The sequence below is a fragment of the Dipteris shenzhenensis genome, chromosome 8 (genome assembly GCF_047967505.1).
Source record: "Dipteris shenzhenensis isolate YYH24624 ecotype China chromosome 8, Dip_SZ_1.0, whole genome shotgun sequence".
In the NCBI taxonomy this organism is placed as follows: Eukaryota; Viridiplantae; Streptophyta; class Polypodiopsida; order Gleicheniales; family Dipteridaceae; genus Dipteris; species Dipteris shenzhenensis.
This window is the reverse complement of record NC_141603.1, coordinates 6005856-6150034: the sequence shown is the minus strand read 5'-3', so window position 1 is coordinate 6150034 and position 144179 is coordinate 6005856. Positions and strand designations below refer to the sequence as shown.

The following is a 144179-nucleotide window of genomic DNA, read 5'->3' as shown; positions in this document are numbered from 1 at the left end:
GCCAATTTGATGAACTATCACAGACCTCATTACACACTCAGACCACCAACTGATTGCTTGCCTTTGCCAACTTGTACGCCCATAGTAACTCCTTCTTTTGCTCGGGGTCCTCTTCATCCTAGTATTGGTGCTCTATACAGCTTTGCACCACCATCATGTCTTGCCAAAAGAAACCTACATCATGAGCTTGACAAGTACCTTAAAGAAGCAGAAAAAATGATAGCAAGGGAAATTAATATTCACCGTCTTTGCCAACTCCAAGTCATACACCCAATTGCAAAGCATGTTCTCCCTATAGCTATTTTCCTCCTTCTTCTCTAGGTCTGTTTTTGCGAGGAGGTCATCCAACATTGGTCTCAAATAGAACATGAGCATTCCAAAGCCTTTTGGGTATGCCATAGATTTGCAGTAGGTGGATCGGTGTACAGAGTTTTGGGGCTAGATTTCATAATGGGCTCTTAGTTGTGTCTGCACTGCACTTAAATAGGGAGAGAGTTCATTGAGCCCGACCTTCTCATTCTTCTTTCACACAACTAACATGTCCACCTCATCATTTGACTATTTAATCAAAATATTTCTTCTCAGATTAGTTTTCTAATCAAAATCTTTCAGCTCACAATATGGTCCTTGGCATATCAAAGGACACTATCTAGTCATATAGCTATGAAACATCACTTCAGTCGCTTTGAAAATATTATAATATTGCATATATATACATATATATATATATATATATATATATCTTAACAACTGCACTTACATTGAGAAATATAAAATTCCATAACTAATCCACAATTTCTAAATGAATGAATTGTATGCCATTCATCTTGTCTTGTAATAATAATAATAGAAGCAAACCACTATGCTAGTGGCAATTATATTCCTAGGGTGCAACCAACCACTATGCTATGACAAGACCAACCACCATGATAGTGGTTGTTAAGTTAATATCCTCATAATAATAGAAGCAAAACACCACAATGGTGCTATCCTAAAACATATACATTGCCCAAGTAAACTCTCGAGAAAATTAATATTCAATATATTACACACATATTACATAGGGTAATAATAATAATAATAATAGAAGCAAACCACCATGATGGTGGCAATTATATTCCTAGGGTGCAACCAACCACTGTGCTGAGTGACGAGGCCAACCACCACGATGGTGGTAGTTAAATTAATATCCTCGTAATAATAGAAGCCAAACACCACACTGGTGTTATCCTAAAACATATACATTGCCCAAGTAAACTCTTGAGAAAATTAATATTCAATAGATTACACATAGATTACATAGATTACATTTCAAAGACTCCTTTACTTCAGAGTACATCTCAATGACTCCTTTTCTTTAGGGGGCTGGTTCCACATTGCTTTGAGCAAGTGGCCTTCTTCAATTTGAGTTCCTTGTCTTTTTCATTTTGTGCCCAAATGGCAAATTGAGCTGCAGCATCTACTTTCTCATCGTAGATCTAAGATAACTATAGTAGGTAGGCACATTTGATATGTCCATGACCTGGGCAATGGAAAATGACATTCTCTACGTAGCGATCTTGCATGCACAAACAACCCAAAGCAAAAAACATGCAGAGGGTGGTAGCACATAGGCCATCAAATCATGCAGTCATCTATGATGGGGGTATGGCAAACCATGCATTTTAGACCCTGCTGCATAGCAAGATAGGCATTCGACTTAACTATTGCAGTCGTCAATATCATACTCTTGCTCTACACATGATGAAGTTGCTTCTAGATTCCTTCCTCCCTCATCCTAAGGTTGCGGATGTTCTCCTTCATCTCCTCCTCTTTTCTCACTTCATGCAACAACTTTATTTGAATCCATCAGCATCTGTTGAAGCTGCTTAAATTGCTCAAAAACATCAACATGGGCTGTTTCCAAGACTTCTACTCTAGTTTGGAAATCTCTCACAACGACGGACTGTTTTTCAAAATTGTCGAAAGCCACAAAAAGCTCGTGTACAATCCTATCGTAATCTTGTCGCAGGCTCTTGTAGGTTACTCTTTGAACTTCCAATAGTGTTTCAAAAAAATGACCCCCCACTATGGCTGCTACAACTTGCTCCACCGTGGCTACTCTCTGCATCCTTCTTGGCCTAGAGAACTGCCTCATTGTCTTCTGCACCACGGCTGCTCTCTGCCTCATCCTTTCTGGCCTTGAATCTCTCTCACAATTCCTACATCACCAGCTCTGGTTTTTGCATTCTCTCTTTTCAACTCCTCCATCATATGGTCTTTTTCAATGTTCAATGCATTCTTCTCTTCTATGCCTTTCCATGTGACAGAGAGATTCAAGGCCAGGAAGGATGCTGGGCTAGAAAGCAGCCATGGTGGTGGAGAAGACAATGAGGCAGTTATGACCATCAAGCTTGCATGCATGATTACTACGAGTGTAGTAAAGTACCAGTCGCTAGGCTTGCATGCTTCATAGAGTACTAGAGTGCATGGTAATAATGAGTGATTAGAGGTGATTAGGCTTCATGATTTACTTTTGTGGTAATTACTAATTGGTGGTGGGGGATCTCATCAGCCATGTCTGTTGTGGCTATGATGCCATTGGGCTTGTAGTTAGTTACCAGCAACCACAATGGCCCAAAACTAATCACTTGCCAGCAGGCTTGCATGCATGATTACTATGAGTGCAATAAATTACCAGTCATCGGGCTTGCATGCTCTCAGTAGAGTACTAGAGTGCATGGTAATGAGTGATTAGAGGTGATTAGGCTTCATGATTTACTTTTGTGGTAATTACTGCCTGATGGAGTGTGGTGGTTCTCATCACCCATGTCTGTCATGGCTAAGAATCCACTGGGCTGGCAGTTAATTACCAACCACCACAGTGGCTTGCTCACCCACCATCGAGCATCTACTTCATGATTACCATCCCGTCTGGGGTGGCGCCTAAGATTCACTGTGGTGGCCTGCAATTAATATGGATGGAACCCCGGCCTCTAGCCACCATGGTGGCTCAAACTTTATAATATATAAGATCCATGGCATTTGGTATTTTACTACGTTACTCTCATCTGCCCATGTTATACTACTTTGCTCCACATGCTCTACTACTTTGCTCAACACACCCTCTTCCATCTCTTTTCTGCCCTTGCTCTACTTTTCTCCATGCTCCCTCCTCCAACTCTCATCACTCATTTGCTCCCCTTTTCATCTGCTTCTCAACCACTCATCTTCGCCATGCCTATTACCACCCCCCCTCGATGCACTGTGATCCCAATGTTATCCACCTTCTCATATAAGGTGATTGTGTTACACTCACTTGTAGTAGCAATTCTAGCACTAGAGGACACCCTTCGTTCCCACGGTCGATTCTGCCCATATCTGCATGTCACCACCTTCGTTCCCACGATTGATTCCACCCATATCTGCATGTCACCACCTTCGTTCCCATGGTCGATTCCCCCCATATATGCATGTCACCACCTTAGATGACATGCTCACCTCTGGCCTCTTTATGGCTATGTTGTATGGGTTCCCCCTAGATGTTGACGAAGGTCTCAGGATTTTCACAACAGAGTACTCTCAACTCGTTGGGGGGACCGTAATCTAAGTCCTAGCAATGTCCATGGTCTTCCATTGTCTCGACATTGGCTCCCTAAAATTTTTTAATGCAAAAGCTAGGTTGGTGGCAATACCGAGTTGTACAAATTTCCTCTTACTCAATGAGGCTCATAACCACTCAACAATGGCTAGATGTAATCTTTTATCCTCTAAGGCTCTCAGCGATCTTTTGGCTCATTGGATGTAATGTTTTGGTCTCTAAGGCTCTCATTAATTGCTGAGTTTTTATTACATTTACGTAATCTCTTTTTGTTCAATTTGAGGCTCTCAGTATGCACTATTGTTAACTTTTATATTTTGAATGGTTATGGTCGATAGATGTAATCTTTTGGCCTTTAAGGCTCTTAGCAATTGCTGAGTTTTTATAAATGTAAGATCCTCTGTTCAAATTTTGCTTAGTATAAGTTGTTAATTTTTATATAACTTGTTATTGGATGTACATGTACATTGTAATCTCTTTTGCTTAATTTTCTCTCGATGAGTTATAGTTGATTATCTGGATGGCATCACCGGGCCTCCAGTCATTGTGGTGGCTCACAATAATTTTACCCTCATTTATATTTATTGCAACAACAAGGACTAAAATACCAGTAAAGTAGGACTATAATTTCCTTGGTTTAGGGCCAAAATAGCACTAAAATAGCTCTAATGACCCACTGTTGTGGTTGCATGGAGATACATCTAGAAAAATACAATTAAACTTTCAAAAAATGCAATTGATGATATAGACATTGACTGGTCCCCTCTAGGGTCAAGGGCCATATTGACATGCATTATACAATATCCAGGATGCCACTGGATAGATATGGCATGTTGATATGGCCCTTACCCTAAAGGGGACCCCTCAAGGGCCATAGCATCAATTGGATTTTCCTTGGTTGCACAAGGAAATACATTTCCTTGGTACATAAATATGTAGTTTCAAGAACCAGCATGGTGGCTATCATAGATCTCCTTTTGTTTTTCATCATGGTGGTCATCATAGACCTCCACTTGTAATACGTAAAAATAGTTAATGGAGCTATAGCTCCAAGAACTAGTGCAGTGGTCCAATCTTGATATCTGGGTGATGATAGGTCATTAGACCAGAGAATGCGTTGAGGCAATGTTCAAAATGATAGATTCTATCTCATAATTATGCAAAAAACCAGCTCGGTGGTCTCTTCAAGCCAACATATGATCTACATGGATGCGCTATCTAGTGGTAGGTGGTAAAGGTATGGTACTCCCTTACGCTTCTCAAATTTATGGAGACAAAATCCACAATGGCTCCTTCTTTATATTTTGGGCCAAAGTTTCTTTCTAAGGTTCAAGGGTGGCTATAGTCCTAGCACGTGGTAGTAGTTTGTAACCTTGGGCAATCTCTTCTCTAAGGTTCTAAAAGCAAGTCAATTTTGTAGTTGACTGAATGTTTTCTAAGGCATTTAAGGAGCTGGTTTTTGAGCCATTTATTGGTTGTTGTTGCCTTCACCAAGAACCAGCCCAGTGGTCTCTCCAAGTCAACCTTGTATTTCAATAATCTGCATGGACGTGTTGTGTAGTAACAGGTGTCAAAGCTGCAACAAAAGGTTGCGTGATGATAGGTGATGAGGCCAGAGACTACGCTGCATGAAGCAGTGTAGATATGCATGATGTAGTGCAGAGCTGCCTTGTGTTGAGCCCTATGGTGTTTAGAATAAATACATTACATCTCATTATTATGCCAGTGTGGCATTAAGACATCGAGAAAATTTACAACGAGAGTGCAGGTCCATGCAAAATTCAAAATTTCACCCAGAAGCACGTTGTATCGCATTGCGACCCCCAAATGGCCTTGGAAATAGTTCTATGACTGGCTACACCAAAGAAAACGTTGACTCAAGTACCATGTCCATTAGATATCATTTGTATGGTCAGGGACACATTTTTTCTTATTTTACCATGTGTCACGCATGAGGGTCAATGTTATTGCATAACCATGCAAGTTGGCAGGAGAGCAGTGGGTGACTGTGAGGAGTGGACATGGGTAGGTTAGTCACAACGGCTAACAGTTTGGGTCTTCAACGGTTCCTAACCAATATCTTGTTCTTGTATGCATGCTATTACTAGCATTCCGACTATGTTCTTTTTAGAGAGATATATGAGCTCTTGCTTTGAGTTATATACATGTTACATAGTATAATGGCGATCTTCTTCTCTTGTTATCTGTGTTTTCAATAGATGATGCACTGTGTATTCATTTGTATTTTCTTGTAGCATCTACATATTATAGTGACACTACACATTGGCGATCACAATGCTCATTCTTACTATGCACGAAAGGAAATCGTGATCTGGCAAATAACCTATCTCCGCTAGGGTGTTTTTGTGCTCATGTTGCTCCAATTGCAGAGGAACGTTGCATGGTGGGTTGCGAGCATTGTCACGTACTCATGCAGGGAGGAGGAGATTGCAATGGTGAGGCATCACATTTGTAAATTTCAAGATGAGCTCCATCTGATGTGAATGGTACCCCAACACCTTGCTTATGGTAGGGCAAGTGTGGAGATTGTTGTAACTAACCTCATTCAGTGGTCTCGAGAGCGCATTTTGCATTTGTTGTCCTCATAGTAAGCATGCATGCAAACACGCTCGTAGGGTCCTCCTATTCCCTTGACACCAATGACATGGATACGTCGGAGGAGTGACCCCGATCATGGAGACAAGATGTCTCAGGGTCCCTCTAGCAAATCTGATCATCATTAGGGAACACCTTCAGATTCACACTCACAACCTTGTATGCGCTCAGATCTGCAGGTACAGATTTTATTGGATGGACGCAGGGTGCTCAGTGCATCCTTATTTTCGACAACAGTTTCGACTACCTCGTGCAACCTCTTCAGTCAGGGAGGGCCATCCAAAGGAGGAGTACCGATTGTTCCACCCACAAGAGGTGGACTGATGGCAAGCCAAGTAAAATACACCAAGTTTTAAGCGATGACCCCGATGCTCATGTCAAGAAGTTTGAGAAGGTGTATGCGATCAACAACCCGCCACCTGTGGTGGCACTTGTGACATGAGGCAGTGTTCGAATCGACCTTGGTAGGCAAGGCATCAAGGTGGCTTGCAGAGTATGTGGTGGACCATTTCACCATATATGATCTCGTCTGCACCATGTTCTTGAGATGGTTTTGTAAAGAGAAAATAATACCGCAAACTCTGGAAGGACTACAACAGCTGACTCAGGGAGATCAAGATGTGGATAATTATGCTACCCAATTTCATCTACTTCTACACCGTGTTCTTGTGATGACAGATTGGCCTACCTAGGAGGTGCTGAATGACTACTTCATTTTGGGCTTGTCCCATGAATTGCGGATTGCATTGGCTACAGTGGATCGAGTCCAAATAGGGTTCACAGTGATTGTGGAACAAGCAGTATGAGCACGAGAGGCTTTGCATGGTAGAGTGGCCAAGAATTGCAAGTCCTTAAAAGACAAAGCCAAGAAAAAATCAGTGAAATCCAAGACATCAAATGACAGTGATCAAGATTCAAAGGATGACAGTTTTGAAGCCTAGCCCTTGAAGAAACCAGTAGTGAGGAGTTTGACTCGAAAGTGGAGAAGAAGACCCAAAAAGCCTCTAAAGGAGGAAAGGTCTCTCCAGGGACTTGTGGTGATGGATTGACTGGCAAAAGTTTGAAAGGATTATGGTACACACACTACCATAATCCGGGACATTCAGCAATGGAGTGCATGCTCAATGAGAAATGGTGTGCGATATGCTTGACCAACACCCAAAACACAACAGTGCTAGAAGCTAATCAGGCTGCAGAAAGTGGGGTGAACTATTCTTGGCTGATTTTTGCCAGTTGCTATTGATTACGGGGCTTTCCCAGGTGGGGCGACCTATTTTGGAGCTGCCTTTGGGTTGCACTAGGGCTGAATCACCTATTCTTTGCTGGTTTCATGGTTTTCCAATTCAAACAACTTGATTCCTGTGGATTCTGGGTAGAGGAAGGCTAGTATTTGCCTGCTTTTTGCCATTTTCGGACTGGTTGTTGGCTGGTTATTGCATTTGGAGGCAGATTCATGCAGTTGGGCAATGGCGAGGGTGACTACAGATAGGGGCGACCTATTTTGGAAGTGTTTTCATGGTTGGATGTGCCAGAGTTTTGGCTGTCTTTGGATTTTCTGCAACTGTTTGGCCATGTTTAGGTGGTTGGGCACTCGGTTGTGCAGGTGCAGTAAGTAGGCAGATAGTTTATGCCTTTGAGTTGTGTTGCATGCTTGGTCAAAAGGAAGAGTGTGTGATTGCCTAGTGATTGGATGCATATTTGCCATATAAAGTTGAGCATGAATGGCTGGCTGTGCAGGATACAAGCAATGCGTAATGGATCAACCGCAGTGGCCAACTTCTAGTGAGCAAGATCCAAGAGCATCCTATGTGCAAAAGGAACATCCACAATTTACGGGGCAACGAGGCGGTGGCAACAACAGCCACGATTGAGGATGCGGTGGTGGCGATCGTGGGCAAAATTGATAGAAAACATGCCTGTTCTATTTAGGAGAAGGCCGTTGGCGGAGTGAATGCCTGGATGCTTAAGAGTGGGATCAGCAACAAGCAGAGTGGCAGAAGTTGATGGGGAAAATGCAGAGTACCTCCATGGTGCACATAGTGTAGGATGATCCGTCGTCGATATGCATGAGAATCATCAATATCATCACCCGTGCAAAGCTCCAAGGGGCGACCACAAAGAAAAGTGGCATGATGCTGGATTTGGCTAGTACAAAAGCAAGTGCAATGTCAGGTTCGGGATTTGGTGGCCGAGGAGGCCCCTTTGATGAAGTTAGTTGAGCTAGAAGAGGCACTCGAGGGATCACGAAAGGTGCAGTTTACGAATCCAGTTGCCCGAGTTGCTCAGAGATTGCACAGGAAAAGTTCAAACTTCATTTACCAAAAATGGTCTGAAGGTAGTTGAAGCAGCTCCACTGTTGGTGGCTAATCAAGCCAGAAGGTAGGCAACTTCACCACAAAGGGAGCGAGAAATGGAATTCATTTTGGAAGAACCTATATAGATTTTTCTTGGTAGGTTGCTCAATTTGGTACCCTGATTCCATTGACAATTGATGCAATCCTTCAACAAGGAGTCGGAGCTGGAAGAAGTTGGTGTATGCCAAGCTGAATCTTCTCCGGTACCGGCGGTTACTCTCATGGGATATGAGGATTCTGGTGACTTTACGAGAAAAGAACAAGGCCAGATGTTCGAGCAAGTTCTAGTGGAAAAAGGTTTTGGAGTCAACATCGTCACCTTGAAGACATGCTAGGAAGTGGGATGGATGCCATGGTACCACCCGTTTGTGTGTCGTGGATGATGTTAGTAAGATGGGGCCATAACCGCAAGCTCAAGACCTTGGTGAGGAACTTGTAAGTGGTATCAAGCAGAGTGATCGGTCTCCACTACCAAATGTCTGACCTATCTCCCCCTTTCGAGATCAAACAAGAGCGGGAATTTGAGAAATAGATGAGCCAAATCACAAGGGTGCAGGAAGATGCACTCGACACAGTCTTTGAGGGGGAAGATGGCGCATCAAAACCAATGAAAATAACCAATTTACTGACGACAAAATTCCAAGCAGCGCTGATAGCATTGCTGACAGACTTCTCCGATGTGTTCGCCCGAGACTATGCCAACATGAAGGGCTTGGATCTGAATTTTAACCAACATAGGGTGAACTTGAAGCCAGATGCGACTCTGACCAAGACACAGAGGTATTGAATGAATCCTCATGTGGCCAAACTAGTGCGGGAGCAGTTGGAGCACTTACTGAGGGTGGGATTCAAAGCACCAATTGTTGAGAATCCGGAGGACCTCACCTATTGTCATTGTGCCTAAGAAAAATAAAACATTGTGGATTGCGGTGGAGGATAGGCTTTTTTAGCAAGAGTCGATGGTTTTCTCTCTGGATGTACTTGATTCTCACTTGATTAGTTGGATAATATGCAGATGGAAAGCCATTATCTCACTCTAGAGGTTCAAGCAAGGCGGAAGTGGAGGGTGGATTTGGCCTCGAAAAAGAAGCTATTTGAGCACGGCCAATTGGTGTTGTTGTTCAACAATTGTCTAGGGCGGATGCCGAGGAAGTTGAAGTGGTGGTGGTCGGGAGTGTTTTGGATATTTCATGGATGCGGGTCCACATCATTTTATCTTGTGGACTTGCAAGGGCATTTCTTCCACATCTAGTTAATGGCTTTCAACTACGTCCTTATCATCATGATGGGAGTCTTCAATGCCCATTTTTGATATCTAATGAGGCACAGATTTCTTGAGTTGAGGTGGAGGTGGTGGAGCAATCACAGGAGGACATGTGGTAGTATGATAAGATGCATGATGATAGAAGTGTTCTATTAGGTCTTATCCTAGCCATCATGCAACACCCTATTGTCAAGGAGGGGTATTGGCAATTGGGAATGCAATCTTTTGTCACTTTTCTACATGTACGTGTAGCATTCCTAGTCTTCCTCATCACACTATCAGTTCTCTCAGCTTACTTCACCTTCCTTGCTCTAATTGAATTCATCTCTCTTCATTTCACCCTGCTTCACATCGCTATGGTGATGGTGCATGTGCAGTTTCATCCTTTCATCCCATTAGTGTATATTGACTCTCAGTCTATTGACACACGTCTACAAAGGTTGAGGATTCAAATTTTTAGCAACATTGATTGGCTGAAGGTGAACATTCACTCGGCAGCATCAACACTGCACTCAGATTAGTTATGGAATTTTTGGGAGAGAATCGGGTGGTCACCACTCAATTGATTTATCAATGTCATCTATTCTTGTTGATGGATGGGGAGCTATTTATGTAACCATCATGTTTAGCTGAAGAGATGGTGGCTGAGCAACCTAGCTCGAGGTGAGTACACGCTAAGAGCTTGCAAAAATGTTCAAGTTCGTGATCTTTATCTTGCTGGATTCTGGAGTCTGTATGTTTGCAGAAGCAAATACCTATACAATTACTCCTTGATCTCGTGGGATGATGGCAGTAGTAGAGCACAATGACCAGTGCCTTGGGCACGTGTTTTGAAGGAGAGAATCCATGTAGAGGTGTAGAGGGTGGCAACGGCAATAGAGATGAAACAAGCTATGATTTCAAAGATTGGGTAGAATTTGAAAGTCTTGTTTCCCTTACAGCTTGACTCTGTTGTTCCTCAAAGGAATATGGAGTTTTGACCCTCGAGCCAGAAGGACCTTTGCAAGATGTGGCTGAAGTCTCGAGAGCCTAAGAAGTAGAGGCATCAAGGTCCTCGGATCGTGCAGGGATTGCTTCCCTCTATTGCTCCCCTTACTCCTTCCCATGCAGTCACGGCATTAATAGTTTGTTTCATATTGGGTTGTCATCAGCACAGCTTCTTTTAAAAATAATTTGATTTAAAAAACAAATTGTGAAGAATTGTTTTAGAAAACCCTTATTTTGAGGTATAAAATTGGACAAAATGTTGAAATGTGAAATTATTATGCTTTTAAGAAAAAAAGAGTAGCAAATTCAAAATCTAGAAATTTTTTCTTAAAGACCCTCATTTTTTGCTATTAATTTGGAACCAAAGTGTGAAGATATGGTTGGAAAACTCTATTTTTTTGTATAGAATTCATAAAAAATAAAAAATTTGAAAAAATGCTTTTTTATTACCTAATATAAAGCTTTATTGAAAAACAAGAGCCTTGTATAGTAGAGCATATGGCGTACACCATAGTTCTATGTGAAAAACAAGAGCATTTTATTGAAAAACAAGAGCCTTCTCTAAAACAACATATGGCCTATGTCATTATTCTCGATTTAAAATGTAAAGATTTGAAATTTTTTAGCTATTTGAGATTGATCATAGCCATAGCCCCATTTAACCAAGTTTAGCATGTCCTCAATGGCTCCATGTGATTGTAAGTAGATCTGATAGTTACAAAGTGACATCTTGTATGTAAATATTGGATTATAAAGATGTCCTACGTTAACAAATGCAAGTTTAGCACTCTACTTAAAAGAAACACATTATACTATTACCATGACATGTAGTATGCTAGATACTTAAATTCGTTTGTGGTAATAAATATACCTTGCAGCTAGAATTTACTCTCTAGCTACATATCTTATTTTCTTCATGGTCCCATCACAGGTTCAACCATGCCCTTAATGGCTTATTTTGATGATTGTTGCAAAGTGATATCATGACATAAGCCAATATTAGTAGTTTCAAAAGATTTAGACCTCCTTTATATCTAATGGGGAAAAAGAAACTTGCCATCTCTATTTTATTATAATGACATATTGCATGTTACAACTTAATGCATAGAAACAATATGTTCATATTACATATCAAGGATACATTTCTTGATGTGGTAGTATTCTAGGAATTGTAGTTTGTGATAACAAATATAGCTATTTGAGGTTGATTCTCTGACATAGCCATAGCCCCATTTGGCCAAGTTTAGCATGTCCTCAATGGCTCCATGTGATTCTAAGTAGATGATAGTTACAAAGTGACATCTTTTGTGTAAATACTGGATTATAAAGCTAGCCTATGTTAACAAATGCAATTTGAAGCTCTCTATTATATGGTAAGAAATATACATAGCTAGAATTTATTCTCTAGCTACATATCTTATTTTCTTCATAGCCCCATTACAGGTTCAAGCATGTCCTTAATGGCTTATTTTGATGGTAGGTACAAAGTGACATCAGGACATAAGTTAATATTTAGAGCTCCTTTATATCTAAATTAATGGGGAAAAAGCAAGTCGCCATCTCTAATTTATTACCATGACATACTGCATGTTATAAATTAATGCATAGAAATAACATATTCATATTACATATCAAAGATACATTTCTTGATGTGGTAGTTCTCTTCATCTACCATAAAGCATGTGATGGTTGGAGAATGTGCATGGTCAATGAAAACATCATTTGAACTACCTAAACAATGTTTCCTCCTAGGTTAGGTGTTTTGAGTGTCTGGAGTTATTTATTATTGTAAAGATCATGCTCTATCAACGTCTAGTAAGATGCTCATGTTATTTTGATCCCATTAACCCACTTAGTGAGCACACATTACAAGTGTAGGATTATATCAAATATCCAAGAAGGCTCTTGCAAGTGCTTGTAAGTGTAGGACAAAATGCAAAGTCCTTATTAGCCAAGCTAGTATTGATATTTTCGTAATAGTTTTTTATCCCTTCTAAACAATGAATAACTTCTAGGGGGAAGCATAAACCACATAAGTATCAACACATGAGCTATCCAATTCAACATCTAGTTACCATGTTTGCCATTAGCTGGATTAGTTCTTCTAGAGTTGCCCCAAAATGCATAACCTCTTACCATTGCATGTTTGGTTCGAAGATAATTGAGATAACTAGCTAAATTTATCAAGCTTGTGAAAGTTTGTAGAAGGAAAGGGATGAGGACAAAGAAATGCAAACAAAATGATGAGCCTAACACTTGAGGTAGACCCGGTTTTGGAGTTCCCACTCATTGTTGAGAAACACAAAACTTTCCTTTCATATGTTACTATAGTTCACCTAGTTGAGCATGCAAAGGTTGATGATGTTGATCTTTTTTACTAAATTTCATCTTTCACTTTAATGGAGGTAATATTCTAAAGAGATTAATTGGGATGTATCTTTCCTTTGTGTTTTAAAAGTCTCCCCCATGTATGCTCACTCACATGGAATATTATTACTTGGCTTACTATACCCGTTTTCATATACCTTGACTAGAATTTGGCATGTTAAGCATGAAAGAGTGCTAACTCCCATTCCTTGTATAGGCCTCACAAAAGCATATTAATAGGTCCCAACGCTCTATGGGGTTGTCCCCTAGGACTAGAACCTTAGACTTGAAAAGTAGAGGTTAATGCTATGTAATAGACCCTCATTTAGTTTGCATATTAGTTGAACATAATAATAATAAAAATGTATTCGAGCAAGCTCGATAGGCAGGTCTCGTGAATCATCCTTCGAGTAGCCACCATTCATCATCTTTCGTGCAAGCCATAATAACTTAGACTGGCTTGAGATACAAAATTCTCCAAATGAACGTTTTGAATCATTCTTGGCTTTGCAAGGTTTGGCCACCTAGGTAAGCTAAGTAGGCACAAGCCTCGGTCACACGTGAAGGCCAAAAGCCCCTTGTTGAGCCGTTGCCATCTCCCCTTCCATCCTTGCATCAGAAGTGACGTGCTTTTTTCCTCGGCCGGTAACACCTCAACCTCGCTCGCTTGCTTGTGTCTCTCCTGTCGCTGTGGCTTCCTCGTCTCCTACGATACGACTCACAGTATAACCAATATAGTCGGTGGATATCATTGCTCAGGACCACTGCCCAGCTATCGAGCGCGGATGTTTGACAAACGCTTGTTTCCCAATTTCTGTCTTCGAGGGTTGCTTCTCTTCTCTAGTATGGTGGGTTGATTAAATATTATGTGCATATTGCAAACTCACATGGACCAGCATGAACTTAGCACACAAGACTTCTTTTGAGGTAGAAGTACGCATGCATTTCGAAACATGCAATCACATGGATCAGATGCGCGGCAACGCATACCCACAATCCGGGTGATACACATCAACTCTCCACAGGTTGTTCAAACGGATGTGGCTAACTTTCGCACGGTAGTGCAGCAACTCACGGGAAAATTACCTAGCACTGACAAGATTGGCGATACCTCTGATCAGGAACGCAACCATGATAACTCAGTACCGACGGATAGTAATCACGACGTGATGAGAACCATCGATAATTACAGTATTGCAAGTCCTCACCACCAAAAAAATATTCTTGTCATGCCGGGACGCCCGGATCTTTGCTGTTCTCCATCCGCACGGGATTATAATCTTTTCCTAAGCTGCCAGGATGACGACTTACAGAACAATTCATTTCGCATACAGCGGAGCGGGTTTTCTGAGCAAGACATTCTTGCGGGTTTGGTGTCTGGAGAGCCACTTCCAGATGTCACGATGCTTCCGCCTTTGATTCGCCACGTAACGTCGTAGCGTCGATTTGGACGGTGTACAGTACATTCGAGTTATGCTAGCAGCTGCAACAAATAGCTTTGGGAGCGTACTAAGAGTGTTCTGTTCAAGCAATTCAGCTGTAAGTGCCGTAGATAAAAAAATTTGGACGCCATCCATAATGCATTTCTGTCTTAGAATCTCTATGGATTTGTAGTATTCAGATCATCTTGCATATATACTGTGCTCATTGAAACAAGCTTATGCTCCCCTCCCCTGGTCTCTCTCTCTCTCTCTCTCTCTCTCTCGGTCCTCGGTCGGTGGAAACGAGATATCCACCATCCGATCTTAAACTTTTTCAAATCGAACTAAAGGTAAATGGAAAATTGAAAACGACATGTGACTAGATTTTTAGGTGAAAAATGGCACCTTTGTCGAAAGAATGATTGAAACTTGTATGCATCTTCCACATCATTGTGTCGCCCCAAACCTCATCAACCCATGATTGTCACGTGTCCTAACGACTCACTTTGTGCGAGACGTGATAGTTTGCCCCCATCTACCTACGTCTGTCTACTCGCATCAGATCTTTGCATTAGGAAAAAAGGGAGTTCATTTTGGGGCCTTTTGGCCAAAATGAAAAATAGCTCTCAACCAATGGCCATAGAGCCAACATAACGTGGGAAAATTTTAATAATTTTGAATTGTATCTAGATTGTCAGAGCAAGAAAGAATTATTTTTTCATGTACAACTATCAATAACAAATAAAAAATTTGGTTGAGCTACTAACACGATTCTACTATCTGACAATGTCTCATTCAAAATACATCACCAACTGAAATGTGCTTTCCCTCCCAAATTACTCTCCCCTCCCAAATTACTCTTCCTACTCTTTCTCTCCCTCTCCCTCTCCCTCCCTCTCTCTCTCTCTCTCCCTCTCTCCCTCTCTCTCGGTTGCTTCCTCTCGTATGCATTCCTTCAACGTGTAGATTGGGTTTCCTTTCGTGAGATTTGGGTGGCAATGGCAAACTAGTAACTCGAAGTACCTCTGAGAGCAAGGTACAAGAGCGAGCTCTTTTCTTTGTCAATCTCTCTCTTTGAATCTAGTCTATGCTTGTGCAAAACGATGTGTTTATCAGAATGTTGTAGACTAGAATATAACTTTTGCAAGTTTTTCGTGGGTACGGCAAACCATTGACAAGACCTCGCTCTTTGAGAAGCTTTCTTTATCAAAATATCGAGGAGCAAGGTACAACAACGAGCTTTTTGCTTTTTCAATCTCTCTTTTTGAGATTTAAGATGTGAAAGTGTTAAGTTGGATAATATTCTTTCAGTTTTTGGTGACCAAGAGTGTATTTATAAAGATGCTACAGAATGGAATATAACTTTGGAAAGTTTTTCATGGGGATGACAACATAATAACTGGTCTTAGTTTTTCAGGAAGCTTTGTTGATCATAATATTGAAGCGCAAGGTATGAGAACGATGTCATTGCTTTGTCAATCTCTCTCTTTGATAATATTCTTAAAGTTTTGAATAAGAAGATCGTGCTTACGCAAGACTAGAGTATAATGTGTGCTCTTTGATATGTTCATTGAGTTTTCAGGTGTTCGAGTAAAAGTTTGGATACTAGTCTCAATTGCATGCATCGATAATCAGAACCGTTCTTGTCCCAAACGTCGTGTTGATCAAACTATCGAGGACGAAGCTATAGACGTGAGCTCCCTCACTCATCGACCTCTTTCCTTTATATCTTCCATCGATGTTGCCAACAAGGTTACTGTGGATGGCTCTTGGCAAAGACTCATTGTATTAACAGGAAGTTGGGTGCTCATGCAACCAAACAGAAGGAAGAAGCCACATTCAAGTAATCTCTTTTTGGCATCTTGAAAGGGTAGGGTGAAAGATTTTAGAACCAAGGAGGGGATGAAATCAATAAAGAAAATATTGGTTCAACATGTATACATGCATAGAGAGCTTGTGTTGTGAGAGAATTATCCAATTTATCTTCCACAACACAGAACAAATTGTAAGTGACTTCATTGAGAATTTATATTTCATAATCAGAGAATTTCCTAAACCTCAATGTCTTTATTTTTATTTTTAGATATATATCCTTCATCTTATGAGCAGTGGCAGCCTACCGAATGCATTTTAGGATTCATGGATGTGTTACATGTGTCCATCAGGGAGTTGCAATATCAAGGTAGATCGACAGCACAGCTAGCTCAGTAAGGAGTCTTTTTCTATGATCATTTTTACCAACTATTAGATAAAGCCAACACACATGGTGTCTTGAAGAAACTAGCTCTCCCAGCATGGAATACCATTGATTGGCCAATTTCTCATGGTTCTGTAATAGAGTAAGTACAACAATCCTTACGGCTAGGGATTGCTAGTAGAATCAACAAAATAACTATTTGCATGCCAATAATAGTCTTTGTAGATCTATTTAATAAAGACGATGCTCACTTATAATGCAAATGGTGCTGAAAGAATTCTTGACTTCTTGGATTATGGTTGGGACATGATAACATCCAACCAAGTATACTGTGAGATTGTGCACAACTCCATAAACTTAAGTACATGATTGCCACTCAAAATTTCATATTAACCTTTTACTATAAACACAATAGAATGATTGGGAACCAATTGATTCCAATGGATCAAGATTTGAACTCTTTTGGCCCTGAGAATGAAGCACTGGATATTACAACCAATTGATTCCAATGGATCAAGATTTGAACTCTTTTGGCCCTGAGAATGAAGCACTAGATATTACCATTAACAAGAATGATAATTTATTGGGAATTATATCACTCAGACAATGCTACACACTCGATTAAGTATGCCAGGACATTCAGGTGGAGACAGAGGGCAGTGTTGCACAAAGATTCTCATTCATTCTAAATGACAAGAAGGTAAACCAAGAGTTGAATATGACTCAATGTTTTTTATTTACTCTTAAACGAATCATTGATTAACACTACAAGTTGATAGGTATTGAAGTGAATGGAAAGGAGAATTCTGTGTAGTGGGATTATTGAGATAATTCAAAATTCATGATTACAGATACTGTATTAATATAGCACACAGGTATGAAATGATTATTTACATAGTATAAAATTGTGAGGCAATGGATAAAAATTATACATTATAATGTTAAACAAATTGATGATTCTTAGACAATCACTGCCGTTCAGGCGATGGTGGATGCTATGAAGAGTTGGCATGCAATGCCTAGGATGATCCTATGAAGAAGGTTGATCAAGGAGCTTCTAATGTGCCTTTTCCTCATCCACCACCGTCTCTTCCATGTTCTGATCTCGCCTTTGCTCTAGTAGCTCTAGTAGTTGAACCTTTCTAGGCTCGTATTGTTGGAGTCAGAGAAACTCTACAATAGTTTTGGTTCTAAAGTTACAGCCATATTCAGCATTGTAACTATATTTTTTATCATTTACAAACAACAATGGAGAATCAATTTCTCTGTTATTGTAACAATTTGTCATTAAAAGTTTGTAATAGATACATCTATATTCATGAGTCAAGTCTCTCTCTCTCTCTTGCTCTTGATCTATGGATTACAAACCAAAGTCTCATATATAGATGAATTTCATTAAACATCATTTTGCATTACAAACTTCCAAGAGTACAATGTGCCTCAACTCACATAGGAGGCTCTAAAGTAGTTAAAGGATTCTCAGGTCCAAGCTCAATAAATGGACAGGGAAGGGGCTCACAATCCTTTGGTTTAGGCTCAGTAGTTTGAGGGGCTGGATGAGGGTCCTCATGTCCAAGTTCATGTCCATGTTCATTCAGTGGATTGTGGAGGCATCTAAGGTTGGGCCTTAGGGTCCTTTAGTCCTGTCAAAGGGTCCTCATCCTACTCTCCAGTGAGGTCCTCCATCAATTTTGAGCTCTATCCCTCATCTAACTTCTTAGAGCTTTCCTCCTCCCTGGTTTTCTCTTGTGGTAATGAGGAGGCATATTGAAGGAGATCTACGATCATCCTAGCTCTGAAGTTTAACACAAATTGATCATCATAGCTTTCTTCTGTCATTTGCAAAAAGGCAAAAAAAACTTTAGTTTCAAGTTTTGTGTTAAGATTAATGTTATGTATAAATTTTAAATACATCAATAATGGTACTTATAGGACCCAGTGTATCCTTTGACAAATAAGCCTCCAAAATGTACTTGGTGTCTCTATAAGGACCCTCCATCCACAAGAGTGGGCATCATATTGTTGTGGTGTTTGTGAACCACCATCCAGTCGCTTGTAAGCCTAAAACTATGTTAATTAATTTTAAAAAAGTACTGAGAGGGCAAAGTATTTTATGTCTTACGTCCAAGTGCAGTGGTTCAATTGCACCCAACTTAGGTGATTTTTTTTCACAGAAATCGATTGCAAAAGATAGTCTCTTTAGACCACTGTAAGTTGCATATGTGAGTGCAAACAACTTTCTACAAAACAAATAATTTGTTATTTTGAAATCTCTTGATGAGTATGTGTAATTGAATTATAGCAAAAGCATTCCGTTGATGGTAGGTATATTATAGCTAAACTCCAATGTCAACTTCATTTGATAAATGCTGTAAAGATTAGAATTTGTGGATTGAAAAAAACAATCTAGCTCCTTATGCAATGTACTTACTAATCACTTACTTTGAATGGTAAGGGATGATAATTAGGGTCACAGATTATAAATTGCAATATGTGAACCACCTCACAAGTTGGTCCACTATCTCCCTAGGACCCCTCATTTTGACGGAGATAGCTGGGTCCATGATATATACCATACCTTGAATCTCCTTATGTAATTTTTTTTTGAGTAAGATGCAAATCAACAGAAGAATTCAAAATAGTGTTCAAAATAAGTAATTGTCTCAATTGATATATAAAAAGAAAAGCCTACTTGAGTACTACAAGAATAATTGTATCGGTAACTTGTCCTACTCTATCTTTGATTGCTTTGAGACAATCTTCTGTAGGGTAAACTCTCTCATTGACTGCGCATCTACAAAACTTATCCTTACAGTAGGTCCCAGTGTATTTGGACGCTCGAGAACATGTAGCTCTAGCTTTGTAGTATCTAGATTAGTGGACGAGGTATGAAGATGCCTGGTGTCCTTATATTGTATCCTTTGCACCTCCTTGAAGGCTATTTTTGCTCTTGTTTTTATTCCATGAGTCACTTGAGTCACTTCCTCTATAGTCACCTCATCTTGTTTTGGCGTTCGAGTAGGTGATATAAGCAAAATGTCTCTCATCTTCATGTCTGTCATATCTATAGCCTTCAAGAGTTTGTCATATCTCCATCTAACCATCTTTAAAGTGGTGATATTTTTTGCCATGATTGTCACCCTATGGTTGTGGGTTGCAAGAAGAAATGTATCCTAAAAAAACTCTTTGAAAAAGTCCTCTGTAGCCACCTGCAATGCCCAAATAACTGTTCTTTACCATTGGTATCCAAGGCCCACAAAATTCATATCCTCACAAACTTGCCTAACAAGCCTTTGAAAAGGAGCCTTGGGAATACACACTAGTCCCATGGCTTTCTGGGCCCTTCTTATCTCCATTAGAACACTGACCTTCTATGTAAATCTTCCCTCTTTTGCTTGTTTGAGAAGATGCATTGGCTTTCCTTTTCTTGGATGTGAATCCCGTTCTCTTGATGTTGCCAATTTTACTTTGGGTGGATCCCTGTTCGTCATCCTGGCAGGAGCCTTCGTCCTTGCCATTGTAATTAATGCTAAACTGCACCTGAGATCATAAAACATAAGTCCTAAGTCCTCTCTCTCTCTCTCTCTCTCTCTCTCTCTCTCTCTCTCTCATGAAAGGCATGATAGAACAGAGTGCAGGCATGAATAGAACACAGTTCTTTATCAAGGTTTATGTAGCCTTCTATTCCCTCTATCCTTTGATGCAACTATTGATAGATAGCATGGAGTAAAATCTACAATGAGCCTAGCATTATTCATTTATCAAAGTCAACATGCTTGGGCTAATGACAAATACTTGGGCATTTGTGGATGGTAGGATAGAGCTACAATGCTTCCCCAACATCCTCACCCAGCAATACTATCTTGCTAGTTGGTGTTGGTTCATCCTACAAGGGGAAGTGTTGGAATGGAATGTTATATCACTGAAGATACCACTTGTTCTACTTGGAGAGATAGACAGAGAAAATGATAAATATGCTCAACTTGAGGATCATCAGATAACACTACCTATCATGTCCAGGGAAGACTAGAAAGCAACCTTTTCTAGTTCTCTCTGTGTGTGTGTGTGTGTGTGTGTCTCACTTCTCTCCCTCTCTCACTTCTCTGTCTATCTGTCTATATGTCACTTCTCTGTGTGTCTGTCTGCCTGTCTCTCTGCCTGTTTCTCACTTCTCTCCCTCTCAATTCTCCCTCTCTCACTTCTTTGTCTGTCTCTCACTTCTCTCTCTCCCAGTTCTCTCTCTCTCTCTCTCTCTCTCTCTCTCTCTCTCTCTCTCTCTCTCTCTCTCTCTCTCTCTCTCTCTCGCTCTGTGTGTGTGTGTGTCTCTCACTTATCTCCCTCTCAATTCACCCTCTCTCACTTCTCTGTTTGTCTCTCACTTCTTTGTCTATTTGTCTGTCTGTCACTTCTATGTCTGTTTGTTTGTCTCTCTCTCTCTCTTCCTATCTCTCACTTCTCTCCCTCTTAGTTCTCCCTCTATCACTTCTCTGTCTATCTCTCACTTCTTTCTCTCCTAGTTCTCTCCCCCCCCCGTGTGTGTGTGTGTTTCCCTCCCTCCCTTTGTCTCTCTCCCTCTCTCCATCTCCCCCTATGCCTGTCTTTCACCTCTCTCTCTCTCTCTCTCTCTCTCTCTCTCTCTCTCTCTCTCTCTCTCTCTCTCTCTCTCCCCCCTCCCTCTCTCCCTCCCTCCCTCCCTCTCTTTCTCTCTCTCTCTCTCTTCTCTCTCCCCCCCCCTACACACCCTATAGAATGTACAAAAGAAAGCAATTAGGAGAGTTGGGAATTTCCCAACTCTCCTAATCACTTTCTTTTGTACACATGTTACTCTCTCTCTCTCTCTCTCTCTCTCTCTCTCTCTCTCTCCCCCCCCTTCAAGCTCTATTGCACCTCAACTATTTAAACACACATAGGCTAAAAACCAAAGAGTGTGTCCTTAAAGAGCTAGTCCCTTGTGCTCTTATAAAATCCATCTTCTTCATCTTTGTCACTCTTAAAGAGCAAGTCCCTTGTGAGCTCTTACTTGTACAAAGATTGTAGCTCCTCTATATTACTTATTGTTTGCTGCCAGAGTGGACATCACAAGCAGCATTGCCCAAAATAGCTTCCTCCTGCCATTTCTTCACTCCCAGGCTTCACCTCCCCCTAGCCTCCCCCTCCTCTTCTTCTTCTTCTCCCCCTCCTCTTCCTCCTCCTGTTCCCTCCTCCCCCCCTCCGATGACCTGCACCCGTTTGAAGAGAGAGAGAGAGAGAGAGAGAAAGAACCTAGAAGCAAACGAAAACCGCATGACGTAGGTGGTGAACGGATGGAGAGGAGGTGAACGGATGGAGAGGAGGCAGATTTCATGAGACTAAAATAGATGTTTTTCTAATCAAGGAGCTCCTTGTGCGAACGGATGGAGAGGAGGCAAATTTTGTGGCTAAAATAGATGTTTATGCTAATCAAGGAGTCGTTTGATATAAATACTAAGTGCACCTCATTTTTTGCATTTATTAAATTGTTATTAATAATCGCATGTGTGAAGTCTATCATCTCAAAAGTAGTGCCAAAAGACGTCCTATCCTCCCCAACGGTCACGAGTTTTCTTTCCTCCTATCCCGGCCTCGGTTTGCTTTCTTGAAGAGAGTCACGACCATCATGCCACTGCCGCTATCAAGTTTCCATGCCACAATGGAAAAGAAAGGTTCTCTCTCTCTCTCTCTCTCTCTCTCTCTCTCTCTCTCTCTCTCTCTCTCTCTCACGATGTGTGTGTCATGCTACTCTCTCTCCCTCTCTCTCATTCTAACTCTATGTATTTCTATGTGTGTGTGTCATGCTACTCTCTCTCTCTCACGTTCTTGCATATAGGTTTCATTCAATATAAGACAATCATGAAGGAAAGAGAAAGTTAGATGTGGAGGGAGAGGGAGAGGGAGAGAGTGTACAAAAGAAAGCGATGTGGAGGGTTGGGAAATTCCCAACCCTCCATATCACTTTCTTATGTATACACACACACACACACACACACACACACCCACACACACACACATAGTCCTCTCTCATGGGAGGGTGGGAAAAGGAGATGGATAGAGAGAGATAGAGATACAGGGAGAGAGAGAAAGAGAGGGGGAGAGGGAGAGGGAGAGGGAGAGGGAGGAAGAGAGTGTACAAAAGAAAGCGATATGGAGGGTTGGGAATAAATTCCCAACCCTCCATATCGCTTTCTTTTGTACACACTCTGTACACACACACACACACACAGAGGGATAGGGGGAGATGGAGAGAGAGGTGAAAGAGAGGGATAGGGGGAGATGGAGATAGAGAGAGAGAGAGAGAGAGAGAGAGAGAGAGAGAGAGAGAGAGAGAGAGAGAGGGAGGGACACACACACACACACACACACACACATATATACACACAGAGAGAGAGAGAGAGAGAGAGAGAGAAAGAGAGATGAAGGAGAGAGAGAGGGAGAGAGAGGGGGGGATCTAGTTGGAGAGGGAGACAAAGAGAGGGGGGGATTTAGTTGGAGAGGGAGACAGAGAGAGAGAGAGGGGGGGGGATCTAGCTGGAGAGGGAGAGAGAGAGAGAGGGAGACAGAGAGAGGGGGGGATCTAGCTGGAGAGGGAGTCAGAGAGAGAGGGAGATAGAGAGAGGGTTGGGGGGGATCTAGCTAGAGAGGGAGATAGAGAGAGAGAGAGGGGGGGAGGAATCTAGTTGGAGAGGGAAATAGAGAGAGAGGGAGACAGAGACAGGGGGAATCTAGCTGGAGAGGGAGACAGAGAGGGGGGGGGGATCAGCTAGAGCAGAAGACAGAGAGAGAGGGGGGATCTAGCTAGAGAGGGAGATAGAGAGAGAGGGGGGATCTAGCTGGAGAGGGAGAGAGAGAGAGAGAGAGAGAGAGAGAGAGAGAGAGAGAGAGAGGGGGGGATCTAGGGAGAGAGAGAGAGAGAGAGAGAGAGAGAGAGAGAGAGAGAGAGAGAGAGAGAGAGAGAGAGAGGGAAATATATTTTGATCCCTCCCTATTACATTCGAGTACTGAAAAGTCTTTGTGGAAGTGTATTTCCATTTTTTGTCTATTACAACTTCATCGACTTATAAGCATTCAACAACTACTCTTTTTGCTCCTGGCTTTCCTCATCTTCAGCTTTTCGTTCAATATAGCTTCTAGCCGCCGCCATATCCTATACAAAAATTTAGCTCATAAGCATGAGTTACGTGATTCAATGAAGCAAAAAAGAAAGCTAGAGATATTCACCTCTTTTGCTGAGTTCAAATCAAGCAGCCATGTCCGTAACATATCCTCCTCGAATGATTTTCCACTCATGGGTCCATATAGAAGGGATCTAAGATAGAATTTTAGTTTGATAAATGTAGTCACGTAGTAACTGGCCATCGTCTTGGAAGGAAAGTAAGAGAAGGAAAGTGAGGGAGGGATAGTGAGGGACGCACAGTGAGCTACCCCTACTTCAAGAGTGATAGAAAGTAAGGGAACATACAATGACATAAAGTGAAAGAAGCACCCTCTTAGAGGAAGTCTTGTCCTCTATCACTTTTTGTCGATTCTTTATTTCACTTTTTGTATACTTTATGTTGTGGATCACTTTCCTTCAACTCTGACACTCATTTTTTTCAAGATATACCTCCCAATGTTTTATGTAGAGAAGTAGAGAGAGAGAGAGAGACAGAGACAGAGACAAAGAGAAGGAATCCAGTTCATGAAGCAGAGAGAGAGAGAGAGAGAGGAAGAAGAGGAATCCATTTTGTTTGGTCCAATCTATCTCGATTTCGGGTGCGATCAAGTTTGACTGAAGGTGCCTTCTCTTTCTCTCACTCCCTTCTCATCCCCTTTGTTTTTCCATGTGTTTTTTAACATTACGATGTAGTTTCATAGGTTCTAACGGCTCCAACCAAATAGAATTTAAAAACATATTTAGAACAACTATATCTCCAATACAAAGATATTGTTAGAGCCCCTATTGAAACGGGAACTCTTCTTGGAGCATTTCTCATCCCTAGCACACAAGACGGCATTGATCGCTATGTCTCAAATTCTAACAAGTTTGATCGAGAAATTTTAGAAGATTCATTTGATGAGATAAAATTATGGATCACATGAGAAGGACACACCCCTTTGGAAATGAAGCAAGAAGAGGACGAGGAAAAAGGAAATGGAAAAGATAAAGTGGAGGCAAAAACGAAAGGAAAAAAGAAGAAAGACAAGGCAGAGTCAAGAAAGAGTGGTAAAAAGAACTCTTAAAAGTAGCACTTTTGACTATATTTGAAACATGTAAAAGAGAATATTTTTATGATTACTGTTTCCCATCAATAATTGACATCTGCAAGCATGTAGCCAATATACTATTTTAATGGACTATGCATTATGATATTTTGTGTAATATGCATTGACTTAGCTTTTCTTCTCATTAAGCCAATGATAAATCAAAGGATATGGAAATAATAATTTTATTATTGGTGCTTCATTTAGATTGTGGAGAGAGACTGTAAATTGCTTTTATAACTTGGATTGTATAAAGAATGGTTCTCTGATCTCTATTCCAACTAGAACCCAAGAGAGAACGTCGTGATGGGATGACACACCCAACAAAATAGAAGGGATCAGTAGCATACCCTTGCACAGTAATGCAGGCACCACAGGGAGCATTGGAGATACATTCTATGTCCCCACAATCACACATAACCTTCTCTCTATTGGACAGATGATTGAGAGTGATCTAGAAGTCGTCTTCAACAAGTATGGATGTATACACCATGAGAGAGCTCAAGAATCCTGAATGCATTGCTTAGGGTGTCAATATTGGAGGAATGTTCAAGCTTTCTTCTGCCATTCCTGATCCAAAGAGCCCTAGCAATGCATCATTAGAATCAGGATGTCTATTTGAGTACACTATGGCACAAGAGGTATGTTCACGTTAATTTTAGAAGCCTTGTAGCCCTAAAAAAGACATAGTACAGGGGCTTCCACAGTTGTACTTTCAAAAAGATGTATGTGAGGCTTGCTGCATGGGTAAGCAACATTGACAAACCTTTCCAACATCTTAGACTCAAAGTACTGACGTTCTTCATATCATTCATTTAGATCTATGGGGTCCAACTACTATACCATCTCTTGGCAAGGCTTTGTACTTCATGACCTTCATCGATGATTACTCATAGAAGACTTGGATCTACTTCTTGAAACAAAAGTCTCAGCTCATATGTAGGTATATCACTCAACAAAATGGGGTTAGTGAATTAAAGGTAGGGTGATTATAGAGCCATCTAGATGTGTGCTTGATGAGAAGAATGTTTCAAGATAGTATTGGGCCGAGCCATGTGACACAAATGTGTAATTGATGAACAGGAGTCCTACTGCTTCATTTGAAAGGCTTAACACCAGAAGAGGCATTCACAGGAACTAAGCCCTCTATTGTTCACTTGAGAGTATTTGGCTCTCTTTCTTATGCTCATGTTCCTGATGCACTTAGGACTAAACTTGATGTCAAATCAATCAAGTGTGTTTTTTTTTTATATGTTGGAGAGTCAAAGGGATATCGACTCTATGATCCAGTCAAATGGAAGTTGATTATATCCAAGGATGCTATCATTAATGAGGCTTCATCATACTTTGATAGTCTACTCTACCCCAACCATTAGTGCCAGTGATACATCAGATTTCTTTGCCTGCAGAGTCAGATAGTATGCAGTCCACAGTGACCACTCAGAGTAAAGGCAAAGAAAAGATTCTTGACCATCAACTATCACAATCATCACCGAGATCCATGAAAGCTCCACTTCTACTCTTAGAAGATATTCTCGTGAGATTGAAAGACACCTGAGAGGATGACCTACAAGAGCAACTATGCATTCATGGCCAAAGTGATGGAATTTGATGAGCCAACCTCCTTCAAAGATGCAGTGCAAGTCCTTGAGTGGCAACATGCAATGGATGAAGAATATAATGCTCTTCTCAAGAACTAGACTTGGACCAGTGAGGTTGATAGATACAAGGCTAGATTGGTAGCCAAGGGATATATATGCCCAAGATCATGGTATAGATTATTAGGAGACCTTTGCACCAATTGCAAAGATGACTACTGTCAGGACAACCATAGGTCTTACACTTCTCCAGCTTCAGATCCTCTATAGTACAGACAACTCATTGATAGCTTGATCTATTTGACTATCACCAGGCTAGACATATCATATGTAGTTGGTGTGCTCAGCCAGTTCATGCAAAATCCCAAGAAGACACCTCCTTGCAGTGAAGAGAGTGCTTTTTTCGCTATGCTCTTTTTGCACTCTTGTGTATCTTTTCTGATATTTATTTCTGTTGCCATTATGCAACATTCAAAAAATCCAAAAATTTTGTTTTGCAAAACACCCTCTACTTATGCAGTGTAATTTAAGAGGGGGTGTTGATAATGGTGTGTGTAAATTGCACCATAAGGGTTATGGGACATCCTAAGGGGTCCATGTATATATTCCTATTTTCCTTGGAATACAATTAGTGTTGTATAGATAGTATCTTGTGTGCACTCCTCTCTCTCCCTCTCTCATTTCCATTACTAAGAGAGAGAGAGGATGTTTGAATGTATGAAGAATCATAGCACTGAACAAGCAATGGAAATGCATTAGAGAATATCACTATTGAACAGAGGAATTCACTTCTAAAAAGTAAAAAATAAAGTAGTGCGAACAAAAATGTACATAAAAAGAAGGCAATTGGCAACTATGTCACCCAAAAAAAGATAATATTGGATATATATAGACATATAGATATATGTAGATATTCAGTCTGGCATTATGGTCCTTGGCCTCTCTTGACACTATCCAGACTCAGAGTGTTCTCCTGTTGTATTAAGTGCTACAGTCATCATAGCGACATCTCTTCCTCTCTCATTAGCATTATTTAACCACTTTATTTCAAATCTTCAACTGAGTTTAATCAAAATCTTTTGTCTCATATTATGGCCCTTGGCCTGCTGTCAAAGGACACTATCCAATCACATAGAGCTAAGAAAACATCACTTCAATCACTTTGAAAATATTTTAGTATTGCATATATATATATACATATACATATATTATTATATGCGGGTGCATATATATATATATATTTATTTATCTTAACAATTGCACTTACATTGAGAAATATAAAATCCCATAACTAATCCACAAATTGTAAACGAATAAATTGTATGCCATTCATCTTGTAATAATAATAATAATAAAAGCAAACGACTATGTTGGTGGCAGTTAATATCCTAGTGTGCAACCAACCACCGTGCTGGCGACCATGCTAGTGGCAGTTAAGTTAATATCCTACTAAGAATAAAAGTAAACCACCGCACTGGTGGCAATTAATATCCTAGTGTGCAACCAATGTCTGAGCTACAACCAACCAGTGCCATACTAGCACAAATCACATTGTTGTAAAGTGTTATCTTAAAACAGATACATTGCCCAAGTAAACTTTGGAGAACATTAATAATTCAATAGATTACATCTTGAAGGCCCCTTTCCTTCATGGGGCTAGTTCCACATTGCTTTGAGTAGGTCGCCTTTTTGAGCTTCCTGATTGTAGGCTTGGCCCTCCTTGCTCCTTTCCTAAAGGGGGTTGGTTCCACATTACTTTGAGTAGGTCACCTTTTTGAACTACCTGATTGTGTAGGATCGGCCCTCCTTGCTCCTATCCTGAAGGAGCCTGACTCCTCCCTTCAAAGGTTTGGCCCCTCCCTTCATGTTGCTTCCTCTTTCCTTGCTTTGAGCTCCCTAGTTGCAGGATTGTCCTTGTTGCTCCTTTCCTGAAGGTGATGATTCCTCCCTTCAAGCCCCTTTTCTTTGTAGTCAGTAGGCTCAAGCTTGTTGACCTTCTTCAATTCAAGCTCCTTGTCTTTTGCAATTTTTACCCAAATGGCGAATTGAGCTGCAACATCTGCTTTTCAAATCTTTTATTAGATATCTCTCTCTAAAGATGGAGGCCTCTCTTTGTCTCTTGTATGACACCACATTTATGTTACTTTTGCCAAAATAGGCACTCGTCCCCACTTTTATTTACTGATCCATCCACTACACACACACACCTTTTCACCTCTTTTCTCTCCTCTCTTTCACTCATGTACCTTTCCTGATATTCCTTCACCTTCACTTGCTTTTTCTCTTTTCCTTTCCTTCCAATTTACACCTATCGTTTCCTTTCACAAGTTATTCGAAATATTTATAGAGCTACTTGCACTTATAATGACACTCCAAAAGGTAGGGCCATAGTGGGATCCCCACCTTGTTTTGCTTTTCTTAGTGCAATGTAGCCATAATCAACAATAAGATAGAGGCACTTCTTTGGGATGCCTCGTTAAGAAGGGTATATTGGTGTTGGTGCATGAAACCCCCTCTTGAAGCCATGTCCTTCTCAAGAGATGCAACTTGGGAATTAGAGTCCTCCGTGTATTTCCCTCCCACAGACGCACTACCCAAAAAATCCTAATCTTGAGAACCTTCAATGCTAGCAAAAGCTGGTGGGTTTTCTATCGAAGAGATACAGATGCTGGCCAAATTACATAGCATAGATTGCAAGTGGATGATGGATTGTCAAATGAATGTTTGAGAAAGAGGGAGACATGGACCGAGGCAACCTAATATGAGGGGAGACAAAGAGGGAATGGTGAGAGCTCCATGATTTGTAATAAGAGGAAGACAAAGGACAGTATGTGATCAAAAAATGGCTGGCTCTATGCTTAGAAGCTCTCTTTTCTAGTGGAGAGACAAGTGAGATACTTCCAAGAGGAGGCAAAGGGGAGGAGGAAGAAGGTAGCAGGAGATCAAGGTGGGAGGAGTAAACCATGGGAGGAGGAAGGACCTCCACGTGAGATTCTTGGCCATCATGCAATCACACCACAATGAGATATTCTCACCACTAAATGAGGAGGAAGTGATGGAGACCACATGGGCATAAGAAGGTATGCCAATGAAAATGCATCTATTTTTTGAAAACAAAAAATGTTGATTTTTCACTTTCAAAACCAAACGATCACTAAGCCCTACCCCATTGGCAGGCCAAAAACGAGACTAGAAAGGGGGGAAAACTAGTCCTAGTGCTCTCATAGGTAAGCCACAGGCTAGCAAACCTCACAAAGAGTCATAGCACTTGATCACGAACGAAAAAATGAGGCTGGAAAGGGGAAATACAACTTGAGAGAGGCAAAAAGAAAGATAGGGGAGGTGAGATCCAAGATGGAAGGAGCTATGTCCTTTGGAAACATGTTGACCAAGAAATAACCAACCTCTTGAGCCCATTCTGGTAGGTCTACAAGGTATTGCGATTCATCTAGGAGATCATCATTGACACCAAATGTGGGATCTCCATTGGGGATCCAAGAGATATGGTCTGCTATGACATGTGTGCATCCCTTGTGGACTACCACGGTGAAATCAAATTCTAAAAGGATGATCATCCATTGCGTGATGCTTTTGGTCATGCAAGGTTTGTTTACTAGGTAAAGGAGTGCCTAGAGGAACACACACTTGTTTGCCAGCAAGTAGTGACAAACTTTCTTAACATCTATGCCATCACGAGGCCTTTCCTCTTCGTAGTCATGTAATTAATTTTTGCAACGTCTAGTTGGTGTCTTGCAAAATATGTAGTATAGTCCAGGTTATACTCTCCTGGCTGTGCCAACACACACCCTATTGCAAACTTGAATGCATTGATATGCACATGGAATATTACATTCCAATATCATGCTTGCAATATAGGGGCAAAGGCCAGGTTTTGATTAGGAGGTTTAGGAGGCCTCCTTGAATATAATCAACATCTTATATAAGGGGTGACCAATATCGGCATAGCTATAAATGAACCTTCGATAATAGCTTGCATGCCCAGTAAATCAATGCACACCCTTCATGTTTGTAGGGGGTAGTAGATCGAGGATGAGCTTGCTTTTGTTGTAATCCATACAAATCCCATTCTTGGATACAACATGGCCTAAGATTACCCCGTTTTTAACCTAGAATTGACACTTAAGAGGATTGAGGGAGATCCTATAGAGGCGACACCTCTCAAAAATAAGTCTGAGGTGTTTGGGGTGGTCATCCCATGCAGAATGTACGCATAGGTCATCCAAGAACACCTTTATGAAATCTCTCAAGTACTCCTTGAAGGTAGTGATCATCAATTGTTGGAATGTGGCAGAGCATTAGTGAGCCCAAAGAGCATCACTCTAGAGGCTAGACTCCCCATTCTGTGGAGAACCCTATCTTATGCTAATCCTCTAGTGCTATGGATACCTGGTTGTACCTAGAAAGCCTGTCAAGAAAGCTAAAGGTTTCTTTTCCAACAACTCTCTCTAGCACATGCTCTGTAAAGGGAGTGTAAAGGGCGGTCTTTTCGCATAGTAGCATTGACCTTTTTTAGATTGACACATACTCAAATTTTGCCATTCTTTCTTAGCACAATGACAATGGGGGATACCCAGTCTGTATGTTGGATCTTATAGGTGAATCCCACTTTGATAAGTTTTTGTATTTCCTCCCTCACAATCGCCGCATATTTGGGATTCATGGGATAGGGCCTTTGCCTAACTGGTCAGATGTCATCTATCATTGGGATGGTATGTTGAATGACCTCGGGAGGCACTTCCTTCATATCTGTATATGTCCAAATGAAGTCATCTTCATATTCTCAGAGGAGGGCAATCAAGGCCTCTTCTTTCCCTATTGTGAGGTCATCGGCTATATAGACCGGTTTAGGGTCTTCATCCTCCAAGACAAGGTCTACTTCCTTAACTTTAGTGGGACTGAAGCCGTGCTGGTTCCCCTCCTCAATAGTCCTCTTGGCATGCTCGAGAAGTATTTTGTAGTCTTGGACGTGTAGGATTTAAAGTGCTTGGGGACCTAGCATAGGTCAGCCTCTTCTTCTTCGTTGTCCTCCAAAACTTTTGGTTCAGGTTGCTTCTCTTTAGGAGAAGTTTTCTTGTTTTTGGCTCTTGGGGCCTTGTCTCATGTAGGGTTTTAACTTGTAAGGGGGGCTTCAGCCATTGGTAGAGAGGGGCTGCCCGTGCCTTTAAGGAGGCAGTCAATAGAGTGAGCGAGAAAAAGCGAGCAAGCCCAAAAAAGCGAGCGACAATTAGTTGAAGTGATTGGAAAATCAAGAAGGCAAAGAAAGAATCTAAGTTTTTTATAAAATAATTGCTTGAAGTATAAAGTATTCAAAAGAGTGGTTATGTGTCACATTTCTTGAAATTGAGTAGTCTAAAATTAAGGACTATTGTAACATGACCCATTTGGGTTTGGCAATTATCCTGGGGGATCACTCATAAACATGTAACATACCACTTTTGTGCATTGAGGGGTATTTTTTAGTGGGGAGACTTACATGTTGTTTGTGTGCATGAGGGGATTTATAAAATAGCAACTTAATGTAATTTATATATGTAGATATTTTAAAATGTAAACACATACATGGGTTCAACCATTTACATGACAAAATGTAAATTGCAAGAATAGGGGTAATTTTTAATACATGCTTGCTTGCACATGCTTTATGGGTTTATGAAGAGTGATCCCTAGAGTGCAATTAAAAGGTAGAGGATTTTAAAATTTGGTTTTTTTTTTGCCAAAAAAGATAGTGTCTTCTCGCTCCCCATTATGGGAAACCTTGCTTTAGACTTGGTGCAAAAAATTGGACAGAATTTCACAAAATTCATATTCTGATGCACACAATTTTTTTAGATGGTACAAAAAGGCATGATATTGATCTAAATCATGCCTTGTCATTTGATTTGATATGTAGCATTATGCCATTTATATTTAACAATAAAAAGATGTAGGGATGTTAAAAACTCATCATTTGGGCCAAAAAAATCATATGTTGACATCTTGCAAAAATACAGGGATGTGAAAATATCCTCTTTTGGGCCAAAACAGGGAGCTCCCTGTTTTGGCCCAAAAGAGGACATTTTCACATCCTTGTATAGCTCCCTGTTTTGGCCCAAAAGAGGACATTTTCACATCCTTATATCTTTGATTTACAAGTCCAAATAGGGTCATGTTACATATCAAATCAAATGGCAAAGCGTACTTTAGATGATTATCATGTCTTTGTGCACAATCTAGTAATATTTAATGCACCAAAATATGAATTTGTGGTTAATTTGTTGCATTGGTTAGATAAGTAGGAGGTAAGAATAAATCATTAGGGAAGGATATTTTTCCAGTAACAAAGAAACATGGGTTTCATTCCAAGAGTGAACAAAGTTAAAAAAGCTAAGCATTTACATATGCATGGAATCTAGACTAATCACCATGCAAGGAGTCCTTGGAAACACCCCATCTGTGTGGAAGGTTACATTGATGATCTCAATTACTCTAGTGGAAAGAGAACTTAATTGCAGTTACTGTAGGGTTTGTCTTTAATACAAACAATGAATTGGAAATTGAACATACAAACTATCTCATGGATGATGTGAAATTAGTGTTAGTGGCTCAGAAAGTTATATGCATATTTAACCTTCTAGCATTGAGGAAACATATGGACTTTTGAATAAGTTATTATTTTTTGCTATTGAAATGGGGGATTTATAAATGTTTTATTATTTTTTATTGCTCGCTTTTTTTGGCTCGCTCGCTTTTTGCCGCTCGCCTTTTGGTAATCCTCGCCTTTAAGGACCCTAAGGGGGCCTTTATCTTGTCTAACCTAGCTCCCCAATTGGAGCAAAATTCATGGTGCACCATGATAGCACCGACATAGCTCATCCAATGGAGGTTAAGCATGACCTTCCTTATCCCATTTGCATTTTCAGATTCCCTTTTACTCTTGACCTAGATATCACTCTTTTCTTCTTTCTCTTAAAAGCAACCATAGCCAATAGAGAAGAGAGATTCTTAAGGAGCTAGAAGCAAGCAATTGAGCACCAAAGTAAAGGCCCTCAACCCTGTCCCCTCTTTTGAAATTACTCCAAGACCCTCTTGTGAAAGTACTCCAAGCAACTAGAGATCTTTCAATCCAAACCCAATAGAGCTATAGAAAACTTAATGTTATATGTAGGTCTTTTTTTGGAGGTTCTTCAACTAGGAACAATGTTGGTGAGGACTGAGCCCCCTCCATTATTTTATTATGTGGTGGTAATTTTATTTCTCCCTTATGTTTGTATTGTTGTGTATAGCAAAGAATGGTTTGACCAATATACGTAATTAGTACCATATTGTGAGTTTGTTTGTTGTGAGCTGGTCTAGATGTGGTCAATGGTATTGTGGATGTTGTTATCAGTTGTATCATTCCATAGCTGTGCATTAGCTCTTTGATTCTTAGTGATGGGGCTATTTGTGAGTTGTAGTTGATATTGAAGTCTCCTAGAATGTATGTTGTTGTTTGTTGTGCTATCATGTTTAACATTTTTTTCATAGTTTGTGTTAGTGTATGTGTTTTCTTTTTGGGTGATTTGTATATGTTAATAATTGCTAATTTTATGTTCGATCTTGTTTCAGATATTGACAAGAGGCATTCTCAACCTGCTTCGTATAGGTTATTTTGTTGTAGGAGAGAGAGTTTGCTTTTGAAATATGTTGCTAGGCCTAGGCCTACATCAGATGTCATGATACTTATGGAAGAATGGTAGGTTCATTACTAAATTTGCTTTTGTGTGTGGTTCTTGCCAGCACAAGATGGTTGCATGGAGGATGTTTTGTGAGTTTACTATATCATCCTTGTGAAATTGAGATGAGCATGTATTTAGGCTTTGCAATGTATTGTCAATGTTGTCACTTTGCCCAAAGTCGATCTATTTGAAAGTCCAACTGCAGTCCGTCATACATAGCCTTGATAGTTCATGTAAAACTAGCAGGTCGGTTTTTATTTGTTTCCTTTCTATTCTGGAGAGGAAGTAAAGGTTGTCTGGGTCACGTATTCTTGATAATGCTATGTAGGCAAGCCCATGCATCTTGATCCCGATAGGGTCAAATGCCAATGCATCCATTGTTAGTCCTTGTGAACAGTGCACGGTTCTTCTAGCTGTAACTTGGATTGGGAATTGTTTTCGTGTGATCATATTCAAGTGGTTGTTTATAGCTTGAAATTCTTGATTGATTTGTAGGATCGGTGTCCAAGATGTGTTTTTGTTGTTATCATATAGTCATTTGTTTTCTTAGCACCTATTTTTTTATCATTGGAATTTGACCCATACAAGGAATGGCTTGGTTTTTATATTAAAGTCCCTGAAAATTCCATCTACACCGTTAACAATGCCATCGCTGATGTCTAGGTTTCTTGAACAAATTTCAATGATTATTCCAGGTTTTAGATGTAGCTCACATTGCGGCCACACGTTTTTTTGGGGTTATCTAGGATAGTTATTATTTTGCTACATGTCCGATGTTTGATATCAACTACTAAGAGAATGTGTAGATGCTCAGGTAGACTTTCAAATACGAATTGATTGTGTTTGTTCTTTGCAAATTTTATATAATATAAGTGAGGGATACTGGTTTGGTTTGTTGGGTTCTTTAAGTGTGCTGCATTTAGTTTGTTAATATCTTCGTCGCTTTGTGTTCCTGTCTTGATCCTATTGAGTACATCCAAGAATGTCATATTTTCTTGTCACATAGGTTGTTGCAATTCATAGTACTTGACATGCAATCTTCAAAATGAACCTAGCATAGATGTTGTTGATTGCTCCGAGAAGATCCAAGCATCTTTCATGGGATTTGCTTGGCAAAGGTCACCACAAAGTAAGACATCAACACCGCCAAAGGGTTTGTTGTGGTTATGTTTTATCTCTCATCTGCATGTCCGCTACAAGGAATGCATTAATTTCCACCAAGGATATTTCATCTATCAGAATGGCTTCCATGCCTTTGTATTGTGCAGCCAAATTTTATAGTTTTTGTGCTGAAAGGCTCGTGTATGTTGTTATTAATGGCAAGTGTAGTGCCGCATGTATTGTGCTTCCTTCAATTGCTCTCGCTACCTTTCCAGTGTATGCCAGTAGCAAAACTTTGGGCAAGTCGATGTCAATCGTGTTTTTGTGTGAGTAGTGTCGACATAATGCTTCCACTATTGTTCTTGCAGTGAAGGTTTTGCCTGCTCATGCATTGCCTGATATGAATAGGCAACTTGTTTTCGTTCTCTTTTTCTTTTTTAGAGCATTATGTCATCTAAAATGAGGTGCTATTCAGGGTTCATTTCCCCCAAGTTTTTGAAGTACAGCTCATTCGATAGAGTTGTTTGCCTAGGTTGCTAGAGTGTGTGGAGATTGTTTGTGTTTTTATAAGGTCCATGTCATTGTCGAGGTCAAACTTTTTTGTGGAGGCCAGAGGTTGCTCGTTGCTTGCGATTGCAATGAGCTGCTATTGCCAGTTACCGATGTTGTCGGGCTTGCGATGTTCTTTGAAATAAAGATTGTTGGAATTCAATATTTTATTGTTGGTCATTGTACATGTCTTTTTAGGTTTGGAATTTATCGTCCAACATATGCTCACTGAGGTGAAATGGTAGGTATAGTAGGCACAGTTCCCTGTAATGGGCTTTTGGTCTTTCACCATGTTTTAATTATTGAACCTTATTATTCTCTCTTTTTTTCTTTTGTTGGTGTTCCCTCCTTAATTGCTTGCGAATGAAGCTAAGCAAATATGTTGTAAGTTCTCCTGTCTGTTTGTATATTTTGTAATAATGTCATCAAAGAAGATCTCAGTCTTGGGGCATCAACTCCCTTTAATAACAAAAACCTATCAAAATCTTGAGTATGAGATGATTTTAAAATATGCCATGAGTAGAAATTAGTCAAATTAGCATGGTTGTGTTCTACACTAAAAGAGCTCTAAATATGTCTTTACACCTTGAAATTTAGGTAACACATGAAAAAGTTACATTAATTTCAAAGGAGATGGGTTTTCATATTTTAGTGTATTTTATGTTTCTCCCCCCTTGGGCCTCACATATTATGAAAAATATGTACAAATCTTAAAATCTTACATATTTTTCAAGGTATATGCCTTATATTTTGTGGGAGGGGGGACATGAGATTTTCATATTTTCCCTTGCATATTTGAAAATTTTCAAGGAAATCCATGCATGTTCTATATGGACCTTCTCCCCCCATACCCTAGATTTTGGACAAGGGTAGTAACATAATACATATTGAGTTGGCACCCCAAGATCTCAGTGCTTTTTGGATGAAGCAATTCTAGTTGTGCGTGTCGTTTTAGTAGCAACATTATGTCCTCAGGCGAGCTTGTGTTTATGTAGATGAATTCTCTTGTAGCACTTGTGAGTGGGAGTGAAAGACATAAGTACACAGCTTGTTGGACACTGATGTGTTGCGTATTTAAAATTGCATTTCCTACCTTTCGAACACGTTCATTCGATGTTGCATTTTCTTTGAAAATTTGGATGATTACATTCTTTACAACGTCGTTTGTTTCTTTGTCAATCTTGGTTATATATGATGTGCAATAAGATGCCGCACCATAAGGGTTCAAAACAAATTGTATATCAGTGTTCACTCCCCAGAGCCTTGTTAAATTTGGATTGAAATTGTTTGTATAAATATCCTTTGGATCTCTTTTCATGAAGATTTTTTTTTGGGAAATGCTACTTCTTAGTGCGAGCTTGTAGTCCTAATCAGAGGTAGAAATCTTTTGCAGAAATGCATCGAAATCCAATGTGGTGCTTATTTTGTCTTGCGGTGCTTCTCCCACTTTTGCATAGTTTTTCTTGTGAGTGATGTCAATGTTTTCATCAGGTAAGGGTCTTAAAACTTTTGCTTGTTGCATAGGTGGTTTCGAAAACCCAAATCGGTAATGTTTGCATGTTTGTTTGTGCTTGTGGGTTTGCAAATCGCTACATATGTTTTTAAGTTTTGTATTGTTGGTAGTAATGTATTTGTTGATGAGTTCTTCAATGTTTTTATCATCGCAATTATTGCAAATGGTCCTCCGTCTATCCAGTGCAGGCCATGATCATGTTGGCTACCTCTATTTTGAAATTCTATTACAAAGAAGAAATCTCTCAGTAGTCCCAGAAGATTACTATCTTGGCATAGGAATGTCTTCAAAGCTTTGAATTTGAACACAAAGTCATTACAAGGTTCAACCTGATCATTTATTGGGTGTTGTCATCTTCTTGATTTGCCTTTCCAATTTTTGATCGCAGTGTTGCTCTTGTATCCAGCACAGTAGTTTTTGCCTTGAGTTTTCTCCCTTGCATTTTCCCTTTGCGCATACGGACCCAAATAGACGACATCACTTGTCGCACCAAGACCTTCATTGTTTTGAAAAAAAAAGTTTTTGATTGACTCGTGAATCTCTTGTCCTCATTCCGTAGTTTCCATTTTACTATGTCTTGGGAGTTTGAGTTGGTATGTCATATGTACGAGCATGTCCATAGAATAGACTTGGGAAGGCTAATTCTTCATATTCTTCATCTTTGAAGAGGATAAGAGGAGAAAACCTTGTGAAGGAGCTATGATTATTGGTTTGTTCTCAAAGTTAATAACTTGCTGAATTGTGTAAATGTCATGTACCCAGGTGTCTGTTTCAAGTTTAGCCTAGAGAACACCTTCACTTTTGCTTCCCGTCATTTATTGGAGATCGTTTTCTTTAGAGTGTAGTTGTTGGATGTGTTCGATCCACTTTTGATTAACCTTGACATTGTTCTTTACGTAAAGTTGGGTCATAAGCATTTCTTGTAATGCACACATTGTTAAGGTAGGGTGCACCAACCCACTGATGTAGTTATGATAATGCAGGCTGGCATTTGATTGCAACTGTCACTATTGTGTTATCCTTATAAACATGGGAGAACTTGTTGCGGTCTGTTGACATCAACGAAGACATTTATGACACTGCCATGGAGACCAAGTTGTCCCTCATATGTTAATTGTCAGATCTGTGCAAAAGGTATTCATATTGAAATAAGGCGTTCCTCGATTCTATTGAGGGTGGCAGTGTTTTTTTGGGGGGTGGACATGTTCATTTTCTCTTTTGAAAACCTAGGTAGTTTGTTGTCTCAAAGTTGGCTGTAACATAGTGAGCATGCAAGTTTTTTTACCTCAGCTCTTTGTGTTAGTATGGTTTTTTCTTGTGTTTCCAATGGTATGTCCATGTTGATTCTTTTCATTTTTGACTTAAAACTGAGGCATCCACAACAGGAGTAACTGAAGCTTGGCGTGTCATTGATTTTTGCAAGGTATGTTATTTCTGCCTTTTCATTATCCCTCTTTCATTTCAAGTGGCTAGATTTTTTAGAGCTAGTGTTAGAGGGCACTCTAATAATGTTTGTTATGATATGAAGTCCCAATTCTTGCTCGAGTTGTGAGTCGTATGCTATCCCATTTGCTTTACTAGAGTGGTAGATTGTGGCTTGTAGTTTGTAAGTTTTATTACATGTTGCCTTGATACTATGGTTGCTTCCATGGTTGTTTTCTTTGTAAAGGTTAGCAATATTTTAAATGAGTTTATTGCTATGTCCTCCTTCTTCAATTAGTTGCAAATGAATAACATAGGTTTCATCACTTCTATTTTGCATGGTAAATTGAAATAGCAAAAGTTTTCCAAATAAGAATATTGAGACACAACCATTTGTATACTTTTACTAAAGAGTCCTTTTAAGAAATTATAATGAATAACAAAAAAAAGAGAGGAAGTACCTACACATAATAACTAGTTGAAACCAAATTTTGGTGTATACAGAGAAAAATAAAATAAGATTTGTTGATGTGAAATATGACGCAAAAAATTTGACAGAATATGAGGAAATAGCCTTATAGTTTCAAAAAGATAGCATAAGTAGCACATAAGGATATATAAACATCTATGACACTATAGTAATTTATTCAAATGAAATTGTATGTACAAGAAAAAGCATAGGGATTAATAAGTTCATACTAAGTGTCTATGACTTTCGAGGTGGCTTGGTCCTCTAGAATCAATGGCCTTATAAATATTTTTTTCTAGCACTTCAACTTAATATTGCATCCTTTGTCACGAATTGTTTGTCAAATTGAACAACTAAGACCAATTATAAGTATCCCTAGTGTGTATAAAGTAGTTACAAAGACTATTTAAAATGATAAAGCTATACCTTTAGCACAAGCTTGCTTCGCAATCGCATAGAACTTTTTTGAACTCTTCTAGATACCACCTTCTTTGGTTGGGACTCGCGCACTCGTACCACTTCTCTCATTGGTGGAGCAAGGACGACCATGACATGACTTTTAAAAATGGCCTTATAGATAAGAGTAACTTTTGATGAGACTCAAATGACATGCCAAGGATGCATCATCGGGTCAAAGAACCACTTAGAGCATGCAATGCAAGCAAGCTTGAGAACCTGAAACACAAAGCAATCAAACTTCGCATCGCATTCTCAAAGCTAGGAGGCTCCCAAGCACAAAATCAGATAAAAGAATCACTAAAAGCATCCACGACAGTTGGATGTGAACACATAAGACACAAACTGATCAAACTGAGGATTGCAATCCAAAGACTTCCAAAGATCATATCACAGATCTATCTAGAAGCCTAAAAACCTAAGGAAAGAATCATGAAAGCATTGAGATCACCTTAAATCATAATATAGTGATCAAGCCACTCAAAATAACCGACGCATACCCTTTGAACAAGACCGCGTAGGCCATTTTTGTCAATAGCACTTGCAACATCAAGTTTTGAAGAATCTTTGATAAGTTTCACATTTAAACACAAAACCTATCGATCAAATAGTCAAAAGATAAAAAAGAACACTTTGTGAACAACTATGTCATTAGATTGGCAAAAATCATGTTGCTCGTTTCCCATGCACTGACTAGAGTGTAACCAGGCTCTACTAGCACTATAAACAAGAGTAGAGCCTAACCATATCTACGAATTCATGAAACCACAAAAATCATAATCAACAAAACATAGAAAAAATGAAAAGGAAAAGGGAAGAGGAAGAAGAGTTGAGAGCGACATCACATGGGTCCCAATCTGCCTCCTCTAGATGGTGGCTCTTGCTTCCCATCTAGAGTATTTATAATGTATATTCCAAGAGCCAATAATAGTACATCCAAAAGCATCCCTTGTCCACAATTAGAGGGATTTCTCAATATAGCTCCACGAGCTCAAAATATCATAGGGCTTAATATGCCCTCATCCACAATTAATAAAATAAATTAGCCCATGTCTTAATATTCATTATTTTACAAATATGATCCATGGCATTTGGCAACCATTCGATACTTCGATCAATCCAAATCACCTTCACCATCTCTGTTCCTCGTTATCCAACTCATCGTATGTACTCAAGTCGCCAGCTGTGTTAGTTGTACAATCAATTGATATTCGAATCATCACACCAACTAATCCAAACACAATTGTACGCTTGATATAGAAACATCAAAATACACACATTATGACCAATTGCAATAACACCAATAACATTAACGTGGAATCACCCATAATTCTAACCAACCACCCTAGCAAAACACATGTAGTTAAGCATCCCCAACTAAACCCAAAAAGCATCCACTAGGACCCTTGCCGTGTCCAATGCGCTCCTATGGGATGCTTTGCCATAGTCACACTTGACTAAAATAAAATAATTTTCATAGTAAGAAATCTAAAAAATACAATTTCATAACAGTATTACAATCTCTTGTTGCAATCCTCAAATCACAAGGATCTAATTCATGAAATTAGCAATCTAGAAAGGAGCACAGAACTCCAAGCTAGAGTATAGGGAAAGATACAAAAGCCCTGATGTGCCAACTTCCTAGAATGCGTACCACGGAATGCCTACAAAGCTTACTGACAAGCCTTAGATCTCAACATGTAAGACACGAACCACGATCAAAGTAAGCCTTCCATCATGACAATCCAAAGATTTCCAATGAGCATGTCACAAATCTATGCACAAGCCTAAATGCCCAAGCAAAGAATGACTAAAAGCATTAACATTAATCAAGTATCACAATTCGTCATTGCATTTCCCAAAACTCCAAGGATCTAACTTCTAAAATTAGGAATCTACAAAGCAGCATGGAACTCCAAGCTAGAGGGCAAGATATTATCCAAAAGCCATGATGTTGCAAGGTCCCAGAATGTGCAATACAAAATGTCTAGATGGACACTACATAGCCATTTTAACATCAGCTTATATGGCTTTGAGAGTGTAGAAGCCCATTGTGTATGTATGCACACAACGAGGAAATTTCAGCCTATTGGACAAAACTTACATCTAAATGTGCAACACACAAAACCGATCAAATTGACGCTCGCAACATGACAATCCAAAGGCTACGAATCACCACATATAAGTCTGTCTATAATTCTACAAACCCAAGAACAGAATCACTGAAAGTATCAACAACAATTAGGTCTAAAGAAATGGACCACAAGGTATTATAATTTGTTATTGGAACCCCCAAATCGCAAGGATTCTACTTATGAAATCAAGAATCTACAAAGCAGCATGGAACTCCAAGTCAGAGGATAGCAAAATATCCAAAAACCATGACCTTGCAGCACCACATAATGCCCAATATAGAATGCCTTGGCTGACATTACATAGCCAAACAACAACTCAAATGCTTGTGGAAGTGCAGAAGCCTAGTGCCACTTAACAACCATGGCAAATTTTTAACAGAAAACTCGACAATCTCTTTCAATACAATGTTACATCATTCTAAATCTAGTAGCATGCAATAACATAAAATATTTGCTTCCAAGTGCGCCAACAAATACGGATGCAAGTTTGTGCTAAATGTGGCAATAATATCAATTAGAGATGTTTGGATACATAGCACCAAATACCATAAGACTGAAGAAAATTGAAATGAACAAACATATACGAGCAAATTGTGTCCACACACAGCATCACATATCATAAGTCCCAAAGACCGCTCAAAACACTTAATCCAAAAATGTTTCGTGCTATAATTCGCTAAAGTCAAACTCAACTTCACAAAGCATCTATCGAGCATTAGAAGAGAAAATAGACCATCATAGGATAGCCGATGCTTGCTTTGGACGTAGAATCTCCTAATACTAAACGTAGTGCTTTCCTTGTTGTTTGTGTATCCAATATCTTTGGCTGACAACATCAAAAGCAACAAAAACTCAAAATGGAGCAACCTAGAAATAAGCAATTGGACAAAAGAAGAGCACAGAAGGCACATGCACCTCGAGACGTTCTTTATCCTGCATGAAATCCAAAATTCCAAAAAGTCAAAATAGTATGGGACGTGGTTTGACCATCGGATCGAAGAGAATCATTGTTGTAACTGAATGAAAGGGCGATGACCTAGTATCATCAACCAACAACTTCAACCCAGAGGCAATCAATAGCATAAGAACAACAAAAATGAAATTCTAGCAGCCTGTATTAAACAAATTTTGAATTGTTCACAGATAAAAGGTATGAGAAAACCAATAGAAACACCAACAGCTATACACTTGAATAAGCTCGAATGAATTACTGATTTCTAAGCCACACACAAAAGAAGCTCCACACCGCTCCCGCAGCCAAGGATCAAACTAGTGACAGCTACACACACCAAAAAGGCGTATCCATCTTTGAGTCATCCACATAGGAAGATCCATGGTGGTCTACCAGCACTGCACCACTCTCTTAGCTAAGAATGAAGCTTTTCCTTCCACTCATCGAAGATGCTATGAACCATAGCATCTAGCAATACCGATAGTGATTCATCCCTACCCAACACTTAATAGATATTGCAAAAATACCGTATGTGAATCAACTCCTCAAATATAGATCCTTTATTAGCACTGCCCCACTAGGGGCAGGCTATAGCAAAGAGAAGCTTTCCTGTATAAAGCGGGTAGAGCCATCTCTTTCCAGTGTCTGTCAAGAAACTTTCCTGAGATAGGTTTTCATCTTCTCTCGGTTCTTGCAGTGTTCTTCTATCTCTTTCTCGCTTCTTGAGTCTCATCTTTGATGTTTCTTGTGCCAAGGTCATTTAGCCTTTCCTCGTCTGTAGCTAGTCTATTTTTCGACAGCACGAGCAACCATGGCGTCCTTGCCATGCTACAATTTTTGAATTTTCAGCTCCTTCCGATCCGGTAAGGTACGAGACTTTGTTGCATGGATGCAACATTTGTTCAAGCTGGCTTTCCATTCAGTGTGATAAGTTGAGAACAATCTTGGAATGTCAGAAGGTTTGCTGCATTGATGCAACCTTTTTGTTGGCAACCTGAAGAGAAGTATGATGGAGTTCGGAAGTTTTTGGTTATAAAGCTATGTGTATTACTGTTGTTGTGAATCTAATAAGCGATCGAGATGAAAAGACAGGGCGTGATGGATACAGAACGCCGTCATGTCGATGAAAAATTCAGGGGCGCTGCGTTTGTGGTTAAGTTTTCTTTCTTAAACGCAAAAAGCATCGAAAATCGAGAACACGCAGGTGGATTTTCTGTGGGTTTTTTTTGTAGTGTTTTGCTTGCATTCCCTTAGCTTCGAAAAAGGAGACGTGAAGAACGTCACTATTGCATTATACAATCGTTGGAAGTTTTCGGTAAAGCTATGTGTAATACTTCTGTTTTGAAGCTGACAAGTGAGACGAGGCAACGAATTTTTTTGAAAAAGGCAGGAGGATCGAACATTGGGAAGGCGCAAGTGGTTTTTCTGTGTTTATTTGCTGTGGTTTGATTGCATAGCATTCCTCCCCCTTCGCTTTGAAAGAGGGGATGTGAAGAATGAAGCTATTGCATTATACAACAACAATATAGACTTGCTTTGCAGCCGTGGCTTGATGAAGTCTGTGCTGTTGTATGATGCAATAGCTACTTTCTTGACTTCTCTCGTCAGTTTTTAGATGTGAACTACCTCCCCTCCTTCGTCAATCACTTCGCTTGTTGCATAGGCTTCCCCTTTTCGATTGCATTACGAGCCAAATTGTCTGAAAGCATTCTCGTTATTTAGACCTCGGACGATAACGATATAGTGCAAGAAGCATCAACTGTCTGACGCCTTTGTGCTCACATCGGCATGGTGGCCTGCGCGGGTGGACTAGTTTGTTGCATCTTCGAGGTCCGGCTGCAAGACCGTGCTCATCTCCAACTCGCTCATCCGAGCGTGCCCTGAACGAACGCTTCGCGCCCACCACGGTGGGCCTCGTGGTAAAGAACCTTGACGGAGCTCTATGATTCGAGCTGCCAGGGGTGGAGGATGATAGCCCTGCTGTTGTGCTTGTGCAATTTGGAGTCTCGAAAGACAACCTATGCCAACGACTTCTTCTATTCCATGAACAAGAGTCCCTTCAGCGTGTTGGCATACCACACAGAGCAAGTGGCGTGGAGCAAGATCCAAGCCATTTTTTTCCATCCTTGCGCTTTCCGGGAATCTATCAATGACAGATTGATGAGACAGTATGAAAATTGTTGAGCTCTTGGCGAGTGACCTAATATTAGAATTGAGAATCCCGAGCTTAATTCAACTACTCTCGTCATATCAAATCTCATTTTTCTACTCTTTCTTTTAAGGGCAATGCTCTAGGCACCCAGTGCCTCTTGTTGGACTATGGAAGAGGCTCGTTATGGTTCAGAAAAACCTTGCATAGAACATGAGAAACCATACTCCAAGGTTTACGCCAACCCCATAGGAGGGCAAAAATTGCATAAACCACATGGAGTCTGTAATGCACCCCTTGAGGACCTTTCCAGCTACAGCTGCCAATTCACAAAGTCTTCGATTATTACACTCGGCTTCGACAAATTGTCAAGCATGCACTTCAACGTTTCCTGCTCTCCCTTGTGCTGCTTTCTCGTCTGTCTTAGCAACAAACCCCGACTATCCTTTGTGCGTGTCTGTTTGTGCATGTGTATGCTTTTACACCTGCGCTTCTTCTCGTCTAGTCACTCCTTTTAGAGAATTGCATCATGACTACACTCAGAGGACTACGAAAATTGATTAGCGGTAATTTGAGCTCAGCCGCTTACCTCCGCAAAGAATGTTATCCTGCAATGCCACATAATTTGTTAGATGGAACATTCAGACGGTATCAGTTCGGCAGTGGAAGATGCAGCAGCACAATGCCGGACGACGCAGTGCACGGAACATTGAAGGGTGATAAGGTGGATGTTGCGATAATAGGAGGGGGGATAGTAGGCTTGGCTACAGCTCGTGAGATTGTTTTTAGATATCCAAAAGCAACCGTAGTAGTTCTAGAGAAGGAGAAGAATCTTGTGCCGCATCAGACATCTCATAACAGGTGTGCTGGAAAATAAGAAAAACACAATAACCCCGGGTTTACAAGATGCTTAGATTATTCTCTTAGGAAATATAATCTTTTCTTTTGTTGTTGATATGGAAATCGTGACTGTATGCGTTTGTCAATTGTGTTTTTCATAGTTTGAAATGTGTGCTTATACATGTGACTTGTGTGAGTGTCTCTGTGTGTGGCTCAAATGCTTTTCAGTGTGTACACAAGCATGGAGAGAGAGAGAGAGAGAGAGAGAGAGAGAGAGAGAGAGAGTGGCCTATAGTAAGGGTAACTCATACAAGTCACTGTGTGCTGAGGCCAAGGGCTCGTTTACTGCACGCTGCGGGGACGTAGTCTCTGGGGCGTGATGTATCCGATGGGCCCTATCAAGAGTGACACCTTGGCTTAGACGATCTCCTCTGAGTAGGGTTGGGATTGTTTGAACCTCCCATCGTGTGTGGTCTGTTTGCCCTGGCGTCGTCTCTTCCCGTTGACTTCCCGTTGACCCATGCTGCGCTCATGTCGGCTATCTCCTCCTCTACTCCACACTGTCCCAGGGTTGACTCAAAGCATAGAAATATGTGACATGTCACTGTGTACGGTTAGCCTTGTCTCCTGTGGCATTGTCAGCTCTTGCTGTTTGATCTGCCGTAACAGGGTCTATTTGTGTCTTCGCATCTCCATTAAAAGAGGCCAATGTAGACCTGGTTATGGATCAGCTAGGAGAGTGGTCCAAAACCGTCCCCCCCTGAAAGATACAATGGTACTATCCTTGGATCTCATAGTAGACTTGGCAAGTACATAGGAAGTGCTCCTCTGTCTTCACCTTTACCAATATGCATAGCCTGCATTGTGCATATATGTTGTCAACTTGCACATTGCAGGAGCCTAAACTTGAGAGAGAGAGAGAGAGATTAACGTCCTCGGGAGGCCTCATGAGCCTATGGGACAAAGTACACCAAAAAAGGAGAACTCATACAAGCCTCGGTGGACTGAAGCAAAGGCTGTGCTAGGGCCCTTGCCGAGTGCTATGCTAAGCGAAAGAGCTCAAGAGCTAAAAACAAAATTGAGAAACTGAACCCTGAGAGTCAAAAGCCGAAACTCGCCATTGTGGGGGCTCTCTTGGTTGGCTGGAAAGTAAACTCGGATTTGCCTATGTCGAGCTCTCTCTCTAGTGGGTTGCAAAGATATCTCGGATCGCTATCTCTCGTTGTTGGCAGAGGATGTGGTCTATTCGACCCTTGTATTCGATGGGCTACGTCAAGTGTGACGCCTCGTCTTTGGCGGTCTCCTCTGAGTAGAGTTGAGATAGGCCGGACCATGCTTTGGTCACCCTCCATGTCGCATGTGGTCTCTGTGTCCCTCATGATAGCGTCTCGTGTCTCGATATCCAAGAGCTTTGGATGATTAGACAATATGTCTTCATCCATCCACTTGGAATCCAATGCCCTTTCTTTGCTTTTGCAAAGTCTGTGTTGTTGCCTTAGGTGCCTCAAGACCCAGACTTGAATAAAACCTTAACCAAGCCTCAAACTCAACTTCTACAAACTAATTGCAGCCTTCTAGATAAATTGCACTTCAGAAATCACCCTGACAGATGGCTGGAATCCAAATTACAGCAACATGAGACAATTCGTAGCACTCTAGAATAGTTCGCCAACTAAGAATCACTTTTGTTTGGGACAGAAGAGGTATCGGTAGAATCACAATAGAGAGAGAGTGGGAAATTGAGGAAAAGAGCGAAAATACACCACTAGGGGCCATAAACAAGGGCTTCCCCCCCTGTAAATGAAGGTCTTTATACACTTTAAACCATTAGAGGTTAGCCAAATGCATGCATTCTAGTTCTTGGGACTAATCCTAGTCCCTTGTGGGCGTCCCCACAATGCAACGAAAGGGAAATGAAACTTGTTCTAGTTAACCGAAGTCAACTTTCTTTGACCAAAGTCAATATACAAGATTTCTCTTTATTTCTTGGGAGAAGTACAAATTCGTGTAATCCCCTCTGCTTCCAATCTATTGCCCTCAACTGATACAACTGTAGAACTTGGGGGTACTCAAATAAAAACTCCTCATCTACCCACTTGGCATCAAGTGCCAAATAATTCTTGAACTTGACAAGGTACTTATGGATAACCTTGCCTATGGGTCTCTTTTTCTTAGTGTGATACACAATTTGTTCTGGTTGGAGGGTCTCCATCTGGTGGCTCTTCTTAAACTAGTTCCATGGGCTCTTGACCTTGACATTTCTTTAGAACACTCATGTGGAAAGCGTTGGATCTTCCAATTCTCTGGTAGTTCTAGTTGATATGCAACTTCGTTTATTGGCTTATTGACTTGAAAAGGTTCGTAATACCGGGTAGACAGCTTTGGATACACCTTTTCTTTCGAGTCTAGTTTTCGAACTTAAGGAGTACCCAATCTCCTTCTTGGAGATTCATGTCCCTTTTATGCTTATCTACTGCTCTTTTGTGCTGTTCTTTGGATCTTTCTATGGCTGTCCAAACCTGAGAAAAAAGCTGTCTCGAGGTCTTGAACATCCCTGATGAGATACAAAAATCTTGTCCTTGGTCCTTAGATATGGTGGTAAAATCACCTTCCCATAGATCGCTTCAAATGGCGTCTTCACTGTGGAATTGTGAGTGTGTTGTTGAATGCAAAGTCCACTAAAGGAAGGTACTTTTCCCACTCAGATTTTTGCTCATGCATAGCATTTTAAGAGATCTAGCACCATTGAATTCACAATCTCACTTTGACCGTCTGATTGGGGTGAGAAGAAGAAGAAAAATCCTACTTCTACTTCTTCCCAATGTTGTCAAATAAATCTCTACAAAATAAGCTGGTCATCCGGGGGTCTCGATCACTTACAATTGACTTGGGGAGCCCATGATGCTTGAAGATGTTTGCCATGTGGTGTGCTTTGATGGTCTTCTTGACTACGATTAAAGTGAGCTTGCTTAATGAATCTGTCTATGATATTCCAAATTCCATCATTTCCATTCTTTGATCTTGGTAGATCAAAGATAAAATCCATGGCTATGCTTTCCCATGGGGCTTGAGGCACAGGAAGTAGCATCAACAGTCCTAAAGTCTTCTGTTTGTTATACTTTACCTTTTGGTAGGTAAGGCATTCCGTAACAAAATTATGGATATCCTTCCGCATACCTGGCCAATAGAACTGCCTTTCAATAGCATGGGTCATGATGGAAATACCTCGATGACCTTCATAATGTGGTGCTTGGTGCATGAGATTCCTCCATTACTTCCGTCCGCATGTCACAAGTCACACACAGATGATCGTCCTTGATGAGATGCCCATCCTTGAGAGAGTAGTGGCTGGTTGACTGGAATATTCTCCATGATCTTTCATCTCCTCAAGGTTATGATGGCCTATGGTGACATATTTGCTTGAGGCCTCCTGGAAAGGGCATCCGCCACTCCATTTTGTGTTCTTGGAGTATGCACAATCTGAAAATGGAATATGGACAGAAAGTTCGTCCATCTCAAATGCTTTTTGAGAGCTTGGTTGGGGTCAAGAAGTACCTAAGAATTTTGTGATTCGTCAAACTTCTTTGTCAAATCATGTAAAGGGGCTGCGATATCGGTAGTGTCTGATGAACCTTCTATAGTAGGAGCAAAGTCCCAAAAAGATGCATACTTCATGCACCGTTCTTAACTCGGGCCATTCTTGATGACCTTGATCTTTGTGGGGTCCATTCATATTCCATCCTTGGAAAGAATGTGGTCAAGATAATGGATTTCATCCAAAAAGAATTCACTTTTCTTTCCATTAATCGAAAGCTTATTGTCTTTGAGTTCTTGAACACCGAGGCTAGATGTCTTATGCTCCTCTTCTGACTCTGCGAACACAAGAATGTCATCAAAGAAAGTACATGTGAAATGTCTTTGGGGTCCAAAGATCCGGTCCATCATCCTATTGAAGGTAGCTGGAGCATTTGCTAAACCAAAGGGCATGACTAAAAATTCATGTAATCCAAAAGTCATTCAGAAAGATTTCTTATAGATATTTGGGTGATGAATCCTTATATGATGTAGCCACTCTTTAAATCAATCCTGCTGAAAATAACTCCTCCCTTCAACCTATCCAACACATCATAAATGCGTGGAATTGGGAATCTGTTCTTAATAGTCATCTTATTGAGGGCTCTATAGTCAACACACATGATAAGACCCATCCTTCTTCTGAATCAACAACACGGGTGAGCAAAAAGGAGGAGCTAAGTCGGATAAGTCCTTTAGAGAGCAAATCATGTACCTAGGCCATGATCTCGGTCTGGGCTGCTCTCACCCGACAAGGTAGCTGATTTGGAGGCTCACATAGAATGAGCTTGATAAGTCTTTAAAAGCATCTAAAAACTGAAAATTTTCTTGATTTGGAGGGTGCAACTCAAGATTTGGCTCATTTTCTTTATCCTTGACAAAGATAATGTAAGCTGTAATCAAAGACTTATTAATTTTCCAACAGAAACACTAGGTACGATTGGAATAGTTTCTCCTCTTCCTTTAGCAACAATCCGATTCTATGATTGAAAGCAAGTATTCTTTCAGGCCTTCGGATCCCCAAAACTGCATCGAATTGATCCAAAGGTGAAATGTAAAAGTCCTTGTGATTTCACACAATCCTGGATGTAGATCCTAAGCTTGCCATAAGGGGCGTCACAGGTACTGATTGTCCTTGGAAAATCTGTCGGGCATCTAGACTACCCCAACTCTTGTGTTTTGATCCCTAACCACATGGCTAGGTCACGAGACATGAAGTTATCCACCGCTCTGCGATCAAACAAAATTAATACATTCCTGTCTCTTACTTTGACCCAAGAGAGACAAAGTCCTCTGGCCTCTGGATCAGCCACTCTCCCTAGTATGTTAGGGACTCCTCCTGCCAAAGTCTTTGGCGTCCTTTTGGCTCCTTTGCGTTCTTGGATCTTTCGGGGCAGTCGGCTGCCAAGTGTTCTCCTATCTCGCATCCAAAGCACTTTCCCTTCCTTTCGGGAAGTGTCGATCTGTTTTGGAGTGAATTTAGGCTTCCCTTTATAGGGATTTGGCTCACCCCCAGTTTCTGTGGGTGAGACTCAGATCTTGGTGGTGACAGAGAAAACGTCTTTCATGTCCCTCCTGGTACAATGTTTTCGTTTCTGATTCCCTTTCTTTGCTTACTCGAAGGAAGGATGGTCTTTGATGTACAAGAGGACTTCGGGCGAAGCGGAATGCATAACATCCTGAATCTGTATATTAGGTAGAGTGTTCGCGTACGCACGTACTTTAGATGACAATCCTACCTTAATACTTCCTGTAATGAAGGGGAAAAAGTTGTTAATGTAGCGGTGCTTTAGTGAGGTTTAGAGGGATAATGAAGGGGACTATATAAGTCTGAGCCCTCCACTCTTGTAACACTTTTTGATGTGACATCTAATCTATCTACTCTCCCTCCTTCCTCCTACTTGCAACCTACTCTCTCTCTCTCTCTCTCTCTCTCTCAGGCTCGCACCAGCAATTTGGGTCGTCTAGCTCTCCCAGGTCGCTGCTAGCTGCTCCAGCTATTCCAAGGTTAGGCCGCCTAGGGCGAGGGGGCGTGCTTCCTTTAGGTCACACAAGTTAGCTTGGGGGGCGTAGCAGCAGCCCATTCCAGCCCCCGGCTGAGCTGAGCCCCTGGCTTAGTCTGGGGTGTTAGAGACAGCATGAGGGCCTGGATTTACTCATTGGCTGTCATGGAGCTCCCAAAGGTGAAGACCTTTGCCACAACCGCTAGCAGTAAACCCTCCTACTCTGATATCGCAGCAACTCCTAGCCCATATACATTGCATTACAAGCGAAGGATTGGCTCAGACTCACAGGAGCATATATATTTTCTACAGCAGGAAATAAGGGAGCTGCGACTCATGGTTGCAGCCCTCAGGAAAAAAGTAAATAGTACTTTTGCTTTTGCTGAGGGGAGAGGGAATTGAAGGGTTTCTCTGATTTCTTTGGAGGAGGCTGGCTGGTCCCCTTTGGAAGGTCTCTTTTCTTTTGCTTTTTCGAAAAGTCTCTTGGAACTTGGGCTTGTCTTTGGAGCTGCATTTGTTGTTGAAGAGCAGCCTCTTTTCCACCTTCAAAGCCACATTGATGGTGTCCTCCAGAGAAGTAGGAGCATTGATATCTACCTCATTCCAAATGGTATATCTTAACTAGGCAAAGGACTTTCTTTGTTGTTCCTTTTTATCCTTCCTACTGAATGCTTAAACTTACAACAAAGTATCTCAAAAACAAGCAACATACTCACTAACTTTCTATTCTTGTTGTTGATGGAGTATGTCTCATTGGACCATCATGTCCCTCTTGAACTCTTTAGGCAGGAAGTGCTTCAACAATTGCTTCTTGAAGCGTTTCCAGGTGTTGGTCTGCTGTCTAGTATTTGCCATGGCTGCCCACCAAAGTGAAGCATGGTCTTGTAGATGCAGGGCACAAATCTGAGTTTGGCCTTCTCTTCATAGTCATCCCCTTCAAAGTACTCGAGATCTTGGATCCAGACCAACAAGACTTCAAGCTGATCTTCTCCCTTGTACTTGTTGAAGTTGAAGAGCTTATCTCCAAGGGGTACTTTATATTTAGCATACCTTCGTCTCTTTGTGTGCCCTCCAGGAGATGAACTTCGGAGCTACTTTCTATGTCGACGAGGGGAGGGAGAGGATGACTTACCCTCCCTGTTGGAGTTGTGGATGTTTGCACGGCTTCTTTCTTGGGATTGGGGCCCTGGTTCGTGGGTTCCCTCATGGTTACTCTCTAGGACTTGCATTTATTGAACTATATTGGACATGCATGTGAGTTCTATACTCGTTTGTGCCAGATGTATGACCATGATAGTGTTATGTTACAGCATGATGGGTTGAAATGTCCCGATGGGCTGAAATACAGCCTTGATATGCACTCTAGAGGTAGATCAATTGGTAGAAACAGGTCATGTTCAAGGGGGAATTCCAAGAGCAAGTCTAGCTCTTGGACTTGTGTTAGATGTTTCTATTGTGGAAAGTATGGCCACATGAAAAAGTACTGCTGGAAATGGCTAAGAAAATGCAAGAAGAAGAGCAAGATTAAGAATGACAGGAAGAAGGAGAAGAAGCATGTTGAGCTTCAAGGCGTGGATGCCAAGGTTTCCACTGAGAGTAGCAGCGATGAAGGCATTCTTTTGTCTATGTTTGACACCTCCTTCTTGGCCACTGATGTACCCATTCTCGATGATTGGATGTTAGATCCATGTGCTTCATGTCATATGACCCCTCATAGGTCATGGTTCTGTGCCAATCAGGAATGCATTGTGGGGGACAGTTTAATGGGCAGTGATCATTCTATGGATGTCTATGGTTACGGGGATATCCACCTTGTTATGCCTAGTGGCTCTATTCTTGTTCTGCAGAGGGTTAGACATATACCAGGACTTGCTATGAGCAAGATCAGTACTGGACAGTTGGTTGAGGCAGGTTATCATGTCTCTTTGGGTGATCATGCATGGAAGATTGCTAGAGGCAATTTGGTTATGGCTAGGGGATCATGGGTTGGATTCTCTTTTTTTGCCGAAAAAACAGTGCTAATTATATTACTTCGAAAACAAGATACAAGAGGTCAGCATTGCAGCTGACGGGCTGCGTTCACTAATCGGACGCAGCCCAAAAAGGTAACAAAAGTAAAGCTCTCTCTCACGGAGGGATAAGGCGAGTGTGAATGAACAGCCAGAGAGGTGGTGAGTAGCGCCACTGAAGGCCCTGCGAAGCCTGCTCGAAGAAGAGGCCTTGTGTGTCCCAAACCCGGAGGAAACGTCTCCGCTTCTCCCGACCGGCCTGGGAGTCCCCTAGTATCTGGTCCCACTGGCCTCTGAGGGTATGTATAATCTCACTCCAGATGTCAGTCATGATCTGGGCAGTCGATAAGGAGGTGCCACCGAGGATCTGCGTGCAGCGCGAGGTCCAAATGTGCCATCCTGCGATGCTGCTAATAATCTCCCAGACTGGCTGCCTCTCCTGAGCTCCTGTGTCAGCCTCTGCCAGGTGCTGCGGGATACTCTCGAGCGGCCCCCACGTCCCTTGTGTGATAAGGAATGTGGGGTCCTGCTGACATGCCTCGAATAAGTGATGAAAACCAGGTGCGGTGCTTCACCAGTAGAACGCGCCCCAAGTGATCAATCCTAGCTCCGGTGCTGCGCGAGTAAGGATCCCGAAGGTCCACCTCCACACTTCCTGGGCGCGAGTGCAACTCCATAGGCAGTGTTTTGGTGACTCCTCGTCCTCATGACAGATCTGACAACGTCCGTCCTGGCCTATCTGCCGCAACCAGCTCCCCACTGGAAGACCTTTGTGGGCAAGAAGCCACAGGAAGTAGGAGATCTTCCGCGGCCGCCAGCTCTCCCACAAGGCCTTCCAGAAGGCCTGCAAAAAGAACCTGGAAATACCCTGTGCATACCAACTGGGCCGCTGGGTGGGAGGGCGGCTCTGCATCCTTCCGAGAACTCGCCTGCCCAATGTCGTGCTGTAGGCAAAGAAAGAGGTTGGCCCCTGACCTGTCACAATCTCTAGCCATCTCCACTCTCCTGGGTTCCAATCAAGCTCTGACAAGGCCCGCCCCTCCCAGAGCCAGAGTCGCCAAAGCTGCAGCTGATCCTGCTCTATGCTAGGATCGGTCCGCCAAACCTTCCCCATGAGGCCTACGACCCGAACCCTCTGCCATGGGAGTAGGGGGTCGATGAGCACATCCTCTCTCCTGAGTCGTCCATCCCCCAGAACCGCGAAGAAGGAAACAGAGGAGTCGTCCATCCGCCCTGCGATCACCAGTGGGATGCCACGGGGGGTGAACTGTCCTAGCCATCGGTCATCACTAGGCATGAGGATCTGAAGCTCAGGTGGAACCAACCAATCAGCTGGAATCGCGCCGTCGATCTCCGTACGTCTCGCCTGGGCTCCACGGGCACCTCCAGCTGCGTCTGCAAGATCAGCCGTCTCCAAATGTCTGTACGTGTCCCTCCAAACTCGAAGGGACCGGGTTGGCCCCCGCATCCAGCCGTCCCACTTGATGTGTGATCTCTCCCCCAATTGAAGGCCCTCGGCATCTCTGACCTGATCGTTCCAGATAAGCGGCTGGCGATCGATCTCCTCCTGACAGCTAGGAGGGGACTGAATGAGACTGAGGCGGAGCCGCCTCCAAACCATGAGGAGGCTACGAACGAGTGGGGAGCGGGGCTGAGTGAGCGGGGCGGAAGTGAAGATCCACCTGAGGGACGGAAGCCACTCTCCACCTCGGCGCGGGACACAAGAACCGACCCCTGAAGTAACATCTTCCACGTTTGCCCCCCCGGGGTCAAACCGCGGATGACTAGCTTGAAGCTCTGGATCGATGACCCCCAGGCCACCCTCAGCCTGCGGAAGAATGACTGTCTGCCAAGCAACCCTGGCTCTGGTATCTCTGAGGCCATCCTCCCCGGACCAAAGGAAGTTCCGAACCAACCTCCTAAGTTGTGCCACGCTGGATCTCGAGAAACACCAACAGGAAGCCACATACCAAGCCGTGGCTAGGAGGACCTGGTTGACTACCAGGGCACGACTTGCAAGGGAGAGCTTGGCAGTGCTCCAGAAAGCCAGCTTCCGTCGGATGGAATCTAGCATCGGGAGAAACTGCTGAGCTGGCGTGATATCCAGGCCGACCTGAAAACCGAGATATCTAGCTGTCTGTCCCCGCGGAATCCACGTGAAACCCAAAAACCTCCCCCACTGAGAGCACGCCCCGGGGTCTGTGAGAAAACCAACTGATTTGTTCCAGTTGATTTTCGCACCGGCAGCCGAACAGAAGACCTCTAGGGCCATCCTCACCCTCTCCAGCATCATCTCATCATCCTGGACATAGAGTGCTGTGTCATCCGCGTACTCCGAGTCCAGGAGCTTCGTGTCCTCCCGGAGTGGAAGGCGAACACCCCTGATCCCAGTAGACCTCGCCCGAAGGTAGTATGTCATAGCCTCAGCGAAGAAGAGAAACAGGTAAGGAGCAAGGGGGCAGCCCTGACACACTGATCTCTCCAGACGAAAACGCTCACCCATCCTGCCGCTAATGATGTGTTGGGGTTAAAGGCACATTGCCAACCCTTATATTAAAGAATTAAAGATAGGACACCTATGACTGTCTTAAGACAGTCATAGGGTAAACCTAATCCTAATAAAACTTAAGTGAGTTTGTGGTGTGGCTCACTCATCACTTCACACCCGCACTATTGTGTCTCTCTCACTCTCTCTCTCTCTTGCTCCCCTTTCAACTCTACTTCCCCCTCTCAACTGGTATCAGAGCCTAACCTCTCTTCACTCCCTAGCCTACCCTTCCTTCCTAGCCCACCCTCAACTGCACCCACCGTACGGACAGATCCGTACGGCTGTACGGCGTCCGTACAAGCGTACGGACGGAGCTCGAGCAGCGAACTGTGGTGCAGGGCGGCATCGCGAAGACAGTACGGCGGCGCAGGCTGCAGGGCGGCATCGCGAAGGCAGTACGGCGGCGCAGGCTGCAGGGCGGCATCGCGAAGGCAGTACGGCGGCGCAGGCTGCAGGGCGGCAGCGCATTGCGAAGGCAGGGTGTGGGGCAGTGCTGCGGGGCAGCAGATCAAGGCGTGGTCACGGGCGCAGTTCGGGCGCGGGCTTTTTTGCATAGCAGCTGCTAGCTGCTAGCTTGCGCAGGGTGCGCAGGATCAGCCTGTGCACAGCACTAGGCTGTGCGGGACCAGAGCGCGCAGCGCGCACACTCAAGTACGGATTCCGTACCTGCTGTACGGATTCCGTACAGGAGCCGTACAGCCGTACAAATCTCCACGCAGAACTGTGCTATCTTGACAGTACAGCAAGTACTTTCCTTCATCTCGTGCTTGAGGTGAAGAGAACCACAGTGTGTGGTTGATTGCACATCTATTTTGTTCTGGGAAGGTAATGCCTTGATTTTGCAAGAGGATATATGCATTTACTGAGTGAAATTCTCAGTTTTGGGTGATCTTATCAAAGGGCTTTTGCCTAGATGTGTTTGCAGTCTATGCCTTGAGGCAGTGTGTAGCCAGGGAGCACACATTTGCTTTATTTCCGCAGTGCATTTGGTGACATTTGTTGCAGATCACATTCTTTGTACACACTCTGAAAATCTCAGTTGAGCCACGCTTGGTCAGGGCGCATCGAGTTTACTCGGTCCCTAACTGCCCATCGTTGACAGTGCTCAAAAGATTTTCTTCTGGGTGTTTGTACTTTGTGGTTTGTGTTGTTACTGAGTACACAGAGGCAGTTTATGCTTTGCACATTGTCAGGTACAAGAGTCAGAGAGATTTTCATTTTGCACTTGATTCAGGTGTCAGATCAAGGGGCTTTTGCCCAGACTTTGTTTGACAGCACTTTAGTTACCTACAGAGATCTTCAGATGCTTTTTCTCCCCTTGGTATAAGGGTGATTGCTTGGGATTTATCCCATTTACTGTTGCAGGTTTTGTGACAGGCTGAAGGATCATTTACTGTTTTTTGGGTGTTTGTCAAGTGGTTTCTGCAATTTAACTCAGTGCAAGACCTCATCTGAGGTGGGAGAAGTGATCAGTACAGTCAGTACAGCAGTGTTTACAGCAGTCTGAGTGGTTTTGTCAGATAATTATGCACTGTTAAGCTCTTGTTGAGCAGCAGCAGCAGTCTGAAATTACTGTTTTTATGCCTCTTTAAGCTCAGAACAGTTTGTCAGAAGGTACAGTACTTGCAGGGACATTTACTGTTTTGCTGCAGATTTTACTGACAGTAAAAACAGCACTTTTGAGAGTGCTACTGGCTCTTGAATAGAGCAGACTTTTCTGAGAAATCAGAACTTTATTATTCAGTCTTTTTTACTTCCAGGGAGTCAGGTACTTTCCTCATCTGATATGGCATCAGGAGGAGGTGATTCTTCAATTCTGAACATAAAGAAACTGGAAGGAGCACATAACTATGCATTATGGGCAGAACAGTGCTTGAATGTTCTTCTGTTAAAGAAGATTGCTAAGCCCATAAGGGTAAAGGGTGTCAAGCCATCTGATATGGCAGCTGATGATTGGGAAGAGCTTGATTTGTCTGCGAGGGCAGCTATTATGCTCACTATTTCAGACACTCTTGTGTTCAATGTACAGGCTGAAAAGACCTCTTATGGTCTATGGCAGAGACTAGAGGAATTGTATGCCCAAAAGAGCTCAGCCAGTAAAGTTTATTGGCTGAAGAAGCTGGTCGATCTTCGCATGAAGGAAGGTACAGCTATGACCTCACACTTGAGTGAGTTTAATGCTATCTTTACACAGCTGATTGCACAGGGGTTGAATCTTGATGAGGAGTTCAAGGCCACTTTCTTGTTGTGTACCCTCCCTGAGAGTTGGGACACTTTCAAGACCACCCTGTCTAATTCGAATATTACTCTTATGTATGCTGATGTAGAGAGCTCTCTTCTTATGGAGGAGATGAGCAGGAAGAATAATGCGGGCAGCAAGTCTTCAAATGCTTTGCAGGTACAGGATAGAGGCAGGACTCAGCAGAAGGGGAAATCTGCTAGTAAGTCCAAATCCCGCAGTCAGTCCCGTGGCAAAAAGGACATTGAATGCTTTTATTGTGGCAAGAAGGGACATGTGAAGTCGAAGTGCTTCAAGTTCATACGGGATCAGAAAGCCAAGAAGGCTGAATCACAGGATACAGGAAATGCAAGCAAAGGCAAAGGCAAGGCCACGCTAGTTGAGTTAGATGCAGTGAATGTTGCAGCAGAGGACAGTGACAGTGACATACATGATGTTTTATGCTCTTCTGCTGTAATAGCACATGCTGTGGTTATTGATGGCCATGACATGCACACCTGGCTCTTAGATTCAGGTGCCTCTTTTCATGTTACACCTCACAGGGAGTGGTTTACTTCCTATACAGGTACTCATGGAGTTGTTCATCTTGGGAACAACTATGCATGTCAGATTGCAGGGATTGGCAGTATTCAGATAGTATTTCCTGATGGACAGTCATTTATGCTTGATGGTGTTCGCCATGTGCCGGAAATCAAGAAAAATCTGATTAGCACTGGCTTATTGGATGACAGTGGTTACCACACCACATTTGGGGATTCCAAATGGGTGATTACTGATGGCCAGACAGTAGTGGCTGAGGGTTTTAAGAGTGATACCTTGTACCCTCTTTATGTTTCCAGCGTGGGTAATCATGTTGTTGCCATAACCGAGCTGCCAAAGGTTTCATTGTGGCATAGCCGGTTGGGACACATGTCTGTTAAAGGAATGAAAGAACTGTCACGTTTGGGTTATCTGCCGTCTCTTTCATTTTCAGATTTGCCTACTTGTGATCATTGTATTTTTGGCAAGCATTCTGTGACTCCTCATAAAAGGAGAACTCCCCAGAATAGAGCACCACTTGATCTAGTGCACACTGATTTGTGTGAGATGCCACAGTTATCACTAGGGGGTGCCAAATATTTTATTACTTTCATTGATGATGCCACACGCAAGGTGTGGGTCTATTTCTTGAAGCATAAGGGAGATGCCCTAGATGCTTTCAAGAGGTTTGTCGCTCAGGTTGAAAATCGGACAGGTCGTAGGCTGAAATGCCTCAGATCCGATAATGGGGGTGAGTATGTGTCACATGCTTTTGTGCAGTTTTGCCAAGCTAAGGGCATCAAACAGGAACTCACAGCCCCTCATAATGCATCTCAAAATGGTGCAAGTGAGCGGATGAATCGAACTGTTCAGGAAAAGGTTCGATGTATGTTGTCTTATGCTGCATTACCCCATGGCTTTTGGGCAGAAGCCGTGCAAACAGCAGTTCACATTATTAACAGGTCACCAAATAAGGCTTTGGAATTGAAAGTGCCAGAGGAGGTGTGGTCTGGCAAGCCACCCTCATATAAACACTTACGGGTATTTGGCTGCGAGTGCTTTGCTCATGTACGCAAAGATCTCCGCACCAAACTGGATCCAAAGTCTATCAGATGCATCTTTATGGGATATGGTGATGAAGGTGAAATGGGGTACAGATTATGGGATCCCGTTAAACGGAAGATTATACGCAGCAATGATGTCATCTTTAAAGAAGATTGTGTACACAAGGAACCCGTGCAACCTGTGGAATACAGGCGGGTTATTTATGATGATGTTGGACAGCAAAGAATGCCTATTTATATGCAGCAGCAGCCTGCTGCAGATCACCCTGTTCAAGAGGGTATACAGGCTGATATTCAGCCAGAAAATTTTGCCAATAATGCACCACTGGATGTGCCAACAGATGGGGCTGTAGAACAGCCAGGTACGGTGGTACAGCCACCTGTTATGCATGAAGAACAGGCTGGACAGCAGCCTAATCCGGAACAGTTTGTTAGGAGGAGCACCCGTGCACAACGGCCTCCTGCCAGGTTTGTTCCCGGAGCCAATAATGTGGCTGATTTTGTCATGCTGACAGATTGTGGTGAGCCTTCCAGCTTCAAGGAAGCTATGGGCAGAACAGAGAAAAAGAAGTGGGAGAAAGCCATGCAGTCAGAAATGGATTCTCTACTTCAGAATGATACATGGGACTTGGTGCAGTTACCTGCAGGCAGAAAAGTTTTGCCATGTAAGTGGGTTTACAAAGTCAAAGTGGATTCAAATGCTTTACCGAGGTATAAGGCCAGATTGGTTGCCAAGGGATTCAAGCAGGAGAAGGGCATTGACTTTGATGAGATCTTTTCCCCTGTAGTCAAGATGACTACTTTGAGAGCAGTGTTGGCTCTTGTTGCTCATGCTGACATGGATTTATGTCAGATGGATGTGAAGACAGCTTTTCTTCACGGAGATCTCCATGATGAGATCTATATGAGTCAGCCAGAGGGATATGCTGTTAAAGGGAAAGAGCAGCTTGTGTGTAGGCTCAAAAGGAGCTTGTATGGACTCAAGCAGGCGCCAAGAGAATGGTACAAGAAGTTTGATGCATTCATGCAGTCCCAAGGGTATCATAGGTGTGAGACCGATCATTGCTTGTACACCAAACGGGCAAAGGATGGCAGTTTGATGCTACTCATTCTATATGTGGATGACATGCTTATTGCCAGTAAATCTCAGCATGAGATTAGTGCTTTGAAGAAACAACTGCATAAGTCTTTTGACATGAAAGACTTGGGTGATGCAAATCATATTCTTGGCATGCGTATTACTCGTGACAGGTCCAAGGGACTTTTGTTTCTGTCACAGAAAGAGTACATTGACAAAGTACTGCAGAGGTTTAAAATGGAGGGGGGGAAGTCCATTAGTACCCCGTTGCCTCCACATTTAAAACTCAGCAGTAAGGACAGCCCCAGATCACATGATGATAAGGCTGAAATGGCCAAGGTTCCGTATGCATCTGCAGTTGGATCTTTGATGTATGCCATGGTTGCCACTCGTCCGGATATTGCTTTTGCGGTGGGAGTCATCAGCAGGTATATGGCAAATCCAGGCAAGCGGCATTGGGAAGCAGTGAAAGGTGTCTTGAGGTACCTCAAAGGTACCAAAGACTTGTGCATATGCTATGGTAGGCAGGATGCATTGGTGCATGGTTTTACAGACTCAGACTATGCAGGGAATGCAGATAACCGGAAGTCTACTACCGGTTATATTTTCACATTTGCAGGAGGTGCTATATCATGGGTGTCTCGGTTGCAGAAATGCGTTGCACTGTCAACCACAGAAGCTGAATATGTTGCAGCCACTGAGGCTTGCAAGGAAGCAATATGGCTTACTCGGCTGGTGGGAGATTTGGGCATTACAGGAGATATGCCAGTTTTGCATTGTGATAGTCAGAGTGCTATCATGTTGGCAAAGAATCCGGTTTTTCATCAGAAGACCAAGCACATAGAAGTGAAATATCATTTCATCAGGGAGGTACTGGAAGACAAGCGTCTTGAGCTTGTGAAAGTACATACTGATGATAATCCTGCAGATTTGCTCACTAAGAGCTTGCCTACAGAGCGGTTTGCACATTGCCGCCACATCATGGGATTAGGATGAGACCATTCTTATTTTATGGTCCTGTATACAGTAACTGTATATTGCTGTAATTTTTATTCTTTACTCCCCTTTAGGCACATTGGCCTTTAGGTGGGAGGTTGTTGGGGTTAAAGGCACATTGCCAACCCTTATATTAAAGAATTAAAGATAGGACACCTATGACTGTCTTAAGACAGTCATAGGGTAAACCTAATCCTAATAAAACTTAAGTGAGTTTGTGGTGTGGCTCACTCATCACTTCACACCCGCACTATTGTGTCTCTCTCACTCTCTCTCTCTCTTGCTCCCCTTTCAACTCTACTTCCCCCTCTCATGATGACCCTGCTAGAAGCTGTCCTGTACAACGCTGAAATACCCTGAATCCATCTTGCTGGGAAATCTAGTCGCTCCAGAGTCCCCTCCAGAAAAGACCAGTCCACTCGATCGTAGGCCTTCTCAAAGTCGAGAAGTAGGATGGCTAGGTGTGACCCACTGTGCTGAGCCCACTCCGCCGCCTCTGAGAAGGTGAAGACATTTTCCAGGATACTGCGATCCTGGACAAATCCTGTCTGAGTGTCATGAATGAGGTCTGGAAGTAGAGGCCGAACTCTGGCGCTGATCATCTTGGCAAGGATTTTGTAGGCAGTGGTAAGGAGGGTGATCCGGCGCCACTGACGGATCTCCTGTCTATCTCCTCCCTTCGGGATGAGGCAAATCAGTCCCGAGGAGAGGCTCTCTGGCATATAACCGCTGCTGAAAATCCTCTGAAGAGCTGCTAGGAGGGGCTGATGGATCTGATCCCAAAAGGAGGTGAAGAATGCCCGGGATAGCCCATCCTCGCCCGGGCATTTCTGCCCGTCGATGGCCATCAAGGCCTCCAACATCTCGTCCGTAGTGAATGGTGCCAACGTCGCCTACATGCTGGGCTGGACCAGGGATGGAATGTGCCTCCACACCTCCTCACGGGAGCGTCGAGTGCGAGGGGCAAGTGGCTCCTGCTGGAAAAGAGTCCTGTAGAAGTCGGTAGCCAACCCCAAGACCTCACCCGGATCCGTAACGATGTGCCCCTCCGCTGTCCTGAGACTCCGAAGCTGATCACCTTGCTGCTCTCTGGCCATGCGTCCTGAAGAACTCCCTGCACATCCGGTCACCCTTCCGAGCCCAGAAGAGGCGTGATAGGAAAACTTTGAACGGTGCTGGAGGGTCTCCTCAAGAAGGGCTCTGGCTCGAAGGGCCTGGATCCGAAGCTCCTCCGAGCCCGGGGCTGCCTGCTGGAGTCGCTGAATGGAGGCGAGGTCCGTCCGAAGAGCTCTCTCTCTGCCCCACCACTCCTGTCGAACCTGTAGGGCTGCGAGCTGGCAAATCTGGCTGGACTCCTGCAAAGCCTGCGCCACCGAATCAACCAGATCCACGCACTCGCCCCAATCTCTGTCCCATAGACTGCATATACTGCTGCGCACGTCCACCCTCGAGAAAATGGAGTCGGGAATCCGGCATGAACGGGGGGGAAGGGCCTGGACTGCCGAGTCTAATGATAAGAGCACAGGTGCATGGTCGGAAAGTGTCGTCCCTGGAACTATACCCGCCTGACCGCCTCTGCTGATGGCCCAATCACTGACATAAAATCTATCCAGCCTCTCCAGGAGTCTGCCTCCTTCCCTACGGAAGCCCCACGAGAAGTCCAAGCTCCCGTGCCAACGCCGGAAGGACGGGTCTCTCCAACTGTCCCTACCTCCTGTCGCGAAGATGAATGAGTCCCAAGCGGACTGCTCTGCCTGAGACATACCTGTAAACTCCGGTCCTCTGCCCTGCTGGTCCTCCAAGGTCTCCAGATTGTTGAAGTCACCTCCAACAATCCAGGAATCCATGTCTGGGAGAATCCCTGTAAGTGTCCTCCAGAAGGCGGCTCTGCAACGGAGATCTGTGGGAGCATAAATGTTGAGGATTCCTATTCTGGAACCCTCCAGTTCCAGGCCTACCCAAAGGGCACGGCCTGGGATCAACGTGCCATGACCGAGAACTCCCTGGGCTAGCTGCTCGCACACGGAAGTACAGACACCTCCACTCCTCCCCTGTGCGCCGATCGAGGGCTCCCAATAAGTGTGAGACCGTCCAGGGAGAATCTTCCCGCAGCTACGGGAGTGAGCCGTAGAAAGCTTGTGCTCCTGGAGCAGAAGTACATCCAAACGACCAATCACTGCTAGCTGAAGTTCCTGTCTCAAAATGAGCTTCCTAGGACCACGGGTGCCAGAAGAATGAAACCCGTTCACATTCCAGGATACGAGGTGTAGGCTCATGGTGAGGACTGGGAGGCTGCGAACAACTGTCTGCTCGCGGTCGAAGTCGATGAAGAAGCTGACATTTCGGAGTGGAGGCGCTGACGCTTATGAGAAGGTTTGGAGGGGGAGGCGGGGTCGTCTTGCCCGTTCTTCAACACCTTCAGCAAAGGCGAGAGGCCTTTGGTGCCATGAGCGAATGCTTTCTCGAGCCAGCTCGAGATCTCTGAAGTAGTCATCCCGTAGAAGGCTCGGAGTTTCTGAGGGGTCCAGGCTCTGACATCCTGGGGGAGGGGCCATGACAAGGGGGGCCTGAGGATCACAATCAGTCTGAAGCGTTTGGCGGCGCAACGCCACCGCAGGCGCACGTCACCCTCAGACCACTGAGTCTCGAGAAGCTGCCCACCGGACGGGCCTATCTAGGAGCAAACCTGAGCGTGCGTCTGCTCTCTGAGAGCCTCCCAGACCGAGTCGTCTGTCCAAGTCTCGGTGCCGTCGCTGAGGAACGTGAAAGCAAAGCTAGGGCCATCCCTAGGGGCCAAGGCGGCTATCTTCCCATCCGCCCCTTTGCGGAGCAGGAAGATACTGATGTCGAGACAAGCAGGGAAGGTCCCGAGGTCGACCACATCCAAGTAGTCCCAGGGGCCAGATCTGTAAAAGTCACGAGGAAGCTCTCTCTCCTGAAGCTGAGGCCCATCAGAGTCTGCCACTGAGGGGCTAGCGGACGGGCTAGCGGACAGGGAAGCCTGCTCAGTGGTGGTGTAGACTCAGGGTGTCCTGCCAGTGGAGGGGGAGGGGGAGGAGGCTGGGGGGTAGGCGACTCAGACTCCACGGAGGCGACTAGCGGAGGAGGTGGAGCGGGGGCTGCCCTCGGCTGAGGAGCCGTCGGTGCAGCTAACTCTGCAGGAGAGCTGAGAGAGGCTGGGGGGGGGGGATGGGGATGCATCTGGAACTGGGGCTGAGAAGGAGGAGGAGACTGAGGAGGAAGAGGCGGGGGCTGAAACTGCGGGTCGGGAGAAGGAGGGTGCAACTGGGGAAGGGGCTGGGACTGAGTGGAAAGGGGCTGGGGAGCGGAAGAGAGGGGGACCTGAGGCTGTGAAGGGCGGGCTACTGTCGAAGAAGAAGCTCTCCCAGGTCCCTGGGGCGGCTGCCTGTCAGGTCTCTGAGGTGCTGCTGCAGGTTGGGTAACCTCTGCCTCCTTGCCTTTATCAGAAATCTTCTTGTTCTTTCCTCTTTTCCTTCTAACCCGAGTCCAACCGCCAACTAACTCTGGACCGGACTCCGGTTGCCTCAGCTTCTCCTGACGTGGCTGCCCGGAGGGGGGGGGGAGGGGGCGGAGGGGGAGGGGGCAGGGGAGGCCGAGAAGAGCTGGCGAATCGTGGACAAACAGCCGCCAAGTGCCCAAAGCCGTGACACCTCAGGCACTGGCTTGGCTGTCCGGTGACTACCATGCTCTGGGTGATGCTGCCGGCATCTGTCACGATCTCGATCACTGCAGGGAGAGTCGCAGGATCCGCCACAGCCACACGGACTCGGGGGGCTCCTGCCGTAGTCACCGCGTCGGCGAAAGTGTCGTGCATAACCCAGCCAAAGTGGGAGCCTAGGTCCCTGACAAGTATAACCCAGAAAAAGGGGGGGATAGATGTGGGAGGGTGGAGCCTGGGTGTGAAGAAGACGGGTGCGGAGGCGGAAAGCGGGAAGGATGGAGGGCGGAGGGCGGAGGAAACGGGGCGGGAGGCCGGGAGGCGGAGGTGGCGCGGGGTGGGGGAGTGAGGACGGAGAACGGGTGAGGTGAGGAGGCGGGAGCGGGGGAGAGGCGGGGCGGGGCGGGAGGGGGCGGGGTGGAAGGGCGGGACGGAAGGGCGGGGCGGAGCGAGAGGGCGGGAGGGGCGGGGGCGGAAGGGCGGGGTGGAAGGGGTTGGGGTGGAGCGGAAGGGCGGAAGGGCGGGAGGGGCGGGGGCGGTGTGGCGAGGGGGCGGGGGGGTGAAGCGGGGGGGCGGGGGAGGAGCGGAGTGGGGCGGCGGGGCGGGTGAAGCGAGGGGGCGGGGGGGTGAGGCGGAGCGGCGAGGGGGGGCGGCGTGAGACGGGGTGAGGCGGAGGGGCGAGGGGGTGAGGGAGCGGAGAGGCGAGGGGTGAGGCGGAGAGGCGAGGGGTGAGAGCGGAGGGGGACGAGGGGGGTGAGAGTGGAGGCGAGGGGGCGCGGCGGTAGTGGCGAGGTGAAACGGCGGGTGAGGGGGGGGGTGAGGGCGGAGAGGCAGGGGGTGGGGGTGGTCGAGGCGAGTAGGAGCTAGGGGGAGGTAGAGGTTGCGGGAGGGGAGGGGAGGCTCGCAGGAGCTAGTTTGTTAAATGGGAGTGACATCAAAAAAATGGGTTGGATTCTCTTATGCATTGCATGTATCAGGTGTCTAGGATCAGATGCTTATGATTAGTAAGCAGCCATAAGTTAGTTTATGGTATGCCAGACTTGGACATATGTCTGCTGCAGGTATGGAAGCCTAAGCTTACAACATTGAGATACATTCCTGTTATGGATGTCTCTCAGATTTTATGTCATGATCCTCCCATGATGAACCAATGGCAAGTGGAGAACTCCCGTAGACACTCCTGCGTGGAAGCATTGAGGAAGACAATTAGTGAGAGGTATGTTGAGCCATTGCAGTTGGTTCATAGTGCAGTTTGTGGGCCTATGCCTACCGTTTCACTGGGTGGCGCCTCTTACTTTGTGACATTTATTGATGCTGCTATGAAGTATATATGGGTATATCTCATCAGAAGCATGATGTATATGATACATTTCAGCGCTTCTGGGTAATGCTGAAAATCAGTCAGGAAAGAAGCTATTGAGCTTGATGACTGATGGTGATGCAGAGTTTACTTCTTCTAGATTTCAGCATCTATGTGATACACTTGGTATCAGGAGGGTGTTGACCACTCCTCATCTTTCTGCTCATGATTCCTTGGCAGAAGGCATAAATCGGATTCTATTGGACAGGATTGGTAGCATGCTACGATATGCAAGTCTTACCGAATGCTATTGGGCTGAGGCATGTAAGACAGCTGCATACTTGCTTAATAGGTCACCCAGGAGATCTATGGATGGTAGAGTGCCATTTGACTTCTTGATAGGCAGGGCACCATGTTATGAGCATTTACGTGTGTTTGGCTGCGAGGCTTGTGCTCATGGTTCCCGATCGAGGAGGTGTATCTTCCTTGGATACAGTGAGTCCAATAGGGACTACAGGTTATGGGATTCTTCATCTAAAGAGCTAATATGCAGCCATAATATCTATTTCAGAGAGAATGCTATGTTTAGACAGCCCAGGACTATGGATAGCAGGAAAGTGGTGTTCCAGGAGGGTTAAGTGCAGTGATACCTCCAAATTCTTTGCAAGGGCAGCCCATATCCCTTGGAGTGGGAGGTTTTTCCCACAGTGGGCAGGTTATAAAGTTGGGACAGCCATGATTACTTCTTGATTTTGGTTAGAGACGGTCAGATGTCTCGAGTATTCCACAGGTTTATACTCATATGGAGATTGTTGATGCATCTTCTATGGACAGTTACAGTTTGCTCCCAGGATGCGGAGTGCCTCTTGCAGATGAGGATGAGGCTATGCATGGTGAGCAGGATACTTGGGCTAGTGATGCCCGGTATGATCCATTGGCTGGTTATGCCAGGACAGATGTGGTTTCTGCAGTTATTAACTCAGGTCATATTTCGCATGGGCAGGAATCATTGATATGTTTGCTTCGTAAGTGCCTCCATGGCTAGAAGCAATCCCCTCGAGCTTGGCTTCATAGGTTTGATACTGTTATGAGAGCTCAGGATGTGATGCGCAGTGAGACAGGTTATGGTCTTAGTATTCAGGAGGTTGCTATCCTTCTGGGGCTACTTGTCATATGGTCCTTTATGGACATGGATGCTTTGCAGTGGGAGCTGCATGGTCTTGATGATGTTTGTCTTCCGATACTTGGTTGTTTCCGTATGGAAAGGGGGAAGTTACCAAGTACTCCATTGCCTATATTGGCTCGATACATGAAACACAGTAGGTTTGACGATCACAGATCAATTGAGCAGCAAGTTATGGTTGATATAGCAGCCATAGTACTTCATGTATCCATGACTGGGTTGAGACTTGGTTCTCACATGTTTGCCATTGGGACTACACTTCCGGTTCTTGCTTCCGTTGCAGTGGGAGTTGGTAGCATGATTATGGCAGATTTTGGCAGTAGTGAAGCGGTTGTGGACATCATGTCCTTATGCTTCCAGGAGCAGCATGCAGGCGATGTAGATTGGGTAGATCGGTAGAGGTCTATTGTAGGGCATGTGCTTATGGTCACAGGTGGTACAAAGACATTTTCTTTGCATAGTGACAGTTCGGGTGCTATGGACTTAGCATAGGAGCACGTGGTGGTGAGAGTTCACTCTCCCAGTGAGATCTGGCATGAGATCTTGGTTGACAGGCATCTACAGCTTGTCATTTTCTATCCTGCAGACTTGATGTCTGCTAGCAGCTTGTCATCTATGCACTTTGCACGTTGTAAAGTGCCGATGGGCATAGGATGACGGTTTGGTCATCTTGTTTTTCAGCCGATGGCTGATTGTATTATATGTGTACTATACTCCCTTAAAGGCACACTGCCTTTAAGTGGGAGGTTGTTGGGGTAAAGGGCAGTGTGCCCACCCACTTGTACAGTGCCCGTGTATACTCATATATATATGATAGAGGAATAAACTGGAGTAGCTTTTGCTCCACCACTTCTGGTGTCTCCTTATCCCTTTGTGTGTGCTCCCCTCTCCCACAAATCATGGATCTGGAACCACCTACTCAGGGGCATTCCACTATATGTAACCCTACTCATGAATGAAATTTGACTTGCGATTGCTCTCATTTGCTCACTTGCTCACTTGCTCTTGCTCATGCTCCATTTCTAACAGTGAGCCAATGCCAAGAGACATGGAGATACAAGATAAGACGACAAACAAATAAACCTCTTAACTGAGGTCAATTAAGCTCAAACATGACTTTAGAATAGGTCAATGTGTAGGACTACTCACCAGGAACCCATTGGTGAAGTCAGAATTCAATTCTAACCACTTGGAATTTCAGGGTTTTCAGGTGACACCTGCTAGACTGACACATGCCAAGTGAAACATGGAAGACTAACACGTGACAGGCTGACATGCAACAGATTGACACATGGCAGGCTGAGTTGGCAACAAGGACAGCTGGCCCAACCACTTGGCCATGCATTAGGGGGTGGGGTGGCATGCAAGCTGATGTGTGGGGGCTCGCCCACCACTTGGTGGACTGGGAAAACTTGCCAACTTGGGCAAGGGGGTGGGCTGGGCCTATAAAAGAAGGCCCTCTCTCCCTCATTTGACACAAATCCCACGTCCATTTTCTGTTCTTCCTCCCTCCTTGGTGCAGCAGCCCTCCTCCCTTCACCATCTTGGTGCAGCCAACCTCTCTCAGGCCCTCTTGGTGGTGCAACAGTATTCTTTCTTCTGCCAAGCTTTCTCTTTCTCTCTAGCAGCCATCTCCTCTCTCTACAGTTTCAGCCCTCTCTCTATTGGAAGCCAAACAAAGGCTGCCACATGGCACTAGATTCGTGCCGGGTGCGGGGTCGCCAACTTCCAAGCCCATCCCATAGCCACACGCATGCTCCATAGCTCCCCAAAAAGTCACGGGAAGGGATGTTCAAGGGGTTAATATCTTCAAGGCTCTCCAAGGGTACATATTGCTTATGGGATGGAAATCCCCCCTAGTACATGTGTCAACTGCGCAGGGCCTCCTCCAGCTCTTTGTATTTTTCCGTGGACCACTCCATGTATGCAAGGGTGAAGGCCACCACCTCCAACACCCCCCTTGTGGACGAACCCCAAAGCACCAATCAAGGCACTGGCCAAATCAAGACCAGCACACCAAACAATGCCATGTGGACAAATCCCACGGGGTCAGCAAACCGAAGCTGTGCCCAAAGTGCATGAAAAACCATGCAAGCCGACAGACAGCAACCACCGGTGCTAGCAGCCGCCCACCGTAATACTGTCCTACTGCAAATCACGCCGTGAATCACCACCCTCCATGCCCAATCTGCATATTGTGACACCTCTGCACAGGACATAGGTCTAGAATTCTACGCGACTGCCACGTGTCACATCCGCGACAGCCGCCACCTGCTCTGATACCATGTTGGCAGCCAAACAAAGGCTGCCATGTGACATTGGATTCGCGCCGGGTGCAGGGTCCTCAAGCCCGTCCCATAGCTGCGCACATGCTCCACAGCTCCCCAAAAAGTCACGGGAGGGAATGACTGTGGAGGACTCAAGGGGTTAATATATTCAAGGCTCTCCAAGGGTACATATTGCTAATGGGATGGAAATCCCCCTAGTACAGGTATCAACTGCGTGGGCCTCCTCCAGCTCTTTGTGTTTTTCCATGGACCACTCCATGTATACAAGGGTGAAGGCCACCACCTCCAACACTCTCTCAGCAGAAATCTTCTTCTCTTGTCACTTTTGGATCAGCAGCAGCATCCTTTTCTCTGTCCCCTACCTTGGAGCAGCCAAAGCACTCTCTCTCTAGAACATTACTCCACTCTAGGGCCTTCTCTCTCTAGACTGCAGTACCCTTCTCTGACTTTTTCCGCTCTCCAGCATTAGAATCCAGATCTTTTCAGCAAGGGGAGGCTGCTATTGCACCAAGGACTCCATCCTCAAAGAAGCGAGGATGAAGAGGAGTTTGTATCTGAGTTTCTGTTTGTTTTCAGAATTCCTACTCTCATTTCCACATTGTGATTTCTTTCCCTAGAAATCTAGAATGTGCTACTATTGTTGGATGAAGTTTGGATTAAACATACATCTTCCTTGCGGATTGTGGTACCGAGGGAGTCCAGTTCCCACTAGTTCCAGCATTGAGTCATTACTTGTACAAAGCTCAATTTGAGCATCCCTTGTTTTTCTGTTGTGTCTGAGTCCTATCGCTCTCACGAGCTTAAGTCAAAGTTTGTAAGATGCATTGCAGCTTGGTCTTGTATCTCCATTGAATAAGGGGGGGGTCCCGTCTTGGCCCCTCAACTTGAGTGCAATCATTGAATTTCTCTTGGTGCTCTTTAAAATTATCAAGAAATGCAAGCATTCTCATTCATGCAAACTCCAATCCAACTTGCATCCATGTGCATTGTGAGAAGTCTGTAAAAATAGTCTTTAAAACTCTTTATCTGAATTGTTGAAAAGCACATAGTGGTTTCATTGGTATCAGAGCCTAGGTAGTGGTCCTGTACTTTGTGTTTTTCCCTTGTTGAGCCCTTTCTTGTTCTCCATTGGGTCAAATCTGCCATCATGGCAACCCATGGCCTTGATCCTCATTGTAGTCTCCATGAATTGAGTTCTGTCATGCAGTCTACACCCTGTACACCATCCTGTACTTGCAAGTAGACTGACTTCGAGAGTGATGACTGAATGATAGAGCGTGCTTGCTCATCCATGTCATCCCAATCACTCTGTTTAATGCTATTAGGCTTGACACCTTTGCATTGTATGGGCTTATGCTGCCTCTTCTCTGCACTAACACATCATAAATTCGCTCTTTCCAATACTGAAAGTTTGATCCATCCAACCTCTCAATATCAAAGAGGGCACTACCAGCTGTAGATGCCATATCTGTGGCACAATAGCTCACAACCAACTGGCTAATCCAATGCTCAAAAGCACTCAGCCATAAAGAGGCATAAACAAGAATATATGCAGCCCAGTAACCTGCCAATGCCTGGCAAATCCAAGTAAGCAATGCACTGAACCAAATGAGCAATGCCTGCTCAACCAATGGCAGTAGGAGCCCAGCTCAACTATCCATAAACATCAGTGCGGCATCCACCAATGCAAATCCATAATGCATCGAAATGGCATTTATTGCATCACCAATGCATCACCTTAAGTGTGCAACCCTTTGGCATCAAAATCAAGCATTCACCACTTGCCAAATGTGCCAAAGTGACTTGCCAAAGTGCTAATAATGCCCTTGGACTGAAGTGAGATCCCAATCACTTTTTGTAATTTACTGTGAGTTTCCAATTCACTGTTGTGCAAGAGAAATTCCTACAACAATACCTCACATCCACTTTGGGCAAGATAACACGCTGTCCCTGTTTTTGAACAGTGATATCTTTTCACGGAAAGACCGGACGCCAAAGATGTAAACAGCAAAGTTGTAGCTTGTAGAAAGATCTACAACTTGTCAGTTGACCTCAAGAGCCAAATCCTTGTGGATTCTCAGATATTCTCACCTGAAAACAGCTTCCTACACATTGGTCACAAATAGACAGTAGACTGTAACTTTTTGTGGTTTTGCAGAGGCTGTAACTCTTGCAGCGTATACCGGATCAACTTGCTTCCATAAGCAAAGTTAAAGTTTGTTCTGCGAACTACAACTTTCCAGTTCGGCACAAAGTGCAATTCCGCACCAGGAAAAAGGTACTCAGTCCTGAAAGTGACTGTTTTGTCATAAAAACAGCAGTAGCAGCTTCCTTGTATGCTTGCTGCCCTTTACAGCACTCATCTGCTCCAGCAAAACAGCCCCAAAAACGGTCAAAATACATCCAACAGATCACCCCGTATGTCAACTGCAACACCAGCAAAATGGCAAGTACAATGCCCAACCAAATCAGCCCCGAGAATGCTCATAGATCAGCGATAAAATAGCCCAAAAGCATTGGCAAAACAGCCCTGAAATGTGCTCCAAACAATGGCAAATCACTGACAATACATCCTCCTCAGCTACTCAATGAACTGACATAAACACCACCATACATGTAGGTGTAAAACCGTCAAAATGTCCATTGAATCTTTGTCAAAATGACCTCAAAGCATGTGTCCACAGTCAACAAAAGTATCTGCAATGGCCTCTGACAAGAGAACTCCTAAACCGTGAGTCTCAATGTCAGCCTACTATTGCTCAGGGTGCCTAACCGTATCCCCAAGCCAAGCCAAACTGTCAAAATCAGACCAACTGTAATGGAATGTCCACAAGGACTAAGATGCACCAGAGTATGTATGTACAAGGACCCAAATGCACTGAATAAATGGCACACATAGCTCAGTAGTAGCTGTAACCAACTGCTCAGTGCACAAGCACAAAAATGCCAAAACTCCATTGTGCAAATCTCGTAAAAACACGTAAAATATCCTGCAAAAACCTCAAGATCAGCGTGTCCTCAGCTCCAAGAGAACAAATGCAATCACTGGCAATCCCCTAGGCATCCAACTGCATCAACCAGAAGCTTCACAGGCTCCTAGTACTACCTCGAGGCCAAGCCACCGCTTCAATAGGCATGTAAAGCTGACAAACCTCCCAAGCGGCTCTATTTCATGTGGCTTCAACATATCTAGCCAGCCGATGAACCTTCTCTACCGCTCCTTCTATGATTGCAAGCTTCTCACGTTCAGTCGGCCAGTTTCCATGTCCGTCTCGGCGCCATCATACAGCTCTATGACAATGCATGCTCCAGCCTTCACACAACAACGGTCTGCTACGCCAGCCTATGCCTCCACAAACAGCTCCATAGCCACCTCTCTGGTCAATCGATGACTCTAGAGCACAGCAAGGCCACAAACCTTGCAAGGCCTCCTCTCTACAGCAAAGGCAACAACCTACAAAAAAAAAACTACGTAGCCACCAACGACCGCATCTCCGAGCTCCTGCACAGTAGCAGCACATCAACAAAGATAGTGCTCACGAGCCAAGTTGCCTCTGAGCTCCGAAGCTCTATTGTCCATCCAGCAACGCGCGTGGATGGGTTCTGCAGGTTGCTGGAGCACTGGAGCGCTGGAAGATAACCCAAAGTGATTCTTGCAGCTGTGTTGTAGAGCAAACAGATTTGGATGATGTCTACCTAAAATCTCCCCGTGAATGAGAGAATCGAGCTCTCCAAAGCTCCCGATAGATCTCTCGAAGCAGTGCCCGTGCTCCTCTCACCGAGCTCCTTGTAGATCGAACGCCATGGGTTCTGATACCAGTTGTGGGAGAGGAAAGCACACACAAAGGGATAAGGAGACACCAAAAGTGGTGGAGCAAAAGCTACTCCAACTTATTCCTCTATCATATATATGAGTATTACACGGGCACTGTACAAGTGGGCGGGCACACTGCCCTTTACCCCAACATGATTATCTCCCTCATTGTCTCCATCAGTAACACCCCCAAGTCCTCCATCAAACTGCCCACCAAGTCCCTAATTTATCTCAATCACACCTAGATGGGTGACACCTAACTGATGAGTCACTTGACACACCTACCATGGTGCTCACTAGCACTCACACCATGTCCTACACAAGCACTAGCACACTGGCACACACACACCACATGACCATGCCCATAAGTGTGTCCCCTAAACATCAATTTATCCAACATACCCCCCTTAAATTGATGACCTTCTACCCTGGCAATAGACAATGGGATACAACATGGTTTTCATGCTCCCGACCTTGTTCTCACTCCAGTTGCATCGGCAGTAGACTCATGTGAACATGCTTGGTACGGATCTACAAACGTCGCAGACGTTGTGCACCAGCTTGTTCTCCAATTCCAGGTAAGCCTACCTACCTTGGTCTACTAACCCATTGTCCTCCTCATATGGGGGCTCAGACATGGGTTAGTGACCATCCTTCTAACAAGAGCATCTTCTTATGTGGTAGAATTGTCATGTTATAGCAACCAACCATTGTAAACATGAATTTGTGCTCCCCCCTCTTGGTTGCAATCAGGACTTTGTCCATGAAACTTGCACAGCCTAAAGCTCTTCCACGATACTTGTGCTTCCAAAGCAGCCTTAGGCCATATGCATGATTAGATAGAGAAGTGGGGCCGTCCGATTGATGCAATTTGAATTTTTGAGTGTGCAATAACTATGCTACGCTTCCTAGAAAATACACATGTTTAATGCAATATAGCATGATAACGAAGAAAAGCAAGATCCAGCCTTTTTTTGAGGTGCTATCTTATGTGCAAGCTTTTCAAACTTTGTTTATTACTCAAGTCTTCCCTCCCAAAATAGTAACTTGCTCACAATTCAGCATCTAGACTCTCAGATTAGCTCATTGAACCATAGAAAATCTACAAGAACCCTGTCTTGCAATACGTGTCTTTGCTATAACAAGCTCCATGCCCAAAAAAACATTTTGCCAATTATGTGGTTGTTATCTTGCCATGTCAATCATGACAGTCAAGCATCTAAGGAAGAGCAAGTTATCTCACCACCCAACCGGAGGTGTGACCCTTGAGGGATCTAGTCTGCTTAATAGTCAAAAATGCCTTTCATACCAACGTGTACTCACGACGAACAAGGGTGTACATGCGTAGGAGCTACCTTACCCAAGGAATCTCAAAGAATTGAGGTCAAATCTTATATTTAGAAGCCTACCTACATATATCTAACACCTACTCCTATTTAAATGTTACCAGAACGTATCAGAAAATGTTTCGTGAAACATGTTTTGTAGGTTTTGAACAGAAACGGTTCATAATTTGATAGGATGTTTGCTAGAAACACACTCTATTTACACACACACTTTTTTTTCTAGGTGAAAACTTTGAATGCTTTATATTACAAGGTAGCTATCCCAAAACTGGAAAGCTGAAAAAGTACATCAAGGGAAAATCTCCGTGTAGGACAAATATACATCGTAGTCTATGTAGTGAGTTTGCAGACAATCAAAGAGCTATTGCTGCAAAGAACGACGAAAGAAAATAAAAGTAGCAAAAATAGGTCACCACAGACTCTGTGGTTTCTATCTTTCCAGAGAGTCCAGAGTGCCCAGTAGCGAACCAAGGTAAAGAACAACTTTGTAATCTCTGCCGAAGGATGTCCAAGAAGTCCCGTGTCTTGGGAAAGTGCCAAAAAATATGAGACACAGACTCCCTCAAAACCAAACACTGACGACAAATAGCCAGACACATATTTCTTTACACACACACACACATTTTTTGTGAAAACTTTGAATGCTTTATATTACAAGAAAGCTATCCCAAAACTGGAAAGCTGGAAAAGTACATCGAGAGAAAATCTCCATGTAGAACAAATATACATCATAATCTATGTAGTGAGTTTGCAAATGATCAAAGAGTGATTGTTGCAAAGAACGACGAAAGAAAACAAAAGGAGAAAACATAGGATCACCAAAGACTCTGTGATTTCTATCTTCTTAAAGAGTCCAGAGTGCCCAGTAGTAGCGAACCCAGGTAAAGAACAACTCAAAATCCGGCCATCGAGGATATATCCCATAAAGACAGAAAAGCTTCCCAAAAGAATTCTGAGGAAATCTCAATTGCAATCTCTGCTGAAGGATGCCCAAGAAGTCATGTGTCTCGGGGTAGTGCCAAAAGATATGAGACATAGACTCTTTGAGAGTCGAACATACTATGATGTTCTAACACCTAGTTTGTTTGGATGGTGGCAGGTAAGTGGACCCTGACCTTGGAACTTGGATTGCTTGAGGATTCGACGTCTCCTTTCAATATTGTGTTTGCCAAACTCAATATTATTAAAAAATTTTAATTTTGGTGGAAATTTTTGCAAACTCTAGTTGCATTTTTCAACTTAGATGTCTCAAACATTTTTTCCTTATATGTTCTCCTTAAAAAAAAAAAACTTTTATCCAATTGATGGAATTAATTGTATGGCTCATTTATTGACGGGAATTTTTAATCTAAACTTACACACACACACACACACACACACACACACACACACACATATCTTCTTTTAGATATAGAGGCATATATAATTATTTGGTCAGCAATGGATATATGGTTGGTATACACCTAGATATCTTTGTATGATATGCATGCATGCTCACCATCCATGCTGGAAAACGTGTATACCTTTTTCGGCAATGGTGGTTAGTCAAATGAAACTGCATGTCTGCATGAAGTTAGCTTGCTGACAAGATCAATGCAAGGTCTGTCACACACATTCTTTTCTGTTAAAGTCATTATATGTGCACTTTGTCACCTGCTCGATCAGCCTTTTCTTTGGATGCACAAATTCTTCAAGAGCATATTTTCAGACAAGTAGATGCAAGTATAGAATATGTCACAATGTAATGTGGATTCCTTAGCTAAGGCAGATGGTTCTTTTACAGTGGAGTGATACATGCAGGCATATATTACGAGCCTGGAAGTGACATGGCAAAATTGTGTGTAGAAGGAGCAAGGAAGTTGTACGAATATTGTGAAAGGAAGAATCTACCTTACAAGAGGGTGGGCAAATTGATTGTTGCAACTCGTGATTATGAGATTCCAATATTGGAAGACCTGTATGAGAGGGCAACAACCAATAAAGTTGAAGGGCTCGAAATATTGAATGCAAAGCAGGTGCTTGATTTGGAGCCCAATGTCAAGGCACTACGGGCACTTCATTCACCTAATACTGGAATCACAGATTATGCTGCTGTGGGCTTGTCCTATGCTAAAGAGCTCCTTGCAAGCGGTCAGGGTCAGATACGTTTTGGGTAGGTTGTTGTCTTTATAATTTAGAAGGAAAATTGCAAACGGTTTAGAAGGAATGCTGAAATGTGCTAGACATTTTGCTGGGCATGCAAATTGAATCGTATTGTGACGTCTTGAGCTTTATCATTCTCTACTAGTTGTGATGCTCCTCGATATCTGCAGTTGATATCTGATTCCTTTTTTGTAATGCAGTTTCAAAGTGACAGGTATTGAAACTGATGAAAGAAATGGTATTGAAATCCATGGGAAGGGGTCAAAAGTAGTAAAATCCAGGTGGTTGATCACATGTGCAGGGCTTCAGTCAGATTATGTTGGACACATGGCAGGTGGTACAAAGCATTCCACACTTCTTCCATCCCAAGGCATTATGCTGAGCTAAAACTGGAGCTTTGCAAACAATTGATACTATGTTTTCAATCCAAATTTTAATATAGAGTGTATTGGAATTATGACAGGGGGTGCAAAGGGTCCCACAGTGCTTCCGTTTCGAGGCACTTACCATGAATTGAAGCTAGAGTTCTGCAAAATTATCACCCGTAATATATACCCTGTTCCGGATCCAAAGTTAGTACTCCTCATCCTCTATTTTCCTGATCTAAATTAGCATTTCAAATGGTGTAATGCATATCTTTATCCTGCCATAATTCCAATACATATCTGTGTGTATTTCTTATGGGTACATATAGAACCATTGAGGCGATTGAAGGCTTCGTTTGCATTTATAGGTATGCCTTGAAAGTAAGCATCAATGAAGCTCATCATCTGTGACGATGTGTATCCCTTGGAAGGAAGTGCATAGGACATTCGGCCTCAATTTAGGTCAGAATGTCTTTTTTCAGTGCAGGCATTCCCATCTTGCATTTAACCATGAAGCATGCATGGGACAGAAATAGGCAAGAAAGAAGGATATAGATAGATAGATAGATAGATAGAGAGAGAGAGAGAGAGAGAGAGAGAGAGAGAGAGAGAGAGAGAGTCTATTAACGTCCACTGGAGACCAAAAGGTCTATGGGACAGCAAGAAACGTATATCTGCTTTAGGGAGGGCACATGGCAGCTCCCAAGGGGGGGGAGAGAGAGAGAGAGAGAGAGAGAGAGAGAGAGAGAGAGTTTATTAAAGTCTTTGAAAGACCAAAGGGTTAGGGTCTATGAGACTAAAAGAAAACTGATACAATGATTGGAGGGGTGGAGCAACTAAGTGGGCATCAACACCCATGATGAATTCAAAAAGAAAAGTCCACAACCACGATCACGATGGCACCAATATAGAAAAATTCTCCAAGCTTAGAGGATGGGAGTAGGCGAGGCGTCAATCTTGAGAACCCCTTGGTGGTGGTGTGTGACGCCACAGTGGTGGCATAAAACCTGCGATGGAGTGTTGGCGGCTGGCAACTCAGAAATGCCTTTATAACTGGAACAACAGTCACGTTCAAAAACATACCGAGGGGAAACACAATCCCAAGATCAACTCAAAAATGGAAAAACACCATATGCTAATAATCACAAATAATTGATTGGAAATGCAAAGAGCACTGGAACATATGAAAATCACCACTTCCAAGAAATCATGAACTCCTGACAAGAACCCCCTGAAGGATCAGATAGAACCTTGCTTGCCAAAGACTTGACTGGATGCCAATGAGCCTGAACATGGATCTTTCTTTCAACGTTTAACCCACCTTGTAGCCTTGCCCACGGCTTAAAACTCTTGAGACAATCAAAGAAAACCTCCCTTCACACTTATTGCTTGTTGCTATTGCTATTGACCAAATGAAGGGCCACAAGCTACTGAATTGATCACCATGCACAAGAGAATCATGCCATAAATTTCACCCAAGCTTTTCTTCAAGCAAATCAAGAGACAGTTTCCTAGAAAAAAGGTGACCCTTTACTATGTATCCAACTGGATCTTATTATGAAGAAAAGTTCTCCTTTCACCGTTAACTTCTAAGCTTTTCGACAGCTAACTCAATACTTAGCCTTCCTTTGATCATCTGCTACTGTCCATGAAGCATGAAAGCTACATCTGTTCCGCGCATGTCTGCAGACACCTTGCACGTCCTTTTGAAATTAGCTTGGGAATAAAATTGCCTACGGCCACAGCTTCAAAAAACATGTCATGCAGTAGACTTACGCTTCCAAAAGCAGTGCCACACTTGTATTCCCCAGTGCAATAAGCTGCCACAAGCTCCGTGGGAGAAACCCACTCTAGAACACCACCAGCTTGTCACCAAGAACCAGCCAACCTCACTACAAACAATTCATGACCAATTAGACATGAAGGCGCCTGCTACAACAATGATTTGATACGCCAATCTTCCTATATCCTGCACTGTTGCTACTTGCCTTCACAAAGCTCCGCCAATAGCTTCCCTCTGGTTTCTTTTCTGTAAGAACAGGCCAAATCTGTAATCAATCGCGCATGTTCATTGCATCATGAAAAACTCGAAGATTCCAACTGTATCAATACACAACACCAGGCAGATCTCCGAACATCCCGAGACTAAGTACAATCCATAGATGGCGAAGCTGCTTCTGTTGAGAATTTAGGACTTGCTTCAGTTTAGCCACAGCCACGATCATCTATATACAATGAATGGTCTGCTAGAAAACCACCATGAACCCTCTGTGCAACTAAAGACCTCGAACTCTTCAGGACTTTTCTCTAACTGAGCATCCACTAATTGAGTCAATAAAACTTTCAAACATCAACTTGGCAGTGTTATGCCTTCCAATTATCTTTGAAGCAATCAAAGGTTGCTGCAGTGACTGATCTACCTCGAGAGCATAATTGAAGGATGAAAAGCTCAAAATCAACCAATCTTTCACAAAAATCAACCAATCTTTCATCCTCTCGCCATTCATAGATCATTTCCTTGCAAAGACCGTTGGAGGGTTATTAAAGGATCATCAAATGTATCTCGAATCGAACAGAAAGCTTCTCCACAATTCAACCACAAAGATTGATGACACTCTAACATGCTTCCACGAGTTTAGTGATCACTAAACAAGAAAAGCATAACTAGAATGAGCAAATAGCTCATGAAGACATGATCAACTGCCCTTTGCTACCTGAAACGGGCCAGAAGATGATCTGAACCAAGGCTGGCTGCCCTTTTTATAGATGGCCAATTGTTAGTTGCTTTTCACATGCTTTACTTTCCATCCCTTGCTTTTCCATGCAAAAATCTTTGGCCATCGATTGGTTCCTTCCATCCACCAATGAGATCCATCCCTTTAGTTCCTTTCCTTGTGGCCCACTCACTTCCGTCTGTGGTTTGTGCAAAGCGCTCCTTACCTAAGAAAAGTACGGGTCCATCTTCAATGTCTTGGTGACCACTCAGTCCATCATCCATTCCATGTGCTAGTGCAAGATCCAAGGTCCACATCCAAGCTCTGAAAGCTATCCAATCATCGCATAGGCGACAAGGTCTTCCTTATCATTTCCTGCAATCAAGGTTCTCCATACAAGCGCGTAGTTATTTCCAAAATATATATTCGATACAAAATATCATCTCAAAAAATAGAGGAGGCCAATGTCATTGTATTCTCTAGCTATTATCTTCTACCCTATCCATGCTAGCTACATGTGACGCTATTAGTGCTACTTTCTCCTACACATGAGTGCTCTTATCTATGATCTACATGGCGTTTTCATTCGATACAGAAAGATACCAGTTGCACAAAAAAAGCCCATAATCGGAATGTGTGGCCTGCTGTGGTCTCCTGGCTATGGTCCTGCGCGGCAAACAAGCGCCACTATAACTCCTATGGGTTGTGTTTCCAGTCAGGTGAGCATGGAGGAAAGGTCCCCTAATCTGATCTATGTCTCATTTGGCTGGCAAGTTTGTCATATCTTTGGCTCTGGTCCTCACGTCTGCTATCTCCATAAGTCCTGCTGGTTGGTGCTAAAACTCAATGTGTGGGACTAGGGAGAGAGCAAAGTGTGAGAGCAGGAGCAGGAGAGAGAGAGAGAGCTGAAAACGATAGTTGCAATTAGATGAGTGTGTTACAACTGAATAGAGTGATAGGTTTTGTCTAAGTGACAAAACCTTATCCTTCACTAACCGTAGTTAGTGAACTAATTGTGGTTAGGGAAAAAAACCTCTAAGGGAGTGTGAGAGCAGGAGCAGGAGAGAGAGAGAGCTGAAAACGATAGTTGCAATTAGATGAGTGTGTTACAATTGAATAGAGTGATAGATTTTGTCTAAGTGACAAAACCTTATCCTTCACTAACCGTAGTTAGTGAACTAACTGTGGTTAGGGGGAAAAACCTCTAAGTGAGGGAAAAGTGCCCCTAACCTACTTATTATATTACATTGGTCACTGCTAAATTATAACAATAATTCTAACACAATGATCATGCTCTGAGAGGAGTCACGGGCTGTATGCCCTGATCTTGCCTACATGCTTGGAGCAATCACTCCCTGTGTCGGACGGCCGCATGAATGAAGGTTACCAAGCATCTCTGATCTGGGTAGGATAGGGAGATTGGATAGGGGTTTGAAACCATTCTTAAAGAGGCAATGATAATGACATGCCAAGCATCTCTGATCTGGGTAGGATAAAGAGATTGGATAGGGGTTTGAAACCCTCCTCGAAGAGGCAATGATAGTGACCTTTGATCTCACATTACACGGGGCATCCGAAAGCGAAGTGCTCCTCTGACTTGATCTCATGGTGGTGGTCACATAGGGTGCAGATGTGACCCTCTCCTTGGGTATGCCCTCCGTTCAACCACTCTCAACACATGAGTCGGTGTGATGAAACACAGAATTGTCCGATCGATATCCTCAAGGAGTGGGGGGGAGGTGGAACCGTGTGAGAGAGAGCAGAGCAGAGCACTCAAAGTGTATCACACCAAATATTATGATACAAGGGCTGGATGGTGGAATTACGTAGTCTCCTCCAAGTCCTTTTTACCCCTGTCTGGCTAATATCCTTAGGAAACTCCAGCGTGAACCCCTAGATTTTGATCATTTCCCCTTTAGTATCCATGTGGCAGTAGAGAAAGAGACCCGTGCTAGTCCAGGGGGGGAGGACTCAAGTTATGGATGTTGTCCACCATCCTTTATTAAGGTGGGGGTACCTTGCACAATGCTTTTGTCTGCTGGGATTTCTCACCTTTTGGTATGCCATTCTATTTGATATGGTACTGTTTGTAGACCTTGCTTTGAAGAACCTGTGAACTCGGAATCCCAAGATACGTTCTGTAGGAATAGTCTTTTAGTTCTCCCAGATGAAATAAAAGAGCCATTTTGGTCAATCTATCCACAGTAAATCACATAGAGCCTTGGCTTCTTTGAGTCTGAGGTAAGTTATATGTATCTAGCTATTTATTATTGCATCAACTCATGGAAAATATAAATGCACCAAATGGAGGTTGGGTGTCATGTCGTTTGTAATAGAGGGCTCACTCTCCAGTACCACCTAGCCCGCGAATTTGTTCTTCGTGAACTCATCTTTGTGTTAACCCGTGAGGTCTGTTGGAGGTCAACACCTCCTGATGTCACTGTAGAGAGTGGGGACCTTTGCTTGTGGGTGTGCCTGGCCCCCGTGAGGTTAGGACAGTCTAGAGAGAGAGCCTTGTTGTGGGTGTGCCCACCCCCTATGAGGATAGAGTAGGGTAGAGAGGGCCCCACTTGGGGGTCTATCTGGCCCGCTTGCTGCCATGTTTCAGCTCCATTGTGAGGGACACTGGCAGGTCAGGTGTAGGGCCTGCGTGGCCATGTCTTTGGGCCATGGTGGTCTGCCCCTATTGCTGTGCAACAGCCCTCTTGTAGGGCCCCCCAGAGCCTGCTGGTCCTGGACATAGGCAGGAGGGCAGCCCTCCATATGGGCATATTGAAGCCCTCATTTATAGGCTGGAGCAGGTCGGCCCCCAGGCATGCAGTCAGCTTGTTTGGGGCAGAGAGGCAGCCTCTTATAGGGCTGCATAGCAGCCTCCTTTTGTGCAGTAGGGGTCGGCCAAGTGGTCTGGTGGGTCAGCCCACATGCAGGCTGGGGTCGGCGCCCCAGCCTGCATGTGGGCTGACCCACCAGACCACTTGGCCGACCCCTACTGCACAAAAGTGCTGACCGACCAGGGAGGGGCTGGGGCTATATATAGGCCCCCCCTCATTGGTGTTTTGGCATCTCAGTGTGGTGGCTGTTGAGCAGCCCTGAGTAGTCCTTTATAGCAGAGGTTTTCTGGATAACATTGGAGGCTTTGTTTGGTGTCAAAATGAAACATTTTGAAGCAAATTTGAAATATGGGCTTTTCAGTCTTGAAATGAAAGAGGATGAGAGCTTGGGAAATTTTCTAAATAGAATGCAAGCTTTGCTTAGACAGCTGAGTGCTCTTGGCTCCAAAGTTGAAGACGGTGATTGCAAAGCTATTTTGCTTTGGAGCTTGCCCCCTCCTATTCAGGAATAGTCATTATCCCAAGGATGGATGACGATCTTGATTTTGATGATGCCATTTCTCTGCTGATGAGGGAAGAGAAATGAGAAGAGGCACTACGGCCAACTGGTGAACATGCATATGTCATGAAGGAAAGAGAAAGGTAAGATTTGCGGACACCCAGACATGCAATTACTGCTGTAATCGTGGCCACTTTGAGTGACAAGGATTCAAGAAACAGAAGGATGAGGAAGCAAGAATATAAAAGAGAGAGCTTGTGCAATTGATGAAACTCCATCGATAAGTGAAGTTGCTGGTCTACAGCATACGAATTACCAGACGAAGATTGGGATTTCTAAGATCGGTGAGATGGTCGAGCTCTATTGTTTGAAGTCCTAGGGTTTGAGAGGAGGTCTTGAGTGCTCTCTCATTGGCTATAACTATGTGGTGAGACGAAGGTGATTGGTAACTTGACTTAGCATGGCTCGATTGGTCCATGCACGTGCTTGGTTGGTGAGTGGCGACACTTGGCATTGCATGGAGATCCTTGCATGCATAGACGACAGTTCTAGTAGGTTGGCGTGGTTCTTGGCTCCGTCATAATCAGAAGGTCGTGACTCTTTTGGTCTTTTTGACTTGTGCAGGCCGGAACTTGCATGTGAGTGTGTTTCGTGTTAGTTAGTGAGGCCTTCAAGATGTAGTGTTGTTTGTCAGCAAGAGCTGGGCTTGCTGGCAGCTTTAGTAGTAGATGTCGAATCTCTGTAACGAGCAAAAAGCCCGGTCAGGATGAGCTCCTTTAGGTGAATAAAAGTTGAGATAGTTAATATTTTATGTGGTGACGAAACATGTTGAGTGCTATCAACTTTCTAACACGTTTCTAAATTAAAAGTACGGTTTTCTAGTTTTGTGAATTGTGAATAAGAAATTCGTTTTGTAAATTCCGAATAAGGTGTTCCATAATCGCCATAATCTACTTTCTCCGAATTCATAGATCCCTCATGAGTATCTTCTTCGACGATTGCTCTCTTTCCTCAATTTTCATAGTTGATCTTTCCTGCTTTGGACTCATCATGGAAGGGATTTTTCCTGAATAAATAAAGCAAAAGCTTTATTTGTAAAGGAATGTTCAAGGTCTTGGAATTCAAATTTGGAGTTGAGCCAATCCTCTTTTGATACGTGAACTTTTTCTCTTAGATCCTAATCTTTGAAATAAAATCCTCTCAATCTCAATCTCCAATCTCAAACCCTAAGGTTATTTCCTGAATTCTTAAATGACGATCTTTTTTTTTCCACACAGAAAACATTCTATTAATAAACTCCTTAGTCACACGGACACGGTGGAAAATACATCTCTGCAATTAGGGCTCAATATAAAAACACAAGGAGACATATTTGTTAGAAAATGAAATCCCACCAAGAGGGTATCCCGCAGCGGAAGACTGATAGATTAGCCCAAGAATCACACGTGGAAGTAGTTCACTATGTAATCAAGCTTCATTAATATGTGTGTACGTCACAACCATTCATATATGTGCAGACTATCAAATAGATTGTGCTCAAAGACACAATATAGAAGTAACTCTTATATATTTCCGCCTGTCCACCAATTGGACAAGATACAATACCGAAAAGGTTCTCCTGCTATATGCCTGGCACCTCTAGATCTCTAAGCCCGCGTGCTCCACTGAGCGTATGTAGACTCTCTGTCCAAAGGATCTCTTCCACCTTGCTGTCCGGAAACTCAAAGGAAGAAGGGTGTCCAAGGGGGAGGTGGAGGCGAGGCGAAGAGGCGGAGGAGAGAGGTGGAGAGGGCGGAAGGGAAGGTAGAAGGGAGAAGGGGAAGGAGAGGATGGGAGAAGGAGAGGAGGGAGTGAAGTAGTGGAAGGAAGGTGGGGAGGAGCGGAGAAGAGGGCGGGAGAAAGAAAGAAAGAAAGAAAGAAAGTCTATTAACGTCCACGGGAGACCAAGAGGTCTATGGGACAACATGAAAGCCATCTAGTACATCAGCTTAGGGAGGGCACAGGGCAGCTCCCAAGGAGTGCAAAAGCAGCTCCATTTATTTAGAGAGTACCTATATTGTAGCCTAGATAATACATACACACATATATGGCCTTACATCAGTTTAATACTGAGAGTCTTTTAGTTTTGATTTAAACTCTCTAATGAGTGCTATCCCGTCCCAATAGACTGCCCATTTACCATCCTTCTTGGCAGCCCGAACCTTTGCTAATTCCTTTGCCATATCCTTCAGTTGAGCCTTGGTGAGTTCCTCAGCTGTCCATATCTTTGTCCCTTTCAGCTTGTGAGATTGTCGCATAACTTTTATACGTATGTCTCGTGAGTTGAACATAATGATAGCATGGCCATCACATTGACTGGTATGAACTACTCGAGCTTCATCGTCATCATCTAGGTTGTTAGGATTGTCATCAGCATCTGCTGTGCAGTCAACAGTAGGCATGGCTGTTTGGACATGTGCTAAGGTATCACTAAAAGATTCATCTTCTTTATACCATCCATCTGGAAGCTCCCCAATTCTGATTTTCAAAGCATTATCCTTTCTAGCTGCATGTTCTTTAATATCAGCTTTGTTGACCTTTGCATCAAACTCCACAGTCACTTCTTGCTTGGCTGTCTGCATTTCAGTATGAACTAGATTCTTGACTGTAGAGACTAGTTGGGGGGTAGGGGGGGAAGCATTGCATGACTTTATAACCTCGTCAATGACTTCTTCTTACCAGGTCCTTCCAAGACTTGAATTCTAGCTATGGCATTCGTTAGCTGCATCCTCAGCTCTCTCACTTGATCCTGTAGGAAGTAAATTTGTTCATGATATCCAAAAATTGGTCGGTCAAAAAGACCACCTCGTTCATATATATATGCATACGGGGAAGGCATCCTGGCTGCCACGGTGGAGTATCTGGCTTTGTTACTCGAGGGTGCTGGAATGGAAGGGGTTTTTGAAGAGGAGGAAGGTAGGCTGGGCCATGCTTTGCTGGCCATATCTCCTGTTTACCCCTTGGCTAAGCTAACCCCTAGTTGGGCTGGGGGTTCAACCCAGCTAGGGGTTCCTAATTCAAGAGCTTGCTACAACTAGCTAGGGGAGCAGAAGCGGAACGGGAGCAAGAGGTACGGGCGTACGGGTACGGACGGGAGCGGGAGCAGGAGCAGGTACAGACGGGAGCAGGTGCGGGTACGGACGGGAGCGGGTACGGACGTGAGTGGGACGGGAGCAGGTACAGGTACGGACAGGAGCAGGAGCAGGTACGAACGGGAGCGGGAGCGGGAGCGGGAGCAGGAGCAGGTACGGACGGGAGCAAGTGCGGGTACGGACGGGAGCGGGTACGGACGGGAGTGGGGCTGGAGCAGGTGCGGGTACGGACGGGAGCGGGTACGGACGTGAGTGGGACGGGAGCAGGTACGGACAGGAGCAGGAGCAGGTACGGACGGGAGCGGGAGCAGATACGGACAAGAGGGAGGGGGGGAGGGGGCTAGCAGAGAGGCTACGAGAGGGGGGCTGGAGAGGCTACGGGAGGGGGGGAGCGGAGAGACTACAGGAGGGGGGGCGGAGAGACTACGGGAGGGTTGGAGAGAGAGAGAGAGAGAGAGAGAGAGAGAGAGAGAGAGAGAGAGAGAGAGATTAATGTCCTCAGAAGACCTCGCGGGTCTATGGGACAAAATACACACACCAAAAAACTACAACATCAGTTAGAGACTGAGAGGTGGGGGAAGCGGAGTAAAAAGATGGAGGGGGAGGCGGAATGGCGGGGGGAGGCGCGCTGGCGGGAGAGGCAGGAAGTCGGGGGGGTGCGAGGTGGAAGGGATAGGAGGCGGGGAGGCGAGAAGGCGGGGAGAAGGAACGGCGGAGTGGGAGTGGAGGAGCAGCAAGGGGCGGGAGGAGCGGCGGGGGGCGAAGGAGCAGCGAGATGGCGGGGAGAAGGCAGGGCGGAGTGGGGGCGGAGAAGAAGCGAGGCAAGGAGTAGTTGGAAGCGGAGCAACTAGGAGCAACGGGCAGCAGGCAGTTAGGCCGCCACGGGCGGAGGGGGGAGCTCCTATTTTTGGGCTGAACACTCTCCGACGAAGGCAGCTGCAAGGATGAAGGCAACGTAGATGGAATTCCTGCTGGTGACAAGTTTGAAGGCGGCATCGAGGACGCTTTGGGTCTGTCCATAGCAGATGCTTTCCCGCGTGCCTGTATGCCTTCCAACAACGCTACAGAAAGCAGGATCACCCGCTCTACGCTCTTCCCTCAAATTAGCTTCGATTAGTTAGGTGTTAGTTAGGGTTAGAATTAGGGCGAATGGCCAGCCTTAGGGATGCCATTTGGGGCTATCCAAGCAGCTATTTGCAAGCCAGCTAGGTCACCAAGGTTCAGCCCGAGGGGCTGACCAAGTCAGTTCAAATGACCTGACCAATCAAGTCGGTGAAACCAACCAGCCTGGTCAATTAGGTCAGCCAGACCACTCGAGTAGATCAGGCCATAGTTAGAGGGCTTTCGGCCTCGCTTTTGGGCGTTCCGTTCGTGACCTCCACTCCAATCTTCCAGCTTGCTGCCATGCCTATTTCCCCCCAAGATTCTAACCTCTACTTCTGCCATCAGGTCGGGTTTGAGTAGCTGTCACCAAGTTGTAAATACTCCAAAGTCAAAGTTTCAACTGACCATTTTTTTGATCATAATTAAAGAGTCTCGTTTATTTAATTATGTTCAAAAAGTTATATTTCATTGGTCAAAGTATTGATTTCGGTCAAAGATACTTAACCTTGGTTAAGTAATCCTAACCCAAGTTAGGAAGACTTGGCGTAAGCCAAGAGGGTTAACTGCAGTTAATCAAAGGACCTCTAACTCCGGTCAGGAAGAGTGGACTTGGGTCAACAAGACTTGGCTTCGGCCAAAGCACGCTGATTTGGGTCAACGTAGATAATGGCATTACTGGCTCCGGTCGGAGAGTTCTAGCATTAATTAAGGCGCCTTGACCCCCGGTCAAAGTGAGGAGGGTGATCCAATGGAGGAAAACTCGCAACCCGAGGCAAAGGGAAGCCAAATGAATGGGCTCAAGGAGAGGTCTCCAAAGGAGAGCAGCAAGCCTCCATGTGTAAGTCGGCTGATTTATGTGCTCCAAATGTTGGCACGCTTCACAAGGCAGGTCTGTACAGTTCTGAAACAGTCCGTATAGCACCCATACTGCAGCAAACAGTTTCGTACAGCACCCGAATCACCCCATATAGGTCGCAACAGGCAATAAATGCATTGTACAACAGTCTGGACAGCTGTACGGACCACACGTGTGGGAAAAAGCTGCAGAAAAGAGGCCGTACTGATCCATACTATCCTGAACAGGGTTTAAATGATGAACAGCAGGTTCGTACAGCTTCCGAAACGCATTTATTGCAGGCGCAAAACTCTGTACAGCATTAAATGCTATTCTGTCAGGTCTGTACATTCCGTACGGCTGTACGGATCCACACGTGTGAGGTGGCTGTAGCAAAAAATGCCGGTAAATGGCTCGAATTCTACACCACTCCACGGTCTTCTGCAAAAAAAACTCCAAAATTCTGATTTCCCGTGCTAGGAATGAAGCTCGCGCAATGGGAATGCTTGAGGAGACCACAAGTGCTCATGGATATGTAAGAATGAGGGCTCAAAAGGCTACCAAACAACTTGGGAAAGCTGTCAATGGTTGAGGGGATGGATCCCCAACCTGCTCTGATACCATTGTAGGCTAGGGCAAGCAATGGAAGCTCAAATGAGCTGCTGTAATGTATTGCTGCAATCAATGAACTAGTACAAAGTATGCCCAATATAACAAAACCCTAGGATAGGGTATCTTAGATGGATCCCCAACCTGCTCTGATACCATTGTAGGCTAGGGCAAGCAATGGAAGCTCAAATGAGCTGCTATAATGTATTGCTGCAATCAATGAACTAGTACAAAGTATGCCCAATATAACAAAACCCTAGGATAGGGTATCTTAGATGGACTAAGTGTCCTAACTAGTACATGTACTAACTGTACCAAGTGTCCTAACTGCCTATAACTATGCCTAAAAGGCATATTCCAAGAAATGAGAGGCACCTATGGATAGCTCATAGAATGGACTACAAACGTGTGGTGACCATATAGTTGTGATGTCCGTACTTTATGGAAGGCTACCTTGTACTATTAAGTTTGTGTTTCCAAAGCTATGCCGATGATACCGTGGATCCTTTCAGATCCTCAAAAAGTATCCACAACTTAACTGCAATTTTGTGAACACAACTCTCCAAAAATGCCCATTAAACTTAGCATCCTATCATTAACTATTTCAGTCGGTAAGCCATACATGCTTACCAACTTTTCCACGAAGAGGTGAGCAAGCTAAAGTGGCTGAAATATTTTCTCTTGTATGAATGAAAGTGATAATTTCGATGAGTTGATCCACGATCACCCAAATTGCCATAAGATCGCTTGGTGCACAGCCTATGTTCAAGCAACTATACAAGGCTACTTCGACTCAGGAAGATGAAATCACACAGTGAGCTTCTGGATTGATTCTTCCAATTCTTGTCGCTCCAAGTCCAAGACATGTGCTTTGTCACTGAGTTCTTTGTTTTGCAATTGGAGATTCTGCATACTATTATGCATTGCCACAATAGTAATATTTCCCAAATGTGCAAGTTCTTCTACTTGGGCTCTCTGCACTTCGCTTGCTTGCATAGCCAATGTCTGAAAATGGTTCAATCGATTGCAATAACCGAGCAATCCAGCATGTCCATTGTCAACAAACTGAACAACATCATGCACTGTATGAAAAGGAGGACTCTTTTGGGTGGCAGGGTCTAAAGGATACAAGTTTCCATCCACCCAAAGGTCAAGATGCTTCTTCCCTTGCAATCGAAGACTATGGAGCACACTTTGAGGAGTTCCACTATATCCCAAACGACGTGTGCTTGCATATTCTGCGTCCAGTTGTAGGTTCACATGATACTTATTGGATATGTCCTCGAATGGTGCCATGAGTACTCAAAGAGAGGTATCAGTGATGCGAAGAAATTTAAAGCTCATAGTTTCTTACCACTATGGAGTCGTCATGCTCAATCCATTCCTCTTTGTCAATGAGGATGGATCCAGAGGCCTCTTGCTATCCGGAGTGAGATGTGGAGGCTTCTTCTGGAACATCAGGTAGGTCGGAGTAGATTGATGTCTCTGCATCTTTGTTTTTGGCCAGTGTTAAAGCAAGAACCTAATCTATTGAATCATCTACTCCCAAAAACCCAGGTTCTTGCATAGTCATGTCTACCTCGTATCCACATAGGACACCAAGAGCTTCATCCTCCCGGAGACCAAACATAATCTTGATGTCATGGAGAAAGAGGTATTATTCTCCATCGACAAGAAGGGGAGCAAGAAACCTATATCACTGTTGCGGGGTCAACAGAGGTGGTGCCCGCGGTGGATGGAATTTGAGAAGTAGAATGGGGTTCAGGAGGTCACTGAAGCACTTTCAGGGCCAATGCTGCTTCCCGCTCCTCAGCTTCTTCATCTATGGGCTCTTCATTGTAGATGTTGGGCTCATCTACATAAATAAGAGGATTGGAAAGGGCAGGGGCAGGGGCAGGGGCAGGGCTTGAGGTCGAGGCCTCCTCTTCCATTTATCCCTCTTGGAGAAGGAAAATAAAGGTCATTTTCTAGGATAGGAACCTATTTCCTATGTTTTCGACGACTCCGCATGCTAGGAGGTCATCATTGTCCACCTTCCTAAACCCTAGGGGTGTGAGCTGGGCTCGAAATTGATCTAAACGCTTCACGAACCTGGGTTCTTGATTGAACAAGTACTTCAAATATTCAATTGGGACTTATCTTTTTGTAGACTCCATCAAGTTGATATGCAAAACTCGCGATGTGGTCTTGCATGTACTTGATGAGTTTTTCAAAATCGTCTCAGGCTCCCAAGTAGGCGCCTAGGACATCTATGCTCTTATCAAAGACTAGAAATAACTCCTCCTCTCTATCAACTAATGGAGTACGAGAGATGAAATCATGGAAGACAGACCTAGCAGAATCCATGGTAGTTTGGTAGCTAGGAGAACTATGGCTATGATAGTGAAACTTTGAAACTAAAGTAACTTTATAACCTATATATACTCAAATGTTCTAAATATAAATAATAAAAAGAATTATAAATTTTTTGGGCAAAACTTGACATTGACATGAAACAAAACCATTCAAAACATCAAAATTAATTGTACCACTATTAATTGGAAAATGTCAAAATCCACAATTGTTTCATCCCACATTGTTTACAATCTTCAATATTGCAGGAGGGATGAAAAAAACACTATGCATGCGCTTCTCTGCACGCTTTCCTACCTTTTCACCATTTAGACTTTGAGGAGTGGGAACCAGTAAAGTGCTTCTTAGGTAAGTTTACTGCCATTCATGAGGATTTAGGAAGGCAAATGCATGCTGAAGAGAAGTCCTCTGCTTTGAAACAGAGAAATATCTATTGGTATAATGCCAAGTACATTACTTCAAGGATGGCATAGGCTATGGCCATCTTCAATGCATTGCAACACCACAACTTGAAGACATGGATTGTAGCATGGTGGACACAAGAATAGTGCAATCATACAAGGAAAAGATTGCAAAGGATGTGGGCTTGGCCATGAAGTTTACATTTGGCTCTAAATAGGTAAGGTTGTCTTGGTTTATGCCTCTGCACATTTTTGCTTCTTGTTTTCAGAATATCGAGATGCACAGAATAAAAACCATGTGGTCATGCAAGTGCCTACATGAGAATGCCCTTAAGGAATTGCTTGGGGTGAATTGGGGAAGCAGGTCAGGTCAACAAAAGGGTGATCTATTTCAATGCCATGTATGTAAGGACAATGTGGTTGTCAAGTACCACATCTCCCACCAAATGTTATATTTTGCTTTCCAATATAGGCGCTGGAACAAAATAGGTGGCAATTGGCTCTCCCTTGATTCTAACGACGATGATAATACAGGGGTAAGTTTATGTATTGGTTCTTATTTAGGAGATGTTAAGAATGTGACTGTCACGCCACAGTGGAGTCTCAGGGACGTGCGGGAACACCTATTGGTCATGGAGGATGGCATGTCTGAGTCCTTCATCTGCTGTGCACAAGTGCTATTTCAAAATACAATTTCAAGCTGGCTCATTACACTGGTGCTATTTCAAAGTACAATTCCAAACTGACTCATTACACTTCGAAATCTTACACAAAATGGAGACTTACAATGCGATGGTATTGTCGATTGATTGCTTGACAGAGGAAGGTGCATGTTCTTCCCCATGTAGATGTGTTGCACCTTTGTAAGCCATCCTTTCTTCCCAAGCTTAAACTTCACGATGCGGCCATTCCATTCATGCAAAAGATCACCTCTTTTACTCTTGGGAAGCTTATGTGGACCCTTGGCTGATCCTCTCATGACTATCCAATCATTCAAGCTGTAGGTGCAAGGCATCCATTCACCCAGTGCTTTGTATATGTACTTATAAAGATATTTGACAGCTGAAATGGTGGAACATATTTCAACATTAATGTGGGCATTGTATGTCACTGATAAATACAGATTGTAGGGTACAATCCATCTATTGTCAACTTTGTCATTCTTTACAATTATAGTCTTTCCATCATCTCATCTCATGTATATAGGATAACCGCTGCTATCCACAGTAGTTTCTTTCACAAACTTACGTGGGTACTTCTTTGTACATTGTCCTTCTTGCATGCAAACGGCCTTTGGGTTGAACGCCCCACATGGCCCATGGATATTGCAGGTGAGAGATGATATGATGTAAAGATGGAAACATTTCATGATTGGGCAATTTTGCAGAAACTAATCTATCATATTGGCCCATTGTTTGGGGTTTGTGAGGGCCATCCAATATAAGCAATGTATGAGAATGGGGCAATCCTCTCTTTTGAAACTCTATCATTGAAACATAGCCCATTTGTCGTGGACCCCCAGTAAAACTTGAAGGTAATACTATTCTACTACCTACACTTCTTCCCATAATGTTATCATTTCTTGCATCATCATGCACCATGTCTACTAAGCCAAAATAAAGTTCAGTACGCAGAACCTTTTGGTTGTTCCGAATCTAGTGCAATCTAGCTTCTTCTATACTGCAATACGCATCAACCATGTATTGTGTTGAAGTAGCCGTCCTCCACATAGCAAGCAAATGCTTGTGTTAAGTCGGATCCGTAATTGATATGCATAATACTCTCTTTGAGTGATGCATTGACTATTTATCAATGATGATTCAGGAATATCATTTAGAACATTTGTATAGGGAATCCTCAAATGCCATCCATCATAGCCTATTGGAAATGGAAGAACATATAGCAAAGGCATGTAAGATCTATGCAAATTGGTTATTCTTTTGCAACTCCCTTGTGTAGTACATAGTAAAATATCACGACAACCAATGTTTTGTTCATCACCCTGGCCAATCATGATTCCTTCAATCTCAATTGTTGAGGGAGTTGAGTACTGTTTGATGGTATCTTTCTCTCACATATTGTCATTTTCAACTCGACACCTTGATTCTCATTGAGCATTTGACTGACACACTTTGAACCTTGTGCAAAGGTATTGAATTCGTGCATCATATTTTGTAGAGATTCAAGTATTACTGGATCCAAATCATTCATTACGGCCAAACGATTTTGTAACTCATGCTCAGAGTCGTATACATACAGCTGAGCAAATTGAGGTCTATGATTATGTGTTGCATTTGGTAGTAAGGATCCAATCCTATGATACATAGAGCCATGACTTTGAAAGTGTAAAGTCCACTATTTTCAACAAAGGAATGATCAATCTTTGCACCCAATGATGCAAAAGCGAACTCAATGATTCATTAGGTGGAGGTAAGGAAGGAAGAGAAATTCATCCTGCTTTACAACAAAGTTTTCCAATATCTTGGCCATGAGTTCTATCTTTTTCTCACACTTCCATATGTAAGCATGGCAAGAAGTGACACTGATAAGACATAGAACCCAAAAGATGTATGGAGACATTGGAATATATAAGAGGCCACATTGAAGGATCTATGCCTTCCAAAGGAGGTAGTTTGTGTAGAATTGATTGATAAAAAAGCCTCCTTTATTGTGATCGAAGACATAATGTGGAACGTTTCTTACATCAATACTCATACCAACTTGACGACCATGTTGATTATCTTGCATTTCTGTATGCGCTGTGTGATCAACTTCAACATGTACATAAGCTTGATCAACATATGTATTGGAACATACATTCCTTGCTGTTATATTTTGTGTTTGAAGAGCCTTTGCTCTAGCCATGACTCTTTTCCTAGCATGGAAACACCAATATCTTCTAGTGGCCCTCAACTCATCACCCAATGTCATAAATGAATGGATTGTATATTGAGGTTCAATATTGAATTACACATTTCCAAAGCAAGCATAGCTTTATGTCTTTTCAAACTTCTTCTTTTAGCATGCTCACGATGTAAGGATCGGGTGCTATCTAGCCGTGATAGCAAATGTTGAACTCATCTTCTTCTCCTTTGAGTTTCAAGATCAAATATTTGAGATGGAGTCCTCCTTGGAGGATGCATTGAATATATTTTTTATTTCTGTCATCTATATTCAGGAATATGAATCAAGATAATTTAAAAGCGAGCATGACTGTAATTTATTGCTCAAGGTATCAACATGTGAGAAAACTTAAAGAGCAATGAATACTTTTCAAAATGTAAAATAAACTTTACTTCCAAATATCAAAAGATACAAACATTGTGATAACATATTTTCTTGTTTTGTCCTCTCATAGAGCTTTCTCCATTCTAATAAGGAGTGCATTAAATTTATTTAATGCTACTTTTAAAGAAGTAAGCTCAGCTTCAAGCTTATGAACGTGAGCTTGCAGTGTTCGCTGTTGTTTGGTAAGGGAGTCATTGTATTCTCACAACTCCAACTCTTCCAATTTACTTTCTCTTGCCCTTTGGTTGCTTTTGACTTCAATATTGTTACATTGAATGACATTCCCAGTGTCCGTAGTTTGATGACACGCTGAATCGCTTACAATAGTTTGAACTTGCAATATGAGCAAACACGAATAAACATGAATAAAAATGCTCATTAGAGCGATATATTTCTAGGCAATTTTTCTCAATGTTGCAACAATGCAAACAATATTCATAGGGATATCCCAATCGATAGTCCTCTCTTTGCGCCCGTTTCTTCAAGCGACTCCTTGTAGCAACAACTATTGTTTCTTTCCTAGTGTATAGTGACATGCACAATTTCAAGTTTCTTCTCCAGCGTTCTATGCAGCTTATATCACTTCTTTTGCACTAATTGAGTTGTTTTATTTTATGATTCTAGTGACTTGTCCTTTCAACGGCTTGTAGAAGATTATATTATAGTGCGTTATGTTTCAATTACTTGGATATACGGCAAGGAAATTGGGTTGCCACAAATTTTGTCAAGGCATTTCCTTAGAGTATATGTGTGCAAAAACATTTCCTGTTGGCACGTCGAGAAATCTAGTAGATGAGGAATACCTTTGGCATTTCCAAAACCCTTTGTGCTTCAATCAAATGGCTCGTTGTGTTTGCTGCGCAATCTTGCTACTATTGCATTTTTCTTTGACAGCCTGCGTGGAGCTCCAGCCAACCCGCCTAGCTTGCTTGCCTTGGTTGCTACATACAGGTAGCACGCTTTTCTTTCTATTGGGCCGCCAACTCCATGCTATTGGAGAGACTTGCTAGTTGCCATCCAATTGCTACACAACATTAGGATTGGGTGGTTTTGAAGACACATGATGGTCCTTCCACAATAGCTAATCATGTCACCACTTCTATTAGATTAGAGAGCAAAGCTGTCCGCCCCAATACTCAGTCTTCTTCCATCCAATCTAATCGATGGTTGAACAAACACAAGGGACTTTAGACAACTTCCCATATAGTAAATGCTACATTATATGGCAAAATTTGCCCAATTTACTAGATGTAGACCCATTTTTTTCTCCTTAAATCTAGATAATATGATTTGCTATATACTCAATCTAGGAAATTGCAATATGATCTAGAAAAAATGCATTCTATCTAGGAAAAAGGTTGGTTCTATATAGTAATCGACAATATCTATATAGGAAATAAGAAACTCTATGTAGCTAATTCAGTCTATCTAGCAAAAGAAACAAAATCTATATAGTAATTGTCAATGTCTATATAGGAAGTACATAAAAGAAAAGGAATTCTATATAGTAATTTTCAACGTCTATATAGGAAGTACATCACTATCTAGTTAGAGAAGTCATAATTTTCTAGAAGATATGAATGTCTATATAGAAAATTCATTGTATCTAGAAAAGAAATGGAATCTATATACCAATTGACAATATCTATAGGAAAGACATCCGTGTCTAGTAAAGAAGTTATAATTTTTAAGAAAATATGAACATCTATATAGCAAATTCAATCTATCTAGCAAAAAATATGATTTCAATATAGTAATTGACAATGTGTATATAGGAAATACATTAGTATCTAGCAAATGTAAACATATATATAGCAAATTATGCTTTGCTAGGTACACCTCTGGCTATGTCAAGTGCGACTTAGTAAGTCACCTTGATATGTTGGTCAAGAAGAAAGACACGTCTATGCATTTATGTGTAAATTATAAGAGTCTAAATAGACTCACAATCGAGCACAAATATCCTTTACCGAGGATCATGGATCGGCCTTGTAGAGCCTAGTATTTCATGAAGGTCGATTTGAGGATGGGCTATTGTCAAATAAGGGTATTTGAGAAATATGTATGTTTACGATCGCATTTCCTATGCAATTCGGCCATTATGAGTTCTGGGTGCTTCCCTTTGGATGCACTAATGCGTCGGCACCTTTCCAACAGATGATAAAGCATCTATTTTGCCCATATGTAGGGAAGTTTATTGTGGTATCTTTAGATGACATCTTGATGTATATATAGCAAGACTATTTTAGAGCATGGATGGGATCTTCAAATTGTGCAGTCCATGCTTCAAAAAGAGGAGCTCTTTGCGAAAGAGAGAGAAACAAAGGAAAAAAGAAAGTATATCATAGTCTACGAAAGATTGAAAGGTCTAAGAGACTAAAGAAGCCAAACTATAGAATCAGTATCTCCACATCTACGTTGGTGTCTTAGCCAATTTGAAATCTTTAATGAGAGTAGTGCCTTCATAATATACTACCCACTTGCCATTCTTTTGAGCTTCCCGTACTTTCTAAAGTTCATTAGCCTTCTCTAAAGCCGTTGAGGAGTAAGATTTTTTGCTATCCATATCTTGGTGCCTTTCTAGGCTTTGGTTTGGCCAAGGTGTGCGAATCTATCCTCTCATCTCTTGCATGTGAAATAACGTTCCTCTTACGAGCTACAAACACAAAACAGACTCAACTTTTGATGAGTATAAGAGTCACCAGAATCGTTTCTAGAAACAGGTTTCGGGGTTTCAAATATAAACATTTTAAAAATCTCAAAGGAGTTTGGCTAGAAATGTGCATAATTAATATATGTAAAATATAGAATATAAGAATACATATAATTTGAAACTTTAAAATCTAATGCATGTGAGGACTCAAACTTGCATTCTAAAGATTTTATTGTTCAGAATGCATCACTTGCATCCGCTGTAACTCCTCGCCAAAGCCCTAATTTTGAACTAGAAACCGTAATTTTGACCCCAAATCCTAATTTTGGGGTTACACAAAAAAATTGCCCGTTTAGCCTGATTTGTAGAAACATTTCGGGCAAAAACGTTTTTAAACGTTTCAAAGCAAGAACTCATTTTGTGGTGACTATGATCAATATAGGGCTTAAATACAAGCACATCAGAAATGACTTTACAAAATCCTTTTGTCCATCAGCAGCTATTGAGAGCGTTTTGAGTCTATGAATCATGAAAGGAGCAAAATGGAGAATTAGAGCAGGGTGTCAAAGAGTGACACCAACAGCTATTGAGAGCGTCTTTGAGTCTATGAATCATGAAAGGAGCAAAATGGAGAATTAGAGCAGGGTGTCAAAGAGTGACACCAATCCCCAATGGTTCTCTCAAGTTGTAACGTTGGCAAGCAGGATTAGGCACTAAGAGATGCAGTGAGCAGAAGAAGAATGTGGATTGGCATTTCAAATATCACCATTGACATTTGAGGGTGAGGTTGCATCCCGGGTGAACTAAGTTACTGCAACTAGCTATCCAGGTTAGGGGATGAGAGTGTTAAAAAAGCTTCAAGGGTTAAGGATAACATCTACAATCAGGGCCAGTTGAGTATTAGAGAATAGCCACATCGTGAGAACATTGAAAAGACATGCAGGCTTAATTGTTCCATTTTGGAAGATTCCCTGTGTCAGTGTATAATTTGTGGATAAAGCTTATGATTCGTTGAATGGACACATTTCAGTTTACTGAAGATGAAAAGGGATTTTTCTCTGCATAGCTCTGAGGTCAACGCAACAGTGGGGGTGAGTGCAGCTATAGAATATTAAATTTTGTTTGGGGAGTGTCATAAGTCTTGCAGCGACATTGCACGGTGGAATTGAACACATTTTCTCATCATTATCTAGAAGAATATCTTTGATTCCTGAGTTATAAGAATATTACTTTGGATTAATTTCACATGCTCTTTTCTGATATCTTTTGTAGCATTCTCTTTTGGAGATACTCCATAGATGAATTATTGATTGTTACTGTGACAGATTTCCCATGGTTGGAGTGCATTTGACACCTAGAGTTGATGGGCGTGTGTTGATAGGACCCAATTCAGCCTTGTCATTAGCCAAAGAAGGCTACAGCTTTTGGAACTTTGACCTTAAGGATGCAGTGAAATTTGGTCTGAATAAAGGCCTTTGGAAGTTAGTTCTGGGAAACCCAGGTATCGTGATGCAAGAGGTCTGGCGTGATGTCAACACTCGCGCTTTTGTTGGAGAAGCACAGAGGTTCCGTCATTATCCTTGATATTGTTTTTTATATGATTGTATGTCGAGCCTTTGCAAAAAGGTAGTTAGATGCATTTCAAAAGCTTTACTATAGTTTCGCGTTCTGTTGAGGACTAAATTGAGAACAAAAGGAATTATCATTATGCATATGGCATTTCTCACAATACAACATGACACGTTTTCTATTTTGGTTGTCTTCTGGAATATATCTAAACAGCTCATTTTTGGGGGTTTTGCGTAACTTAGATTACTGATGATCATCTGCACTGGGTTAGTCAGGTATTGCCCTAGTCTGAAGGTGGAGCAGACAACCAAAGGATGGTCTGGTGTGCATGCTGTAGCAATTGATGATGGCGGGAAGATCATAGGAGATTTTCTATTTGAAATTGGAAAAGCAGGATTGGTGTTAAATGTGAGAAATGCCCCATCCCCAGCTTGCACTTCTTCTTTGGCCATAGCAACAGCTGTAGTAGATCGAGCAGCGGAAAGTTTTGATTGGAAAGGATGGAATGCTTCTATTGCCTGATGGATCGATGTCCATCATCGGCTTATCTTTACACAAAGGATGCTGTTCTTTGGCCTATAAAGGGCCTATGGAGAGAGGAGCAGAGGGGTGGTATACTATCCCTTTCAGGCTAAAGTTGATCATGCGAAAAATGTTGATGCTTGTGAGAGGCTAGGACATTGTAAAGGTTTCTTGACTTTTAGAGGTCTTCTGCTGAAAGAATAGTGTCTGCTGGGACTGTAGGGCAGATTCATTACCATTGTTGCAGAACAATCACCTGAAGAATTTTTTTTGCACAATTAAGATTTTATTTGATAAAACTCCTGGGTTAGTTGTTTTGATCAATTTTTGTATTTGTACTTTGATAGATGCCATTTCATTGGGGCAAATTTTGACTTGAAAGGTTTCAGTGAACATGATTGCTTATTAGTCATGACGCAGTTGCAGGTACTATAAAAAATGTAACCAATCAACTCAATCTGAGTCACTACAGGATATTGGCCGGTTGGTTCAGCTGGTCAGGGTTGTTATCTTTTTAATCAGATTTTTTGCTGCAGGGTTCTTTTAATTGCTGCCTGTACATGCAAATGGAAAGGTGTTCCTAATTCTACGAATTGATATAGGAGAATTTGGTGATCTCTACACCCTATCGGGTTTTTTAACGTTTTTGAGCTATTTGGGTTGTTTTAATCTTGCCTTTTCACGTTGGTTTGGATTCTTGTTTGTACAATTGTGTATTGATTTCAGCGTTAGTGTTGGATTTTGGCAGTACTAATGCTAGAGTGTCTGTGGCGAAGCCTACATGGTAGAGTGGTACTTGTTCCAAGACTTTTTTCATTCAATTGTTGGTATTTGCTTAGTTTTGTCTTAAAAGGAAAGTTATGTGGCTAGCTTGGACTTTAAAAAGACTCTAAAATTACAACTATCATGGATCACAAGGTCAACCACAAGGAGCAAATATAAGAACCATGTATGGCATCATCTTGAGAGAGAATTTATAATCTGCAACAAAAGTTTTTTTTTAAATTTGTTATATAAGGCAATGTTGAACTAGAAAAGGGATAATCTTGAATTGTTAGTTGAGTCTAGAGCATGAGCTCACATGACTAATCATGAATTAATCACATTTTAATCAAAGGCCATTTTCAGGTCATTAAAACAAATAGAATCAACAAGCATTCTTGGTACCAATCGAGGCTGAGGACATTTTGAAAGAAGCAATCAATGCAACAACTTCAATGATTATAACAACAATAAAACTTCTTCAAAAAGACTCTAAAATCACAACTATCATGGATCACCAGGTCAACCACAAGGAGCAAAGATAAGAACCATGTATGGCATCATCTTGAGAGAGCAATCTGCAACAAAAGATTTTATCTTTTTTGTTATATAAGGCAATGTTGAACTAGAAAAGGGATAATCTTGAATTGTTCGTTGAATCTAGAGCACGAGCTCACATGACTAATCATGAAGGATGGTCTTCCAAGATTCACAAGGACCAAACCCAAAGGAACCTGGCTTTATTAGAAATTGTCATTCTTGCAAGGTTGAAGCATTTTGTTCAAGCCAATAAAAATGACTCAAGATACACAAAATCACATTTTATTCAATATGCCAACAATTCAAGTAGACTCCTTGCCAGAGGAGTAAAAGTCAAAAGGTTATTCAAACTATCTTGTTCTCACAAGGTCATGTGAAAACAAATTAGCTACTCATGAATGTCAAAAGCAAACTTACTTTTAAATTTTATACGAAGGACATGAATGCTTCACTACATTTATGGAGATTCACTACTTTTAAGTTTCTACGAAGGACATGGATGCAGCTTCACTATATTCAAGAAGATTAGATCGTCAAATCGTGATCCACTCAAACAAAGTGTACTAAAAAGATTTCTACAATAGAGGAAAGAGGGAGAGGGAAGGTTTGAGGGTTCTTTCAGACTGGGTGAGGGAGAGGCTGAAGAGATTCAAACACTGTTTGCAAATGCAGTGCATATCAGAAAATTGAGTTGAGTGTTGTGTTGACTACTAGATATCCTTCTCGTATCAGAGATTGGCTTTATGTGACTTCCAAATTGGCATCTAGTCTAGGCAGGGCGTTGGGTTCTTTCAATTTGGTCTCTACATCTAAGAATAGGATTATTCTTCCACCCAATGACTCATCCGGCAGGTGTAACCTGGATAGAAATCTGGTGGACCATGAGATACATCAATGCCTATGACCAAATACGGTCGTTGACCTTAAATACGCGCTTTAGTATTGCTGCTTCTATAGAATCAAAGCTGCTCGTTCTCCAATTGAATGTGATGTGAATTTTCTCAAGATCCAAAAGCTTCGTCAGCTCACAGGTAGCTTGATCTATCTTACACACAGCTAGGAATGGCAAAGGCACAATTAGTGCCTAACATTAGCACTCCAGCGTCCAATTGCATCGAGAGGAGTGACTGTCTATGTATGCTTCCACGCGAAAGAAACAATTGGCTAATGGAAGGACTTGAAATTGACAATTTTTGAAAAAAGCTGCAAGTGACGTCTGCATTGGGCATCTTTCAGCTTCTACGAAATCAACTGAATATTCACCAATCGCACACTAGCCAGCCCATCCTTTCTTGTGGATGAGAGTGCAACTTATACTCTCAAGCAAAAATAATTCCCAAAAAGCTAACACTACCTTATGTCTCTCGCTCTCTCTCTCTCTCTCTCTCTCTCTTTGTCACCTTCCATTATTATTGCACTACGAGTGACGGCTTTAAGACCCGCTCCGCTGGTGGGTCTGAAGCTAGGATCTTAAAATGTCTTTACTGACGTCACTCTACAATGCACTCTTGGAGAGGCAATGGGGCACCGCTATGTAGCTCAGCTCATCTCGCTCTCCAAGAGGTTCTCTACCCAACTCAACCATCGGGAAGCTCTCTACTCGGTGGATGGAGTGAGTGGGTGTGGAGGGTGCCATGTGGCATAACCCTCCCTTTCACTCAAGAGGAGCTCTCACCAAAGCAGGCACAAAAGACACCAACTTTCAAAACCACTCCATGCTCTAGCTTTGCAACTCTCCCATTGGCCATCCTGCCTAGAACAGATTTTCCACCACCCAATCTTTGACTCGTTTGATAAATCTTTCCACAAATTCCCTCTTAAATGTAGATTCTAGATCATACAACACAAAGTTGTCTTGGTTAGAAAAGGAAACTAGCTTATGCCAGCTTATGCTGCATGGAACTTTACAAATCACCTTGACTTAAGTTAAAGGAGTGCTCAATTTACCATTAAGTCAAAGCATCGAACCTCCTCAAAAGCATCTAGGGATGACTTAGCTTGTGTAAAAGGTTCATCCATTCCATGGTATAAAATCTCCTAAAACATGTGTAGATTCATCCAACTAACCTTGATAGGAGTATGGAAGTAAGATGACTATTGTTGATTGCATTACTGCCTGTGAATTTCATCACATGGAACATGAGAGCATCGCCACTATGTTATTATTAGTGAGCACAGTCCAGACTCCATGATCTAATAAGCACATTCACGTGGACCTTTAATATTGGTAATTTGTGAAAGCATGATCTCAATCTTCCACTCATGTTCATGTATCCAAGACATACGTACACACGTAAGAAACTCTATCCAAGACATACATACACACGTCATGTTCATGTATCCAAGACATACGTACACACGTAAGAAACTCTATCTATTGGCAATGCCATGGAATGAGCTCACTAAACCGCTCTAAGCATAGTTTTGTTGGTCCACTGTTGTAGCTATGCCTTAAGATTGAATCTAAAAGTTGAGTGAGGACTACATGCCATTGGATTTCACTCGTCCCCTAGTGGGCATATCCCTAATCAATGCATTCCATGTTACAATATTCCTTGTGGACAATGCATCGAACAAAAGTTGGTCTTCAACCACACTCTCAAGTCTAGGATAGATGTCTTATGGACTCCCTACCATGATAGCATTGGTCTCAAAAACAACCTTGCTAATTTGAGAATCTCCTTTATGACATGCAAAGTTGATATGTTGATGCTTTCAAGATGGCAACAAAAGTAAAGCTACTTGGTGAAAGACCTTGCTCTCCATTTGTGCATAAAGGCTAAAAGCTTCCTCGCTTTCTTCTTATTCTTCATACCCCAAGATCATTGTATTCCATGTAACCACATTACGAAGAGGCAATCCATGAAAGACACACCGTGCACCATCACATTGCACATACATTTCCACCAAAGTGGTTCCCTTAAATAAAGTAGACTTGAAGCTACTCTTAAAAACTTTGGAGTTGAGGGATCTACCTTTCACCAAACATCTTGTTTTTTCAAACTTCTTGTCAACTCAATTCACCTCTTCTGATACTGCAAGCCTTTACTACACCAATGAATGTCGGGCATTCAGTTGGACACCTTGCTGCTGTGTCCTAGCATAGAAATTTAAAGCTAGCACACCTTCTTGCTTGCTACAACCCATGGTCATGGCAAATTAAGAAAACACATCAAGATAAGGAAATTGGTCAAAAACCCTCCATGCATCCTCCATGTCCTCACATTTTATGTACATATCCACCAAAGTATTTCCCCCAAATATATCTAGTGTAAGCCACTCTTTACTATCTAGTTGGAAGTGGATGGCTCTAACATTCTCAAGGCATCCTACTACCATAGATTTGTAGTCAAGCCGCTCCCCACCTTCACTATTGCCAACTCTATGACAGCACCCTCGACTCCCACAGCCATTAAGGTTCTTCTTTCCCCAGCTGACAAGCAACAGGTACAGCAGGCAGTTCAGTCCCTCCAGGACAAGGTGCTCGTGGGTAGAATTGTGGGCCTCACGCCTACACGGAGACAGGTGCGAGAGTGGATACATGCTAGCTTGACATTAGAGGGCGACCACATTCAGGAGGTTACCATCTATGGAAGAGGCATTTTCCTCATCCAGTTGAGCTCCCCCAATAATGCCTCGACACTCGTGGAGCAGAGCCCCATCCTCCTTAGCCCGCACCTAGTTTACTTCTTTCCTTGGTATCATGGGTTTACAGTGGAGGACATGGACACGACACACCACGTTCCTCATTTTCCTATTACGCTCCGCTTCCCAGGGCTTCCAAGGAGTATCGAGCCATTCTCCTCTCCATTGGTCGAGCATTTGGCACTGTGCTCGAGTCCCCGCCAGAGTCGGCCACCTTAGTTGTAGCAGATGATGGAGTGCCCAGGATCAGACTGGTGGTTGAGAGCCCAGAGTCCCTCCAAGAGTTGATCCTCTTTGAGACCCTCGAGGGAGGCATACTTCACCAGCATGTGGAGATTTCTAGGCTACCAAGCCAGTGTCTTCGGTGTAGATAGATGGGTCGCCTCACCAGATGCCCCCGTGGCCACCCCCGAGCGCCTCCCCCCCTCCCTCGCAAAGCAGGTAGAGCCAACAGACCAGAGTACTGCAAGCCTTCAATACACCAACAGATGTTTGATTATTCGGATGCAGGTCTTCCTAGCACATCTGTGTATATGGCTCCAAAGCTAGGTGACCCTTATCTTTCTTGGTGTATCCCAAGGTCATGCAATCCTAATGAGGAAGTTCATGGAAGACATGCCATGCATCCTCCAAGTTCCATTATAACACATACATATCAACCAAGTTATTTCCCACAAAAACTGTGAATGAGAGCTACTCTTTATTGAGTGTGAGTGGACGGCTTCACCTATCTCCATGCATCCTCTTTTTCCAAATTTCTCATTCCCTCTTCCAGTCCTATCAAGCTACTATAGGCTTTCAGTGCACTAACAAATATTAGATGGTTTAGTGTGACACTTTCAAGGTACATCCAAGCACGTACCATCTCATTGCCCGGCATGCCATGGAATCAAGGCATTCCAGGGAACCACAGTATGCTGAGACAATTCTTGAGAAACACACAATGCATCTTCCATGTTCCCACATTTCACGTACATGTCTAGTAATGTGGTTCCCATGAATACATCTGTCTCAAGGCCCCTCTTTACTTCACGTGATTGGATTACCTAAGCTTTCTCCAAGAATCCTATCTTTATAAGTTTTCTAGAGACTTGCTTCTACTTTTTCATAGTTGCCAATCTAGCGCAAGCTTCAATGCAGCAACAATGGCTTGATCACTCGATTGGTTACCTACTTGTGCATCAGTGCAAATAACTCCAAAGCTTGCTTGCCATCTTCTTTGTCAGCATACCTGAGGATCAACGGTCGCCTTTGGATTGCAAAGGGTCTCCATGATGAAACAATAGGGAAAATGAAGAAGGTTGACCTTCATCCGCTAAGCTTCTATTGTTACTTGCAATAAGCTTTTGTTGTTGGTAAGCTCTTGAACAATAGTAGCATCATCGCTACCATGAGCATTGCAAGTTGGTATGGACGTAAGAAGCTCACTTTTCAAGCATGAAGTAGGCAAAGTTTGTGACCAAAATTGGAAACTTGGAGTCTTGAAGCAATTATTAATCTATGGCACAGCGTGGCAATATGGGAAAAATAGTTTGGAGGTCTCAAAGCTTGCACCATACGCTATATGGATCTTGTTGGAGGTCGTGGGCATTTCTTTCCTTTAAAGCTCAGAAGCTAGGTTTTTTATCTTGAGGGCTAGAGGAACTCAGGTATCTCACGTGATACACTTCTCCACATTTGCCATGATGGAATCTGGTGATAAATCTATACTCATGCTTCCTATTCTTCATTTCATGTTTGATGCCGGCATTGAAGTTATGTTGCTCACAACTTTAATCATAGACCATAGCCTATAAGTCAGACCTAGCTGCCCTCACCCAAATATGCTCTCCTATATCCAACTCATTCCAGTTTTACCAAGCTAAGACGACAGCAAAAGAGGCTCACTACCATGGCATTGCTAACCAGTAGCACCTTGCCAGCCTTCACGTTTTTGGACACAAACAAACCACGACAATGCCCATCCAAGGTCCTCTTGATGATGGGACCAATGTTCTCGAGCAATCAAGGATCTAATGTGTAACTATGATCTCAATCAACATGTGAAGGAGACAAAGGAATCTTGTTCTTACCATGATGGATGGCCATGTTATCTTTTGTGCCACCTTCCCCTGTGGAATCAGCTCTAGTATCATAGCACACATTCCCACTCATCCTCACCAGCTCATCCTCTATCTGAGTCTTGTATCCATGAATATTTGTGCAACACATCGTCATGTCGGAACAATATAGTTAGACGTAGCAGAGTAAGTAACCATGTTGCTTGATGAAAGGAGAGTAGCGGTGAGGTTGTAGTAAACTTGCATTCAAATCGTATGCCCTCTATGGACTGATCCATTTGCCATTTCTACCAAGACTTCTTTAATCACATTCCAAGAGAAATTTGCATAGAACAGTCTAAGGAGATGCTTGGAGTAAATTCCCTTCCACCATGTTTTCTAGCAGCAACTGCAAGTGTCAAAGGATCGTAATACGGAACATTTTCTCCTCCTGCACGCAAAGTCTCAAGCAATGGGCATGCAGGGAATCTTACAGACGTTGTGACACAATCTACGCATTGTGCCTCCACAAAGCAATTTGTCCCAAATGCATGAAAGGATCTGTAAGGTGAAAATGTCATAAAAGAGAGAAATGTCTAAAGTAATGATGGCAAGTCGAGGGGAGCGTAGTGGTTAATCACTAATTCAGGACAGCAAAGCGCAGGGATTAGTGCCTGATTCAAAAAAACATTTATGGGGAGCGAAGATTAGGGGAGTGGTGTGGGAGGCTCCAAGGAAAGGGGAGGGAACATGAACTGTGCCTAGCCCTCCAATCCATTCTACTCCTACCATTTGCACTTACACACCATCACGCTGCCTCATCGTTATTTTGATCATGCCTCACATAGAGTTAATTTCTTTTTGTGTCTATTCAAATCATTGGAACTGTCATGTCTATTCAAATCATTAGAGCTGTCATGGACGTTATGCTGAGTTCTGGGTGGAGGTGATGGTGCTGGCGAGAGAGCTCATGTGAGCAGCAAAGGTTCTTAATGAGGCATTCCTCTTGAGCTTTAGAAGTTGAATGGTAACATGGGAAATCTTGCCCAGATGCACCATCGTGGTTCGCTTGCTCCCTTCTACTCTATTCTTTAAGGAGAGGTTTTGACGTGGCACAATATCGGAGGTTCAGAAAGAGCAACACGGAGCTTCGTGGGAGGTTTGGAAAGAGGATGAGAGGCTCGGAGGCAAACTGCCATGTGTGGTGCAACGCGAGAAACAAGAAGATCACTGGAGGGTGCCCTTTGTCACAGCACATGTGCGCAAGGTAGTAGCAGAGGACTGCGCCCGAGGCAGCAACAAAGTGAGTAGACTTCACTGCACAGTGCGCAATGATCGTCAATCAATGGCGACCCATTCGTCCATTCTTTAGCAAAGCAGCAGCTACCGCTTGGGTAAACCACGGGAGTGCATGGCAGCGGACTCCAAAGTAGCAACCGTCGCATAGGAGACATAAATGCGAGGCAAATGTGAGGTATTAATACTTGATGGGAGGCTACTGTGCAATCTGACATGCCGTCATGCCACGTGTCACTGGCAACTCCAAATCACACTCATACCACTCAAATTGCGTGTTGCTACACATGCGCGGAGAGAGAGAGAGAGAGAGAGAGAGGGGGGGGGGGAGAGAGGGAGAGGATATTATATCTATATATTATAATTTTACATTATATAATATATTAAACAATATTATATATATATAGATAGATAGATAGATAGATAGAGAGCGAGCGAGAGAGAGAGGATATTATATCTATACATTCTAATATTACATTATATAATATATTGAATAATATATAATATGTACTTAATATATATATATATATGTGTGTGTGTGTGTGTGTGTGGCGGGGGGGATGCATATGAAGAGAGAGAGAGAGAGAGAGAGAGAGAGAGAGTATCTTATATATGTATATATATATATATATACATACATATATAACATGTACTTAATATGTGTGTGTGTGTGGTCAGGGAGGAAAGAGAGAGAGAGAGAGAGAGAGAGAGAGAGAGAGAAGATCTTTATATATATATATATATATATATAAATATAAAATATTATATAACACATTGAACAATATATTATATGTATAATATATAATATGTACTTAATAATATGTGTGTGTGTGTGTGTGTGTACGGGGAGGGGGGAGAGAGAGAGAGAGAGAGAGAGAGAGAGAGAAAGAGAGAAGGAGAGAGAGAGAGAGAGGGAGGGAGGGAGAGAGAGAGAGAGAGAGAGAGAGAGAGAGAGAGAGAGAGAAGATATTATATATAAATTATTTAATATATATTATAATATTATGTTATATTATATATTGTATCTATATATATATACATACATATTATATATTATAATATAACATATTGTTCAATGTGTTATATTATATAACACATTGAACAATATAATATATTATAATATATAATATGTACTTAATGTGTGTGTGTGTGTGCACGCACGTGCACACGTGTGTGTGTGTATGGGGAGGAGAGAGAGAGAGAGAGAGAGAGAGAGAAGATGCCGTTAACTTTGAGAAGGTGAGGAGACAATGTATGCAAAGATGCATAGGATGTAAGTGAGCCTATCAGAGCATGAAAGAGAACAAGGACCCTCGATTGCAAAGGGAGATAACAACCCAATTTGGGAATTGGTTACTACATGCTACGATGCTACTTGGGTAGAAGGAGGCACCACCTTTTTCTCTCAGATCCTCATCAACCCTCCATTAGAGCTTCAACATGCTTGCATTGGAGTGACAGGGTCAAAAGGAGGGTTGGCATGATGTGGGTGAGGAGAGGAAGGAAAGGAAGGCATGACCTGTCAGCGCTCTCTCTCTCTCTCTCTCTCTCTCATCTTGCCCTCTCTATTAAATTTTTTTGGACCTTCCCCTTTTTTATTTATTTTGGCCTCATTGTGTCTTCTTTAAAGTTTTTGTTATTAAGCCTAAGCATTGCATTTAGTTGGAAAAAAGGGTGTGTCCATGTTTAAAAAGAAAAGCTAAAAATGATTATATACATGGACGATTAAAACCATGTATGCACATATAGACACATCTATATTTAGTTCTATACTTTTATTAAGTAAAGAGTTGCCATGTGGTAGCCAAAGGGGAGAGCGAGCCTAAATTTGAGTGTTTGTGTGTGTACTCCTAGCTTGAGTGTTTGTGTGTGTACGTGTGCATGCATGCATGTTTGATGGCTGTGTGTGTGTGTGTGTGTGTGAGAGAGAGAGAGAGAGAGAGAGAGAGAGAGAGAGAGAGAGAGAGTCTCTAACAAGGATGTGTGCATGTGTCCATGAGAAAGGGTGCGGGATGTCCATCTTTGAGTGCCGTATATGTACACAATGATCATTTGTTGCCACAAGGAAATGATGATTTGAGGTCACTCTAGCTCAGTTCTTATTGCCACTGGAGAAGAAGCAGCCTTAATGTCCTTCAACAACCATGGCAGTGAAGGAAGAAGCATTGTTGTTGTTTCTCCTCCCCCTCCTCCATTGGTAGGCCCTCCTCCCTTTGCCAGCACGCTATTGTTGTTGCCTTTTTGAGATGAGGATTCTTCCCTGGCTGCTTTACTCTTGGCTACCTTTTCCTTCACTACATCTTCTGCTACATGCCTGTATTTTACCACCACTACTTGCCATTGCTCCAATCCCCCTATTTCTTCAACAATAGCCACCACCATCAAGCACAAAGAATAGTGATCAGTACCTCTCTCTCTCTTTCTCTCTCTGGCTCCATCGCTTCCCTTAACTTCCTTTTCCCATGGCTGACCATAGAGATGACTCTCCAATAGTTGAGTCATTCTGTAGCTTTCTGCACCTTTGCAAGCATTGGAGAAGGAGTGTTGGGTAAGGCGAAGGAGAAAGCTCCTCGATTTTCGCACACGCTCACGAATTCAAATTTGCACATTGTTAGATGCTCCTCACCAGCTTCCCTTCACTCCCTATTAGCTTCCCTCCTACAAGCTCTCCTTCTGTTAGTTGCACGACACGTGGTGCCCTCCACTCTCCAACCATGATAGTTCGTGGTTGGAGGCTCTCTCCCTTGAATGATACATGGTAGAGTATTAGATAGTAAGAAAAGATGACACTATGACATTGTACATGTGTGTTTCTCTCTACATCAAATCCCATAGAAAGAAATCATTAGTGCTCCTTATCAATGTTATTTCACAATGGTATTATCTTAGTCTCTCCCTATCTCTTTGCCCTCTCGTCCACACACACGATTATATCACTTCACATTTAGGGCTTGTCATGAAGCTTGTCCATACACTTAAAAAAGTAGATTTTTTCACTTAAAATTGTAACTTGAGATAACTTATAATGAAGCAACCTTCACACATAAATGAGTAGGGAATAGACTAAAAATTAAAACTTCAGAGAACTTTGTAAATTTTTTAAAGATGAGCAAGTCACATCTTCACATCCAAAACACTCTCTTTGAATTACATTGTGATTTTCCATTATCATTCACACATAGTCACAGGTAAGTCCACCCATGGGATAGCGCCATAGCCATCTTTGTCATTGAGAGCATAGACTAATAGATGAACATGTGCTCATTTTGATGGAGACTTATTACTCTTAAAAACATGAAGTATATATGTTTGCAAGTAGATGTGATTCCATCAAACCAAGAATGTGCGCGCTGATTTTGCCAACAATAGAATCGTGGTTTTAAGTAGCAATTGGCGTGATTTTCAAGAAGGTGACTGACAAAGGATTGATGCTTTGTCTAGTCTACATGTGTTGGCTAGAGTGACCAAATTTTTTGGTCAGCTCTTGTATCCTTGTGATGGGTTGACCTTTGTAGGAAGTCTGTTTACGGTAATAAGATCTTGTGTTTCAAGGCCAAGATGTTGTTTTAGGTGTTTGGTTGATAGGGGGGGGGTTTGGAATGTGGGTTGTGTGGCCCAAACCCCTTCATGAGTCATAAGGAAGTATGCGTGTGGCTAATAAAGTAAGGTGGCTAGCCATTTGAAGGAATAATGCCTCAAGCAGGCACTGTATGACACGTAGATGAACGAAAGACTATAAGCATGGGGTGTTTAAGGTTTTAAAATGTATTTGTGGAGCCTCTCTCAGAGTCCTTTTTGGGGATTGAGGGAGGTAGAGTGGCTAGGAGGGAGGGGGAGTGGGATCCCCCTTTACTTAGCACGATTGCTGGGCCATGTGTGTGGCCAAAACCAGCTTGAAATAGACCTTGAATTTATTTTCAAATCCCAAATCTGAGCACACGAGCAACAAAAGCTTGAAATTTGAGTAATTCTTCTTTTTGGATCACCTTAATCTGAGTTATGCATCAAAAGTTATGACCATGGTTTTGTCTATGTATATGTGAAAGGGCCTCCCACAAAAAAAAGAAAAGACCAGGTGGCATCAAAAAAGACACATGCATTATTTGAGGCCACGTGGTACTTTGGTTGTTAAAATGCCACGTTGGCTTTTTGTTGGGGCCCTTTCACATAAATAGAGACAAAACTTCAGACAATCGCAACTTTTGATACACAACTCAAATTGAGGTGATGCAAAAAACAAAATTCCTCATAACTTTAAGATCTTTCTACTTGTGCACCCAGATTTGGGATTTGGCAACAAATTCAATGTCTATTTCAAGCCACAAAGTTTTCATCCCATGTATGTGAATGGTACAAGAGCATTCAAAAGAGGTGTGTGTGTGTGCACATGTGCGCGCATGCTCCTATCTCTCTCTCTCTCTCTCCCCCCCCTTTTCCCCCTTCTCTCTCTTTCCCTCCCCACATCTCCCTTTCTACCATGCTCTCTCTCTCTCTCTCTCTCTCTCTCTCTCTCTCTCTCTCTCTCTCTCTATCTCTATCTCTATCTCTATCTATCTATATGACTCCCCCCCCTCCAGCCCTCATCTCTCTCTCTCTCTCTCTCTCTCCCCTTTTCCTCCCTTTTCCTCTCTTTTCTCTATCACCCCAATCTCTCTTCCTACCAAGTGTGCTCTCTTTATATGACTCTCTTTGCCTACCTCCCATGCCTCTCTCTCTCTCTCTCTCTCTCTCTCTCTCTCTTCCTCCCTTCTCTGTCACCCCAATCTGCATTCCTACCATGCGTGCTCTCTCCATATGACTCTCTATGCCTACCTCCCATTCCCCTCTCTCTCTCTCTCTCGGTATTTTGATGGTTGGAAAAAAGTACACCTAGAAAAAACTTGCCACATGGCATGTTAATGATCGAAATGCTACATGGTAGTCTTTTCAAATAATATGAATTAACTTTCTTTAGTCTCAGGGGTGTCGCTATGTATAAACCCCACATATCACGTGCATTCAAGGACCAGTTATAAAATCCCTTATCTGTAAATTTGCCATGAATAAAACACACCCTCTTCTATTTGATTTGTGAATAACTCCTTTATATGATACCCTTTTGTATGTGAAAAATTTGTAAAAAGGGGATACAAAAACTCTTTCTATTGAACCCACATGCTATGCTTCCATATTTATGAGCTACCCCCCTGAGTCTTTAGGTGTCTTTTTTGGGGGTTATATATGTCGTGAAATTTTTTAAGAAGGAAAACTTAGCAGTAGGCTCAAAGGTAGAGAGAGAAAGAGAGAGAGAGAGCCCACACACACACACACACACACACACATGCATACCAACACTTCTTTTAAATTGTCTTGCATCATTCCCATACATGAACTTACGAGTTTGCATCTTGAAGGAGAGTCACGGAGGGAGTTGGGTGAAGAGAGAGAGAGAGAGAGAGAGAGAGAGACTGGGGGGGCTCAAAGGGGGGCGAGGGGATCGAGGGGAATGTAGAAGAAGAGAAAGAGTACATCCGAGGTGAGAGAGAGGAAAATAGCTATACATTCAAAGAGAGAAGAGAGAACAAAGAGAGAGGAGAGAGTGTGTGATCGCTATTTTTGGGCATGCTCGCCAAAAAACTTTTTTCCATTCAATGGAAAGGGGGATCTTGTCTGATTTACAAGAAGGAGTTGAGATGAGTTGGAACCGCTGAATTTTTCCCTATTTCCCAACTCCCAATTCTGAGATAGATGAAGTGTGCATGGTATTAATGTGATGTGGAAACTAATAGCAGACAATAGCCACTACTGGAAGAAACATATTTCTAAAGATTTGGCACAAGGACATACTAGAGAAATGTCCACAATGCTCTTGATGATCCTACACAAAGCTATTTGTTCTAACCCTATGGGGGACAAGATTGGCAAGAATCATCATGGTAGGTGTTTAAAGATGTCAAGGCCATAAGGAAAATGTCTTTAATTTGCTAGTTACTTGTCTTCATGCTAGAAGGTTCTAAAAAGTTATTTAGACTCAACTAGAGGAGCCAATTAACTGGAAAGCTATTTTGTTGGGAAATTCTTTTAAGCTCAAACATGATATCTAGAGTCACATTAGAGCACATGTAGTAAGGCTCATCTAGGTGGTTAGAAACAATTTTAGTTCAACAATGTTGTTGCTAAAGACTTACCAAGGAGATATTGAAGTTCAATCAATGTCATGCTCATCTTTAAAAGAGATAGATGAACATGTGCAAGACTTTGTGCAAGGTCACACACAGAATCAAGAGTAGGCCTAGGAGCAAGAATAAATTTTTTGGATAAGGAAGCTTCAAGTGTTTAGAGCATAAATGTTGTATCTGAGTTTTTTTATTGTTAGAGCATTTTACCTTATGTTGAAAATTGCCTCAAGGCAAAGAAGTATGTACTATAGAAATGTCTTTGTAAAATCTTCCACTGTAGTATATATAAAATACTTCTTCAGCAAAAAAAAAAGAGAGGTTCAAAATTATCAAGGTCGATGACTATAACTCAAGGGTTCTAGCTTTTCACCAAAGATAGATTTGAAGTTAAAACACCACCAAGTCAGCTTATATTGGTTCAAGATGATGGACATTCATGAATAAGATAGTGCATCCACTTTTATTTTCATAAGCATTGGTTTCTTAAATAAAAGACATCCTCCTTATTTATAGCAAGAGTAGGCATGAGAACATTAAGCATGATAAAAATAGGTGTTAACTTGAGGTTGCGTCGACTCTAGACTAAGGCTACCAAATGCACTTTATGGAAGAAGGGATTGAATATCTCAAGCACCTAGTGGGCAGGAATGGGATTAGAGTGGACACTTCAAGAGTGAAATCACAATTCCACTTAGCTTAGAAAATTTGTGGCTTTATTGTATTCTATAAGCTATTTATATAGCTATTTATATACCATTTAGCAAGAGTATATCTCTCACAAATTGTCTAAAGAAATATGCCATCTTGTGTTCAAAGGAAGCATGGGTTAGCTTTGAATATCCACAATCTCCCTTGGCATGTTACTATTACATCACAATCACATGCTTGAATGACACAGCCTCGTAGGTCCCCCCCCTCAAAAAATAGAAGCATGAATTCCTTTAACAAAATAGAATTTAGCTCTCTCTCTCTCTCTCTCTCTGTCTTTGTCTCTCTCTTTCTCTCTCTCTTTCGAATCTCTCCATGGTCGATACGGTACAAACACATAGCATGTGACTACTACATCACAATCACATGCTTGAATGATGCCGCCTCATAGGTCCCCCACCCCCCCTCCTCAAAAAATAGAAGCATGAATTCCTTTAATAAAATAGAACTTAGCTCGCTCTCTCTCTCTCTCTCTTTTGAATCTCTCCACGGTCGATATGGTACAAACACAGCATGCGACTATTACATCACAATCACATGCTTGAATGATGCCACCTCGTAGGTCCCCTCCCTCAAAAAATAGAAGCGTGAATTCCTTTAACAAAATAGAACTTAGCTCGCTCTCTCTCTCTCTCTTTATATATATATATATATATATATATTCTCTCTCTCTCTCTCTCTTTCGAATCTCTCCACAGTCGATACGATACAAACACAGCATTTGATTATTATATCACAATCACATGCTTGAATGATGCCACCTCGTAGGTCCCCCCCCTCCCCCCTCCTCAAAAAATAGAAGCATGAATTCCTTTAACAAAATAGAACTTAGCTCTCTATCTCTCTCTCTCTCTATCTCTCTCTCTCTCTATATATATATATTCTCTCTCTCTCTTTCTCTCTTATGAATCTCTCCATGGTCGATACGATACAAACACATAGCATGTGACTATTACATCCTAATCACATACTTGAATGACGCAGCCTCGTAGGTCCCCCCCTCCCCCCTCCTCAAAAAATAGAAGCATGAATTCCTTTACACTAATAGAACTTAGCTCTCTCTCTCTCTCTCTCTCTCGAATATATATATATTCTCTATCTCTCTTTCTTTCTCTCTTTAGAATATCTTCACAATCTATATGGTACAAACACATAGCATGCGACTATTTCATCACAATCACATATTTGAATGACGCCGCCTCATAGGTCCCCCCCCTTAGCTCTCTCTCTCTTTATATATATATATTTTTATGGGGGGGGGGGACCTAGGAGGCTAAGTTCTATTTTGTTAAAGGAATTCACGCTTCTATTTTTTGATGAGGGGGGAGGACCTACGAGGCGACATCATTCAAGCATTTGATTGTGATGTAATAGTCACATCCTATGTGTTTGTACCGTATCGACCCTGAGAGAGAGAGAGAGAATATATATATATAGAGAGAGAGAGAGAAAGCGCGAGCGAGCTAAGGGCCTTAGCACATGGATGGGGCTAGCATGGATTTAGAATGGGATTATTTTTGTCATCATTACTCCCATCCTACACCAAGTGGTCTAGGATGGATTTAGAATGAGAGTAGTCACTTTTTCTCCCATCCTGGACCATGGCCTCTAGACCCTGGCAACCAGAATGGGTTCCCCTTTTTTAGGGATTCAAAAAGATGGAAGGATGACATGTGTCCTTGTCCCCAGAAGTTCCCCACCTCTTAAACACTTGAAATGATGCCATGTGTTTCAGCCATTGCTACATGTGGCTTTCAAGTTATTTTTGATGGTGTGAGGTGTGTTGTGTATGATGCTACACATGCCTTTACCATGGTTTTGACTGGAACATTGAAAGCATTAAATCTCTCAAAGTGATTTCTTCTCCTATATGCAATAAGAGATTGATGCAAGATCAAGAGTGAAGGGGAATTTGTCCGTCAACTATCAGCTCGAATAAGTGAGATACTATTTTACAAAATCCCTAAACTTTCAACACTTGGTCCAAGTCAATGCAATGAGCTTTCAACAAGATTCAGTAAAAAATAGCTTGCAAAGACAATAGCAACTTGGAGGGCTTAATTTTCTTAATTAGGAGAGCTATTGAAGGGGGATTTTATGAAAAAATGAAGCTTATATACCAAAGAATTTTCAACATAGAGGATAGGTGAAAATATGCACCATGTCGTCGATGAGAACTGCTTAAACTATTGCCATTCTCCATGTGGGCTTGTGGAGAATGGTATTCATGCCAATCTCCATGTGAGTCTGGAAAATTTCAAATTTCCATGTGCATAATGGCTTTTGTGCCAATCTCCATGTTAGGAAGAATTTTCGGGGCAACTCCTTGGAGTCTCATACAAACTTCATATATGGTGTTAACAGTCAATGGCTTGGCATTGTGACTATGCTTGGAGAATATGCTACAACTTCAAGGTAAATGGTCAAGATGTACGTTGCAGAGCATGGTACGAGATTCATAAAATCCCAAGGACATTGTTTTATTGATATAGGAAGCAATTTGAGAGTGGTGTGCAAAGATATGTGCATGTGAATTGAGGGATTGTGAGGAGGAGCTAGGAACACATAGGTATGGGTGGGGCTCTCATTCCACACTTTGTGGATAATAGCACAGAGCATATTCCTCACAAGAGTAGAAGCACGCAAGATGGTTCTAGAGAGACACATTAGGTGATACCTGAAGTGTATAGGAAGATAGACATCCTGCATGAGGTCAACAATTTCCTTAATCAACGTGGTTATCAGAGCCTATCCACATCCACATTTGGAAGGATTTGGAAATTAAACTTAAAAAATGTAGCCCTTGCTAAGATGATTGAATTCTCTAAATGTAGCTCATGTGGATAGATCAAGGCTCGGTTGGTAGCCATAAAAAGTCAAGATGAGTGCAATTCATAGATGGAGGAGAGAAAGATGCATATGATACAGCAACAGAGTTGCAAGAATCTATACTAAGCATGGCATAGGTACTCCGAGATGGATCCCAAAAAGTATATATGCATAATTCATGATAATATGGACCAAAAAAAGATGATTTTGCATGGCAATTATAGGTATCACTCATTTGAATGATTACCTATGGGCATGGACTCGGTCAATATGGACACTTCACCCTCAATGGTTTGTGGCCATTTGATCCCAACCTGAGAATCAGATCACTCTCAATTTGTTTGTGCAACCTTGAGAGGATGGATACGCATGACCTTGGAAACCTTGCTATTGCTGATGGGATTCCAAGAAGCAGTGTTCGCCTTCTGAATGCTCTATGTTCAAGAAATGCTTTGAGCTCCCATTACAGTTCTGAAGGTGCACAACTTTTCACAAGGGGACCTGGCTTGTCTGAAATTGTAGATGCCACAATCACAAATGCAAATCAAGAGATTGTATCATAGAGTGACCTGAAGTCTACCACGGATGCCATGACAACTTGCATTGTAAGGGCTACATAAACATGCAGGTTTTTATTGCCATCACATACATGCAAAAACCCACCCTCTTGAGAGGGAAGTATTGTTGTTGAGACACCATACCAAAACTTGCCAGAGAACTTGCTACTCTAGCTATATAATTGTGGGTCTGAGAAACAAAATAGATACTTGTTTGCATACAAGACCTTTATCTTCTTATAGCAAGGGGCATTTTCTAGACAATTTAATTGGGCTTCTTGATGGTAGGGCACACACATGAGGACATTGATGAAATGTTCAGTAGGTTCTTTGAGAGTTTGTGAGTGAGACAAGCGTTCACTTTGTCTCATCTGATGGATACATTCATAAAATGTACATCATCTTCACCAGCACCATTTCTCCTTACACAGGTTCCTAACTTCAAGGATTATGTGGAGCCACCTATGTGATGGGCAAGAAATTCTAGTTGGTCATGTAAAGCCATTACAATTTTGATTTTTCATGCAAGGTGACGGGACTATGATGCAGTACAAGTTGCATCCAAAATCACCAAACTGGATGCCCATTGAAGGAGGAATTGGAGTTGTGGAAGAAAGATAGCGAGGGTCGACCATTGTTGCCAACAGTTTGTCCAGATATACTACCAATGGCTGAATTTGTGAGAGACCACTTGCAATGAATATCAGGGATAAAGGATTACATTAATTTTTGGGAGCGATGTGCAAGTGGAAAGAATGCATTGTATGAGTCTTACATTAAGCCAATGATAGACTACTGGAAAAACATGATTAGATAGACTACTGGAAAAACATGATTAGTGAGCTCGAATAGGAAAACATCTCAGAGATAGGAGGATACAGATATTTTTGGCCAAGAACATAGTCTCCAGATGAGGAGGATGATATAGATGCTTGCATTAATGAGTTACAAGGCTATGAGGAATGGAATGAGCACTATTGTGTGCCTCTAAAAGTAAGCCAAGGGAAGAGTTTAGACCAATGGTGGATGTTAAGCATGGTGACTTCGTCTTGGTAAGGCCATTAGACCCTTATGGCTTGGGGTTTCCATTTCAATTTTTGACATGGATGTTGCATCTCCTAACTTCAAGAAGTTATTAATTTAGTATTGGGCACCATCAGTTAAGAGAAAGGGTCTCATTGATGTGGATGCCTATGTTGACTGCTGGAACAAGTATTGGGTAGAGAATAGTTTTGATCCACAGGTATGGGAGTGTATTGATGTGGTGGTCTAGTTGTGGACATTAAAAGCCATTATTAGACCTAAGAAGATTAAGATTCCATAAACTGTATGCATCAAAGCATAGGACAATTTGCGTGGTATCAGAGCATAGAAAATGGTGATGATTTTCTCCTTCTTGATCTCCCAAACTTCTAGTGTAATAAGTTCTCTCACGTGATGCTTCCCAGTTGTTTAAAATGAAATTGACGATACATTGTAAAGTAGTGTATCCCCAAAAAATCCCCCTCAATACATATTTGGATACCATTAGTACCCAATCAATTGCTAACCCCTTTACAAAGGAAGAAGAGGATGCATCCATGTTGGTGACATGCATGGGCCCCATAGGAATTGCAAGGAGGTGGAGACCTCTTTATGTATCATAGATGAAAAGACCCTTGAGGGATCCGTAAGGGAAAAAGGATGCATATGTAAGGCAAAGTAGAGGAAAGGAAATATTCAGGCATAGTCCTGAATAGTAGGCACCCATAAATCCCTATAGAGAAGAGAGGGGAGTTTGAAAAGTCGATCATGATATGGATGAGGATGAGGACCAAGTAATATTGGAGTGGTTATGTGTGTACCTTGAAATTTCTTGACGTAGCTAACTTGCCTAATTAAGGATAACAGTCTCAAACCTCTTTGATACCTTATTTTATGGATGAACTTGGACGTTGGATCACTCAAAGATATGATAATGCTAGCCATAAAGTTGATAGCACTCACTTTTGTAGTCCCAAAAGTTCTCAAGATAGTAGGGTCTAAGGATCGAGCTTACAAGGGTGATATCCTACTAGAGTATGGAAGTTGATATCACCAAAGCATGTATTGGACAATATGGTGATATATGCAGATTATGGTAGTTTTGGGGAAAAGAAAGGGGTATTGAATCCACCTCATACTTGTCACCATTGCGAGGATTGAGGGCACACTTGTCCTACCACTCTAAAGGTACTATCGATAGAACGCCTCATAAGAGTTGTTGCCAAACCAAAAGAACCTAAGGGTAAGGAAATGAAGGTAAAGAAAAGCAAGATTCCATTATGAGAGAGTGTGTCGAAAGCCAAATTTGCTGTTCAACATTCCTACCAAAACTAAGGCATAGATGTTAAGCTACACTAAAACTAGGAGGATACACTACACGAGAGAGGAAGAGCCATGTGAAAGATATATAGACCCTAAGGGTGATGCAAGGAAGGTAAAGAAAATCAAGAGTCCATTATGAGGATTACTATCAAAAGCCAAATTTGCCCTTCAACCTTCCTACCATAATTGAGAGGTAGAGGCTAAGCTACACTAAAACTGGGAGTGGGTGAGTATCCAATGTATAAGAGAGGAAGAGTCGTGCAAAATGTGTGTGTGTACATGTGTGTGTGTGTGTGCGTCTGTGTACATATACATATACATATACATAAACATATACAAATACACATACCTGTAGAGACACATACATATACATATATGTATACACATATACAATACACATACCTATTCACATATACATATACATATATGTATACATATAGACATATACATATACAAATACATATACCCATACTATATGTATACATATACATATATTCATACATACATATACATTTACATTTACACATACATACATGCATGCATGCACGTATGCTCGTGTATGCGCACGTGTGCACACACACACACATATGTCCCCTTGGAGACCCTTGTGATACTTGGGTATGATTTTGACTTGAGGGGACTATACTAAGGGATTGGTTGAGCTTACCTTTGGATGATAGAAGGTAAGTAAACCCATACTCTCTTATGCAGCTAAGGCCTATATAGTCCCTTGAAGACTTGTGTCAAGGTTCACTATCACCTTGATGGCCCTATATGGCATGGAATATGGGCTAATAAGATACAAAACATCCAAGGAGAAGGGACTTATCAATTAAGTAGAGTCCCTTGGAGACTTGTGTCGAGGTTCACTATCACCTTGATGGCGCTATATGGCATGGAATATGGGCTAATAAGATACGAAACATCCAAGGAGAAGGGACTTATCAATTAAGTAGAGCAGGAAAGTGTTGACATAGGAGGTATCGATAGATGGTCGTGGAAAATGTTTTTGGATTGCCATGGTTTAACTAAAGGATGGCAAAAGGATAAGGTCTTTATATATGTGCACTCTCTAATTAATGAAATGTGGCTCCGTTATTTTGGACTATGGAGGCGATTGGGCCATAAGAGGTGGAGACAAGGGACTATACCCTTGTACTTTAATGAGGGGTGGCACCAATGTGAAGTAACATTATGAAAGGGTAGAAGGGGCACATGTTATGGGAGGAGCATGGTGGAAGTATGGTCATGTAGTAGCAAATAATTAACTGGGAGAGCATGCCCTTTAATGTAGAAGGTACACTCTCCCTTCACCTCTAAGATACGTACTAGAACCGGCTTCCACACAACTCCAAGAAACGCATGAAACTTCACACTCAGTTCACATATCCCCGCACATCTAGGAACTCATCTACATGTGCTTTGGATGCCCTTGGTCTTACCAGTGTAATGAGATACCTTGAAAGGCGTGCAGACAAAGATGAACTACAGACTTTGAAAGAACGTTGCTGCATGGTAGAAAGGGTAAGCAGAGTTGCAACACCCATCACACATATCTAGATATCTATTAAGAGAAGGGCGGATACACAAGTACGTGCTAGGAAAATTTCCAACCTGCAACCCGCCTTGGAAGTTTTCCACAATAGGTTATTATTGTATGAATTTGAGTGTTGTGACTCTCATCCTTTTTGCTTAATAGATCGTATGATTTGTGGGTGTACTCTACCCGATGAGGCACTAGTGAGAGGAGATGGCTCTACATGTGTGTCAAAAAAAGGGGGAATTCGCACCCTGCTCTCCTTGAGGGTGAAGCAAGCAAGGTTTATGTTGATCATTTGACTTGTACCCTACTCTACACGGGAGCATGATGACGGTGTTGGCCAGCACAAACTTATGACTTTCTTACCCTTCGCTTCTATCTAGTCATCAAACTCTGCACAAATCTTGCAATGTGGTGTGCTAGTTGAAGGCTTTTGGAGTGGATAAGATAGAGCTGCACGAGCTTCTCCAGTGAGGCACCAGTGAGAGATGGCTCTCCATGATGAGGAACTAGTGAGAGGAGATGGCTCTACATGTGTGTCAAAAAAAGGGGGGATTTGCACCCTGCTCTACTTGAGGGTGGAGCAAGCAAGGTCTATGTTGATCATGAGACTTGTACCTTACTCAACATGAGAGCATGATGATGGTGTTGGCCAACACAGACTTATGACTTTCTTACCCTTCACTTCTATCTAGTTATGAAACTCTACACAAATCTTGCAATGTGGCATGCTAGTTGAAGGCTTTTGGAGTGGATAAGATAGAGCTACACGAGCTTCTCCTCCGTCATGTTTTCAATGGAAATATAGCATGGCTGCACGAGCTTCTCTGTTTGCCTATGGTAGCTGCTGATAGTTTCTTTCAAAGCTAAGCTCCTATTTTTTATGCATAGCACTCACCTTTCCACTTGGCCTTCTCATAGCCATTTTCTCATACCCTACTTTGCATGGGAGAAGTTGGTTAGAGATGTGCATAATGGCAATTTGATCTGCCCATATTGTTTTGGTGGCACAAAGGTGCCAAATTCTCTATGAGCTTGATCTCTACCAGGTTGCATTTGAAGCCTAAGACTGATGATAACAGAGGAAGGCTTATGGTGGATTTTGCATGCAAAAGCGTATTGGAAGTGTCTACGGCTTCCTCCCACACTTCCCACAACTTTGTGTACCCTAGGTAGTCACCTTGCATTGATTTTTGGCTTTCATTAGCGGGGACTTAACTCATAGCCTTCATGCTCTAGAACCTTCGTGCTCTGTGGCATGCTAGCTAGGGCTGTTTACCAGTACTTGAATGGTGCATGGCAATCGGAAGATATTTTCAAGGGGGCATGTTCGACGTTAAAGGGCCCTAGACTGTGCTGTAACACTCCTTAAATCACTCATTTACTTCTTGCTACATACCTCAGCTTATGTTTAAAATGAGGGAAAAGAGTCCAGAGAACTCTCGGTCTGCTCGATAACTTAGTGAAGGAGTCTCGATGTAGAGCACTATGTCTTACATAACGATATCAAAGGATATGTAATGGAAGACGAGTTTGCTGCATATATACTCTTACATGCAATCAAAATGGGGAATGAGATAGTGTGCTCTATGGTTCAATGTTTCACAAGCATGGTGGATGCCTGACAACAATAGAGCATACTATGCTATGTTATATTATGCTAAGGAGTTGGGATGGCTTCATAGAATAGCATTGTGGAGAGACCTAGGCCCAAGCTTCTTGAGGGCACTTTGCAAAACTCAACGCCCAAGCGACCTTCTAGTACCGCGTATTGTAGCTATGTAGATCTTGGCAAAGAGGAGCAAGAGCATCTCTAATTTGCATCTCTAGTCAACTAGAAGGCATGACCTTTGATTGCATTGTTCTTTTCTACATATGGCACAGCCCTCAAGTACTTTGCTCTTTTTTTTAATATGGCATAGCCTTTGAGTGCTTTTTCTTTTTCATGTTCTAGTACTGCGTATTGTAGCTATGTAGATCTTGGCAAAGAGGAACAAGAGCATCTCTAATTTGCATCTCTAGTCAACTGGAAGGCATGACCTTTGATTGCATTGTTCTTTTCTACATATCGCACAGCCCTCAAGTACTTTGCTCTTTTTCTATATGGCATAGCCTTTGAGTGCTTTTTCTTTTTCATGTTCTTGTATGGGTTTCTATGCATCTGTATATGGGATTTCCACATTCCAAGCAATCATGGTTGATCAACCCCCTCCATTTACTTTTCAATTGCTATCTTAAGGAGGAGTACTTGCTAATTAGGCATTGCTAATTAGGCAAGGTACTTTGGACCAGGAGGTGGTACAAAAACTATAAACAACCCTTGGGAGTATAGAAGATTATTTTCATGACTTTTGTGACTACTTATCCAAAATTAAGACTTCATTAAGTATATAGGGATAATAAGAGAAGTACCCAACATTGTTGGGCCTTTCAACTTTACACACACACACACACACACACACACACATATATATATATACATTATGCTCAGAAGAGTATATAGCAGACAAGGATAGATTACTAACATTTGATCCTTTCTAACTACGTTCTTATGATTAACTTTGACCATATTCAAGAACTATGGACCTCAAGAGCTATGCACTAAGCCTTGGATTGTTCATTTTCATGAGTTTTATATTAAGCTCCACGCTTTGGGAAGCAAAACATACCCTTGTGAGACCTTGGTTCTATATGGTTCCCTTATGAATTTGACATGCATACCTTTCTTTGTTTGAAATTAAACCGTCAGATTAAAGGTTGGCATATTTGAGCTCCTTGGCTATTAAGCTTCCAAATTATTGGTCTATTGAATTAGAGGTCTTGAAGTTCCTTAATAATTGAACTTTTAAATGATTGGTCTTTGTGGGATCTTGAAACATTACTAATGCCATGGATATTTATGTTACCCCATATAGATTGCACTAGGCTCTATAGGGTTTCCCTTGGCATATTGTAAATTTGTCACTTTTATGAGGTATCAAGTTTGGTTCCAAATGAATCATGGGATTGTCTTGGATACGAGAGGAGTGAAGACATGTTTTACCCTGTGGTTCTATATGATGGTTTCTAAGCATCAATTTGGGATCTTGTTTGTAGGCCAGGCCTACTATGATTGAATATCATGATAGGTGGAAGGACAATGGGGCATTTGATTGGTCTATTTATTCCATTGAGAATTAAACTAATATTTTATAAGCATTTTATGATCTGTCTTAATGCCAACCATTGATTATTTTTTAGCACTAAATTTAGAAATTTTGATTATGTGAATCTAGATAGAGTGACATGGATAACAATTGTGTGCCAGCATTCAAGCCTGGCTACCACAACTTGAATGAATTGTGCAAACTTTCATTTGGTTGTGATGGTGCTAGGTGAGTTGATACACCTCTCCATCGGATTTGCAATAGGATTTTGGGCATGGCATTATAGAAAAGGATGTTGGCAACCTTGAAGAGTACACTTGGATGACTTTTTATGAGAGACACTATATTCTAAATCCTATTGTACATGCTTGCAAAAATGTACCCATTTGCACTGGGAAGTAGAAAGTGAAATACCTTAAAGCTTGCTCAATCCAAAAAATTTCTTAGGGTTTTACCATAGGAGAAATAGACAAGAAAATGTTTCCTTGAATTCTCTAATGAAAATGCGGCTAGAATAATCAAATGGATTTCTCTTTGCATGGTGATTCTCTTTGCTTCACCTCTAAGCATTAACTTAATTGTGAACATAGTCTTGATGAAGCAATGGCTACTAGGGGCCTTGAAAATCTTTGGCCAAGAGTATGGAATAGTGGAGATGTAGATTCATTGATTCAGTAGTAGGTAACACACACACATACACACACACTCACACACACACACACACACACATATGTATGCATGTATGTATGTATGCATGCATTTGTGTGTGTGTGTGTGTGTGTGTGTGTAAGACAAGACAACAACCCCTTTTGCATAGTGAAAAGACAAAAGAGTCAGGGTAAAGGATAGAAAGAGAACATTATAGAATTAAGGAAGAGTTTGAGTATGCAGGTAAAGCACCTACAAAATTGCATAAAAAGTATATAAGAGCTTTGATAAGAAATGACAAGAATATTTTTTGCAAAAAAAAATTGAAGCTTGGTGAAGTTTGGATAAGCATCTCTTTTATTGAAGAGGAGAGTCTGCATACATGCCACCATTCAACAAGAAAACATGGCAATAAGAACCAGCTTAACTTTAATTAGGAAGATAGGTGTCATAAACACCCCTCCCTTGTTATTAAGGTCACAATAAAATAGTGGCTTAAACACAGACTTAAACAACTCGATGTGGACTTTAAAGGTGTAAAAAAAGGAGCCTGGAGAGAATTTTAAAAAAAGAAAAAATGACTTAAAAAGTTAGTTTTAAATAATTAATAAAAAATAATTGGGGGAAAATCAAATGAAATTAGGGAAAATTATGGAGTAGGAAGAGGGAAAAATAGGAAAGAAAATAGGAGAAAATCGGTTAAAGATTGGGGGGGGCAGGAAGAGAGAGAGAGAGAGAGAGAGAGAGAGAGAGAGAGAGAGAGAGAGAGAGATTTAGAGCTTTAAGAAAGAAATTGAAAAAAAATAGGAGGAATAAGGAAAAATTAGGGAAGGTTTGTGAGATAGAAGGAAAAGGAATTAGAAAAAATAGAAAAATGAAAAATTAAGAAATTAAGTGGATGCAAAAGAAAAAGGAGAATAGTAAGTGTGTGTGTGTGTGTGTACCCACCTTTGCCCCAATAGGATACAACACACTAGGTGAGACAGTAGGTCATCACCTAGTGTGATGACCTATTATCTACCCAAAAAGGACTAGTAATGTTTTAGAAGTGTCAAATAAGCAGTGGAAAAAGAGTAAGAGAAGTATTTGAGTAAGACATGTGATTTTGGAGCAATGGGAACTATTGGTTTTGCAAGTAACCAAGGGAGAAAAGAGTTTATATGATAGCCATAACAGGGATGGAGTGGGCTAATCTAGAAATTGTTTGGGGTGGAAGATTTCTTAGAAAGAAGAAAAAATCAAAAGAAAGAGAAAAATGCTCAATGAGCAATAAAGTGAGTCAAAAGGCAATGGCATGACTTTAAATGTAATAAGTGCAACAATCTAAAGATGCCTGGGATGAGGGAGAAGGAGTCGAAAGAGGGTTGTTGAGAGCTTTTGATTGAAGCAAAACATCCCATGAAAAATTTTGAAAGGAAAACAGGACACAAGTTAGAGAAAGGAGTCAAGAAGCCAAAAAAGGCCTTAATGACTTAAGTGTACTATGTGCAACCATCCAGAGTTACAGGGGAAAGGACATGTGTGTGGAAGACAAGACAAGAACCCCTTTTGCATAGTGAAAAGATAAAAGAATTAGGGTAAAGGATACAAAGAGAACATTATAGAATTAAGGAAGAGTTTGAGTATGTAGGTAAAGCACCTACGAAATTGCATAAAAAGTACATAAGAGCTTTGATAAGAAATGACAATAATGTTTTTGCAAAAAAATTTGGAGCTTGGTGAAGTTCGAATAAGCATCTCTTTTATTGAAGAGGAGAGTTTGCATACTTGCCACCATCCAACAAGAAAACATGGTAAGAACCATCTTAACTTTAATTGGAAAGATAGGTGTTATAAACACCCCTCCCTTGTTATTAGGGTCACAATAAAATAGTGGCTTAAACATAGACTTAAACAGCTCGATGTGGACTTTAAAGGTGTAAAAAAATGGACCTAGAGAATTTGAAAATAAGGAAAAAATATTTAAAATGTTAGTTTTAAATAATTAATAAAAATAATTGGGGGGAAATCAAGTGAAATTTGGGAAAATTATGGGGAAGAAAGAGACAAAAATAAGAAAGAAAATAGGAGAAAAGTGGTCAAAGATTGGGGTGTGTGTGGAGAGAGAGAGAGAGAGCTTTAAGGAAGAAATTTGTGAGATAGAAGGAAAAGGAATTAGAAAAAAATAGGAAACTGAAAAATTAAGAAATTAAGTGGATGCAAAAGAAAAAGGAGAAAAGTAAAAGTGTGTGTGTACAAACATCCCAAGTCTTCATATAAAAGGAGACTAATAAATCTTGATCTATTCTTTCATATCCTTCCATAACAAATACTTACCTTAAGTAGGCTAGAGCACAATGGGTCATACCAATAGCTATATTCCCCCAATGGTAATCTTTTTAGCACCCCTTTTAGCCCCTTTGTTGCACCTCGTTGTCTTTTTTTCCTCGTCCATTGCCCCTTGTTTATTGGTTTCTCTTTGTCCAATCCTTCTTGTCTTTCAATCTTTTGGTGTCGATGGGTTTTAAACCCCCTTTGGCCTTCGACATTAATAGCAAAATTCATTGGCATTAACAATATCTCTTCCTTTTTGCAATCATCCATGTCCTCAGGAAACCCATTTGGTGCACTCATTTTTTCACGACCCTTCAGTCATAAAGACATCTTTTCTTATCAATGTCCCTACTATTGGCCTTCTCTTCATCTTACGTAGTGAGAGAACATGCTGTCAGTGCTTCTAAGCATCATGGTTTCCTTTGAGGCTACATCCATTAAAGCTTGTAGCTCCTTCATGTCAACTACCTCAATTTGCACTTATGATGGATTCATTGTGATTTAATCAATTGCAGTGGTGGAATGAATCACATTTGGATTTTGTGGCTGAAGGGTGTGCTTTGTGCTGCATATGCTATAATATTTATTTGATGCAATCTATGGATTGGAGTGAGGGACGTGTCCCTCTTTGTTTTTTGTTTTTTTAAACTTGTGTGAGGATTTTGTGGGGTTGCCCAAAACTCCTATCTAACTATACGTTATAGCTAGCTTGCCCTACATTACTAGATTGCAATACATTGAATTTAAGTACAAATAAGTCCAATCTCCACTAAGGTTTGTGGCTTGCTGGAGTGGTTAGAGCACTGGGGTCTTCCAAGAAAGGTTGTGGGTTTGAATTTTGCTAAAGCACTACACCAAGGACACTTTTCCCCCCTTCTTCCATCTTTATGTGTCATGAGTTATTCAATTGAGGGCCATGTGTCCACATCTTTTTAGCCAATCTTATTTGTGTGGATGGTTGGAAAATGATGCTTCATCTTTTTTTGCCAAATACACTGTAGGTCTTGCTTCTCCTTTGCTTGTCACACTACTTGTCTTGTAGTCATTTTGTTAGGCTTGGCTTGGAAGCCTTGCAACAGCCAACTGCTACCGCTTCCCTTCTTGTTTTGTTGCCTTGATTTGTTGCCCAATGCACTAGTTGAGAAGGTACATTTTGTCTAGGTATATTTCCCACTTTGATCTTTATGCCTTGATCTTCCATGGACTACTCACTGGCCTTTTTTTGGTGCTTTCCTATTCTTCTATAGGGTTGGCCATCTAGGATCCTTTTGCAAGTTTGATGTGTATACTTGCACTGCCACTAGACCTCTCCTTTTACTTGGGTGTTGTTGGTGCCATTCATAGTGAATCTCAAAGGTCTTTCTACCATGGCCTTTAGTTTTACTACTGGTTTTTCTTGTTCATCATGGCCTAGGCTTCATTGAACCCTACCTATCCAAAGGAAACATGATGTCTTAGCATCATTGTAGCAATCGCCTTTGCACTCTGGAAGAACTTTGGTGGAGGTGGGCATTGGAAATGGCCTGCCTTTTTCATCTTCAACACGCTCTATCTGTTGTCTCACAATATCAATCTAAGGCTTGGGCCCATCACACACTGTGCAAAATGGAGAATGCAACAATGCTTCCCTCTTGAGAATAGCCATGGATCTAGAGAAGTGGGTGGTTTGTGCAAGATCACGATATATTAAAAGATAAAATCTACCCTTCAACCTTCCTACCAAAATTGAGAGGTAGGGGATGCTAAGCTATAGTAAGACCATGAGGTTGGGAGTATGGGACATGCAAGAGAGGAAGATCCATGAGAAAGAGAGAGAGAGAGAGAGAGAGAGAGAGAGAGAGAGAGAGAGAGAGAGAGAGAGAGAGAGAGAGAGAGAGAGAGAGAGAGAGAGAGAGACATCTCAAGCCATCATGCACAAGAAGGAGACTAATAAATTTGTGTTTATTTGTTCATACCCTTCCTACAAAATACATGCCTAAAGTAGGCTATGCCCCAATGGTCATGCACATGGCTATACTCCCCCCCAACATTCATCTTCTTTGCACTCGTTTTTTCCCCTTTGATGTAGCTTGTTATCTTTTGGTCCTCTAGATCCCTTCACCCCTTTGATTGTGGGATTCTTTTTGGCTCGTCATTCCTTTTGGTTTTTGGCTTTCGATCTTTTGGAAACTCATTAGCAATCATGTTATCAAGGCAAAATCGATGCAAAATAATATTTGGGACCTATGGAAAGATTTGAGCATTAGCAGTCATGTTATCGAGGCAGCATCGATGCGAAATAATATTTGGGATCTATGTAAAGATTCGAGCATGAAGTGGCAAGAGTGGGTGACCCAAGTTCCAATGTTGCACTACCAAATTTGCAACAATGTTGGACATTACCGAGCCTTCTAAAGACCCAATGGTTGAAGCATGCACCATGGAGTGGCTTACCAACCCAAAGCAGCTTCCTGTTGATATCGGCTCACTATATCCATGGCCACCCAAAGGGAAATGTTCTACCGATCACCCCCCCCTTCTCCTCCATGAGGCTCTACTATAGACGAAGCTAGCTCTTTGCATCCACGAGTTTGTCCACATCCCCCACTGTGGCAAAGGCATCGTCATTGACAATCATGTGGCTTCAAACCTAGAGCGTCCATGTTCAGAAGCATAGCTAGTCCCTGCCTCATTCCTACCAATTCGTGAGGACATGGCTAAGGGTATCCAAGTCAAAATGTTAGCCCTCATGTTAGGCTAACATGGAGCCACAGGTCTAAGTGCAGTCACTGAGTGCTGACCTCGAAAGTGGTGGAGTCCTAATTGAGCACCAATTTGCAATGGAGGTGCAAAAGATTGTAGTGTCACCACCAATCAGCGAATGCGACTTGATGCAACAAGAGTATCTATACTAGAAGGTGGTTTTGTTAGATATTTGATATGATTGTAACAAGTAGAGAAGAGAGCAAGAGGGCAATGTGCTGAGTTCTCTTCATTTGACTTGAGCTTGCTAGGATAGGAAGTGTTCATTGCAAGCTGAGGTGGCTTGGTTGTACTCAAGATAGTTTGAGTGGTTTTAGTACAAGTTGATAGGATAGGAAGTGTTCATTGCAAGCCGAGGCGGCTTGGTTGTACTCAAGACAATTTGAATGGTTCAGTACAAGTTGATATTGTTTGCCCATGTACTCATCTTTGTTAATGTAGCATACTTCATATTCTTTTAAGTGTGTGTGACTCGGCATTCTCCCATCATCATAGGGCTCCCTTGCGATAGGTACCCCAAACTCAGAGTGTGAATGGTATCTGTTCTAGTGTGTGTGCGTGCGCGCGTGTGTGTGTGTGTGCATGCGTGTTCTCTCTCTCTCTCTTTCTCTGTCTCTCTCCGTCTCTCTCTCTCTCTCTCTCTCTATATATATATATATATACAGCTATCTATCTATCTATCTATCTATGTGTATGAGCGTGCTCTCTCTCTCTCTCTCTCTCTCTCTCTCTCTCTCTCTCTCTCTCTCTCTCTCTCTCTCTCTCTCTCTCTCCTCTCAAATTGCAAGAGATGGCATCTTCATCGAGCATCGCACTGGGTTTTGAGTTAGTCAGATGTGAGAGAACCAAACCATCAACAAACATCCTTTTTACTGGGTTTCCCTCGAGATGCAAGGGTTGTATGGAATTCCATTGTATAAATCTTTTGTTAATATAGATACAAATTCCTTTTTTGCACAAAAATGAATTAGAAGGCAACTCATGATGTCATGATGAACATCCAAATTGCAAGAGATGGCATCTTCATCGAGCATTGCATCGGGTTCTGAGTTAGTCACAGGTGAGAGAACCAAGCCATCAACAAACATCCTTTTTACTGGGTTTCCCTCAAGATGTAAGGGTTGTATGGAAGTCCATTGTATAAATCTTTTGTTAATATATATACAAATTACTTTTCTGCACAAAAATGAATTAGAAGGCAACTCATGATGTCATGATGAACATCCATGGCTGATGTGAACTAGTTAGTTGAGTGGAATGAACCAACCCAATACTCGATCCCACTAGCCTTGCACCTAGTTCTCAAGTTGATTCTCTAACACATATGTACAAGTAAGAGCAAATTTCCCAATACCTTTCACGATATATGATGCATTATTAGCACATTTGACACTGCCCCCCTTAGATGTAAGCTCCAATGAGGTGAATAACTTCCTACAGAAAGTGATGTGCTTCCTAGCACCACTATCAAAGAACCAGGCATCAAACTATCATACAAGCATCCTGAACATCAGGATTATACTGACATGTAACCAAGAAAGCCCAATGGTGGTCTTGTGTGAAATTAGTGGACTCATGCCGGTCTTCTGCACTAGAAGAACCAAATACTGCAAGACCAGACTCTTTCTTTTTCTTTTTAGATACTATGCGCTTCTTGCATTCATAATTATCATGCCTAGGTTTCCTGCAATAATTACATCTCTTCTTCTTTTTGTTATCCCTTGAAGAAGAGGAACCATGTGAATGATCAACAATGCCTTTGTGGGAAATCTGTTCAAAATGTAATTAGTACACATGATGGCATCCAACCACAACTTGCTAGGCAACTGTTTGCCTTTCCACATACACCTAGCCATCTCCATCACTGACTTATTCTTCCGCTCAGCACGAGATTCTATTGAGTATAAGGCACCGTGCATCGATGATGTATGCCACATGAAGCCAAAAAAATAGCAAACTCCTTTGACATGTATTCACCTCCCCTATTTGTATTAAGGTGAGTAATGTGCAGCCCACTCTCATTCTCAGCCAAGGCAATAAAATGCTTGAAGCATGAAAAAACTTCATATTTGGATTTTAAGGCAAAAATCCAAGTGTACCGGATGAAGTCATCAATAAAAGTGACAAAATAATAGAATCCCCCAAGAGTTGCAACACGCATGGATCCACAAACATCACTATAAACCAAATAAAGCTTGCGTGAGGCACCAACTCTCCCATCCTTGGGAAATGCAGTACAAACATGTCCATTAAAGACTCACATGTTGAAATGAGGCTCCCTGATGTGTGTTTTAAGACCCTCCTACAAGACGGGTGGTAGAAAACAAGGAAAAATGTGTCCTGGACAATGAAAGTAACATCCAATGGGCACCAAACTTTGAAAGGGCCTTTAAGTGAATGAGATTAAGGCCCATCCAAAGTATTGTGTCCATCAAAGATTTGCAGGTTCGAATGAGACTCCCCGATGCATGTTTTTTGACCCTTGTGCATGACCTATGGTGGGAAAAGAAGGAAAAATGCATCGTTGACCATGGAAATGATATACGATGTGCATGACACTATGCATAGAACTTAAAGTAGTTGATATTAATACCCTTTCAAAGCATTGTGATCCTCAAAGACTCGCACATTGGAATGAGGGTTCCCTCATGTGTGGTTTTTGAATTTCATGCATGATCGGTGGTGGAAAACAAGGAAAAATGCATCCCTAACCATGCAAAAGATATCTTGATGGGCATGATACTTTGCACAAGACTTCAAGTTAATGAGATTAGGTACCATTCCCATTAAAAACTTACCCATCTAAATGAATGAGACACCCCAATGCATGTTGTTTGACCTCCCTATATGTGGGTGGCAAAAACCAAGGAGGCTTTGGTCTTCCTCTGTTATCAAACTTGCTTGTTCTTTTCAATAGATGGATCTATTTGCAAAGGAGTATGAGGGGGATTTAGTACTTAAGACGGTGGGACCAAGTATTTGTTGTATGAGAGTAAGATCCAAGCATGTCTAAATTTGCATTTTTGGCTCTATGGCATGTCTTGCATCTCGGTGTGAGTGTCAATGGGTGTCTATAAGGTGGAGGGTACATGGTGCTAGAAGCATGAGACAAAGCATCAGGAGCTGGTGTGTGTGTGTGCATGTGCGAGAGAGAGAGAGAGAGAGAGAGAGAGAGAGAGAGAGAGAGAGAGGATTGTGGAGGATTGGTTGTGTAGGTCCCTGGGGGGGATGAGGGTTGGCAAAAAGGATTATGTGGTAGGGTATTATTTGGAGTAGGAGGTTGAGTGGAAGAAAAAAAGCTAGGGCTATATCATTGTTTTCTACCTTGGGAATTTCTTTTGGGTAGACAACGTCAATCGTTTCAAAATTGCTCATGCTAGATTGTAACATTTGTTGCATGGCTTTGAGGACGTGATTGTATAAGATTATGATACCAGTGGGATGATATTACTACACATTATTATAGAGCATATACTCATGTGTTCTTTTAGCTTGTTGGCATCCTTGGTGCTGTAACCACTTAAGGGTCTTCCACCAAGAAATGTGGATTACAAGGTCAGGTAGCCAAGTTTTTCAGGTTTTGAGAGCATCATTAAATTTATTATAGTAGCAGAGTGTATTGACATTGCAATGTGCATAGTGTTAGGCTTATTGTAGAATGGCAAAGCGTTAGCCCTATTAATAGCAAGCTGTTGTTGCATTAATGTTACTGCAACGTGCTGACTCTATCGGATAGTTTGGCCATTCTAGGGGAATGATTTACATTCGTGCCATACGGTGACTGCACCTACTTAAGAAATTGATTGGACGAAGGACTTGTATGTCAATGTGCATCTATAATCTATTTGTATGACTACCCACTTGACGGTGAAGATGTCAAGTGGGTGATTTCCTAACCCTACTTTTTCTTTCATACCCCATTCACATACTCACCTAGTATTCACTCCATGTGGTCCATGGAATTAGGAGCATTTTATCGTACAATGCTCTTTTCACAACATGAAATTAGCTCAAATTTATCTTTTTTGATAGTTCGTAGAAGGCCCTTTCATAGAATGTAGCATAGTTACCCCATACAAAATTGTTGGGTATCTCCACTTCAAAGTGCAAACAAATTTTTGAAAGATGCAACAAGATGCTACAATCTTTGGTAGGAAGTTCATATATGGCATACGGGCAGCATTTTGGAGAATGGACATGTAGTCTTTAGTCTCCTGATAGTCCTTTCACCACTATTTTGGTCAAGGAGTGGATGAAATTGAAGTCCCCCCAACCTTTGATTTCTAGTGTGATGGGAAGGTAATCATAAGCCAGGTAGGGAGATGTACACTCCATCCCCAATTATGTATTCATGGATTTTAACATTGGTCAATGAATGTAGGAGCATTTAAAATTTGGCCTCTTTCACTGAGATGGTAGTTGAGTTGAATTCCTCATAAGCCTTAAATCATTAACAGACCCTACTCATCCCATGACAATGTCAAAAAAGCGCATGTTTGCATCCATGACTCCTTGCAATGACATGGAATACTATGGTTGTTGTCCCTCCAAGTCATGTGCTACTAGATCTGGATGTAATAGTAACACAATGATTGGGAAACCCTCTAAGTGCTTGGAATGCTTGTTTCATTTCCTGCATCATTGCCTCTGTTGTTGTAGGATGGCGTATGAAGTTTATTCACAAACTCCCTCAAAACTTTGCCAACTATAGACTTTTCCATTCCTTAATGCTAGGATATATCATCCCATGAGCTTCTAATACCCAATCGATGCAAAGCAATGGCCACCTTCTTCTCCATCTTGAGGATTCGGGAAGAAATGCTTTGCGAGGTTGGGGGATGGGTTTCTGAGAAAGGTCATCCTTGAGCAAGTCACACAAGCCTCATTTTGGCCTTAAATCTCACATTGTCGTCATCGACATAGTCAAAATTTTTATTCCAAACATGGAGTGATGTTGGCTTCATATATCACAACCCATACACATTCCTTGTGCGTGAATACTTGCCATCACAAGCATTGTTTCTTTAACTCAATATTCTAATCAATATTGTCTACTGCTACAAGCATTGTTGCCGTATAGAGCATAGGAGCAGTGGTTACCCCTAGTATGGCACACATGTCATAACTAGAAAAGAGAAAGATCTCTTGTGCTCTACATTGTGTGTCTTAACATGGAATGTTATTGTAGGTGTTAAGTGTAAAGTAGCTCTATAAATATTTCCAATGAATATGGGGAAAGCTAGATGAGTGAAAGAGAGAGGAAAATTTAATAAAAAATGCAACTGATTATCCTTCAAGTCACCACTGGACAGGAGACATGATTAACATAAGTTAATATAAGGTTACAAATGATTAATGTAGGTCTTGTGAAGAATTAATATGCCCCCACCCTTGCCTGTGTGCTTCGCCACATCGCCCCCTAAAATATCTCTTGATGTTTTAAATGCCTTTCAACCTTCTCTCACCCCTTTCTCACTCTCCCTGTCTCACTTCATCTCAGCTATGGAGCCCAGCCTCCAAGCTTTAAGAAGTGAGCTTCTCAGCATAGAATGCTTAAGGATTCGTTCCTCAAGGCATTTGATCTGAGGAATAAAGAGCAAAGAGATCATTTGATGATTGATTCCACAAAAAATTTATGCTTCTCGCTCTTCTTGCACTTGCAGTCTCCCTCCTCCTGTCATCTTGCCCTCTTCTCTCCCTTCCTCTTTTCTCTTTCTCCCTTGCATCGAGCAACACAAGATAGGCAAGTTTGTATATTGCAAATAATGATGAATGGTAGGCTATGGAAACCTAATCCTCAGGGCTCTTCACCATAGCCATCTATATCACCCTTCATTTTAACTTCAGCCATGTCGAGCTTTGGGTATGCTTTCTTTTGCTCATGTCCCCCCTTCCTACCTTTTTCCTTTTCATAACTTTGTTTCCTTTCTTGTCAAGGTTCTCTTTTGCTATTTTCTATAGTATTATTTCCATGTGTTGCTTGCCCCTCCCTTGCTTTCGACCCACAAATGTGGCGAACATGCTAGTACTTATTTTTCCTTTTCTCTTCTACTTTTTTCTATAGTCTCCTTACTTGCCCCTTCCCTACTTTTGATTCACAAAAGTGCTAGTCTCTGATTGTCTCTGATTGTACAACATAACCAATTTCAGAATCTTCAAGGCAAAAGAGATGGCAATGGATGGCAACATATGAGGCAAGGAAAATGCAGGGAGCCCACAACAAGAGCTATGGAGGGTGGTGTGGGACATGGGGCTATTTATTGTTGTGGTTGTCTATGAGCATGGGCCATAGTTGTCTATGATTGCAAAGAAGTAGCTCAATTGGAATTTGAGCGCTCGTATCTTTACGCCATGACCTCCGATTGACGATCCGTCTGCACCGACACATTTTCCTACACACGTAAGATAATCTTAGGCACATTATTAACACGACAGTCCCTACAAAACTAACACCACTCTAACCCTCAAACAAAACATCAACACCCGCACTTGCGACAGAGACACCCTTTGCAAATATCGTCCAATCTGCATGCACCTACGTTCCGATCATCGCCTCCAACTCCAACGCTCACCAAATCCACATGCAACTCCACTACAACCACCACCTCGACAATCCTCTACCCCGAATCCCCCCCTAAAAATCAAGCAATCCCTTTAATTCCATGCCACAACATGGCTAGATGACGTCGAGACAATGATGGGGATATCAACCTCGATGCAGAGGTCGATGCAGAGGCTGACAATTTCTTTAATCAAAGAAATAATAAAAATCAAGGCAGGTGCCCCTTGGGAAAAGTGAAACTTCCCAAATATAATGGTAGTGGAGATCCAGCCCAATTCCTCCTAGCATTTTGATGCCGCATGCCCAGCAGGTGGAGATCAATCCCATGAAACCAAGGTGGCTTGGTTTCCCATGGCCTTAACTAATGAAGCGTATGAATGGTACCTAAGCCTTCTAGTGGAAGAGCGAGCCACATGGGACTTGCTTCAAACAGAATTTAAAAGACGCTCTTAAACAGAGAGGCTACAAGATGATCCCGCTCTCCAACTAAGCAAGATCGAGCAAGGCCATCGAGAAGATGTACACACGTACCTAGGTAAGATGAAAATATTAATTGCCAAATGTGACCCATGCCCCGATGCAAAGTACCTCATGGCCTGGTTCATTGCAGGACTAAGAAAGAAAATTCAAAAGGATATGAAAAAGTTAGCAGCAGCTATAAAACGTTCAATGCTGCTCATGCAGCAGCCATTGACATTAAGGATGGCATGACTGACTCTGACACTAGCAGTGATGATGGCTGATCTAGTGCCTGAGATAAGCACTCAAAAAAGGGAAAATCCAAGTCCACTACCAAAACATCAAATGAAGATCGCCTAGAGGCCATGAGCATGAAGCTGAAAGAAGACATGATGCAGGCCATGGTGGAACAAAAACTTCACTTGTCTCAACCGCCATCTCAGACATATCCATGGTGAGAAAATGTCTGGTGTCCACACTGCATGGCCAATCATACAACAAATGAGTGCCCGGTCCTAAGAGCCAGGATCACTACACAAGCAAATCCGCTGCCAAGGTTGTGGTGCCATATCTACATCCTCAACATGCGTAACAACCCGCTTCGACCTCAACAATACCAAGTGGCACCCATGCTAGTGTACAGGTAACCGGCACTTGCACAAGCACCCCTAGCTCCGAGGCTAAATCCTGTTCTTGTTAAAGCACAAAAGTCCCGCAACTACTCGGGAATCCGAATCCACGACCATATCCAAGAGCACCAAATCCAGCTCCTCAGGTAGTTCTAATACATCAATTACAAGTCGAGGAAGTAGGCTCATCATTTGAGTATGAAATAGAGTACCCAGTGTTCTATGTAGAAGGTGCAGAGGGTCTAATACTAGTTTGTGCAAATCAAGTATGTCCCAACACATATCGAGCACCAATCAAGTTGCCCTCATCGTGATAGCCCTACTACTTTTTAACCACTCTGTAGAGATTGTGGCATAGGACATGCCTGTATGGATTGTCCCATGAAAAATAAAGTCCCTTAACAAACAGAGGTTAAGCTTGACGTCCTAATTGACATCATTGGGGTGGACCATCAAAGTCTCAGTCCGACAAGTGTAATATCACAACCTGTAAATGTAATTACATGCCAATAGAAAGAGGTCACCAAGGACCCTAACATTCCAATCCAACCAAAGCGACTTCTTAAAAAGAAAGCACAAGTGCCTCCACCTCCGCCAAGCAATGAGCAGTCGAGCTCATCCACATCAACTCCCGAGCCTCAAATAAAAGAGTCTCCATACCCAAATCCAAAGGTGGAGAAGGCTCATTTTCAGGCACTTCAATAAAGGGTACAAAAGGAACAAGCTCAATTTGAGGTTGAGAAAACAATCTCAATTTGAGGCTGAGAAACAAGCTCAAAACCCAATCCATGACTTGGTCCCACAAAGTACTGATACTATACTCGAGCCTCTATTCCAACAATAGACTCCACAACATAATGTACCACCATGTCAAATTGAAGGAGCCGCACTCTTTAGCATCCTGAGTTGCCCTCTGTCAATTCCCATCGGAATCCTCCTACAAAATTGTCCCAATCTTTGGGAGAGTTTCAAAGGATGGATTGAACTCACAAATCCCCCTCCACCTATGAATGACATCGAAGATATCCCTATGCGGATGGGTGAGAGAGATGACATATGCAACATTACTATGCCTTTGATCCACAAGGCATATAATGAAGTCCAAGCCATAGTGGATGGTGGAGCAGGTGTAAATGTCCTATCAAAGGAGCTCTACGAAGAATGGGGTCTCCCACCAATGCAAAAGGCTAATTTTAACATATGCCTTGTCGAGGATTCACGGGCTAAACCCTTGGGAATAGTAAATGACGTGTCCACAAAGATCGCAGGAGTTCGCTTTTCCCTTCAATTCACAATCTTGGATCTTCCCAAAAAATCCTATCAAATCTTACTGGGACGTCCTTGGTTACGAGAAGCATCAGTCCTCCATGACTGGGGAACTGATAGACTGACAATCCAGAATCGCAACACCGCAGTCAAGGTGAATGTGGGAACAGGAGCTATAAAACCAATTGTGCCTAGAGCATTGGATGACACATCTTCAATGACAATCTCAAGCAAATCAGCTCCCTTGCAATAGCATGCCATAGAGGGCGATTCACAAAGCAATGTCCATAGCTAGATACAAACATTGGCAACCATCGACAACTACCATTCATTAGACCCCATCTTCTCATAGATAGATGCTAAGGTGCTACAGGTAGATCCTCCACTCACACATGAAAAACCAATCAATGAAGAGATGCCATTCTTGATGACTGACGTCGAGCAGAATAATGAACCTGAAGAAGGTACCCATACCAATGACGACTCAGATTTTTCTTGGGACCTTGAAATAGAGCTTGAGAATGCTGAAATTGAAGATCAAATATTTGATAATGACTTAGCCATTTTGCATACCCTAATGGCAGTCGAGCTCCCAAAAGTTGAACCTCCAAAGTTGAATAACAGTAGAAGATCCCACAAGAAAGCTGGAGGAGGAAATCGCAAAAAAGCCAAGGCCGAACACTTCAATGAATTCGAACGAGTCCAAACAAGGATCGTCAAATTGTACCTTGCAAAGCCAGCTCCCTCAAAATCAGAACCACCACCTCTTGAATGGTCCCCTGAGGGACTGAAAGGAGTATGTGCAGCAAATGAACCCTTACTTGGGAACACCTTACCAGTTGGAAAGTTGCCCCACAGTTCCCAATGTAAGAAGTTTTGGAAATATAAGCCACGTGTGGATGAAGCTTGATCAAGAGACTTCAGAAAAAGAAAGTCAAAAAGAGCCTGAAAATTTGGTAAATGAATCTATGCCACCCAATACACATGGCACATGTCAGGCTAGTTCAACACCATCAGAAGACTGATCTTCGAGAAATGTCAGAATACTTCAAGAATTACACAAGTGGCAATGTGCCAATAGCAATGCCAAGACCAGTAAGAGAGTCTAAAGTTCAAGAAACTGATAGCATTGGAGAAACTCCAATCTATGAGGGACAGACAAAAACAAGCACAATAAACCTCGCCCTTGAAGGGGAGGAATAAAAAATTTCATTGGGAAACAATTGTATTTAACAATATTCTAGTTATTTGTATGATAGTGTTAGAAGTATTCTAGTTAACAATGTAGGATAGTGTTTGATGTGTGCTAGTTTATAGTGCCATCAGACTTATATTCTAATGTAGGATAGTCTTGGATGTGATAGTTACACTATGACAAGATTTGATGTTATTTAGATTTCTTTTTTTCTTTGTTTTTTTCCTTTGTTTATCAAATGTAATGGAGCATGGTTTCGTGTTGCTCATCTTTTGCTTTAGAGCAGTCTACCTTGAGGGGAGGCCATGGACTGATGAGTCCAAAGGACTTTGTCTTGCAAATGAGCCCATTTGAGTTGGATAGATATGAGTCTCTTACCCAATCTTGGATTGCCTCATCTCATGCCTCTCTTTTCACATCAACTCTCCCTAGTGTAGGGCCATCAGCTATGCCTACCCAACAAGGGTCGCCTACCATAGTTAAAGAGGCATCATTTCCTAGGGACCAGTGGCATGGGTCTAGGAAGAGTAGGAAGGGTGGTTGTTGTGGTTTAGGTGCAATTGTAGTTGTAGAGGAGACATAACTTGCCACTAGCCCCTTGCTCACCCCCATCACGGAGTGCACCACCCCTCATCTACCACCATTGGCTCTACCCTTTCTCTAGGAAGAGTAGGAAGGGTGGTTGTTGTGGTGCAGGTGCAAGAGCAGATGTAGATGAATTTGGACATTCTCGCCTTCCTCCCTATGATGAGACACAACTTGCCACACTAGCCCCTTGCCCACCCCTCTCCTCTCTTTTCCTCTCTGCTCCACCACCCTAGCTCTACCCAGCTTGCTCCACCACCCCTCACTCCACTTCCACCTCATCTAACAACTCAAGCTTTAGGCAGGGAGAGTTTATTGAGTTCAAGTACCTTCACTACAATATCAATAGCATGCATGAGATCATTGCAGATGAGAAGAGGCTTAAAGTTATTAAGCTCATATGAGGCACCTAATGAGCATATATTTTCCCAAAGATATAAACATAGACTGGCACTCTCAGGATAATACAACAAAGGATGCTCTCATAATACAGCTCAAGGACAAATTTGCAAACCCTCTAGAATACAAGTTTGATGATGACTGCATGCACAGTCGCATGGGCCTTGTACTTAGACATCTTTGGTCAGAGATGAGAGATAGGATCCAGGGAGGGTAATCCTAGTCCCATGTGGGCACATAAAGAGGATTGGAAGGCCACCAAGAGAGAGATTAGAAAAATGCCAGACAAGTGGGTGAATCAAAAAGGCAGCGAGGAGACGTATTGACACCATGGGCGCTTTGCACCTTGGGAGTGGTGGAAGGCTAGGCAACAAGGCATGGGTAGTAAGATTATTTCCCTTATAATTTATTGTTCTATTTGTTTAATTACCCATATATGGCACTTCATCTAACTCTCTTAATTTTGGGTTTATTGAAATCTGTGTTTGGCCAATGTCCTATAGACCATGAGTACAGACACTCATGGAGAGTAGGAGCAAAGCCATTATTTAGAGAGATGGAGCATAAGGGACACACCATCGATTGGGTTGGGGTGGTTGCTCATCATGTAAGTCTACTCACTTGTTTCATTGTACCATTGATCTTATGTCACCTAAGTTGTAATCTCATTTTTAAATTGTTCCAGTCTTAAGATGGCAGTTTTGACCCAACCGGAGCCAGGTAGGTGATGCAAAAGAGGAGGAGGTTGCAAGTGGGGATGTGGGGGGGAGAGATGTTAAGAGATCAGGTGGAGGTGGGGACGTGGGCCAAGAAATTCAAGGTGGGTACAAGTCAAGTGGTTCAAAGGATGAGGAGGAGTAGTTGTACTACTAGTTTACCTTGTATTTAGCATACCTTTGGCAAATTTTTCACTTTGTATTTCATATTGAGATTTTGTACTACCCTATTTAGAAGAGAAATTTTGTAATAAGACATGATTTGAGAGTTTTTGGTAATTTTTTGTTTCTACCTTGGATTGAATGTTGTAATACTTACCTTGTAATAAAACACATATAATAATGGGTTTTAAACAAGCCCTATTTAGCCCCACTTTTTTTTGGTGGGTTCTATCAAGCCTCAGCATATACTGATAGTTTATCACTATCGGTATATACTAATGGCTTGCCACATTGGTACATCAATGGTGACATCGGCTGATCTTTACTATTATGGAAGATAAA

The 144179-nt window shown here is 42.5% G+C and overlaps 1 protein-coding gene across 2 annotated transcripts; it reads left to right on the top strand.

The window, feature by feature from the left end:
* The first annotated feature begins 45427 nt into the window (after nucleotides 1–45427).
* Nucleotides 45428–101203, top strand: LOC147899023 (uncharacterized). 2 transcript variants are annotated; one of them, XR_015541374.1, is made up of 7 exons: nucleotides 45428–45962; nucleotides 77364–77732; nucleotides 77923–78056; nucleotides 78186–78294; nucleotides 99830–100069; nucleotides 100349–101021; nucleotides 101132–101203. XR_015541374.1 is itself a non-coding variant. In XM_087377645.1 (6 exons), exons 1-6 carry the CDS (start codon nucleotides 45631–45633, stop codon nucleotides 100593–100595), a joined length of 1431 nt encoding a protein of 476 aa, XP_087233771.1. In that variant the 5' UTR covers nucleotides 45428–45630; the 3' UTR covers nucleotides 100596–101173. The 2 variants fall into 2 exon arrangements, 1 of the variants encoding a protein (XP_087233771.1); XM_087377645.1 differs by having other exon boundaries at nucleotides 100349–101173.
* The last annotated feature ends 42976 nt before the right edge of the window (nucleotides 101204–144179 follow it).

Bases quoted from the DNA above. Each gene is read 5' to 3' on its own strand.
- LOC147899023 (XM_087377645.1), top strand. From the start codon at position 45,631: ATGACTACACTCAGAGGACTACGAAAATTGATTAGCGGTAATTTGAGC. The intron at 78,057-78,185 runs GTGGTACAAAGC...GAATTATGACAG, and splicing joins TTATGTTGGACACATGGCAG to GGGGTGCAAAGGGTCCCACA. The intron at 78,295-99,829 runs GTTAGTACTCCT...TTACTGTGACAG, and splicing joins TACCCTGTTCCGGATCCAAA to ATTTCCCATGGTTGGAGTGC.